Source organism: Vidua macroura, chromosome 1 (assembly GCF_024509145.1).
Source record: "Vidua macroura isolate BioBank_ID:100142 chromosome 1, ASM2450914v1, whole genome shotgun sequence".
NCBI classification, from domain to species: domain Eukaryota; kingdom Metazoa; phylum Chordata; class Aves; order Passeriformes; family Viduidae; genus Vidua; species Vidua macroura.
The window spans coordinates 23,328,268-23,456,667 of NC_071571.1; the positions used below are offsets into that span (position 1 = coordinate 23,328,268).

The following is a 128,400-nucleotide window of genomic DNA, read 5'->3' on the forward strand; positions in this document are numbered from 1 at the left end:
GAATGTGCTTGTTAGATGGACTGTAGGTGGTGAGCTGGGCATCTCATGTTTACAAAGGCACAAGTGTCAGCTCATTTTCATTGTTTTTTTGTTTGGTAGTGATATGAGGGTTGTTACTAATGGTCTCTCTCAGTGGTGTTGGATTTCTCTCTGTTCCCATTTTTTATTTCCTGCTTCCAGATGAAAGGAGAGCACACACATGCCTTGCCCCAGCAGGGTAGTGCAAGCTCCTATGTACCCAGGTGCCAGGAGCCTCTGGGATTGCAGACTTGGGCTCTTGCTGCTCAGTGGTGCCACTGTTGTGCAACATCTGCAAACCTCTGCCTTGCCACAATGAACAGTTTCCAGTTTACCTGGTAAATTCCTGAGCAGTTTCCAAGGTGCACTACCTTAATTTAGAGTCATCATGGGATACTCTCTCTGATCCTCTCTGATGCTTTTCTTACATAACTTACAAGGATGAGCCTTACAAAGAGCCTACAAACTACTGCTCTTTGGTAATAACACATGCTTGGTGTAACATTTGATGGCATCTTCATGCTGGTTACAAAAAATAGAAACACCAAATATGATTTGTTGCAAACAATTTATTAGGTAGTAATAAATAAGAATTTAGCAGAAAGGACTATACAGCAATAAGGCATATTGATAGTATAGTTGTATAGGCAATTGACACACCTTCCTAACATTTTCCTCTAGTTTTCTAAGAAAGTGCTACGTAGAGAAATGTATTTCTGATACAACTGTCAAGTGCTAGCAGGGATGCATGATGAAGGACCTGACTGCTGCATTATTTACCTTAAATAAAGCATAACAATCCATGAAAATTTACTGTTATTTAGGCCTGTGAGGTTTAAGTAGAAAAGTACAGCTTGCTAAGAATACAAAATACAAGTCTCCTACTACTTTAACTTCTTAAACTGCAGCTACTAGTAAGGTATGAGTAAAGTTACTATACAACAGCACAGTTCTTCACATTCATTGTAGCTTTTATTTGAAAACTTAGAGGCAAGTGCTAATTTTTATTTTTCATAAAACCTTTTTTTTTTTTTTTTACAAAATATTGCACACCGTTTTAGCATGCAGTTTACACGGAAGAAATAGTCAAGTGCACTTAAGACCCTGAAATACAACCAGAAACTTCAAAGATTTATGTTACAGATTCTATTTTAATGTACAAGGATATGTTTCAGACTGCATAGAATCCCACCTTACACTTGGGACCCAACTTGTGGAGCCCCAACCCTGACTCTACAAAGAGCAGGCAGAATGCTTACAAACTGTTTCTGACTTCCTTGTCATCTTCATTCCTGCATCCTGCACTGCTTTTAGCCTGAAGAAACTGAATTAATCAGTAAGAAAATTAATTTAAGAGACATAACTTAGTACTTCCTGTATGAGCTTTTGTTACTGCATATGTGTTGCAATCCAGGGTAGGATTTATAAAACTTTCTGAAGTCCTCTGAGTAAGGTTCATCTGTAAAAATCCCTGTCTCCCTCTCCTCCATACATACATTTTATATTGCACAGCAAAAGTAAAAATCCATTCTACAAAACAAGCATGCTAAACATTCAATATGGCTTCTGAATGATTTAAAGTATTTCCCTTTTGGCATCCTCATGCAGTATTTTAGAATAAATATGAATACAAAGTATGAGAAAGTTAAAAGGAAAAGCAAGCTAAAATGTTTGTCAGAAACCAAATAAAAAACAAGAGTTTATCAAAAGTAGTTGCTCAAAGGTCTAACTGGTCTTTTAAGCGTATTTTTCAATAGTATCTTAAAAATACAGAGTGTCTACAAAATACTGCAACATATACCACCTGCTTGATGTTCCACACAGTGACACGAAAGGTAAGTAGGTTAACTGAGACTTGCTTAATGGCACTGGTAGTCCCATATTTCTCTGGGAACAACAGCTTTACTGGATTCATGCTCGTCAAACTCGGTAAAACATTTAGATTTCATCAGCTTTATTGGTTAAGCTCAAGCCCTACAATAGTTAATATATGAAACACAAAAATATTTATAAAAATAATAGATATGTTGTATATTATTTTTAAAAAAATAAACCATGCAGTTTCTGTACAAAGTTAAAAAAACTGTACAAATTGACTTTTCATTGTGTAAAATTCATGTACATGGAAGTCCTGTTATGAGGAGGAACAAGTTGTTTTTTGCTCAGCCATCAGATGCCATCTCATAACTATTGTTCATTTCCATCACTCATTTCTTTCAGTTGGCATTAGCTGGCCATTTAATTTCATCAGGAGTTTTACAACGAGTCCTGCCTGTGTAAAGGGATGCAAGTAAATTCTATCAGCATTTCAGAACTATGACAATCAAGTACGTGACAAAAGTAATTCTCAGCTTTATCCAATCTCAAACTCCATTACTTTCAATCACAAAGTTACTGGCTCCAACTCGCTGAATCTCATTGTATTTGGAATTAAAGAGAATGAGGGATTGGGCATATGCAAGAAACAGTTTCAATTAAACAAAAGAATTATCCTAATGATTATAGATATATTCTATGTATTTTGAATTCTGAAGGCTTCACATGCTAAGAAAACAAACAAACATTCTGAAATATTAATAATGAAGTTTTAAAATAATTTTTGTGGGAGCTTGGCTTAGGCTTCTTTTATACTGTGCAAGGGTGGTCAATCTCAAGGGACAAGAGGCTTGTGTATCTAATTTAGGAAAAAAATAATTGAACATAAAGGATGTAAAATGATAGTGCTTACCTGTTTGGTATGTACAATAAAGCTCATTTTGTTTTCCAGACTGTGGATTTGAAAACATGTATCTCCATCTCCCAATTGCCACATAAAGCAACCGTACTTCAGGCTGAGGAGTAAAGCCTATGACCAAATGTAGGAAAATGTCACTCAGAAAATATCCTCCATACTTGCAAACTGAACTTCCCTTCATTGACAAAGACAGGATTCAGACTTAAATCACTACATTCCACAATGCAGTTGTAGTTCATAAAGTAGTAAAGTGAAAAAATTCAAGACTTTGTTAGTGACTTACAAAGACCTTAAAATCTTGGAAATTTTCAGTCAAGTTTAACTAAACTGTTGGATGGAAAATCACATCTCTACAAAGATTTTAAGAAAAGAGAATTAAGTTTTATAATTTTCACTGGCAGTTCACTTAAGCTGACCTTTGTTTCCATGTTGAGGAGGTGCAGCCCTTTTACATTTACTCCTACATACACTTTGATGACTTTATGGCTACTTGAACTTGCTTTGGTGAATATCTGTCCTGTGAAAAAAGCTGCTCCATAAGTAGGAATTTCCCAGCAATTCTGCAAGAACATGCGCTGAAGGTGATGCATCTCCTTACTGACACCTTCACTGGTGCTGAGATTCTGAAATTAAAGAAACAATGGCAATCAACAAGTCCTCCCAAACAGCTGTAATTGTCTGAAGAAAATCCACTGTTCAGTGCAATCCCTACTAAATGCTTATTTCCAAAGTGCCTTCCCATCAACCATCTTCCTACAGCTAAATTAAACCTTAGAGCCATGGAAAGGCTCAAGTGCTAGAAGAGACTGAGGCAAAACCCAGATACCTATATGAGCCTTGGAAATCTGAGCAGACACACAACCTCTGAAGGGCCCCACAGCTTTGCCTCTCCCAGAAGTAATTGGGACTTGGGATCAGCAGCTATGCACCCATCTGACACCAAATGCATCACAATCCTTAAAACTAAGTATTCTTCCTCCTTTTAAGGAGTCCAATCCAGTGAGACATGGTAATATGAGCAAGTACCTCCTTCCAAAAACATGGATTGTTTTTTTCTTTTCTAAGCAAAAAAGAGGTGCAGATCTTTTTTCATTAGTGGAGCCTTCATTCAGACTGAGACAGGCTTCTGTTCCTTCCTCTTCAGTACAGTGCAGCAGTCAGAATAAACTATTGCTGGAGTGCTCCTCAAACCAGAATGATAACAACCACTCTAACAAATAAAAAATTGGTTGGGACATGGACAAGATCAGAAGGCACAGACACGAGGGAGAACACAAATCTTCAACAGTTAGGGGGCCATGACTGTGGGTGTGGTAGACAGGATCAGCCTCTCTGGATCCATACCCTGCCTTATAGCTTACCTGAATTCTACACAGCCATTTGTAACATGTAAAATCTTCAGAACAAAAGATTGCAATTTCTTTCCCCTTCCCCCCCATGCCCCACACTCCAAAATAATGTCTCAAAAGCAGAAGTCAAGAAAGCTATGCTCATTCTTACATATAATTTGATGACAGAGTAGATGACTTTGCTACACCATAGTCTTAGACCACCATCACCCCCTCCTTCATCTCTATTAGAAAGATAGGAATGATCTGCTAATTTCTGACAAAAAAGGTGTGAGCAGCAAAAGAAAGTTTATGACTGAGTAATCTCCTCTCAAAAAGAGGAGCAACGTTTGAAAACATTCACTAGGTGCTTCTGCAATGTTTCCCGGCAGCTACCTTTAGTGATGCACATCGGCTGGTACAGTTCTCCTTCTGACACACCTCACTTTTTTCACAATTATTTGTGAAGACCACAAATTTAATCTGACCTCATTTGGGACTGACAGCCCTTGGTTAGATGCATTTTTACACCAGCAGCCCAAGTCCAAAAAATTTAAAATTTTTGCTCAATTAACTGCTCTAAACAAAGGAGTGTTTGTGTGTGCATGTGCACATCAGCAGCACGACCAGATCCCTAAGATACAAGTTACACTGACAAAAAGAACTTTGGGGATCTATTGCTGCAAGCAGACATGGAAATTTAAATCATAGATTTTTTCACACCTATGCCTGAATTGGAAGTGTGCCCAATACAGAGCTAACATTGAAGGTAAATGAACAGATAACAAACACATTTACTTCTAACAAAGAGATCTGTAAGTACACAAGAAATATATTACACAATGAATCCCAGAAATTCAGAGCATACACATTTTTAACTTTTTATACCAGTATTTCTGTTCATTAATTGACAACGAAACAGTCAAAAATGTTTAAGAACAGGATTTTTTACTACCTGCTTATTTATCTTACCTTGTATTCATGAAGTATCCTGTTTGTCCAATGAGGAGCTTTGCTTTTTAGTTTAGTTATTGGTACGATAGATTTAAGATTTTCTTCACTAAGAGAAAGACAAAGAGGAACAAAGGTTTTTTTTTTTACACTAAACAAAGTAAGAAAAAAGAACAATGTCTGCTACAATGTACCTTCAAGTCACATACTGAGCTAGGCAGTCAGCTCCTACTCTATGTTGCCTCATGAGATGAGATGGTTTCCTAAGATACAGTGCAATTCTCGGTTAATGAAGATCTGGCTTTACATTATACACTCTGTGTCACACGTCATGGACGTGGCATGGAGAGGAAATGCCAGCAGAACACACGACTCATGCTTGGTTAGAGAACAGTTTGATGAATTCCAGGTTGGAAGCCAAAATTACATACAAAATGCCATTTACATCAGCATATCACATTCTCAGAACATATGACAGACTGTAGATACTCTTCCTTTCACTCCTGTAGTCAGCACTACCAAGGACTCAGCCCAATTAATTTCCATAAAAGAGAAGCTACTTACATCAACTGCCTTTTTAAAAAAACCCAAAATGCAGGAAACAAAAACACTAAAAGGAAGAATGCAAGCCTTTACTAGTTTGCTTTTATGTACAATTAAGACAGTTTCAAGACCTAGTGATGTAACCTATTTAAACTGTATTTGGCAGTATATATGATCTGCCAAGCAAAAACCCTGCACAGGAGAGTCCATCAGATCTTTAAGGTCAAGGATACTCTCATATAAACAACAGCTATGGATGTATTTTTGGAATTACCAGTCTTTTAATGAACTATGTCAACTATAAAAACAGATTATGAAACTCCTCATCTATATGAAGAAGAATTATGTGAATATGGATGGAAAGCATGTCCAAATTGCTTTTTATCTAACCCAACCTATCTTTGCAGGTAGTCGGGTCTGTAGAGCCAAACACTTCCACTGAGCAGGATGAACTTGGAACCACAGTACTGATAGGCCTCAGTGTGGAGAGAAACACCACCCTGCAGCTGCTGGGAGCCAGCAGGGAGTAGTTTCATACAAAACCCAGCTGCACTGAACTGCACACTCCTATAGGAGGTCCCACTTAAACCTCGTTCCCCTTATGCTCCATAGACTGGCTGTGCAACTGCAGGACAATACATGCAAAAACCCATCGGGCCAAGGCAGCTCAGCTGATGCGGTGAATAAGAGAAGATGAGAAGTATAGCAGCATTCCAGAACAGCACAGATGCTGTTCCATGAATGAAGTGAGGTGGAGATGGCAAGAGGTGAAGGTGCACACAGTAGAACTGGAATCCTCATGGGTTCAGATACTGCTGTACAAATATATGTGGGAAGAACAAGCCATCCCAAAATAGCTCAGCTACTGTTCTGCTGGCATGCAGAGAGAAGGGGAGAGAAAAATACCATCTGTCTGAGCCCTACTGGTGCTATGGGTTTGACTAATTTAGTACAGCATTTCTCCTACAAATGACAGAAGAGAAACAGTATCGCTGCATGGTCTGTCTAAAGAGGTAAAGTTAATCCCAGACATTGGTCTAACTGCCACAGTAAGATGTTTCTTCAACATTGCTCAAAGCCTCAGTCCTGTCAGAACCCTTCAAATGAATACTGTTGTTTATTTTGGTATTACTGTATCTCAGGACAGATTTTACACACTACAGAACCTCTGCTCCTCTGTCTAGGACTGCAATAATTAAGATTAATACATTTTCACACACGATGTCCAACTTCTATTAATGCTACAAGGGTTACATAATTACTCTGAACTATAGCTCAGTGATGAAGAAAACCAACAAATACACCATACCTAAAGTCTGAGGGTTCCATAGGACGTGCTATCTAAAAATACTTAATCTAACCCATAATTTTAAATTTTAAACACATACTTACTTTAGAAAGCCCTGTTTATGTTTCTTGCTCTCATAATTTCCATAGACTATTTGTAGAAGCAGACTTGCAAGTGTAATCAGCTTTGCATCAGGTGATGTATAAAAACCTTTCAGTAAATTATATCTGGCCTCATCAAAAAGTATAAGAATAGCCAATGGATCCTCAATCTGTTAAAAAGATTTAAATAATGTGATTTCTTTATAAAAAGGAAAATAAGCTTAGAAACTATCAATAGCATTTCTCACTGATTCAGAGACAGAGGACAAAGGTGTGATCCTGACTGAAGTGTACATTTTAGTGGTGCTTTGTAATAGAAGCATTGTTTTTCATTTACTTACTTCAACACTTCAATGATCTAACACACAAATGAAAGGCAACTAGCACACCATGCCCAATCAAAAAGTTCACAGAAATACTGGTATCTTTGGATTTTTTCCCCCATAAATTCATTTTCAGTAATATGTTTGAATAATCCCATTGAAATCAACCAATTAAATAATTGAAAAAACAACAGCACAAGTAAGAAAATCAGACAGGTTGTTTTTAGCTGTATGACAGACAGACTGACACTTGGAGACATTGGATAAACCCAACTGAAAGGGTGAGAAAGAGAGAGAGAACAAAGAGATGGCAGGAAGGCAAGAGAGAGGAAGGGAAGAATGTGAAGACTCAAACCATTACAGAAAAGGAGATGTCAGGTTTAAATAAGTTTGGAAATTACTACAGTCACTATACACACTGAGTACTGACAGTCCAAGTGCTCTGAGTCTGACCATAATTTCATTCACTTCCAAGTCCTGACCTTTTTTTCTATTTCCAGTGGAAGTCTCACATCCCTTCTCAGGAAAAGCTGTGAAGTTTCCCTTTGAGGATCCAAGTTTGTCAGTTCAGTGAATATTTCAGGCCAGTCTCGAATATGCTGTAAAGGCTTGTGATATGGCTTCAGCTGGAGACCTGAAAAATAACAGGTTTGTTTCTAAATAAACAAACAGAATAACCCAGCACATACACATAAATGATTAAATGCTGCACCAAACTCAGAGTACCTGAAATTGAGGACTCATTAACAAATGTTTTCCCTGTGTTTTGTACACTGCTATATAGAAAAGGTTTTGAAAATACGGATTTATTGACAAAACTCTTAGCATCAATTCACTAAATGCAATAGGGTTGAAACTTCATTATTTTCAGTTTCTCAGGAGTGAAGTGGTATTTAAAAATGTAATGGAGTACCAAGACTGACCTTAAAAACACAATAATAAAACACGAGAGACTGTTGTCTCTATTATTGTGGCAGAAATACAAAGTCCAATAATCTTATTTCTGACAGAAGAATACAGATATAATTTATCTTATGAATGTATTTGCCCTTTTTGTACATATATATAAAAACCATAAACTTTTCAGAACAGACATTCTTCTTTTTAATCTGTAAAATGTTTTGACAGGCTAAAGTCAATCACTGTTTCAGGCTCTCTTGTGTATATGAGTGCTGAGAAATTAATACAGAGCTTTCAGCTACAGTCCTACTATGTACTAGAATCTGTATCTTTGGCTTACTCACTCACCCTGCCTGTCCTTGGATTATTGCTTGGCTTTTCCTAGGAGGCTGTATCTGCCTCATCCTCACTGCTCTGGCTTTCACACTGTGGCATTTCACATTATATGAAAAGTGTAAATGGATATGTTATAGTGCAACATCTTTCACTGGGAACAATCTGTTCATTTAACTTATCTATCTTACATTCAAACACAGAAAAACATCATCTGTTCTACAAGCAAGAAGCCTACTGGCCTTACAGTTGTACACAAACTGCAACATATTTTATAATGAAACTTGTCTATTAGCTAGTTGTTTGAAGCCATAAATCAGTAGCTCATTTTCAGATCTAGGCTAAATAGCTAGAGAATTATTTGCTGTTACACAAACAATTTGTCAGTGAGCTCTTCCCTGCAAATGCAAGGGTAATACCTCAATGATTCTATGAAAACATTACATACATATTTAGAAAAAGCAAAAGCAGCAAGACTTTAACCCTCAAACAACTTCCTTTTCTTCACATTAACATCTATGTTTAGCTGAGGGTTACAGTAGTCACGTGGCATACAGCAAAGTAAAAAGGCCAATGGTATGACACTGGAAGAAAAAGATTAAAGAAAAATAAAGAAAATATTTCCTGCAATAATTAGAGCTACTTTAAAAAATAAATAACAATACCACTGTAGCAGAGCGCTGGCAACAGTAAATAAAATTCTGAATGCAAGGCTTCTGTGTTAATGACACTGTCAACACAGTATCCTACCAGACCTGAACTGAGCTTTGTACTCCACAACTTGTCCCATAGCTATCCTGTTGCAGCAGTACTGTTGCCCACATTATCTGAAAATACCCAACCACACTCATTGACTCTTTTGGGCTTCTATTTATTTTCTAGTATATATCTCAAATAAAAACTATAATATCTTTTTTATTTAGATCAGAATTACCAAAAAATAGCATAAATATAAGCATGACATTTTACACCAGAATTCTCTCCCATCAAATATATTTGAAAACTTGCTCATCAAAAATTATTTTGGTGTAAAACACAGGGAAATTCATATGGTTAAAGGTCCTAATGAAAAAATATTAATCATCTTACTTTAATTAGTAGTTGTAAAAAGACTAAACATTGGTAAAAACAACTACATGCACCCAAATTCAGATAGTCTGAGAAAAATATGGATAAAACCAGGATAAGCTACTAGTAAGGCCTATGACAGGCAAAGTGCCCTGTAACAGAAAGTCAACCTGGAACAGCCTCATCTTCCTGGATGAAACACATTACAGATGCGAGAGTGATACAGTCAGACCTATTTAGAGTACCCAAAGTAAGAGCTAAAACAGAGAAGCTCTCCACAGCTCTGAAAGCAGTTTGGAGACATCAGGCTGTGAAGCCTGTCTCCTACTCTCCCAAGACAGCATTACTTTTTCCTAAAGGTGAACAGAAATAAACTATGATAAACCCTCAAGGATGACCACTGTCCCTTTTACTTACTGAGGTTCTCAGAACAGATCCAGATAGTGAAATACTGCTGAGTTTCTTGAGACAGGCGCATGCCCTCCATGATTTGCTGGACAGTTGTGTTGTTTCCGTGTTTCAGCTCGACAGAGCGATATGAGCCATCCATACGGTAAATTCGTGCCTTTTCATACTACATAAAAGTGGGAACGTATTAAACAAACAATTTGTTAAAATCCTTTCTGTTTGTGTTTCTAGAGAGGGAAGCAGTTTTACCATGTATCAGTAACATCTATAATGTTGGAAAAAGAACATTGCACAACTCCTACATATTTCTTATTTACCCAAATTGCTTGTTTCACGTTCTGTGCAAGTTCTTATACTGTGTTGTTTACAACAGTAACTCCAAGAAAGATCTTGCTGGTATTCTGAGGACTTCTGTTGAACTCAAAGGCAAGTTCCCTGAGGGATCTGGGCTCAGCTATCTATGCATATCCCAAAATGTTCACTTTGCTGTTACTGGCAGGTTATGAATTTTTCCACTCTATACTAAAAATACTTATTTTTAGAGGGAAGCACCACTCTTTACTCAGAACCTGCTACAAGAATACAAACTCACTAAGTCTTATATTGCTCCTGTAATAGAATCTAAACAAATCTTATAAATTATAAATAATTTTCCCCTTCAGAACTCCCATAGCTTTCACTAAATTGCACGTGAGCCCACAGTATGTCTCCTGAAAGACATACATAAGCATAAATCAGGTGCTTAAAGCATACGTACACAAGTCAAAAATCAATGAAATGTCTTATTTTCATTTCTGTAACAGATTAGATGTTTCAGCTGCTTGAATAAAAACATTTCAGGAATTTGTTATTTCTCTTCCTCAACTCTACTAAGTCATCAAGAATTGAGTTCCTAAAAAATTCTGGAAATTATTTCAGAATTTATTTCAGAAATTAATTATTTCAGAAATTAATTCCTCAGTTAATTCCTTAATTATTTCAGAAATTATTCATGCAGAGTGAAATGAAGATAATTTAAAACATCTTGAAAAACTGACAGGTTTAGTACCACCTACTTACAGGGATATAGGTTGCATTTGAAGTCAAAGAAAATAAACAAATGGGTTTATATCATTTGACTAATTTTAAATCTACTTCAGGATAAGAGGAATTGCATTGTAAATTTTGTTTCCTATCCTGGCTAAATCTCCACTGGCTGCCAAGGAAGCCTGCACTAACTGAAAAAAAGCCTATTTCATAGAAGCCTACATTTAGCTAGGTGAATGCTCCTGCTTATCAGCATATAAGATAAGAATGCATAAAGAAAGTTGATGGTTGCATTGTCAAAAATAGACAAAAAATCAGTAGCTGATATGATGCTCCTACAAATAAATTGGAGCATCATGTTTATATGTCTTACATGTATTTCCTGAGCCATGAAATAGAACAGAAACATTTAAAGACACACAAATCCCAGTTTGCCAATATATACACTAACAATTTCAATGTGCTGCACGTTTCCAGTAACAGCCAGAAGTGACTCTAGCTCTTCTGAAAGATTAAGTGTAAATTAACTATAAACTTTAAAATATTTAGAAAATAAACTCATACAGGTTTATTTATGGCTTCCTTCAGTAGTTTTGCAGCTTCTTCCCACTCATTTTGTTTGTTCTCTTCACAGACATTCAGCGGAGATCTTCCTTGTTGATCAGTAATGTGCTACAAACAAACAGAAACACTGATTCTACATTGATTTCACTGGAGACAGGTAAATATTTACACATTTTTGAGATAATTAAAATCCTTGATACCAGAGTTCAAACATTTAATTGATACACAATGGGAAAAACAAAGGTAATCAAAAACATTTAACCATTTTTCAGTAATTGCTAAACAAGATCATTGATCTGACACCAAAATATTTCTCATACACGAGCTAGCAACTGTTTCTAAATCTACTATTTCTATACACAAACAGAACTTACTCTGTCAATTTCAGGATGATTTAGTAGAATTTGTACTATTTCAGCATGCCCACCTCCAGCAGCAAAATGAAGAGGAGAGCTAAGTTGACCATTTAAAAGATTTGGATTGCATTTCCCTTTCTCCAACAGCATTCGAGTGGCTTCAACTTTTCCATACCTGCAGACATGATTAAATCAGAACACACAGCAAATATATACTAGTATTTTTTCAGATGGTCCTAATTATGAAAAAGTATTTTTTCAGATGGTCCTATTTGTTCCTATTGAAAAAGTGTGGTTTTTTCCACACCAAAGAGTTTTTAGCTTTCTAATTACACCAGATACAATGGAACATCGTAAGTTTGTAGAAATTAATATCAAGTTCTACACTTCTTTGGTAATCACTGGTCTAGTAAGCATTGATTGGATTCATGATAGACAAATAGAACCTTGCTTTAAGCTAGCTAAGTTTGGGTAGTTGCAGCAATTCAGTCATGGCAGAACAGAGTCCAGCTTTGTCTGGAAAAAAAATGAGTGTGAGAATCAGAGTTTGGCTTCTGCTTGTCATGCAGATGGATCATGAGGATTCTTAACCCCCATGCTTATAACTGGTAACTCTTGTGTATATTTGATGTATGAAGTATTTACAAACTTTGATAAACTCTAAAAAGCAAGTAAGAATATGGGCTTTTTATAATCAAGTTTGATTTTCATGTTATTCCTATCATCAGACATATTGACCACTACATATACAAAAGACTAACTTCCATAAAGATAAAACAAAAGCATTTTTATGACTGAGAAAAGCTTTCAAGCACTTACATATTAAATCACAGAGTTATAGTCAAACATGTTGACCTCTGTAAATCACCTAGTCCAGCTTCCCACTTAAAGGGTGGCCAGTACCAAAACATGCTCAGGTCAGCTACTGCTGTGCTGTAAAACTGCTCACAGGCTTAAGCCAACACAGACTGTGAAAGTTACCATGCTAAAATAGACCCAGTGCCTCCAGCAGGAATTAGAATAGTCAGTGCCTCCAGCAGGAATTAGAATAGTCAGGAGAGATACAAGAGGCAATAAGTAAGTGATGACATGATCTCCACAACTGGTCTCCCCAAAAACTATTCAAATTAAAATTATCTCAAAACCTGAAGCAATGTTTTTCTTCAGAAGGTTAACACCAGCATATATTATAATGAAAGCATGAAAAATCTAGAGGGGTTTTTTTTATTTCTTCTTTTGGAGGCTGATAAGTTACATAAATGATAGTGCTAAAGAATCATGATAGCTAGAATGCACTTGATTGGCAAAACTATGCTTGACTCACCAGCATGCATAATGGATTGGTGCCCAGTGGTCACTATCCAACTGATTAACAGAAAACTTTTTATCCAGAAGGTGGCTTAGTAAATCAGAGTCTCCTTCACAAGCACTGCGGTGAAGAGGGAAATCATCTACCCACTGGTGTTCCCTACGAATTAAAAGGGGAAGCAAGAAAAACACTATTCAGAAATATTACAATTGTTGAGAACATCAACTTTTTATAGCACTAACCATAGATCTACATGAAGAATAAAAGAGAAGTTCATGCAGCTAAAATGTGCCAGTATTCATACAAATAGGTTTTTTGTCATGCAGAAATCAAGCCACAGCTGTATATATTAGAGTAAGAAATGCTTCTCTAATGTTTATAATTTATACCTTTCTTGATTCATCCTTTAACTGTTGTATTTCAATATTTTAGGATTTCAAATAGAATTTCATTTAAAATATGTATTTCTACAGTGAAGCATAAAGTAATACGAATCTCATTTTAAGTCTACCAAGTGCTACTGCAGTAAGACAAAACAAAATTATCCATTAATGAAAAAGGAATGTAACATAATACTTGTCCTCTGTGACACTGCTCATGCTACGTTGCCACTTTTCTCTTTTAGGAATCTGAATCTTTGAATAGTCTGGGGCTCCAAGGCCAAAGTATGGATTTATTACCACCTTGTCAACCTGTGAAGACATAATTTAAACACAACTGAAAAAATATCTTACTGAGATGTGGCTACACAATCCACCATTCTAGTCAGGTATTCTCTTGAAACCAAAGTTATGATAGTAACATTTTATAATGAAAGAGAATTATGATCAAATATGAGAATTTGAAAAACTATTGCACACTTACTGCTAAATAAACAACTCTGATGTGAGCACGCACTCGTATCAAATAAATGAATGAACTCTAAAATGAAAATGTATGTATGTTTCACAAATACAAAATGAAAATATAGTTCTTACCCTATTGGTATACTGAAGGTCAGATCCAAACAAAGGATTATAGATACACATATCTGCTTTCTCCAATGCCAGCATTTTACTCTTTATTTCCAGGGCAGTGTAACCCATGTGCAATGAGCTTTCTGTTTGACCAGGTTCTATAGCATAGGCAGGGTTTATTACATTTGTTTTAATTCTCTCAAGAGGAGATGGTCTGAATAAAGCTGGGATGGAGTGAGACTGGGTGTGCCGTTCATCCAACCACCTGCAGGAGAGAATGGGGAAGTAATTAATTTTCAGGTAGAAAATGATCATTTTGGTCATGCTGTCCATTATTTTGTTTGATTAGGGATTGCATATATGATAATCACACATTTGAATTAAAAAAAAAAATTATAATTTGCACAGCCAATTTTATAAAACTAAATTACTCCCTGAATGTGAAATTTGCTAACTACACTCAGTTAAACAGTTGTATTTGCTCAATTTTGTGTGGATGCAAACTCTCAAAGAGAAGGAAATTATACACTAAAAATAACACAGGTTATAACCACAAAACCACACCAACATTTCATTTACTTTCAGTTTATTAACATTACTACTCTGAAAAAATGTTGAAACTTTAAGCAGTTTTTTTAACGGTGAGTTTCAATATCTGTACTGACTTAAGCTTTTCAACTCACGTGTTTCATTAGGGAAAGACCGGAAAAGGCAGCAAACCAGAAGGTCCAGTTTCCAAACCACTAAGTCTCTTTCACACAGGCTACCACCTGCCTTTTTATAAAGTTCTGCTGAAGTTTATTCTCTTCTCACTGCACTCCTACTGACAGTACTGAAGAGCTTTAGAGCCCACTTTTTCTGTGCTACCAGGGGAAGTCAGTACTGTACACCTGCTGCATTTTTCCTACCACATATGCAATATAACACAGGGCTTAGGACAAGCTGTTCATCTCAAGTTTTGGATAAATACATTTTTACCGAATTTTTAAATTGTTTTAGTGTTATATTAAGTGGTGCATTAAAGGTCTAAAGCCAGGTTTGTATTTCATTTTCTGCACATGCCTTCTCACAAGCTTGAGGTAAAAATGTGCTTTGCTGAAATACAATAAATTTTGTTTAGTGATTGAGCCTGGAAATAGAAGAAAGAGAAGTAAGTACATGCTTTGGACATCCACTGACAGACCACTTGGATCTTGTCTGTCCCAGAATCATATGTAAGGATGGAAGAAGGTAACCTGCAGTTCAGTGCATATGCTTAGGCCTATTTTTAAGTCCTAAATCCAAGCTATTAATGTCCTGCAAAAGCAGCATTCTCTTCACTTACTCATGGACCTGGCAGAAAGAACAGTAAAATTGTAGTCATTGTGCTATAAACACCCTCTAAGGTATTTTCAGGCATTTTCTCTAAATATTTGGTAGATAAAATAGTTATGGCAGTTTAAATCTTTGAGAAGTATTGTTTCAGATTATGTACACAGAGGATAAAAAATATAAACTGTTATATTATATATATAAACTATTATACATCCAAGGCTTCTTGTAAGGCTTGAAACACTTCAAAGCAGAACTTAGAGCCTGAAGGCATTCAGCAAGCAGCAAATAAATTTAACTGGTATGATGGTATACATGGAAATACTACAACTCTACTAATAAACTGTAAAAATCCTACACACAGAACCTTTCAGGTAACAGCCTGTAGCATGATTTTTTACATTAGCCGGAGGTTTCAGCTAACTTTATTACTGCAAAGAAGTTCATACACAAGTGTGTCTGGTATTTCTTGGTTAAGGGTACATTAAAAAAAAAAAAAAAACCAACGAAAAAACCAAAACAACAACAACAAAAAAAACCCCACCAAAACAACTGTTCATGGATTCAAATTCCAAACTACTATAAATCTTGCTAAACAACTAATCACCTTTCTGAAAGTTAATTCCCTAGTGCAAATAAATTTGTGTGTCTGGGGAAGATGCACTCCCTTTCTACAGGGAGATTTAATTTAAATGCAAATCTTAATGGTATACAATTACAGGATATTTTTACTACACTCTGGCAAATGTTCTTACTCAAATGACAATTATGTCATTTACAGAAGATTAAACATTATGATTTTACAAAACATTCACTGTGAGCATGAACTTCCAAAAAGCTACTTCATTTAGATAAACACACCATTCTTGAGTTTGCTAAAAGACTTTTAGAAATATGTTGTCAAGGTTTCAATTTCTGATAAACATGAAGAAAATACCATGATGATTTCCTTCTTAACCACAAGAATGCTATTAAAACTATGTGTTACATTGACAAATGATCTTTTTAATATATATTTATATTTTGATATAAAATATCAAACTTCTAATTTTAATGTATTTTTACTGATGGTGTCTCTTACTTATCCAAGGCAATTAACATTTTTGCAGTAAGCGTAGCAAAGTGTGTGCTGGATTCGCTGCAGACTCTCATGATGTCTTGTAAACAGTAGAACACAGGGCATCCAGGACTGTATGTATATTTCGTATTATCTAAAAAAGAAACATTCTCTGAAGACACATCAGTGAGAAGAATCTTATTTTACCTTCTGCATCTTTTGTAGTTACACATCCCTAATTAAGACTACTCTAACTTTAGACTGGAGCGACTTAATTTTCTCCAAATAATAACTGATAGCAATTACATACAATCCTTACATAGCAATTCACAACCCAACAGGTTAGCCTTAAAACCCCCACGTATTCTGTCACTATTCCATCAGTGTGATCAAGTTCATTTGAGGAATAAATGTTAAATGCATCCTGTTACCAGAAAAAAAAAAAAAAAAAGGAAGATGACTCAGGACTAGGATGGATATATATTGGTACTGGTAAGTCCACAATGGTATCTATTTAGTATGTTTTATCAAGTCCTGTAAATAAGGCAAAAATAAAGAAGTTTCCCCAAAAGCACACATCTTACTTCAATATTTCTAAAAATACTTTCTAGACAAGTAATTTACATGGCTTTCTAAAGAATTTATTTACTGTTTAGAGACTTACTTATTCTTCTCTGAGTAGAGAACATTGAACTGAGTAGGATGTCTTAGAGTTGCATTCAGCAAATTCTACAAAAGTTAAGGCCTGTGTTTTGAAATATAACCAAATGCACAAATACTGCTTAAACCAGAGGTGTGCTATTGTTACAAGCGCAATACATTAAACCAAAGGTTTCTTCCTTGATTTTAAGTAACTTCTTCAAAGTTTCAAACATTCGGGGAGTTTTGCACCTGCCTGCAACTTTTAATGTTTAAATACAGAAAAAGCCTTATATAATATTAAAATATATAAATATCTTGCATATTATATATATATAATTATACATATAATCACATATCAATGAGACAGATATATACAACTTAAATATTTCATATAAAAAAAGAAACCCTCAAGTGAACTTCTGCTAAAATGGGTGCAGCTTCACAAATCATGCTCTATGTTACCTTTCACAACAGTTGGAACAATGTAAAGAGATGCCTCCTGGCCTGCCTTCTCTCCATCTAGAGGAAACTTCTTCATTAACACCACACGCTTTCCTAGCACATTATTTAAAAACAAAAATCAGACAAAACACAAAACAATTAATTAATCATCAAAACAAAGGAAAAATCTAGAGTTGGCTATCTGAAAGCTTACCAGACTTAATCTTCCTACTTTCTAAGAAGAAAAAATTATGATTACGAGCTATAATCTAAAAAAAGCGAAGAAAATTTAAACACATATGAAAAACTAAAGAACATAAATATGTATATATCCATTAACATGAAATAATTATGTGACTGTAGCCCTTTTTAACTTTTCCAACCTCAGCAGCATATTTTAGCAGTGTACAAACTAAGCTGGGCATAATTAATGCTTGGGCCATCTGAGTGAGTCAAATTAAAACTCTCCAAACTATGTAAGGAACAGAGTATTTGCTTTTAGAAGGCATTCCTCTATGTGTATTAATTCTGTTATTCTGTGTTTGCTGCATTAATAGCTCTGTTACATCCACTCAGCTGCAGCTATTACCACCTGCAACATTTTACCACGTAAACAACAGAGACAAGTCCACAGCAAAGACCAGAAGTCCTTTAGTCATTATACTTTATACCAACCTGGAAATGTAATAGGCTGACTAAAACAAATTTGTCAACATAAGTGTGATGTTCTTTGCTAGATTAGCTATGTAACAACAAGGAAAAAGATGTACTTCTCAAATTCCATCTGTGAGTGATACAGTTACGCTAGAAATATTTTCATATAGATACTGTTTTCTGAACAACTGACTTAATAATCTATCAGTTCTCTAGTCCAAGTCAAGTTTTAGCTGAAGTTATGGATACAAAAGCCACTTTGATCTGGTTTACTGGAAGTTTAGCTGTAAATCTAAACTTGAGGTGAAGAAGTAGCACAGACGAAGATTCATTTATTAACAATCATTTAGTAAGCATTTTATAGATTTGGAAGGTAAAGAAAAACAAAGGTACATTAAAGGTTTTAGCTGTATAGTTGATGAACCTCAAAATCTATCTTCTTTGTACTAATTTCATGCTTTTGCACAACTTTGCCATGCCAATTTAAAAAACATTTTTATAGTGCTATCAGTAGTATATTAGATTAAAATGGTTTTACCTTTAATACCCTGATTGGCTGGTGAAATTGGTTTGGTGGCTTCTAATACATAATCCAAGATGCTCTGGGTTATCTCAGTGCCTCCTTGAAGTTTAGTTTCCAGCAAAACTTTCTTTCTTTTTTTCTTTTGGCCTTCAATGGGAACTTCAAGAAGCAAAATCTTTCAAACAATAATGAAACAAAAGAAGTTTAAGCACAGCTGAAAGAAGCACAGAACTTTAAAAAATTTATTATTTTTATTATGCCACTGTAAAAGTAGTAACAAAATTCAAGAAGTACTAAATGTTGAGAAGCAGAATGGTGAAGTCGAATGCAGCAGACTAAAGAGTAAAAGACAAGGCTACATTCTCTTCTGTTATATTATTAGGTATTTACTATTTAAAAAGCCAAATAACTAATATTACTAATACTAACATTACTAATTACTAATACATAAAGAAAAGAAATAGCTTTACTTCATAGGATTTAGCTCGATATTCCCGAGAATTGAGGCTAGCAGTATTTTTTGGACGAATCACAGCAACATATGCATCTCCAATGTTTTCTGGGTTTCCCATCTCTCCTTCTTACTTTATCACTGGAAATAATGAATAAATAGGAAGAAAACGTTCAGCTGAAAAAAACATCCAACAGCTCACTAAACTTCAGGATGCAGTGCTCATATCCACTGATGCTTTGCATTATTCATTTATTGTTCTTTAGCTGGAGAAATGCCAATGGCTGACATAATTCTGCTTCCTTTTAATGAAAGGGGAAAATAGGACCTCATATAGACTTGATACAAATAAGCTTGTTCTCTAACCAATCTTTAAAATAAAAGCAATGTATTTTTTTTTCCACTTTGTAACTATCTTCCCCATTTTGCAAACCAGACAAAGGCCAAAGAAATTTTGAACTCTGGAAAAGATATGAAATTGAAAAAGAAAGCCATTTCAAAGTGACAAGCACTGTGATTTATAAATTGTGCCATAACAAGTATTGCACTTCTATGAGTTCCACATGGATTGCAAGAAAATATCTGATTTTCATCTCCCCCTGCAAAGTAGAACACAGTCTTGCCTACAGTCAAGTAACAAAGCTGATAAAAATAAACTACAATATGGATTCATTTACTTAGTTTTATTTCAGTGAGGCTGCAAACTGGTGCACAATTCATCAAATCAAGCTTCTGAAAGGAATATATCTTTAGTTTCTGAAAAAAAATAATAGAAGCATTTAGATGCTTTGCTTACCCTTCTGTTAAACCAAGGTGACAATTCCTAAAATCACAAAATTGTATGGAAATTATATGGAAAACCTCCTAAAGCAAAATCACATCAGCTTCCAGAAAGAAAGTTATGTCTGACCATTTCCACCTTCCAGCTGATCATTTTCTTCATCTGCAAATGAACACCCTTTCATTCCATAGCATCAGTAAGCACATGCTTTTTGCAGATTAATTCCTCCACATATTTTAAATGTTAGTGTTTTTAGCATCTCCACCTCTTCTAGAAGAAACAGAGGTCTTCAGATTCTTATGCCCTTAGTGCAGTATTTTTCCTGGGATCAAGACTACCTGAAAAGATATTGAAAAAACCTCAACATAAATAAGAGCATGGATATTTTCACCATCAGTTAGGATAAATACATTAGTTAGAGGATTCAGTGATGGTATGTGAACAGTGTAATATCTGAAGAGAAACAGCTAATGATTTGCATTACAGTAGCATCTAAAAACATTAAATAAGCAACATGCCGACATATGAGAATTCATCCTTTAGGACAGTAATAATTTTTAAAGGAAAAAGAAACAACTATCCCTTATGCACGGCTGGGAAACACCTGCTTCTTGGGTTTCCTTACACACGCTACACAGGGTTTGGGTCATAGGCTTGTGTGGAGGGAACCTGCACTGGTACGGCCGGGTCACCTGGATGACAGGTGGAGGGACAGGTGAATGAGCAGTGGGTGAACTCCCTCGGCCACTGCTCTGCACTAAATCCAGTGCAGAATGAGCATGTCTGTGAAACTGACAGGGCTGAGACTTGCAATATGACTCCAGAAAACAAAAAGTGAGGATGAAGGTGGCGGGGGGAGTGTGCTGTAAGGATGTGACAATAAACACAACCAGCTTCAGAAGACACCACCGTGAATTGATTCTGACCAAACCCAGGTGCTGACAACGCGACCCCATTCCAAAGGCTGCTGGTCTATGGCACACGCCTCACCCAGGCTTCTCCCAGAAACGCCGACCCTTCCTGCCTCCCGCAGGACCTGCCGGGACGAGGCGGAGGGCGGCTGCCTCCGGGACTCCCGGCCGCGCCACCCCGCGAGGGAGGAGGGAAGCCAGGGACATCGGAAGCCCCGCAGGGCTGCCTCGCCTCGGCACGGCAGGAGGACGACGGGCGGGAGGCGGCCCCCCACCCCAGTATCTCCCGCCCCGCACTGCCCGGCCGGGAAACGCCCCGAACTTCCCCGGCCGCGCCCGGCAGCCGCCGGGCAGCGGCCCCCGAGGGGTGCTCCCGCTGAATCCCCGGGGGGCGGGAGCGGCTCCCCTGCCCTCAGGACCGCCCTGGGACCGGGGTGAGGGAGATCGCCCCGGCCCCGCTCCCTCCCTGCCTGCCTTGCCTTCCTCGGTGGCGCCTGCCGCCGCCTGCCCGCCGCATCCTCCCGCCGCGCCCGCCGCCCAGGCCCCGCGTCCCGGCCTGCTCCGCCCCGTCTCCGCCCCGCTCCGTCCCCCGGCGGGGTGGATCCGCTTCCCGTCGGAGCCCCGCGGGCCTCGGTTGCCGATGAGTTTCCGGGTCGGCGGCCTGAACTTGTGTTGCCGCCGCCGGTTGTTGACCGCGGGCGGAGAAAGAGGGAGTAAGCCGGGGCTGCGGGCCAGGCCGGGAGCAAGGAGGCGCGGCTGGCGGGCGGGAAGGCGCCGAGGCGGAGCGGCCTCCCGGGCCCGCGGAGCGCCGCCGGCAGCAGCTGTCAGCGCCGCCGCCGAACAAAGGGGTAGCGAGCAGGCGGCAGCCGCAGCACCGTGCCCGCGCCGGGGGCCCCGGCGAGCTGAGTGACAGCCCCGGCTGCTCGTGAGGCTCCCACTGGAGCGGGCACTCCAGAGGGCGCCGTAGCCAGAGTGGAGCGGGAGAGAGGAGCGGCCACTGGGCACATGGAAGCTCTGAGTGGCGGGCGTGGAGGCGCCGGGAAGGGCCAGGGAGAGCCCCTGTGAGGAGCCGGTGAGTGCCCGCGGCGCTGGGCGAGGTTCGGGCGGGAGCTGCGGGAAGGCACGGCGAGCGGAGCCCGGTCGCGGGTGAAGCCTGGAGGCTCCGCACATCGGGGCGTCGGCAGCGCCGCGCATCGCGGGGGGGGTCGGGCCGGGAGGCGGCTCCGGGGGCGCCTCGGTGCCGTCGGCAGGCGAGGGGAGCGGGGAGGGGGAGCAGAGAGCAAGCGGAGTGCGGAGGTGAACAAGCGGCAGGTTACCGAGGTTAGTGCGCAGGGGGCTGTGGGGAAAGGGGCTGGCGGGAGCCGCGGGCCGCCGGGCCGGGGGATAAGGGGGGAGAGAGGCCGCCTCCGGCCCGGGCTCTCGGAGGGCGGGGGGCTCGCCTGGGAACTGGCCGGGTGAGAGGGAACGGTAGCAGCTGCCCCGGGGCGGCCGGGACCGTCGTAAAGTTTGGAGCTGCTCGATGGCCTGGCTTCAGCCAGGTCCCGCCGCTGGGCTCATGCCCGCCTAGTTCGTAGCCGGGAAATCTTGCCTGGAAGGCAGAAGCGAAAAAGTGTGAGTGGTCAGCGTGGGAGCGTGTGCTGCGGGGCGAGCTGTGACAGAGTGACCTGGCTTCCTGGCTCGGTAGCGCCGTCAGAGCAGAGCAGCCCTTGAATGAATTTAAACGCTCGCTGTCTCCGGGGTGTGGGTCTTTTCTTTTTTTTTTTTTTTTTCCCTTAATCCAGTGGAAAAAATTTAGTCTTGCTACAGTAGTAGTTTTATGTAAGTAGCAGTATCCCTCTCCCAGGCATGTCTAAGCACATACTGGAAATTGGGCAACTTTTAAAAATTAATCTTGATAATTCATGACTAGTCAGTCTACCTCTTTTTTACAGTTCATATAGTATGCAGAGGATATACAGAGTCACGAAAACATTCTCGGCAGAGTAAAGAACTAATACTACAGCTTAAATTGTTTGCATGGATCCCTCCATTATGACTAACCGTCCTTGATTGCACCTTCTTTAAGTGCATTTCTGTGCTTACCAGTTCCAGAAATGGAGCTTTAGTTGTAGACATAACATCAATAATGTGCTGTAATTTAAGTACATTCACTAAAGAGAGAGACGGCTTTTGAGAGAGGATTTTGGCTGTAGAGGTTAGCAATAAGAAGAGACTGTGTCTTCCTTACATGTATGGCTGTTTTATCCTTACTTTCATCTTTTTGATTTTCGATGTGAAGTGTGGTGGATTAATTTCTCTTTAATCTCTTTTGTGTACAGAGGAAAATTCCTCTTCTTCCTTGGGAGGGAAAACAGCCTTTAGTCATAAGGAAAGCAACAGTGTTTTTCAACTACTTAGAACATGTGACTTGTTTCATTAAGATGTCTACACAGAAGCAAATTGGTAGAATTTATAGCAACGGTTTTTTTTTTCTTTTTTGTTTTTTCCTGGATGTGGAAAGAGTAAATGGTTGTATTTACAAATCACAGAAGAGGCTTCTGAAAACTTTATTCCAGGATTTTCTGTGGTCCTGTACTCTGTCAGTTCCTTCTTCAATAAATTTTACTTCAGTCCTTAATCAAAAGAATAACATATTTTTATAACAGAAAAAGATTCTAAGTATTAATACTAAGGAATCATTCTGAGCCTGTAAATCACAGAACCACGGAATCACAGAATCACAGAATAATGAGGTTGGAAGAGACCTCTAAGATCATCAAGTCCAACCTATGCCCTAACACCTCAACTAGACTATAGCACCAAGTGCCATGTCCAGTCTTTTTTTTAAACACATCCAGAGATGGTGATTCCACCACCTCCCTGGGAAGACAGGGAACATAATCCTGTTTTTTATAACATAATCTATTATTCCTGAATTACAGTTTTGCTATAAGTCTGCTAAAAAGCTAAACAACGTTGGTGGTGCTCTGTATTCAGGTATATATGCATCAGCAGAGCATTATGAATGAAGATTAATTTTAAAAGAAGAATTACAGCAGTGGCACTATAATAATAATATCAACAGCCAAAAACCAAAAGTTAGGCAAGTAAGTTTTATGCGGTCCCTTTTATTTTTGCTTGTGCCATACACATCTAGACAGGACTAGGTATGTATGTATGTAAGTACATGATTAGGCTTATTGCACAAAACATGGAGTTTCCTGGACATAGTTACATATTGCATGTGAGTTTGCGTGTAATCTCTTGTGTGTTCCTATCTGGCCTATACACTTCAAAATATTAAAGAAAACTAAGCATGTAAATATGAAAAGGAATGCCTTCTAAAGCTGTCAGCTTTTATTCAATGGAACAATTATAAAAATGCCTTTAGAAAATGTCATTATGTTTTTGTTCACTATATAAAACCTTGTTAACGCTATGGTTGATTTATTCTGTCCTGACCAGTTTATCACTCCTGGTCTGTGACATCTCTGCTGTGATTGCTTATCACTGTGTTTCTTTTTGTTTCAGTAGTAGGGCTTTGTTTATTAATCATTTACTAGTTTGGCTTGCAAGTTTTGTGATTCTTTTGATTTTTGTTTATTTGTGGTTAAGATCTTTTTTGTTTTGTGTATTGGAGGGATTTTTTGTTGTTTTTTTTTTGTGTTGTGGGGGAGTATTCATTTGTTTTTGATGGGTTTTGTTTATTGGATTTATTTTTGCTGTTCAGATGTCATGTATTTACCATTATCTGAGTAGTTCCTTAACTTCTCCTTGGAATCTAAGGATAACTAGAGGTTGCTGTCGGCGGCAGTTGTCACTGTTGAAGTTTTGTCAGCTTTGCTAAGGTGACTCATGCCAGTAAGAAGGAAAATTGAGAAGTTGGAGGTTACTGATACGTGTGCTGAACCAGTTACGTTTCTAATCATATTACTGTATTTGCATAATTGGTAGTGACACATAGCGAAGATGGATCTGTTTTACTTGAAGAGCAGCCCTGTGGAAATTCTGAAATGTTCAAAATGACACAAAAATTCTGTTTTCAACAACATTATCACCAGGCAAGACTTTTACTGCTTTTGCTTCCTCATCCCAAAATACCAAGTAGTTTTCCATGGAGCATTATAGAAATCACACTTATGTGTAAATTTTAGGGGGAAAGATTATTTCATGCAAGATTATATTACATTTTACATTGAAAGTTCAAGCCAGAGATGTCTACCTAATGTTTAACAACTGCTGTTTTCTTCATAACTGCTAAATGTCTTCCAGAATTATTGGAAACAGACACGTTAGTCTTTGTTTGTGACAGTGGAAGGCCAAGTGTGAGTTCTCTGCCTGGGTCAGGGCAACTCCTGGTATTGATACAGGCTGGGGGGTGAAGGGGTTGAGAGCAGCCCTGCCAAGGAGAACTTGAGTACTTTTGGATGAAGTACTCATAGGGACATAAGCTGGCATTCTGCACTTGCAGCCCAGAAAGCCAATTGTATCCTGGGCTGCATCAAAAGCAGCATGGCCAGCAGGATGAGGGAGGGGATTCCGCCCCTCTGCTCTGCCCTGGTGAGAGAGACCCCACCTGGGATGCTGCATCCAGCTCTGGGGTCTCTCAAACAGCAAAGACATGAACCTGTTGGAGCGGGTCTGGGGGAGGGACACAAACATGGAGCAGCTCTCCTGTTGACCTTGTTTCAGAGAGACAAGACACAATCTGTTAAGGAGTGAAAAAAAGGTTTATTTTATATATCCCTTTATATAGAGTTTTACAAACCCTTCTATCTTTTATTGGTTGGTAACAAGCTGTTATCTCGTAGTAATTGGTTAGTCTTGGACAAGGTGTTTATATGTAAGAAAGGGTTGTTTGTGAGATACTGTTTTCATTCTTAAAGCTGAGATGGTTGGGATTGTTGAAACAGGCGCAGGAAAATAGTCCTAATCTGTAGAATTCTTTCACAGGGAAACAAGTTGTTTTTTGCTGTTGCAGGCTTTTGTTTTCATGAAGAGCTGTTAGATTTCCCACAGCTATGTCCAACTAGGATTTAGTTTGTCAGGCCTTATACAGGCCTGCTGTTTGCTACCATGTTGCTGCAAGCGACACTACCACACTCTCCTGTGAAGAAAGGCTGAGAGAGTTGCTCACGTTGGAGAAGGCTCCAAGGAGATGCTGTTGCAACCTTTAGGTGTATAAAGGGAGCCCACAAGAAAGACTTTTTACTGGGGCCTGTTTTGACAGGACAAGGAACAAGAGTTTTTAACTTTTTACATGAGGCAAACACTTCTTTTCACCTAAAGCTTATTTGTAGTACTACTAATATTCTTGAATTTTCTTTAAGGGGTTTTGTTGAAGAGAGAGATTTTCATTTGATTATTTCCTTAGATTTGTATTTTAAACTAGGTAAATTCTGAACTCTTCCTGTTGGAAGATAATTGCAGCTAAAATATGGGAGGAGCTGTGTTACAGTGTTGCAAAGAAAGTTACTCTTGTAACTTTTCTAGTTTTATTCTGTACTGACCGGGAAGACAAGGGGACAAAAGGAATCCTCTAAAAGCAAGGTATATATTTGTGCATAAACTTATGCCTAGAAATCAATGTTTGCATACAACCTTCAGTATAGTAACATTATTCTTTGACAATAACTCTGTGTAGTTTATATATTACAGCTACATACTATATACATACTATATACATACTATATATTACAACTGTTAGTGACAACTGAGGCACCATATTACTAATTCTGTATAAAAATAGCTTTTATGTGTAGGCTTCTATGTTGGAAAAAATTCATTAAATTTCTTGGGGATTTTCCCTACTTAAAGGAGTTTCCCGGTGGCTTGTGATTACCATTTTGACACACCTGAAGAACTTGCAGTAGACATGATATGGGAGACTCCCTATGCTCTCTCTGCCCAGCTGAGTGCAGGGACTTTAAGGGATAAGGGGCAATGGTGACAAGTTCCTGCCCAATGCAGTAGAAATGTGGCTCTTCTGTGACTGCCTTACCTTCCCAAATGCCCTTACATAATACTTATGAGCCTCTGCACATGAAACCAAACAGTAACAGGGATGGTGGTTCATCTAGCTTGGTGCTGCCAAGGTTAAGTTGACCTGTACCCTGCATCAAATCTGCTCCCACAAAGCAAGAAGGATGGCTCACTGTCACAGGAGACTCCCTTCTGAAGGGAGCAGAAGTCTCAAAGAGGAGGACCTATTTCTCAGGGAAGTCTCTTGCTTCCCTGAGGCCTGGGTTAAAGATGTGGGGAGAAAGTTTCCTATCCGGGTATGGCACTCAGACTAATATCCATTATTGATTTTTTTTTTTTTCAGGCAGTCAGCTGTGAAGTTGTAACAAGAAGTGTGAGGGCAATGAAGAGAAACTTCAGGGCCTTGGTTGAGGAATCAGGAGCACAAGTAGTGTGCTTCTCTATCCTTCCAGTTGCAGGCAATGATGATGATACCACCAGACCTTCTGGCAACAGACAGTGTACACCTATCTCAAAGGGGGAAAAATATCTTTGCACAGGAGTTAGACAGGCTCATTAGAAAAGCTTAAACTAGACTTAAATTAGACTTACTAGAGATAAGCCTGGGGGCAGCACACCCATGTTTGAGGGATGGTGTGCTAGTGATGTCCTTTGATCTTCCATTTCAGTGAAATAGGGGATAAAGACCCATGTGGCAGCAAAGACCGGTGGTTATCCATGTGTTAGAAACCACAGAAGCATCTGAGATTGGTCATACAGGAATTAGGACTTCTTCCCCAAAAAAGGTAGAGGTATAAATAGCCTGACTGAAGTGCTTCTGCTCCAGTGCATGCAGCACAGCACAGGCAACAAACAGGAGGAGCTGGAAGCCATTGTGCAGCAGGAAAATTATGGTATAATTGTCATTACGGAAACTGGTCATTGTGTGATGACTCACGACTGGAGGGCTGCAGTGGATGGCTGTAAACTCTTCAAAAGGGATAGGCAAGGAAGGAGAAGCAGTGGAATAGCCCTGTGTTTTAGGGAGTACTGGGATTGTCTAGAGCTTAAATATGGTGCCAATAGGGTTGTTTACGGATGAGAATCAGGGGTAAGGCCAAAAGTGCAGATATCCTGGTTGGGAGTCTCTTACATCTAGCCAGCTTGCAGAGGCAGACAAAATATTCTCTGAGCAGCTGTGAGAAGTTTTACTATCTCTAGCCCTTGTTCTCCTGGGGAACTTCAACTCACCAGATGTCTTCTGGAAATACAATGCAGTGGAGGGGAAATAGTCTAGAGGAAACAGTTCCCAGAGTGTCTGGAAGAGAATGTCCTGACACAGTTGGCAAGTAAGCCAGCTAGGGAAGGTGCCCTGCCTACTGTTTGCCAACAGAGAAGCACCTGTGGGTGATGTGATGATTGGAGGCGGTCTTGGGCACAGTGGTTGTGAAATTAGTTTTTAATTCTTGGAGAAGTAAGGAGGGAGTCAGCAGAGCTGTTACCTTGGACTTCTGGAGGGCAGACCAGCGTATTGAGGAGACTGGTTGAAAAACTTCTGGGAGGCATTCCTAAAAGGGAGATAAGTCCAGGGAGGATAGACTTTTTTGAAGAAAGAAATCCTAGAAGTGCAGATGCGGGCTGTCCCCATTTGCCTAAAGAAGAGCTGTTGGGGAAGACCAGCCTGACTGAACAGAGTGCTCTGGTTTGAGATCAGGAGAAATAGGAGAGTCTATGGCCTCTGGAAGAAGGGGCCAGCAACTCAGGAGGACTACAACGATATCGTGAGGTTATCCAGGGAGAAAATCAGGAAGGCCAATTAGAACTTAATCTGGCTAGCTACTGCTGTAAAAGTTGATAAAAAGCGTTATACCAGTAACAAAAGGAAGGTCTAAGAGAATCCTCATCCTTTGTTGGATGAGAGGGCAAACAAAGTGACAAAAGATAAGGAAGGAGGCTGAGGAACTTAATGCCTTCTTTTCCTCAATTTTTAATAGCATGTCCAGCTATTCTCTGGATACCCAGCACCCTGAACTGGAATAAAGAGATGAGGAGCAGAATGAAGGCCCTGTAATCAAAGGGAAAGGGTGAGAGATCTTCTATGCCACTGGCACACTCACAAGTCTATGAGGCTGGGTGGGAACCACCCAAGGGTACTGATGGCACTGGCAGAAGTGCTCACTGAACCACTTTCCATCATTTACCAGCAATCCTGGTTAATGGTGGAGGTCCCACGTGACTAGAGGTTAGCAAATGTGACACTCGTGTACAAGAAGGGTTGGAAGGAGGATCTGGGGAACTACAGGCCTGTCAGTCTGACCTCAGGGCCAGGGAATGTCATGGAGCAGGTCATCTTGACAGCCATCACATGGCACATACAAGACAGCCAGGGGATCAGGCCAAGCCAGCAGGTCCTGTTAGACCAAGCTTATCTTCTAGGACAGAGTGACCTGCTTAGTGGATGAGCAAAAGGCTGCAGAAGTTGTCTACCTAGATGTCTGTAAAGCCTTTGACACCATTTCCCACAGCATTTTCCTGGAGAAACGGTTTCTACTAGGATACTCTTCTCTGGGCAAAAACAAAGTGTCTGGATGTCCAGGCTGACAGAGTGATGGTGAATGGAGTTACATCCAGTTGATGGCTGGTCACTAGTGTTCCCCAAGGCTCACTATTGTGGTCTGTCCTGTTGAATGTCTTCACTGATGATCTGGAAGAGGGGATCCAGTGTACCCTCAGTCAGTTTGAGGCAACACCAAGCTGTGTGGGAGTGTTGATCTGCTGGAGGGTAGGAAGGCTCTGCAGCAGGATCTGGACAGCCTGGATTGATGGGCTGGCCAGTCGTACGAGGTTCAACAAGGCCGAGTGCTGGATTGTGCCCTTGGGTCACAACAGTTCTATGGAGCACTACAGGCGTGGGATGAGTGTCTGGAAAGCTGCCTGCCAGAAAAGAACCTGGGGCTTTGGTCGACATGATGTCAGCTAGGGGTAGCCTGTGATATAACTTAGTGGGAAAGTGGTAAAAATTATTGTGTCTAATTGTGAAAAGTTTTATACAGTTTAATTTTATGGTAATTGTCTTAATTAAAATAATAACTTTTTAAAAATGTCCCATAGGGATGTTAGTAATCTCTCACTTCCCTCCTCCTATCCCCACCTTCCTTGAGGAAAGATGTAGTTCTGGAGATTTTAAAGCTTTTTTGGGGAAAATACGCTTCACATGTATAATGCTAATTATATATGTTCTAATGGCATATTTCTTGTCTGGTTTATATAGTTTCTGATCAATTGTGATTAAATAGACATAAGTTGGAAACTGATTCTCTGCTGCAAGTACTTCACCTGATGAACACTTTTCTTGGAATTTAGCATAGAAAATAATTAGATTTCTCTAGTTTGTAATTCTGCTTTTTAAACAAGCCCTGCTTGTTCTTATAGCAGGTACTTTAAGAGATTGTAGGAACATTGTGTCCTATTTGTGTCCTGGTTTTGACCCTGGTTGTAAATTACTACAAATGAAATAACTTAGAGGAGAAAATTCTATTTGATATATTTATTAGTTTGAGTCCACTTAAGATTTCTGCTTCAGGGAAGTTCCATAGATGTTAGTTGGGATAAGCAATGCTCTGCTGCCCTTTTATTTCAAATGGATTTCTAAGAGGAATTTTTGATGACAAATTTATAAATGGTATATTTGGTACAAATGTTGTGGTACAAAATGGTTCAAAAATGTTGTGTAGAAACTCAACTGACTGTATTAAAAAAACAGTAGTATATTTTTTTAGGATGCTCAGATGAACCACTGATGATAATTGAAATATTTCCTGTTTCAAACCAGCTTTTGGAGAATTAGCTGAAAAACTATGAGAAAATGTCATGATACATACTTGTCAATACTTTTGCAAATAAAATATATGAAATACTGGTACAAATAAAATATATGAAATACTGGTACAAATAAAATATATTGTGGACCTAATAATAGGAATTGTAGGACAGTTGTAGTTTATTAATGAACTCTTCTCTCTACTAAGGGTTTGACTGTTACTGTACTGTTGTGATATGCAGTTTTGTGTTTTTCTTTGTATTTCTATTAGTTACTATGTGAGTAAGATGTGCAAGGCTGGATGCACACATCAGGACTAATTTTTGACAGTAGCAACCTGTAAATGCTGTTGCAATAGAATTTTCCCCATAAGTATTTTTTTTTCTCATTAAGAAAAAAAAATGATTTCTTATTTCTTGTCTCTGTAAATTACTTGCAGAATTGTCATTTTTTTTTTTTAGCATTTCTTATTTTTTAATCCAGGTGGCTCTGTTGTGTTCTAGATCTCTAAGCAGCTGAGGGACAAGCAAATGTATTCATCTCCAGTTATCTCTACTATATTGAAAGACTACAGATAGACATGTAGAAATCTTCTGGCAGAGTAGAGCCCAGAAAATCTCTTGTTAATCTCTTGAATGAAAAATGGTGAATTTCATCAGTGTTGTGAAGAAACTGCAGAAATGTGTACCTACTAGACTATGAAGACCAAAGTTCCAGCTGTACTAATAATGCAGGTTATACATTTTAAAATTCTAAGAACTTCATAGACTGATAGAATTACCTATATATCGATACGTTGCGGATTTTGATATTTTCAAGCTCAAATCTTGAGACCCAGCTGTATAGCACACTTCATGATAGCGAAACACATTCAGCAATGATCTGGCACATTTATTCTGTAGAAATAGATCTACTGCAAAATTGTACTAGCAAATAATCTAGGTCTATGAACCATTGTGAGTTAAATATTCTAAGACAAAGCATTTGTTCTTTCTGAAAGAATTCCTGTTACTTACATTCTCTGAAAGTTTGTATATGGAAGTACACAGCCTGCAGTATTGAGACATTACGAATAGCTCTGTCGCTTATTGCAGTATAAATATACAATGGCTGTTAATTTAGGCCCTTTTCCCAGACTTCTTGAGAGTCACTGACACAGATACTTTGTGTATTTAGATCTCCATATTTAGAAGGATGTGTTGGAGAGCAATCTTTCATTGGAGCTATTTCAGTGAGTCACCAAGTGCAAACTGCCCATTAAAAAAAATACTGAAGAGGTTTTATTTGGTGACTTACTTGTGTGTTGAAGTACAATTTCTTTGTAACCTGCCATTTACCAACCTGTTAATTAGTTAAAATTAAACTACATGGAAGTACTTTATCCCTTTCAGGACATGATAATTAGTATTCAGTAAAATTAAAATGTGCAGCTTTGCATTTATAATATTAATTAACTACCTGGATGAGGAGATAGAGTGCACTGTCAGCAAGCTTGTTGATGACACTGAGGTTGTGTGGGCTGGAGGGCAGGGCTGCTCCTCTGAGAGACCTTGACAGGCTGGAGAAATGGGCTGACAAGAAGCTCGTGGTTGCTGTTCAGCACAATATGAACATAGGAACAGAATAACTCTACACAGTAGTACAGGCTGGGAACTGATGGTTAGAGAGCAGCATCGCAGCAAATGACGTCGTTTGGCTGGTGGACACTGGGTTGAATGTGAGTCAGAAAACTACCTTTGAGCAAGATTGAAGCCAGTTGCTGAGAGAAGTGAGTATTTCTGTCAGCTTGACATTTGTGTGATGGCATGAAAAACAATGTCTAGTGCTTCTTGGTGTAGGAGAGGAGCTGACGTTCTGAAGCAGGCCTAGAGGAAGACTGCCAGGATAATTAGGGTACAGAAGCACATAATGTAAAAAGAGAAGCTGGAAGAGCTGGGTGTCCTCTGTTCAAAGGAGACTAGGGCGGTGGATCTGGTTTCCAGTTAATAGGAGGGTACAGAAAAGACAGAACCAGACTCTTCTTGGAGGAGCTGGTTGATAGGGCTAGAGACAACAGAAAAAGTTATAGCAAGGCATGTTTCAATTAGACATTAGGAAAAATTATCGTTATTGAGGAGGTCAGATGTTGGGATAAATAGTCTGAAGAGGCTGTGGGATCTCCACGCTTGGAGATACTCTGAACTTCGGTGAGAATGGCGTTGAGGAGCCTTTGAAGCTCTGAAGGTTGCCTTGAGTAAAGGATAGAAGCTGTTGACCTCCAGAGGTTCCTTCTAATATAAATAAGTGCTTGATCCATATCTCATGATACGGTTGCACAACTGTTTTCTCCCTCCTCTGCATACAGCTGGTTCCGACCCAGCTGATGTGTTTGGCCCAGAGAGCTGTTGAGTTCTGTAGAAGAGAACAATATTGTTGTCTTAAATAAACTGTACTATATGGCTCAAACCCGGATTTCTAACCTGACTTCTGTGTAGTCAAAGATTTTAAGTGATCAGTTTAATGCTTTGAATTTTCACGTGTCATGAAGTAGACTAATTCTTAGTGATATTTCTTTCCAGAGTGTTGTATGTTAAGTGTTTTTTTCTGTAATATGGCTTACTGTTAGTAGAAGTAGACCAATTACTGGTGCATTCTTTCAGGCAGTGAAATAATAATTGTAATTGGAATACTGGATTATTCTGGTTTTTATTTTTTTGTTGAAGTTGGGTATTTTCTATGTAGTTGGTTTGTTTGGGTTTTTTTCTACCCAAAATTCATTAATTCAGACTTTCTCAATAAGCAAGCTGCCTGAAGTTTATAATTATTTACTTAATAAAGAAAGTTTATTATTATTTACTTAAATAGAAAGTTAAATTCACTTGTCTGGAATAGGAGTTAGACAGACAACATGTTCTAGTATAAAATACTTTCTTGTAATCTTTAATTAAAAAGGGATAATTTGGAGGGTTTAGTCTTTGTTACTCTGGATGTATTTGCAATGTAAAGTGTGCAAACCTTAATAAAAGAGTCACATAATTTTACTATAAATGTCATGTAAGTTGCCTCTTGATTTGGTCTTTATTTCATAGTTATACCTTTTAAGTTCATTCAGAAATCCTGTTGATTTTTTGCTGCATGTATTTTGCTTCATGTATATATGAGTAAGAAATCAGTATGGAGAACCAGAGTTTTGAAATAAGTCCTTAAGAAGATTACTGGTTAACTTTTTTACCCCTTTTTTACCCCTCCCCCCTTCTTTTAGCTATAATTTTCTACTATATAAATAGGTGATGAAGATAATGAGTCAAATTTCTCTTTAATTAGTCTTAAAGTCTGAAAAGTATACTGAATTAATTTCAGTTTTGTTAGGTTGTGGTATTAGGGTAGCCGTGAAGAGTTACTGATAATTGTGTCCTCCATTATTTTGGAAATATACAACGGTTCTCAATTTTAGAATCTACTCATGAGCACAAGGGAAGAAATCCTACACCCCAAATTCATGTATTTTTTGGGAATAACTTCTGTGTGAATAATATAATTTCTAGGAAAACCAAACAGTACTTTCTGTGAATCTTCAGCATGTTTTAGCTTCTTCAGAGGAATGATGACACTCAGATCAAAGCACACTGGGTTAGTGTTAAATGGAGGTGTTCAAAAAATTTTTTTGAAACATAAAACCTCAGTATGCACTTTGAACAGAAAAATATTCTTGAAACAGTCTACCCATGGCTTATGGTGAAACTAAATCCTTTCACATTCCTAAAAGCCAGACAGTCCACCCTAATCATGCCTTGTTTTAGTTATTGTATACTTTATTTTCCCCAGTACTGCCTGAGCCTGCTTACTGTAACTCTGTTTGATAATTCCTGTTCTCTTTCTAAACTGCCCACTCTGCTGCTGTATCCAAACAGCTGAGGGCTCACAAGAAATGTTCTGATGCAGTAATTGTATGTTGTGGCCCCAGGTCCCTACAGCTGAGGGATAACAAATCCTTTTTATGTAAATCTGCTACATTCTATGAAATTAAAGTGGCTTTAAAATCTATCCACACAGATTTGAAGATATGAGAGCAGTATTCTGCTTTCAAAATGGATTCAATGAGATATGAGGCTGCAAAATACAAAGTTTTGGGCTTTTTAAAATTCAGTTTGCCATTCTAATTGATTAGAAAAGATTTCCATGTCACTCAGACACTTGATTACATCCTGAAAAAATTAGCAAGTTTTTGCATAGGTGGAGTATGTGCCTTTTAGAGTAGGTGGTTCCATCATCCCTGTTTCCTGGAACATTCCAGCCTCATGCCTTTCTGTTGCAACACAATAAGTTTTCATGCAAACCCCTCAAAGGTTTGAAAAGGGAGTCTCTTTTATTTATTTCCTCTCTTTATAGAGGTATATTTTGATTACTGTATATTCTTAGTTCATGGCTGTTTTTTGAGCTGTTAGATGCTTGCTTCAGAGATGATACTTCTTACTTTACTTTATAACAAATAGTCTTCCATTTCTTTTATTTCTTGTCTATTGCTTTTTTTGCCTTCTGTATTTCTTAGAGAGTAGTTTAGTGCAACTGGAACATCCTTCTTGCTGTGCAGGATGCTGTATGAGTACATAGAGTGATACCAGCATAGATTTTTAAAGCTGTTTGTGCCTGTTGAAATTTTCAGAAGACCTTAAAACTTAAATCCTCTAATGAATATCTCAACCCTACTGATAAAGTATTGTTTCTTCATATCTAGCAGCAATTGAAATATCAGCTCCACGGATTGTTCCCCAGCAAGTTTTAAGTATATTATGAAATATGGTGCAATAGAATTAGCCTTATAGGGGGGAAGGAAGATATTGTTCTTAAACATCTCTCTTTCCCAAAGTGCAGGTGGAGAGGGATTAAATTAGAGATTTTTCTCATCTCTCTGCCCTTCAAGACTGTATTTGTTCAAAAAGCTTTGTGCCAGTTTAGTAGACTTTGTTCTCGCTGAAGTCCTGCTGGGCCCCTGCAGCTACACTAAACCTTTTTCACCAATACCTGCTTTTTGACTGTCAGGGTAGGAGAGCTTGAATTTTTCCCTTTAGTAAAAGCAAGCTCACCTTTGTCCTTTCACTGCCCATTTGAGAGGGATTTTAGTTGTTTTTCCACACAGGTCTTGCTTGCCTAGTGTCAGACACCTGAATAGCATCAGCTGCTGTTATTAATGATCATGTGGGGTTTTGCTTAGTGAAATCAAAACTGGACTCAGACAAGGTACCTGTTTTGCTGACATTTTTGTAAAGGGCTGAGGTGAAGTTGCTGTATCAGTTATTTGTTGTGAGTTTGCATCCTGATATAATACGATACTATTTTGTACACTGTCCAGCATGGGTTATTGCAGGCTTAGGTGCAGTTTGTAGCAGCCAGTGCTGCCTTTGATACTGTGATGCCTGCTCTGCAGTCTCCCACTCCACCCAGCAGCATCTTCTAGTTCATGTTCCATCCACTATCCCTTTCTGAGTGTATGGCTGCTGTCAGAGTAATAGCTGATGAAATAATGCTGGACTACAAAAGAAATTTCATGAAAACGGTTTTGACTTTAGCTACGTATGCAACGGTACTGCCTTGCCTCTAGCAACCAACTGTGGGCTTTGCACAGTTTGCACATTGGTGATATTTCTGCCTCTGTCTGCACTTTAGTATGAATAAACACTGTTTTGAAAGTATTTCCACTCCATACAGTATGCACTGGTACAAATAGTCCTGCCTCCCTATCACTGCTGCCATGCTCTGGCTGTTTGGACCATCAGCATCCAGGAAGAAAACCCAGAAGAGGGAATTAATCTGAATTAGATCTATTCTGCTTCTCTGTACAGTCACCAAAATAAACCAACAAGGGAAATTGTGGAAATATGAATGAACAGAGGGGGTGAATCAGAAACAAAAAGGGCAGTATCAGCTCTGGTGTCAGTTAAACCACTTGAGAAACTACAGTGTAAGTTTCTCAAGCAACATTTGTGTCATAAAAAGATACTGGAGGCAGATTTCCAGCTTGTTAAATGTGTGCTTTATAGTAACTATAAAAACTACTTTATAAATTCTGAAGCTTTCAGGGAAGTCTGATAGAGGTCTCACACTGGTCTGAGCAGGGAAGTGGGCCCTGGGGAAGAGAACAGCCCAAGAAAAGAAGAAGTATAGAGGAAAAAGAAATGCATTTTTTGTGGCTTTTTTTCTGGCGGAGAATGGGGGGTAGGGAATGTTCTCTTGTGGTGCCTTTTACTTTACAAGCAGAAAGAACTATTCTTAAATAAGTGCCTGCATGTTACATTGGCACTGTAGCAGGTTTTTCATAAGGCAGTCACCAAGGGATTCCTGAGCATCACAGCTCTGCAAGCTGCTGAGACTAATACAGCTGGTTCTCCCAGCTTTCATCTCGTCTGCCACTGCTTGTCTTTGCTCCTGCAAATCTCTGCAACTGGCAGTGGGATTTTTCTTTTAACAAAGAAATGTATTCTTGGACCTTACCCCAGTGGATTTGTGTCTCATTTTCAGACAGCCAAATATAAGTTTGCTAGTACCTAGTAAATGCTGGATTGATGATTGAACTTTTCCTAGGCATAGGTCAGGCTGCGTAAGAACTGCTTCATGAGTCATGGTATGGGCTTGTCAAGCTGAAAAAGAGACATGGTGACTTAACATATAGCAGTAAACTCGGTCTTCTACATCAGCAGCCTGGATTCCATAGTCTTAAGTGGCCATGCACCATCTTGGGCTGGATATCGGCTGTCACTGCTTTGCAGCCAGGTTTGGTAGACTTTGAAGTCTTCCCTTTCGTGAGGAGGCATGCCTAGCTGTGGAGGCAGCAGGAAGGGAACACGTCCCACTCCCAGCAGCACCACCACAGCAGGGAAAGCCCATGTGCAGATTGCCCTCTGTGACTCTGTGAGCGGCATTCGGAAATAGCACTGGCTGAGAACCTCCTGTGCAGTGTCACTGTCACATCCCGCATCAGGAGGGTGACCTGGATCTTTCTGTTCTGCAGGACCTCCCTGTCTAATGTAACAGGAAATTAGGGACACAGAGGTCCTAAAAGTCAGCTTACCGAACCAGAAGTCCTGGATCCATGGGTGAGGTAGCTGTGCTTCAGCACAACTGTCAGTTGTTCTTTTCTTATGACTCCGGGAACTCTGTGAAACAGATGTGGAAGGAACAGAGGCAATGATGAACACAAACTCTGTGAAGCTCCACATTATGTGTTTTGATAGTAGCTGGTGGTGTGAGCAAGCAGTATTAGAAACAAAGTCTAGAGAATGCTGCTTTTCAGAATGCTTGCTTGCTGGCACAGTAACCGTCTGTAAAAAAAGGTAAGGCAGCAGTTTTCCATGAAAAACCCCAAACAACAGAAACATCCTACCAAAATCTGGGCAATGCACAAAGGTCAATGCATGGTCAAGGCATCAGAGAATCTTGGGTACTGGATACCAAGCCAAAGGCTTTTGCTTAGGAGAGAAGCATTACCATATGACCATTAGCAATCTTGAGATTGAACAGGTTTGAATCTGGTACCTCAGATGATCTGGTTCTGTGAGAGTCCAGCATAACTGTCAATTACAGTCTACATTTTTTTATAATGGTTCCCTTTTTTTGGGCTGCAGTGTTCTGGTTCAAAGTATAAAAAGTAAAATATTTTCTGGCTGTATAAATAGTGTTGAATGCTTAAATCTACCCATGGGAATTGAATGCTTTCTCTACCCAATAGAGAAAATAAATCTGTTTCTGAATAGAGAAATTTTCTTCATATTGGGAAAACTGGTGTTCTTCTCCAGGAAACATGAAGTAAAGAGCAGTAAAGAGAGTACAGACTACAGGAGAACATGAGAACAAAAAAATTGGTAGAAGAGAGGCAATTTTAGGAGGAAGTTTCCTTTTATTTGTTGTTGCAGTGAAGTAGAGAGGAGTAAAAAGAAGCAAGGTCTGCATATGTGATACTTTGAATATTGCCAGAGTAAGAGCAAAGACCGTAGGACTGCTTATGCTTTCCTCTCTCCTTCATAGCATCTAGCTGTAGTCTTTCCTTGATAATTAATTCAGCATTTCTCAGAGAAAGAGGTCTTTCATGAGAAAATGGGGAGGGAAGTCTAAAATAATTCAGTGTTCTTAAATGACAGAATATCATGTTCCATCTCAATGTAAAAAAATATTTTGGATGTGCTTTAGAGGTTTCCTGAATTCTGGCTGAATCTAACAAGGTAAAAGGAGATTAGCAGACATCATCCCTTTATGAAGTATCATTTGCCAAAGTACTTGGTGATGAGAGCCAGGGTCTGATTTTGTAGGTCTAATCTCATAACTGACAGTCTGTGTTGAATTTTGTGGAGAAACTGTGAAAATTCTGTTTTGGTTTATTTTTTCAGTGCAAATATGATTTTCTTTAGAACTCTTTCTTAATAAAAACTGTGTAACCACCCCCTGCATTTTGTCATATTTAGCCTCTCTCTTAAGAACTTAACTTTGTGACTGATTACTGGAGGTGGGTTAACATGATGCAATTTTTAAGATTCCAAGACAGGCTTGTTGGACAGCAGATGCCTTAAGCTGTTCCTCAGAAACAGCTATTATATTAAAATATTAGTAGAAATTATGTAATATGATGTAATAATTAGCAGACATGTTGATAAATGTGATGTCCTGAGGATCTGTCAATCTAATGCCATAATGGAAGGTCTGATCTCACAAACTTACTTAAATTCTTTGAAGAAGTTGGCAAAATACATTCGTATAATCTGGTTGAATTTTCAAGTGTTGCAACCTGTGATCCCTTACTTAAAAGTCTTAAACAATCCAAACAGCTTTGGGAAAGAGCAAGTGTCCATTGCATGCAGAAGTCACTGGTTTAAAGATGGTTATGGATATGGATGGAAATAAAGAGACAGTTTTCACAGTGGTTGAAGGTTACTGATAGAGTCCCAGATAGATCAGTACTAGGACCTCAGCTGTTGCATGTGAGGATGAATAATATAGAAAAGATGGTAATCAGTGATAATACAAACAGTGCCCACTTCAAAAGGATTTTATGAGACACAATAGTGAATATAGCTAAAGCTGAAAGATTGATATGGTTGGGGGAAAAAAAGGATCCTAAATTTATATAGAATATTATTCCCTTAATTATTACAGTTCATAAACCAGATCTCAAGGTTATATTTAAAACTCTGAAGAAAATTAACTTATTCCTTAGTATCACTCCAAAAAGTAAATGAAGTGTCAAAATAGAGGCTATACTGCCATGATGTGAATCTGTTCATTTTGCATGTCCTAAATTAAAAAGATGTTAGTGGCATTGGAAATATATCAGAAAAAGCAGAAATAATCCTAAAAATGGCACAGAATCCACTTCTTCAGAATTAGGGCTAATCAATCTGTAAAAGAGCAAAAGACTGGTATGACGTAAAGGTGATCACCTATAGAAGGTGATGTGATAGAAATCTCTAAAATCACAAGTGGGAGAGGGCAAATATGGAAAGTTTCTTTGCTGTCTGCCTCTCAGATCTTATAAACAGCTAAAATGAAATTTAACAAATTGCCAGTTAAAAACAGATATTTCTTCACAATGAATAATTAAGCTGTGAAATTTCAGGATGCTCTGTCTGTTAAAATTTTCCATTAGTTTGGGGAGATTTTGAACATCATAGTGGAAGAAAAATGCAATACAGGTTATTAATATAAACCTAGCATATCTACAAAAAATCATCAAGTGGTAAATTGGTGGAGACTGGGAGAGTGTTGTGTAGAAGTGTCCATCTGTTCTTGCCCAGTCTTTGTACTTTTCATTGGTACACTCTGCTATTAACTGTGGACAAGGAATGAGATGAGAAAACAAGGAATTATCTGATCCAGTATAGCTATTATTATGTTTACAATACTTGGAAACAAAATGGAAAATAAAAATGCATATATTAGTAGCGACAAACTTTTAAAAGAACTGAAGTGATATATTGTCTGATTTTTTTATTTGTGAAGTCTAAAACAATTAGAAATTTGGCTGCAAACCAGATATGAAGCTGTTTCTTGAAAGCACGCAATAAATTGTATTAATTATTAAAATGTTGACGTATAATAGTAGAAGTGGTAAATGAGATAATTAGATTGTCTAGTTATCATTAATAACATTTGAGTATGAATATAATGAAAATAATTTTCAGCTTGCTTTAGCTAATGTCTTGAAACAGAATTGCTGTTAGGAATCAAATTCTTTCAAAGCAGGAATAAACTAGCTTTTTCCTCATTTATAGTCTCAGATATTTATTCCTAAGCAAAATTCAGATTTTTGAGGATTAACACTTTTTTTTACAAGTCAGTCTGAAATAACTTCCAAAACAGCAGAGGATTCTTACCAGTCTTTGTCAGACCTAATTTTTAATTTATGCCACAACCCTTCTAAATCTACAGAGCTGAAAAAAACCTGTTGGTTTTACTTTTTAGTTTTTTAAAGGCTTGTTTCATACTGTAGTAATTCCTCTTTTTTAAGTTGTGTGATGGAGCTATAAAAGGTTAAAGGTTTTACTTTTGTAAGCTTTTGTAGAAGCCAGGTAATTTTTCAGATGTCCAAACTGAAAATCAATTGAACTCAGAATCTCAAGAACACGTTGGCTCGAAGAATCTATTACAATTTTTTAAGTATTGGACACTGTGAATGTAAACGGTAAGAAGACTCATGAGTAAATGTAAGCATTGAATGGAGAATTCTGATTTCAGGACAAGATCAATCACTAAGTTGCTGGAGTAAAAAAATTTCTTCCCTTAGCAGATTATTAGGGGATAGGAGCCCTTACTGCCATTTGGATTCTTGATTTCTCAGTACCTAAAAATTTTCTCTCTTTCTTCTCTGGAAAATCATGGACAGTTTCACAAATCTGGGTACTAGTTTTCATCTAGAATCTGCTGGTCTACATCTTTATCTTTTCCTGTATCAAGTAGCCATTTACCTAGGTCAGACATTGACACAATAGTTTTGGATCATCAAGTCTGGCTGAGATTGTATCTTGCCTCAGATGCCTTTGAACAGCCTTGTCTGCCTGCCTTTATCTTTTAGCATAACCACAGGATGATGTCCAAAGAGATGTCTAGATCTGCTTTAATTCACTCTTATGAAAATTGCTGTTAAAATGAAAATCTGTTAAAATATTTTGAAGAGTTAATAATTTGATTATATAGGCCGATTATGTGAAGTGTGATGAAGTCTGTGTGCTAAACAGAACCATTTCTAGCTTTCTACAACTGTATTGCAATAATTTAAGATGAAAATTTACTGCAAACTGGTTAGCCTTAGCCAGTACAAATGCCACTGGATTTGTTGGAACACAGATGCTCTTTTATTGTTATGACACATTTCTGCATGAACAGAGAGTTTTTTGTTTTCAGGCATAATAAGAAATTGAAACAGTGGATGCAATAGTGAAATGTTCCAGCAGATACAAGATGTAAGAATCTGGTGACATGGATGTTGTGGTTCTGAATATAAAGTATGGGGTTTATATCAAAGTTTTGCTATTTAAGAAAGACTGTAAGAGATAAACGTAACAAGACTTCTAAAAGAATGATTAAAAATAAAAACTACATCTGTGATTCTGTAATATTCTTTGGGCATGTGGGCTGAAGTTTATGCCAGGCGGGAGTGAGCAGAAAACTCCCCAGCTGATGCTCCCAAACTTCTCAGCAATATTAGCTGTCAAAAGAACAGAGAAAAATTAAAATTAAAAAATCTTTTCTTTCTATCATAGAACATTTGCTTTCTTTGCTTATGGCTTAAATTTCTAATATAAATACTAATTTTAAAGCACATTGTAACATTTGTTTTTCCTTAAGCTTGGATGTCAGGAAGGGTAGTAATATTAATTCTTAGTTTCTATTTCTCTTTGTTTCAGAAGGAAACTTCATTGTCCTGACTGGAGGGGGCATTATGTTGATAAGCCTCTTAGGTACATACTAATGTAGAAAGATTCAACAGAAAAAAAAATAATCATAAGAAATTTATGCAACCTCAGCCCTTTCCTAGAAATAAAAAAAAATGCCAGAATAAGGAATGTTTGGTCAGGATAATCACAATTCACCTACTTGTGTAGACCCATTATTAATATGTCCTTTAGTTAAAATAAACACTAGATCTGCCTTATTTGTCTCACATAACAATGGCCCATGGATGAGGAAAGTTGTGTAGAGTCCTTTCTCCTTTCAACCTACTGCTGTTTTCCCTTGTTTCCTGCATTTTTCTTGCTCCTGGCAGTTCAGCCAGGCTTGTTACTTCTGCTGCTCTTTTTCCACTGTCTTATCTGGTTGCCAGCAGGAATAGTGAGAATGTAGGAGAAATGGCATGAGTGCTGTTACTGTCTTCTCTGGCTTCAGCGTGACCCCAGGATGTAATCACAGGGAAAGTTCCACTAAGCATCAGGCACCATGTCTGTACAGTTATTTATGATCCCAATGTCTGTACCGTTACTTCTGGTGAAAGCTTCATGGAAACAGCTGAAGAACTTCTCTAATAAAATGATAATGATTTTACTACTTGGGTAAAATAGAGTATTTTTTTCTGACTGGTTCTTGAAAAATCTTCCTAATATTAAACCTGTATAATATTCTGTTTCATGTAATTCTGATACCAAATGGTTCAGATTTTGCTAAGTAAGTGACTCTGGTACCTTGCATATCTCCTTCTTCCTTTCCTTGCCTTACATGGGAAAGGTCAGTAACATTCTGTTCTACACTGAACAGCAGTGATTTGTATTGTAATAGTGTCTGCATCAGTCCCTAGGTATGTTGATTCTGTTAGTAGGAGAACTGATGAAAGAAGTAATAGAACTGCATAGCCAGCAAGTCAAGGGAGCTTACCCCTGCTCTGCTCAACTCTGCTCTTTTGAGATGCCACTCGGAGCACTGTGTCCAGCTCTGGGGTCCCCAGTACAAGAATGGACCTGTTGGAGTGAGTCCAGAGGACTGTCACAAAAATGATCAGAGGCCTGAAATACCTCTCCTGTGAAGAAATGCTAAAAGAGTTGGGATTGTTCAGCAGAAGCAGAGTAGAGAAGGCTCTGGGGAGATCTTGTTGCGGCATTTCAATAATTAAACCAGGTTCTGTAAAAAAGATAGAGGCTTTTTTACCAAGGTCAGTTTTGGCAAAGCAAGAGGCATTGACTTTAAACAGAAGGAAGTAAATATGAATTGGACAGAAGGAAGAAATATTTTATGATGAGGGTGGTGAGGCATTCTCCAAAATTGTGGATGCCCCATGATTGAGCTCAGGTTGGACAGGACTTTGAGCAGCCTGGTCTACTGAAAGATGTCCCTGCCCAGGACAGAAGGGCTGGAGGATTTAATCTTTAAAGATTATTTCCAGTACAAATCCTTTTGTGATTCAAGCTCAGGTCATATTGGATTTCTTTAAAGTCTTTATTTTCTTTCTGTTTTCTTTGGCTTGATACTCATCTTGAAGCCAAAAATCGTTATACAACAAGGTTGTGTTTCATTGTAATTACACTGGTGTCAAGAATAATCTTCCTAAATACAGACTGTATATGACATACTATAATTAAATGTTGTTATCCATGGCCTTTATATAAATTGTTAAACTGTTTGTATGCAGTGGAAAAAACAGCCAAGTATTTCAGCAGAGGTGTTCTGGCAAAAGTTAAAAATACTTCTTCAAGTTATGTGTTTGTTTAAATTAATTTTAGATTAGATCCAGTATATCTTTCACTAGTCCCCTGCCAAAATCAGAATTTTGTCAGTGGGTATATTAAACATTTTATCAGAAGTTCAGCAGTTGCAATTCTCCTAATTTTCTAGTGTACATAAGATGCAAGTGGTGATCCTTGTCACTGCAGTTACCTGAATGGCTCATTCTTAGTTAGCAGTGATGACTCTTGAGATTGTGGGGAGTCAGCACCATGATAAACAGGGTGCCTGGACTAAAAAGAGTTAAATAGTTCCTGAAGTTGTCTCTCAGAAATGTTGTAAAATATTTCTTAAATACTGTGTAGAAAACATACTTTGTTACAGGAATCCATCTCATTTTAGACACACAATGATCTCCCAGATTCTGTGTTTAGACCTTAAATGAATGTGTTGCTTTGAAGGAGTGCTGACTAGTTAAATTACCTCTTTGTTAAAAGGAAATTGATTTGTTCATTCATCTGAAAAAAAAATCACGATCTCTTTGAAAGATCAACGGGGTCACATTGTCTTTTAGCTTTACATGGAACAAAACCAGCACGTAAGAATGCCTCCAGGAAACAATAAAAGTATGTGCGTGTTTCTTTCTGGTCCGGTGCGTTTGTGAACAATGCTCGTCAACTGTCTCAGACAGCTGAATGTGCTTTCTTCACCTCCCACTTGAAAACATGGAAACAGATAGTCCTTTCATGTAATCAGAGTATATTTTACAAAATTTCATCCATAGATATTTATGCTATTAATATACTGCACTAAATAGAGATTTAGTCTAGTCTTCAAAGTGTAGCTTGCTTAAGTGTAAGTAGGGAACTCTGACAAAATTGCATATTCCTTGAAATGGTGTGCAGTGTTCTTTTCAGTGCTTTAAGTTATTTGGGTGATAATAGAGAAAATACAGTAAGTATTGGTTACTTTATTCAGAACATGCAAACTGTGGAACTATCACCAGTCTACAGATAGAGTAGTGGTCCTCTCAGTAGTATTCTTATGAACCAAGAGTCAGTGGTAGTATACTGTGATTGTTGTTTTCCTCTGACATTCTCAAATACAGCATATTTTGTGAGATTGGACATTGAAAATGCTAGATTTATTTGTTTCTTCAACTTTTTATTTTATTTGAAATACATTGCTGATTATAAAACCAGCAGGTTTTATGTTGAAATGTATTAACTTTAGATATTCATTATTTCCAAATGAGACTGTATGCTTTTAGGAAGGAATGATGCTTGTTGTGTGCAGTCTTATTGCAGATGCCTAACCTTGTGTAGCTGTCCTTACATTTGAAGATTTACCATCTACGCCTCTTTCACATTTAGAAGATCCAGGAAGAGTATGACCCTACAAACTGATACTCTTGCCTATGAAAAAGCTTCCTCAAACTGAGAAATTTCTGCTTCAGGAAGATGTTAAGGTTTCTAAATGTATAAGGGATTTTCAGATTTTACTGTGGAGTGTCCTCGTGAGCATCCCTGTGTTGCCATCCTGTTTAGTTTCACTTTCTGTGGATGTGCCTTGGCAGACAGTAAGTTTTGTTTTCAATTCTGTCAGTTTAACACCACTGAAAATGAAGTTGGCATTAAAGCTTTTGGCTGGCCAGATTCTACCAGAGGTTCTCCAGAAGGCTGCTTTTGGGTCCTCATGCAATTTCAAACTTGTTCACTTGTGCAAAGGTGAGCAAATGTACTTGAAAAATACATCCTGGACCCAGTCAAGGCCAGGGTCCAGGCACATTGTACCCTACAGAGATTGGTCAGTCAAGCTCCCCATGAGGTTTTCTATAGTTCTTTATGTTGCCATCTTCATTCCTCCTTTCATGTTCTAGCAGTGCTCTGTACCAGTACTGGTTGTCTTTACTCTCACTTTGTCTAGGTGGATCAATCTGACAGAAATACACAAATTTCTTCAGACTTTCTGCCCCATACAGCATCAGTCTGTGAGTCCCATCTGTCCCTTGCTTTCTGAACTATTGCCTTGTGAATCATGATGGTGGTTTCTGTGTGTTTTTTTCAATATTGAATCTGATTTCAGAGAGAACACACATTTGTCTTAAGCAGCGACCCAGCTCAGTTTAGGTCATCTCACAGCTAAGCAAAGTGTGCTTGGATGTTTTTTGCAGAGAGGCTCCCATCCTCTGGGCAAGATATGTGTGTGAGGGTAGGGAGGAACCAGAGAGGCCACACAGTGACTGAAGTGTGTTCACATGCCAGTCTCTGGTTCATAAGCTTTAGTTTATCATTGATGCTCAGTGTCCAGCTGCTGCTGCTGCTGCTTTACACAGGTGCTGGGTGACACTTGTTCACTTCTTTGTGATGAAAAGGTGATGCTATCAGCATTGGCCTGTAACAGAAGTCACTTTTATAGATCCTTAATAAACTGACAATGTTTTATGCACTGTACCTAAAGTGTACTGTTACTTTAGTCAGTGTAAGAGTCTGTAGTGGGCTTTTTATACTAAAACAGTGTGCTTAGGATTAAAATGCCAGAACTATGTCTGTCTGTAGCTTGACTTAATCTAACAAAACATCAAACATATCTTTTTGTACTTCTTCCCCTTCTGGTCTAGATAGAGAATGTCTTATGGTGCTAGTGTTGGTAGACTAGGTACAGATCTTTTAGATTTTAGATTTGAGTAGTCTACATAACCTGAAGATTGAAGAGCTAGCCCTAAAAACATTCTGCTGTAATTTATGCCTGGAACCTAAAAATACCATTAAGAAGAAAATGTTCACCTGGAACACACTCCCCAGGGAAGTGATCATGGCACCAAGCCTGACAGAGTTTAAGAAACTTGTGAACAACACTCTCAGGTACATGGTGTGATTCCTGAGGTTGTCCTGTGCAGGGTTGGGAGGTGGACCCCCATGATCCTTGTGGGTCCCTTCCAACTCAAGATGTTCTATGATTCTCTGATTTCTCTTATATCACTGACTAAAGTACAACAAATTAAATTACTAAGATTATTAAGGCCTTGACAGACAGTTGCATTGGGAACAACTCCAAAGTCTTCTCTGAATTTCACAGAACTTTGAGGGTTTTGTTGTTATTAAAAAAAAAAAAAATTCTACAGACATGAGGCCCTGGAATGAATTTTGAAATGGATTCACAATTACAGGTGAGACCAATGGATGTTTCTGAGCATAACTATAGAATGATGATTCCTTTGTTCCATCCTACTGAATTGCTGTTCACTAAAGGGAAAAAAAAATATACGCCACAACAGATTGCTCCTTTTAACTTGTGCTGCTGGATTTTTTCCCCTGACTACCTGCAGGAATGCAGTCATTATCCAGCTGTACCAATGTACCTTTGATCTGGCTGCACAGTATCTTGTCTCTCCGGCCATGTGTGTATGTACCTACCCCACAGTGGATTTATCACATTTCATTAAAATGATGCATGCAAGTATTGTAGACAACACAAGTAAAATTAATGTAGCTATTACTTTAGCTACATCTAAGCAGAGTTTTTTCTTAAACTGCTTCTAGTCTATGCTGCAGCTGGCCCAGTTGCATCCCTTTAAATGCAACAGGGCAAAGAAAACCAAAGCCATTCTTAAAATCCTTTTTACTCCACAAACTACAGTTGTGAAAGAATCAGGTCTGAAAGAAAATACTCCACCTGGATGAAAGTTTTTATGGCTAAATCAGTAAGCCAAAGTCTCAAATTACTAAACTGAGCAATAACTGTAACCTTCAACTTGTGGGTACATATGCCAGCATAATGAGATTGTAACCTAAGTTGCTAGACTCTCTATCCCACAAGCATATAAATGAGGAAATAATTAATTCCCTCACTAGCCCACACTATGTTTTATTCAAGTCAACTCTCAACATTTTTGCCACTTTTCAACCTTGGTATTTAAAGCACAGAGAATGTTATATTGGTGATCATTGTATGAAGGGTGAGATGTTGGCATAGCAATTATTTTTTTTTTTGTTCTGCATTTTGATGTGTAAAATGTAACAAGAGTTTGATAATGTTAAGTCCTATTCACAGAGGTTTAAAGTGGCAGAGACGCTTTCATTATTTCCTGTTGATGACTTAGAACTTTTGGCACAAACCTTAGCATATTTCAGTGTGTAAAATACCCCCTAAACACCACCACTCTTTTCTATAACCAATTCTCAAGCTTTACAAGTGCATTTGTTACTTCAGACTTTGCAGAAAAGTTCCCCCAGATACAGGTATTCAGAGAGAACAATTTGTAATTAATTAAAATTTGACAAATCATAAATCTTGACTATAAACATGTAGAAATTAGATTTAGCCTAACTTTTTCTGCTGCATTTTAATTACAGGCATCTGTGCCATCCATATGTAAAACAGACATGCACATTTGAATGCTTCATTCTTAATTTTCTCTTCTTGGTAAAGTGAGATTTTTTTTTTTTTTTTTTTTTTTTTTTTTTTTTTTTTTTTTTTTTTTATTTTTTTACTTTGTGTTGAGGGAAGAGAATAAGAGAAGATGAAGAGAACTAACCAGGGCTTTTTCTGCTGTTTCTGGGAGACAGCCTGATATTCTGAGAGTTCTTGAACATAACTTTTGACTTGCTTTATTTGTGTTAGTTTGTCCCAGAAGTGAGGATTAAAATTACCAACATCATAATGTGGCACTCATCCTAAGCATGCAGGTCACAAGGCTTTTTCCTAAACCATGAAGTTGTTTGTGGTTCCCTTCTGCAAAAAAATATGATTTATAATATAGGACAGACTCTGCAGTAAACATTTTAGAAACTCAGTTTTTAAAAATGAGCTGTTTAACTGCAGTATCCAAGCAAATAAAACAGCTACCTTTTGAGCTAACTGTGCTTGAAACAGCAGATGCTTTTAGAATATAATTTCAAAGAATTTCATACTTTCATCAAAAGCCAGGTAAAAACAAGTATTTTTGATAACTTTTTATCCTTTTTGTATAACTAATTTGTTATCACTTGTCTTTTGAAGGGTTTAGAAACAGTATAATGTGCACTAATTTTATGTAATGTATTTTATTTTAATAATATTAAGATTTAAGTATGAGGAGCTATGTAGTCTTCTTTGACCTTGGCTCACTTAGCTTTTCCACAAGAATGTTCTTATAGTTTACATGACAACCTACTTAAGAAGTAGTTTTTAATGTTTTTAATCTGCAAATTGTACTTAAACTTCTTAAGGTTAAACTGTGTAATGATGAAGTGCTACATTGAAAAGAAAAAGTTGCACATGATTATTAGCTTCAATCCTGATCTTTGCTTATTATATAAACAGTAGGTTTTTTTGATGCAAGAAATATATAGCATTTTCTTCTCATTGTTAAACTTGAGTATTTTTTTACTGGTGTTGATAGATTTTCTAAGCAGTGTGATGCAGTACATTCTGTATTCCTTTTTGTTTTTCATTCCCCAAGGTTTAGAACAGCTGCTGTATCAACACATCCTAGTCCTACATTCAGTAAGAAATTCTGGTTTAGTATTAAAGCAATTAACATGTAAATTGAGAAAGATATGCCGTCTCATGGAAGACTTTTGTGTTCAATATGTGGTTCCTAAATGAGTGTTAGATGTATGATGTCTCCAAAATATTTACCTGATCCCCCTTGTACAATATTTTACTATTTTTTACAAATTTCTAGCAAGCACCTAGAAAGGAGGAACTCCTTGTAAAATCCTACATCATTGCCGTTCTTCTTCAGACTCACTTCTATGATGATGCCCACGATAAAATCAATAGTAATTGGGCAGCTGGTGCAACTGCTCTCAGAATCTCATTGCTTCCTTGCTCTACTCATGTCTTTCTTTATCCACACTTTTATCATCTTGTACTCAATTGTCAAGCTCCTGTGGGACTGGCTGTCTCTTTGTTAAATTTTTATAGAGCTGTGATACCAAAGTGTTGCTAATAAGCCATAGAAATTACTGTTTGTTGCTAAGGCAGAGAATTGTGATGGCCTTGATGGAGTTTAGAAGAATCTTTCCTTAAACTTCAGGGTGGTTTTTGGGTTTTGTAAGGCTGGCTCTTCTATTTGGCCAGTAATAAATATACTTTCAAAATTAGAACTAGATAGTTAATGTTTGGAATTCAGAAATAATATGGGATATATTTTGCAAACATTATATTTAGTTTTTCCAGAGTTCTTTGGTGTAAAATGATGATTGTGCTTATGATAAATGATATAAGGTTATGCTAAAGGCCATGATACAGTCTTTGTTAGCACAGAGCTTGACAATTCAGTGACTAGATCTCCCTACCAAAACAATAATCTTGTATTTGCCCTGTAAAATTCTATTAAAGTCTCATTTTATTTAGATAAAATACTAGAAAATTGTCATGTCTGTGTGGTATTTTTTTTCCATTGTGATGTGGACACTAAAAAATAGCCTAAGGATTTTAAATGCTGGGTTTATACAAAGAGGGAAGCAAGACCAGTGACACTGATACTGCACACTACTCATGTGAGCCCAGGAGCTGCTGAAACTGCAACACCTGAGTTCATCTCTCCAGGTCTCTGAGACTGACTGGCTGATAACCTTCCAGACCACTTCCCTGCCACCTGTGTCAGAGGAAATGTATGTATTATATGCCCTTCACCCCTAAAAACACAAAATGATAGGCTGAAGGAGTGAACTAGGTTTCCTTCCCGTGAATGTCTGGCTCCATCTTTGCTCGTTAACTTTCTGTTCTCTGAGAATGTAACAGGCTGGAAGCTCTTCATGAAAGATAACTACACTAAAAGGCATCAAACTGGGCCCCTTTCCTCCATTCTCAGGTCGGAATTTTGTTGCATCAGCTGACATTTTGTCCTTTTTCTCCTTCAGTTGAGGCAGAGGCTGCTTTGGTGGCAGATGCAGTGGGGCTGTTTGCTGAAAGATGAACTGATGACTGTAAATGGGCAGATCTTGAATATTTTAGAGAAGGGCACTAATCAACTACAGCAGCTTGAGAGGCAGCAGCTGTCACATCTTTCTTTCCTCTGGACTTCCAAACATGCTGGGAGCCAACTGTTACAGCCAGGGTACAGAGACAGCTTCTCCCTTGTCTTTCTGTGTTTCTGCTGACCTGTTTAATTGGAATTCAGAAAACAAAAAATACTACCGTGTGGCCCACCAAATTTCCAAAGCATAAAAGGCTAATGCCTGCTGTAGTGTTAAGAATGAAAAACTTTGTGGATACTGTATGAAGGTGACAGACATTAATATAGTTTATCATATCATGTGTTTTAAGTAGAGAATTGTTTTCTGGGTTAATTTTGACTCTGTCACTTCTCTCCTTCCATTATTCCAGAGATCAGTTTCTTGCTATCACATCAAATATAAGCTGTTTGCCATCACCTGAAGGGCCTTCATTGACTATCCCCATTCTATCATCTTTCATTTGTTTTGATAATGTGATGGCTATATTTACATTAGCCTTTGCTAAATTTTCAATACCTCTGCATTCATTCTTGGTTTTGTGTTAGAGTTCACTTGTGTCTTTTCAAAGCCATATCATAGCTCTGTCTCATAATCCTTTTTAAAATTCTCCCTTTGACTGAGATTCATTTCCTTTGGAGTCTGGTCCTTTTACACAAACAAGTTTTTTTACTCTATTTATTTCATTCACTTTTCGGTATCATGTCTGTGTCGTATTTAGCCCTTTATTGGACACATAGGCTATCAGCTTTTTTAAAGAAAGCAGATGTCACTGCTTTTTTCAGTGACTTACATGGTGCAATCTGCGTATTCCTAAAATTTCTGGATTATATGATAATGTACATAATAGTTCAAGCAATGTGCCTACATCTTTTATATTAATAGTCACTGATGACAGTACAACATTCTAGTATATCCATACTGCATCAAAAGTAAATAAAGTTTATTTGGTGTACAAAAGAATTAATGATTTTTGCCTTTTCTGCACAAAAATTACTTAAGCTTTTTAGCTCACCCCACAGAGACCCTCACTTCTCCCATGCATTTCCATACCCCTGCCTACATCCATTCAGATCTCATCTTCAACATCTCAACAGAACCACCCTGTCCCAGATTTCTCTCAGGTGCCTGGGGGCACCATCTTATCTCCTTCCACTCTCAGTGCTCTCATTCATCCCTACCCAGGTTTGTTTAATGTTCCAGTTTGGGCAAGAAGCAGCATGTTCTGCAGCTGATGCAAGTTATCTATGTGCTAATTTCCAGAAATAAATGCATGGAAATTGGTGCTGTTACATTCTAATTTCAAATGATTTGTGCTTTTCTTAGTGTTGTAGGCATTAGTGGGGTCTTCATTATTGATTTCCATGACAATTCTGATATCTTTTAGGCATTTGTTCTCATTAATTTAGTTTATAGTCTTGAGAGCTACTGGTGGTAGATAGGGATTGACAGATAATATAATACCACAAACTAATCTTGTTAAGTTTAAGTGAAAATTATTCTTTCACGCTATTTTTGAGATCCTGCCTGTTGAATGTAATATGAACTGCTGGCTGACTGAAAAAAGTGTAGAACTTTTCTTCATAGACTAAAGGGTTCATAGACTAAAGCCTGAAACTGCCCAGTATGTAGAGTAATGCAACTAGTTTTGCATCTGAAAACACATTAATTTATGGCACTGAGAGTTGTGACGTAGTAATGTGAACATGCAGTGATTTTCTTGAAGAATATAAGTATCTGCATAGTATCTGTATGTTTGTATTTTAAAATATATCAATGAGAGAAGGATACAAAATGCTACAGAATCTGTAGTGTGATTGAATAATCTAGGTTTTGTTTTGTGGATATACCTAGATACATGAAGGATGTCCATTTGTGTTTGGATGAGTGCCTACTTGGTTCTTCTTTAGGTAACTCTGGTCTCAGACAATGTGTTGAGTATGTGGAGGCAGCTGATACAGCAGTGTCATTGCTACCTCATAACTGCTCAAAATAAGGGTTTTACCACAATTTTGTAGGAAAAAGGATTAAAATGAAGGTCACCAAGACCACCTCTCTCCTTCTTGAACAGACCTGACCACACTGATGAGATTAGCTGATGTTGCAACTGGTGACAACATCTCTGGGGAAACAACGGTGTGTCACTTCAGCTGTTCACCAGGCTTCCTCAACTGCTTTTAGTGTGGATTTTATCTACATCCTGATTCCCTTGGATTCTCTGCAGCTCTAGACCCCTTGCATTCCTCTGTTTTGTCTGTCTACAAGGCTGGAGGGGCACCATTAACTGTGTTGGAAATCCAACATAGAAATGGTAGCTTTGAAAGAGTCCCAACAAGTTGAATACAAGGTACTGGGCAGCTCCTGCCCTGTCTAATTTTATGTGCACAACATAGTCTCAGTCCCCTAACCTGCTGTGCCTGGCATATTTGGATCCCTGTGTGTGATTTGTGGGGTGAAAGGTCTGGCATGGAGCAGTGTGGATGGGATGACTCATGCACAAAAGGGACCTCCTAGAAGGTTCACTGTGCTACCAGCCGCAGCCGGTGCTGACTGCCCTGTCTGTGCCCTGACATAAACCAACATGTGCTCTCTCCAGCTGCACATCCAGATAAGCTCCTGCTGCCCCGTGTCGTGAGCAGAGATGCTCTGTCTGCCCTGTCTTTTTGGAGCTTAATCTGCTGGGTGCCTCCATCAGGTAAAGGTGAGAGGCTGGGGAGCACAGCAGCTGGAAAGTACTTGGAAGTACTGTAGGTGCAGTTGGTTTGTGCCATTACAAATGCCAGATGTTGTAGATCTATGTGTAAGGGTCTAGGTGTTTAAAAGAGTCTGCTTAGCAGAGCTGTTAAGATGGGGCCATGGTAATTCCTGTGTTCATGGGCATTCATCTTACTGGCACAGAAGGGTGCTGTGTACACCCACCTATACAAGCTCCTGTGCTTCAAGCATATTTTAATATGATTTTCTTTCATGAAAAATTAAACTGATGTCTGCTTTATTACATATTTTTGAAGAATTTTTCTTCCTTGTGTAAGAATTTTGCTTTAGATCTATTCCGTTTTTGAAGTAACATCTAATTTTTAATTCATTTCTTGTTCATGGAAATTCAGTGTTCATGCCAGTCTTCTAATACAGGTCGACATTAGCCATTTTAAACCTTTTCCCTAGGTTTAAAGAGTGTAGGTAGTGAAGATATTTGCAGAGGGAGGGAGATCCACAATTTATCAGGGAAATTATCTGTGAAGAATTGGGAATTTGTGTGCATTTACCTAGAAAGATTTCAGCAATTCATGAAGAGAGTTTATACGCCCTATGTACTTCTTCTTCACCTGCCTATTTACATTGCTATAGCTCTGCATTTTTTCTTTTCATCTATAAAAAAGTATTTTACAGAATAACTGGAATGTTGTTTGTCTTTTTTAGGCTGTGAAGCATGTTACAGAACCGTACAACAAGTGGATGAAGGGGAAAGGAAGAAGTGCCATTGATAGCTAGGATAGCAACATGGGAAATACAACCACCAAATTCCGCAAAGCTCTTATAAATGGAGATGAAAACTTGGCCTGCCAAATCTATGAGAGCAACCCTCAACTAAAAGAAACTCTTGACCCAAATACTTCTTATGGAGAAACGTACCAGCACAATACTCCGCTGCATTATGCTGCTAGGCATGGAATGAATCGTATCCTGGGGTAAGCAGCATTTGAAATTTGGCTTGGGTGTGAAAAACTGACCTAGCAAATGCAAGAGTGGCAGCCAGCTTATAATCACCTGATGTGAGTGTGCATAGGTGTGCACATGTGTGTGTTGCACAGACAGAATTTGTAACAAGTTTGAGTAGTGGTAGAAAACATGCAAATCAGTCTATAATCCCTGGCTGATAAACAGTCTTTAATTTTATTTCAGTATCTGTTCCTTTCTTGTAACATTAATCTTGGGCAGTTTTAGCTTGCTTCCTGAAGACTCCTATACAATGGTTCTTTGGAAATAGTGACCGTTCCACCATTCTTGATGTGTTTTCCTGTCTTTAATAATCTGTTTGCAAAGCTTTGTGGATATTACACTGATTGTAACTACTTCTAGATGGAACAATATATATTTATTCTTGTGTTATTCAGGCAGCTTTTATTTTTTGAGTTGCATAGTAACAGTTAACATTAATATCTTGATAATAAGTACATTTATTGTTGCTGCAGTCAATATGGACAGCAATCCCTAATATTAGCTATTTCCCTTCTTTCGTATTTTTGTCAGTGCTCTAAGATCAATTAAAGATTAACATCTTACCCATGTCCAGACATTGCAAACACAAGCTGTTCTCATCTAGTATTTTGTGAAGGTAGTGCCAGGCAGACATTGCTAAACTCTTCTTCAGTAAGCACTATTAGAGAGGATTTCATAAATATCCTCTTCTTCATATTAGGAAACAGAACAGAAATAAATGCTAAACTGTGTTACTGATAATATTCTTTTCATTTTTGTGTTTATGTCTAAATGGGCCTGTAGTATTCATAAGGTTTGTTTTGTACCTCGTGTGCTGTAACTTTACTAGCTTTCTGGCCCTCACCATCAATTTTCCCTCAGTGTTTTAGATTCATCTAACCAGATTTTTATTATATAATTTCTCATTTACATCAATTTTGGTAAATATCTTTCTCTTCTTCCTTATGTATTCTGTATTTCTATTTTTAATCTGATGTTTTCATTTCATCACTGAAACTTTTCATTTATTTTTACCCCTATTCCTTATTCTTGACCTATTAAAAAGAGTTAACTGAAATAAATTTAAGATAATGTCCAGTTTTTACTCACACTTTCCATATTATTTTTTTCCTCTGAGATTTTCAGGCTATTTCTCTCAAGAAAATAGCTCTTAAGAAATTAGAGCCTTATTGAGACAACAAGGACGCATGAAATTGCACATATGAAAAGAAATAGTCATAATTACTGGCTTCTGAGCAGTGCATTAGTTAATTTATATTGCATCATTATGATGGAATCTCAAATAACTGCTTTGTATTTTTTTTTAAGTCATTTAGAAATGCTATTTTGCTACTAGCTACATAGGGCCTTCAACATCTAAGTCTTACAGGAGAACTTTTTTTTTCACATATGGCAAAGTAATGATCAAAAGAATCATTCTTTTGCCTTGTTTGAGTCAAGGGTTTGGAATACATTTTTTGTCCCTAAACATAGGGTAGGTGCCTTTATCTGCTGGAATCTGGTTCTGAAAACCCAGACTGTTAGAAGTGTAGCACTTGTGAGGTGTAATTTACTGAAGTTTTTTTGCTATTAACTTTTCTGATGTGTTTCTAAGGGCTTCTCTTTAAGATGTGCTGCACATAAATGTAGCTTTTTTATCTAAACAAAGTGTAGAATTGAATAAATATAAGCCTTACAGTGTGTCTATTTGCAATATTAGTAGCAGAAAGGGCACAAGTGCTTTGGAGTTAAGCTGCTTCTTTTCGATGCAGAAAGTCCTGGATATGGCAGGGGTTAAGTGAGCTGATTATTAAAAGGAACGATTTGATGTACTGATAAAGTTCAGTACCTAAAAATAAATTAATTTTAATCTCTTTGTATTTTGAGAGAAATTTACAATTATGAGGTGTCCATAGTAGTATAATATTTTATGTTTATCTCTTCATAAAACATTTTAAATATTGAGGAATCTCTAGCACCACTAACTACAAGCTCTAGCTTTTACTTGCATGCATACCATATAATTCAGTTTTTCATTATAGGCAATAGTATTATTGTAGGTGGATATGAACTGACGTGTTTACAGTTTACTGTGTGAGATTTTCTCAAAATAGAGTAGTGTGATGCAGTTGTTGGTACACCTTTTGCATTACAGAATGCATTGACAGAGATATTTTGGGATGTTTAGAAATATCCTATCTGGCAGTGCTGAGGGTGGTGTGACTGGCCAAAGGCACAGTGAAAAGGACTTGGGGACATCCTGCTGCAGTCATCTCAGAAGGAAAGAAACAAGAAACTGGAGAAGAGGTGAAAGGGTCAGAAAGCAAAACTGCCAACCTGCACAAACTTGATTTAATCCAGCATGAAGTCTACTGGCAGAAACTTAAGCCAACAAAAATTTCTCAATGATTTTGAGCTTCACAGTTATTATGCAGCAAGTATCTGAGTCATCTGGCTGCTGCACTTTTCATCCAACATTTACAGCCCAGAAACAGGATCAAGATGTAAAAATGTGAAAATTTGCTGTTAATTTCTTTTCACAAGATTCAGCAAGATTTTGTTAAAATACTAGGATTGTTTCTTGATCATTTTAATGAGTATCATAGGAAACTTTAGTATACTAGGAATGTTGAAATAAAAACTAAAACATAGTCAACATTCCATTAATATATAACTTGGTCTGAAGCCCTGAATAATGTTTACCTGACATACCAGTTTGTTTTAACATAGCATTTAATGTTTAAAAACCAAAAATTGTTGACCACATCTAATTAGCTCAAACAAGAATTTTCAAAGACTTGATCTCAGGCCAGTAAGCTCATCAGCAGAGAGGAGCCACTGCTCCAAGGCTAGCACAGGATAACCCTCAGCCCTCAGCTGTGGCACCTGTCAGGAGGAGTTGACAGAATGGCATCGTACTGGGTTCTTGAGGCAAGATTTTGGTAGCAGGGGGCTGCGGGGATGGCATCTGTGAGAAGAGATCAGTGTGCCCCACACCAGGCACAACTGGTGTCTGCCAGCTCCCAGCCAGCCCCACCACTGGCCAAAGCTGAGATTGTGGTGATGCTGGTGGTACCTCTGTGATTGCATACTTAGGAAAGGATGAAAAATGCTGCACAGTGTCTGTGAGAGAGGAGTGAAAAAAATATGAGGGAGACAGCCCTGCAGAGACACCAGGCCAGAGAAGGAGGGGCAGGAGGTGCTCCAGGCACTGGAGCAGAGATTCCCCTGCAGCCCGTGGTGCAGGCTGTGGTGAGGGAGGATGTCCTCCACAGCCCCTGGACACCCACAGAGAGCAGAGATGCACCCAGAGCCCCTGGAGGACCCCACAGCAGAACAGGTGGATGTGCCCTGAAGGAGCCTGCAGCCCATGGAGAGCCCATGGAGGATCAGGCTCCTGGCAGGAGCTGCACAGCCTGTGGAGAGCAGCCCACTTAGAAGGAGGATTTCTGGCAGGACCTGTGACCCTGTGGAGGACCCACACTGCAGCTGTGTGTTTCTGAAGGACTGTACCCTGTGGAAGAACCCACATATGAATTTTGATCCACACTGGTCTCATCCCACTACAAACATTTATCATATTTCCCTATGAATTAAGGTCTTGACAGAAGATTCATATTTAAGAAGATAGTTTAAATTTCACTCCCTGAATGTGTATAAAAATACTGCAGACAAAGCACACTGGAAACATGTTTTCTTTAGAAAAGGCAGTCTTCAGATGATCAAGCCAGCAAATCCAATGCCCTCAGGCTTTTTTTTTTTTTTTTTTTTTTTTGCCTAAGGTATGTTTTAGACCATCTGACTGCTTAGTTTGAAAGAGTTGCTATCAATTTGGAAAGTTACTCAATAGAGTCTGGCTGTTGGTGAAGCACTCCTGAGCTATGACAAGAGAACAGACTTTCCAGAGGCTGGTTGAGATGGAGTGACTGGAAATCACGAGGACTTGCTTGACGTTGAAAGGAAAAAAAAAACCCTTAGATAAACTGTCATTTTGCAATATATGTGGTGTGACTTTCAGTTTTGCAGCTTTGCTGGGAAGCTTTTTGGATCAGTGACAGATTTTCCTCATTGTGTGTTTCATACTGCTATATCTGAGCACTTTGTGAGTATCAAGCCAAAAGTGGATTGTTGTAGCAGTTGCTGCTGGTCGTGGCCTGAAGAGGGGGGAGGAGGAGATGACAGAAACATGGAGCTCTGGGGAGACAGGACAGGTATATGAAGATTTTTTTCCTAGAACAAGAAAAACAAGACTTTCTTGTTACAGAGATTCTGGAAATTGAGGTGATTGCTGAAACTAAAGATAAAAAAATCAAACCCAGACCCACTTCTTTTAACATTCTTGATGTCTGCCATTCAGTAATAGTGGTCAGGCAACTCTGGCAATGAAGGCATAGCTAAGCCAGTCAGAGAGAAAGGTTGGTAAATGTGCCTGGGATTTGTTCATAGGCAGCATCTCTTGTTTCATTGCTATAATTTGGGAAGTATATTTCACTTCAGAAGAATGACAGAACATCAAAATAGTGGTGGTTTCCTCTAGGCTATGCATCTCTTGGAATTTCAGCTACAGTCCCCTTCTGTTCTGCCTGTTGAAGATGTTTCAATAAGGACTGGTCCAAGCAATTGTAATGCAATCAAAAAAAGTATGTTGATATTTCCAGTATGTTATGGAGGGTGAATTTGCCAGAAAAACTTGTTGACCCCAGAGGGAATGTTGCATTCGTCACAGCACATTCAGGAATGTCTCTTCCCATGCCAGGTTTTGTTGGCTTTTCATCCATTTGCAGTCATGCTGAAAATTAGTTTTGGAGGATTTTGAGAGATGTGTTTTTCAGAACAAGATTTCTCTGAAGTTTAGAGGGTATTAGAGGATTTTTATGCTGCAAAAATAGATGTTAAAGAAAAGTATTGATGAAAACCCTGTTCTTTGCAGGTCATCTGGCTTTAGAGAAGTGCTGTAGTTGCTTGTTTTCTGCTAAGGTTGAAGCTGCTCTGAATTTTTGATAGTGTTTTTCTGGAGATGGAAATCAAAGAGGCTACTTCACTGTTTTGACAGACAGAAGTTCTGTAAATATTTAAACTTTGAGCTGCAAATAGACCTAAATGATTCATGCTGAAATCTTCAGAAAGGTGCTAAAATTCATTTATTTTCTTTATTAAATTTTTTAATATCTATTAAATGCTTTGACAGTAAGTCTACTCTTCCTTTTTAAATTGCTTTCCTCACAGTATTCTGATATAAATGTGAGCAAAAGAAAAATAATAAGGTACATAGCAGATCTTTTTCTAATAAGGGCAAATGCGAAAAATGTGGGGTTATTAACCAAAACTACAGGATCCCAGTGTAAGGAAATTTGTATTGAATGTATGGATGTGTTCAAGTAGGTGCTTCAGAAAACAACTGGAGGAGTCTTTTTTTCCCGTCCTTTTTTTTTTTTTTTTTGTTTGTCATGGTAATTCTTTTAATTATTACATTTGCTTGGTGCTTTCCAATTTTAAAGCTTATTTGGAACAAAAATCGTGAAGGCATAAAAGTTGCCTAAGCTACTGTCCTAAAAGTAGTTTTTTAAAGTTTTGGCTTCTGATTTTAATACAAAAGAAAACCACCCAACTATATTCCCTTTATTCCACATAACAAAATAATTCCATTCTGGTTTAATAACTTAAAGTATATAATACACTACTTCATCTGAATAATTTATTAGAATGTCATTGTCTAGATCATTCACTTTGAACAACATAAAGCAAGTTTGTTTTTAATTATCAACAATTATACACATAACTATTTCAAATATACTTCTATTTAAATTCATTTAATTCAGAAAAGTAAGTTTGTCTCCACTGGAATTATTCATACTAGGTCTCCTTTATAGTCAATATAGACATAGATAATAAATCTACTCAGAATAATTACTGAAGGCAACAGTATTGTGAAGGTGACCATAAAGTGTTTTAAATTAAGGATATGCCAGCAGTGCCTGTTTCTTCCCATTGATTCAAAGGGAACTTAAGAGGATTGGATCAGCTGTAGTTGTCTGCACTGTAGGTCACCAGAGCTGAGAAGATTAATCTCATCCTACATTATACTAAATATGTAAAATTGAATAGTAAGCACCTGCAAAGTTGTAAATTGAACACTCTGACGATTTTACAATATGAGACATGAATGCTACTTGTGGGAGATACTGCTTGTGGTATAGTGTTAAATGTTTTCCTTTGGTGGTGTGTGGTGAATGATCTGTGCAGTGTTTGGATCTGTCCAAGTGGGAGCATTGGTGCTCCAATTGCTTTGTTGTCATTGCACTCAGCTGCTGAATTGGTTCTGTAATGTCCTTTTTAAATTAGTTCTTTTGTGTGGTTGTAAGTCTTGGTCACCTTTCAAATTCATTGGAATATGAAATACTGAAGGGAGCTCTTGATTAGATGAAGAAGAATAATAAATGAAGAACATGATCTCACAGGGCTTTGTGGGCATGCTTATAAAGAAGCAGGAGGACCAAGTGAATTGAAGTAGCAGAACATCCGACTGGGCAGTAGAAAATATGGGTAATTTTCATCATAGTCAGTTTAAAAAGAAGTCAAGATGATGGACAATGTATAAATAGCCTTTAAAAGTGATCAAGTTTTTACTGTGACTAAATCTTGGAGAAAACTGCCAAAGACAGAAAAAAACAGGAGACGCTTAGGAGCAGCCGCAGATGTCAAGTAGCAGCAGTAGCATTTGCTTTGTTCCTCAAAGGCTGCCACCCAGTTGGACTCAGTCTTCTAAAGTACAGTAAGGCAGGCTTAAAAACTCAGACCTTTATCTGGCTGACTTAGTTGTTTTCCTTTCCCTAAAGCTCAAAATCTCAGTTAAAAGCAGTTCTCACTGAGCAGATGTGTGTGGCCTCCCAAGGTATCTTCCCTGGTGTTCCTCATGACTTCCTCACAAAATTCAAAACAGAAGGTAGACTTTATCCTAATCACAGACTGACCTACAAGCAAAGATCAAAAGCAAGTCAGCTGCTGTGTTTTTAGGTCTTAAAGCTGACTTTTTTTTGTCTGACTTCAATTATTTTAACCTTAGTAGTTTAAAGATACATGGTGCTTATGAGTTTGTTGCTCACAGTACAGCCTTTGCTCTGCAGTTACAGCTGCCACTCTTGACTGTGTTATTGCTTCTTCTTGCTGCTAGCTTTTTTTCCACCCAGAGGAAACTGTTCTAATTTTACTTTCCTTGGTAGAAATCACACATTGCAGAGTAAGACTGCTTTGTTAGTGATTGGTGAAATGAGATCTATTGATGCAGTACATTCTTAAAGGTTTCTTATTCTGTGTTGTCTGTTCTCCTTAGTAGAGTCGTCATGAGCACTTTACCACAGGCAAAGTAAAATTTTCTTTGGTTTATAGAGGAGTACAGCTTTGGTCCTTGCCAACCAGAATGACCACATCTTTATTTCAACTAATTTTGTTGCCAGGTAGAGTTTGTGACTCTGACGAGTTGATTGGTAAATACTGAATCATTGTGTCAAATGGCTTCACTTCACCCTGGGGTTAGAGGCGCATGTGCCTTCCTTACCAGAGAGATCTGCTGGCTCAAATTTTTCAGAAATAACTCATTAATGTTTATATCTAATTGCAAAGTCCAAGCAAAATATTCAGTGACATTGTATATTGACCCAGTTTTCCTTTGGCCAAGGTACAGATCATGGATGATTTGATTTTTTTTAATTCACTTTTTTTTTCTATTGAATGTAATAAAGTTACATCATTGAGACATGTAAGGAAAATAATTAGTGTCACTAAAGTGACATACAGATTGAAAAAAAAAATTATGGTGGGAGAGATAAAGATGAGACAATTTCTGTAATACATTTATGATTTTTAAGAAATAGAAATGATGCAAAGCTTGATAGTATTCACTGTGGAATTTCTTCATTATTCCTATGTAAGTAATATCAACACTAGATAGCATACAGTGCCAGGTCATTTACAAACTGATACTAAGATAGTTGTCCTTTGCAGAAATAAAAATCTGTGTGTTTAAAAGGTGACAGTGACACTGAACACACTTGTTGATAGTTTTATGTTTATTATTTCATCTCATATTTGTTTGAGACCAGTCTAAAACTAATAGTCAACACTTATGTGGGAAGAGAATTCAGCATGGATGGTCTCAGAAAAAATCTGTGTTCGAAGGAAGGATTTGGAGACAAGGCTGGAAGGATGGCACTTAGAATAAGAAAGGGCCAGAGACAGAGATGCAAATCACACAGATTTTGCTTTACAGAGAACTGCACAAAAGCTGCTGGTAAGCAGCCAGCTTCAGTGGAAGCCACTTCTGATTTGGCATTCAGCTCTATTTCTTTTGAAATCCCACTCAGAATATTGAAATAAAAGCCAGAAGAGGCATGGGATCTTGGAAACAGTATTCCTGACTGTCCAAGGGAATGCTAAACTTAAGTAACTTAGAAATAAAAACAATAGTATTCTGGTTACAAAAAACTTACAGATGTAACTGATATATTTTTGCATTAGGAATTGTTTAATGTCTGTTTTGGTGCTGCTGTTCCTCCTAACAGTCATAGGAACCATAAATAAAGCATATTTTTTCTTTGGCCTGCAGTATAACAAATGTAAAGATTAATGTAAGAAATGCTTAAGACTCTTAGAGAAGAAACTCTGAAGTACTAATAAATAACTTTCTAGCGTTGTATAATGAATAACAATACTAATAATTATATTTACTGCATGTGACTTTCAACATCAGGTAAAAAACAGTATTCTTCCCAGAATTATTTAAAACAGTAATGACTAAAACGATTTCTTCAAGTGGTTACTAGTACACTGTGGTTTTTTTCTTATAGTATATTTGGGAGAAAAGCACTTTCAGTGAAATAATCATAGTTATTCAAGGTTGACTGCATCAATATTGGCGTACTGTGTTGAAAGCTGAATGATTCAATAATAGTACGAATTAAGTCATTGCAAATGAGTTTTAAATTACTGGGTAACATGACTTGGCTCTTCTATATATTTTTTTAACTCATGGCTTACCCATACTTCTCTTAATGCTCTTAAAATTCTTCTTTAATACTCATACTTCTCTTAAAGCTGTGACCTTTAGGTTCATGCCTGCACTGGAGTTTGCAGTGTAACTTTCTTTAGCAAGCTGTACTTACAAGGGCTGTCTACTTTCTATATAGTATATGTCAGTGTTTTGCTTTCAAAAATTGTTACTTTCACTGTCTTTGAGCATATTCAGAAATGCTTTAGCCTCCAGCTGTCAGAACTAGTTTTATCATTTCATTTTACACCAGTTTTTAATTTTTATTTTTCCACATATGGGTACATTTTTGTATATTTTTTGATGCATACAAATAGAGCACAGAATCACAGAATGGTCTGGATTGGAAGTGACCTTAAAGATCATCTAGTTCCAGCAATGTGTATCTATATAGAGCTAAAATATATATAGCATTTATTTAGAGAGAGAAAGAAACTGTAAATATGGTGGTTTTCATGCCCTAAACGTCAAAGATTTTATCCAAACCGGAAGAAATAGTTGTGTTGTTAGTTTCCCAAAGTGAGGACATGTCCCATTTGTTTATTATTCAAGTTCCCAGCCTTGTGATCTTGAGTTTCTTGCTGCTTTTTTGCAAATACAGATAGTAGTAGGTGTGAATGTTACAGCCCTTTCCTTTTTGTCACTTTTTCAACACTTTTATGATACTTTTGTCACCTCAAGTTTGGATTCTGCAAAGTGCTACAGATTGAAGCAAATCTGGAAACTGCAACTAGAGTAAAGTCTGTCTGCCTTGTGGTTAAGTGATATTTCCCATAGGCGATGCATATTTTCACTCTATCAGTACATTTCCAGGCAAAATTTAGCTTCTTATACCTCTGAAGTTGTGAGCCAAATTGCAGGGATCTACAGCACTGCTCTGTGAAAGTCTTATGCACCAAATACCACTGTTAAAAATGGAGCCTTGTTGAGTAATGAATCTGTGGATGTAAAATGCATTATTTGCCCATTTTTGGATGCTAGTCATTTCTGAACTTTAAGTCATGGGTTTGGCTGGGCTTTTCAGGATTGGCTTGCTTCCCCTTCTGCTGAAGAGCTGATCATATCCAAGTGCCTCTATAGGATCTATCTTCTTGTCCCCATCTTCTTCTCTCTCTCCTTCCCATTTCTCTCTTTTTGTCTTTGACTTTCCCACCTTCCTTCCCCTCCTTTCTTTCTGTCTCTAGTTTAATACACTCTAAAGCTAATTCAAACAAACAAATGCACTTTGGATAGTGTTTGATACTGGTTAGTCTTACCATTTCATGTAACTGGCTCTGAAGAATTTTGCATGTGTAGCTAAATCTCTTCCCTCTGAAAACAAACAAAAAGCCTCAAGGAAACAAAATATGCTGTTACTTTTTTTGACAAGATCTTTAATCTCAAGTTTGGCATATTCATATTCCTAACAAATGCATCTATCATGTCAGCTATCATGGAATGAAAGAGAGATTTCTCTAAGGAACATTTTTGCTGTCAAAATAGGGCAACATAGAGGAGACTGTTTTGTGTTTTCCTCTGAATACTTTGTTGCCATACATTTAAAAGAATGGTGTTTTAATAATAAGCTTTATTTTAAATTCAAACCACTCAGAGATTTTCAGGAGGAAGAAAGGACAGAAATACAACTAAACAAACAACTATCAAGACATTCTTCCATTGCAGGACCAGATCATCTCTGCCTATTTTTTCTACTGAAATACTTGTCCAGACTGTTTTCAATAATATCTGAAATGGAAATTCTTGTCTACCCTGTATAGCCTCTTCCTTTATTAATAAAATAGTTTCAGGTTATTCTTTGTCCTGAACAAAGCACGAGTAAACCCTGAGAGAGAGAGAAAGGTGGTATGTATTCAGGGACAACAGAAAGAGGAGATGGCATTTAGATTTGTAGCTATAGCATAAGGCAATAACAGAGGTAATTTTTTTTTTTTTTTTTCACCAGGAGCAATATTGTCTGATTTTGTATGTAGGCAGCACCTGCTTTCAGGTGACTGAGCTGCCTGAAAGTGGTTGAAACTGGTTTTCATTAGTCTTAGGGGTGTGGTCAGGGAGGGTGGAACCAGGTCCCCTGCACTAACTTAATGGGGTACCAGAATAACTGGTTTTTTTTATATTTCCAAAGTGGAGTCAGGGAACAGCCTGGGGAGGAGACATACAGTGACTTACTTGTGCAGGCTTTATGTGTGAGGAGCTTTATGGGAACAGTGCAGGCATTTTTGCAGTGACTTCTTGAATGCATGTGCCATGCTTCAGATTTAGCTTGGTATTGCCTTTCTGGGAACAATACCTGTTATTCCTCCCTTCACACAGAGTTCTTTTACCATTGCTGTCTCTCTGATCCCAGTCCTTCAAAGAGGTGATCTTTCCTCTCTGTCATTTCCTACCATTTACTCTCCCTTAAGAAAAAAAAAAAAATTAGTATACCTCAAAAAGCTAAAGCACATTCAGATGCATGGGGCTTGTATGATTTGTCTTGGTTTTTCCATTTCGGATCTGGATTGTAACTTCTGTAATCCTTGCTGGCAAGAAGCAGCAAGGGAGCTGCATTGTCTCAGATGTTGTTAGGATTCAGAGATTGTTGTGATTCCCAGAATCAGCCTGTTGTTCCCCTTTCATTCCTAAGGTGATTCTTTTTGCTGGTAACATTGTCCACTTTGAACTGGCTCTAAAGTATTCAAGAGAGCACTTAAATTCTTGCCAGCTTCTGTCACCTATATAGGGTAGAGTTTGCATTATGTTGTACTTCCATATTAAAAAAGTCAATGGTCATTCCTCAATGCATGCAGTGCTGGCAGGAATAGTATTTATAATATTTTAAGAAGTAGTAAGTGCTGCATTTACATCTGACTAAAGATATGGCAAAGGAGAATGAATTTTTAACAAATTGCTCTGTCATTATCTATTTGCAAACTACCAAATGCACTACTATTCAGGACAGAGCAGAAGAAATAAAGTACATATTTCATCAGTCTTGTGTCTTTAAAACATTCATCACAATACAACACAGAATTGTAGAATAAACTTTCTCATACACTGACAAGGTAATTGTATATGATACTTAGTGATATTTCAGTAATTCATCCTGATCTTGGCTCTCGACTCCTAAGAGAAATGGAGGAGAGCTGTCCAGTGGTATTTCTCTATTAAAGAACTTTTGTCACCAGCATGGGTGATCAAAATCTTTGCAAGAAGGAGAATTGTCATAATCCACCATTCCCACTTCAAGAAAATAAATGGAATTGTGTGCTAATTAGTTTTCTTCTATTTTTTCCCCCCACTGCAGAACTTTCCTTTTTGTTCGAGATGGTAACCCAAATAAAAGGAATGTGCACAATGAGACATCTATGCACTTACTGTGTATGGGACCTCAGATCATGATCTCAGAGGGAGCTCTTCATCCTCGCCTGACGCGACCCTCGGAAGACGACTGCAGAAGAGCTGATTGTCTGCAAATGATCCTGAAGTGGAAGGGAGCAAAGCTGGATGAAGGACAATATGAACGAGCAGCCATTGATGCTGTTGATAACAAAAAAAATACACCTTTGCACTATGCTGCTGCCTCAGGGATGAAAACCTGTGTTGAGGTAAAAGTTCATCTATAAGTTTATATCTATTTATAGGAGTAATTGACATGCACAGTGTTTCACAAAGCTTTTTCTCGTGGGGGAGGGAATCTGTTATGTTACATTGAATTAACTTTTAATTCTATTTTTCATTAATTGGAAAAAATGCAAAGATAAACAGCCCAAAACATACACTGTAGAGAAAAATGAAAGAAATTGATTAAATATACATTAACTTCACTAAAATATCTCCTCAACATGAAGAAGACTCGTGTAGGCATATAAAAATTGGAATTAATTACAAGACTGTAACAGTGGAGAAAAAGCTTTAAAGGTCGGCATAGGAGTCCTATATGTGTAAAGAGAAGTGAAATAACAACCTGAGAGAAAATTAGAGCTCTTTTTCTTTTGTTGTGCAGATAAGACTGGAAATGCTGTCCATATTTCAAGAACAGATTTGATGTCTTTAATTTACAGTGTTCAGCTTTTTTAATGTTTGTGAAAGTAGTGGATAGTAATGAGCAATTGGGAATGATTTTTGAAGATCTTGCCTCAAATTTATTTTTAAACTATATCAAATAATGAGAACTAGTATGTAATTGTGCTGGTAATTTGATATAAAGCAGACATCTAACATTTTCAAAAACAGCTAGCATCTTCATAGGTCTGTCTATTTGAACATCAAGATTTGTATTTTCAATGGCAACAAGTACTTCGCAGTTCAATATTTGCATGTGAAATTTACATTTTTTTTTCTTCTGTTCATAGTTTAATGTTTATTCAAACTGTGCTCAGTAACTTAGTATCAACAGCAAAGTTTAGCACCACTTTTTTCACCTTCTTCTCTAGATAACAACTTCATATTTAAACAGGCAGGTCCCTGAACCTCTGGGACTTCACTGGTGACCTCTCTCTGGAGAAAAAACCTGATGATCTTTCCTAACACTCTCTGGAGCTGTTTTTGGTATTGGTGTTACTTTTACTATCTTCTAATTTTGTAACATCACAGATTTAATCAGTAAGCTGCATATTCTAATAACTAGTTCAGAAGTTTCATGTTTGAGTTTCATTGGGACTCATGAATAGAAGTACCATCTGATGCTGGGTATTTATATTAGTATTTGGTTTATTGATTTTTCTAGAACCTCTTGTGCTGAGACTTCAATTTGAAAGACTTTCTTTTGTGTCCTTCATAAAGTATGTGTGGTACATCCACAGAGAATTCAACAGTTCACACCAATTTTCTGCTATATGAAATATGAGATTGCTTTTACACTTTGTCCAGCAACCAACTTTACAAAACCATTGAAAGATTTACTGTGTGATGTTTTAAAATTATTTATTCTGAGTTTTTATGCACATGGTATACAGCTCAAAAAACTGCCCGAGTCTTGTTTATTGTGATTTTGCATTTGTCTTTCCCAGACTTTGTTCTTTACATATTCTTCATCTGGAGACAACTTCAGCTTCATATTTTCCATATGATTCTATCCTATTTGTCTCTCTTCACAGGTTCTTCTGATATTTCTGGAATTTTTTTCCACACTTACTTAGTACCACTTTTTGAAATTAGGCAGTGAATTTCTTGCCTTTTTACTGCTTCTGCAATTTTAATGAATTCTTGGGAATTGTTAATGAGTGGTTCTTTGATAGTAACATTTTGAATTAGGTCTTACAGACTACTCTGGACAAAGTCAGGAGTTGCTTCTTTCATGTGTTTGCTGACTGTTTTGTCTATTACCTATGTAGTCTGAAATTTTAATTTAAGAGTAATTCATTAGCTTATATATTTTCTAAATATACTTGGGAGATGCAGTGATGGAAGTTCCCTTTATTTTTGTGTTTTTTTCCTTTTATTAAGGAATAAAAGCAGCACTTTTATTCTTACTTAGTAGCCATGTTACCTTTATTATTATAGTTTTATTCAGGTCATTCACCAAGGGTTTTTTTTTTTTTTTTCATTGTTTAATTACAGAATTATATTCCACTGGTATTTCTTGATAGTTAGTTTGTTTATTTATCTGTTTGTTTGGGGTTTATTTTAAAAAGGTATATAGCATCACCTTCTCTATGATTCTTGCATTATGTTTGCTGATTGTATTCCACCAAGTTTACAGATATTATCTGGATATATTAAAGTTTGTAATTTCAGTTCTCCAGCCTCAGCTGTGCACCATCTTGAACTGAATATTCTTCTTTACCCTCTGCTTTTTTGTTAGTCCTTTCTACAGAAGTTCAGATCATTTTTTTTTCCAATATCCAACCCTTCTTTCATTCTGTTAGTATATAGATCATCCTTAGTTTTTGAGCTTCTAATGAATGAAAACTCAACTTCCTGATGCCATTTTCTATGCTATTATTTAAGCTTCTGCCTCTCTGGTTCCCTGCTCAGTACTGAAGAGGCTTTAAGAGGATGCTGCTGTTAGATACTGATACTTAACCTCCAGTAACACAGCCTGAATCTTGTCCCTGTACCTCCTCTTTCCTCTGCCCTCAAGCTCCACACCAGCAGTTTGTCTTCAGCATGTGCTTAGAAATTATTTATGTATTTACTGATTTTCACCAGGGAGGCAAGTCACCATGCAGTCTTTGCTAGCTGAAGTATACTCAGACCCAGCTAACTGTATGCATGCTAACTGAATGACATAGAGCGTTGTCTGGCTCTTCCTTTCCTCCAAACTAAATCATGGTTGTAAGACTGATTTAGAGCCTCTTGTGATGTGATTTATTTGTAAACAAATATCAGGCAATCTCCTAGGTCTGTGTTACAACTTTTATATTGATTGTCAAATTTTTATTCTTTCAGATTTGATAAAAACTAATTGCAAAGGACTATATAAGTTGGTCTTGTTCTCTTGTTTCAGTGCCACTTATTTGATCCAACTTCCTGATAAATTCTGCCTGTAGGCATTTCACTCACAGGTGTTCTATCTATCCTTCCTCAACATGAGACATTTGCTTTTAAACATATTTTTATTTACCTTTACATTATTATACAATAGAGGACAAATGTGCATTTCATATGAGAAAATGGGAGGTGGCAATTAGCACTGAATGACCTCTGAAAAATATTGGTGAAAAACACATACATAAAATTATTTGACATAAGAAAAGTTGTTTCTGGTAGAGAAATGGTAAACAGAAGAAAACTTTAGTAACAAGTTTCCAACATATTTCAATATCTAGTATTTACGTACTTAGACTTAAGATTTACAATGGATTTGAGCAAGGGGTCTTCTGCCTGTTTCTACCTTCATGTCCCTACATGGGGCTATACAGTGGTGTTAGACACACCAGTTAAAAAAGTTTCCATTTCAAGAGCGTGAAGCAAATGGGCTCATGCAGTAAAATCCAGGCAGATTGTAATGTCAGAAAGAATCACAGCTGCTGCAGAGTGAATTGTGGTTCTGCAGCTTTTAACTGCAGACTAAAGTCAACTTGTTTTAAACTCATCATAAAAGTTCATGGTTTGTGCTTGTTTACAAGTTATTGTTCTATTTCTCAGTGTCTGTAATGTGATTCATTCAATAAATCCAAGTACTAGACTGCTAGTTTCCCATTTAATTATATAAACTGGGTTATGTTATCTTGACAATACCTATTGTAATTGAGTAAACCATTTCTGACTCTAATTTGCTTTCAGTTTGTCTTTGAAGAAGAATTCACAGTCTGATCCATGTGGATTGCTGTTTGCCAAGTTATGTAGTCCTAACTAGTCATGGTTTCTGCATTAGAAACATAGTGTACACCCCCGAATTCAAACTTCTTTATTTGCCCTACCATGGGATAGGAGACCTTGGATCTGAGATATGCTAAATTCTCCAGTCTGTGGTCTGTAGTCCTTCTAACTCCTTCAGCAGGAACAGGTTTATGAACAGGAGCACTACATGCCTTCACCAAGCCTGAAACCAAGAGATCAGTGAAGGAATTTAACTATTATCTCTTTGTTCCTAGAAGTATTTGAGGATTAAAATTCTTAACATAAAAAATGAGACAAAAAAACTGATCCTAATCCTCAAGTTGTCCTCCCTCTCTCCAGAGACTGAAGGTCTCTTAGAACACCAGGAGTGCCTTTTTCCCATTTTTTGGGGTTTTACTCTCACTTCAGAGCAGCATTCCTTTTTATTGTCTCCTTCACTTTCCACCACTTTTCAGGAAAACCCCAGTTTTGTATCACTGCCTATTCCCACCACACCCAAATAAGAAAAGGAAACCTCAAATATAGATCCTTTTGGGTGAAGTACCTACAAGGTGACTTGTTCCAAGTTGACAGTCAAATGTGCAGTCTTGATATTGTTCCATTCACATGTGTTAGATTTTTCCTCCAAGCAGAACAGCTGTGTGGAACCCATTGCTAAAGATAGTTTGGGTAAAATTATGTGCTTACCTCAAACTCCTGAATAGACAATAATAACTTTCATGCTGAAAAGATTTGGTTTTATGCAGATACATTCCACACTATCACAGTATATTTGGCATATTAAATGGTATTCTTACAATTGTTTAAATTGCTAATATGATTGCTTAGATTATTAATCTCAATTAATCAAGCAACAAAAGACTTTTTAACAGTGCTTCTAGAGAAATATGGCATCACTGTTAAAAACTTGTTGCTTTGCATGTTCCTCATCTTGCAGATTACATTTTGAGCTGCATAAGTCTATGGAATGTTCTTTCAAATATGTTTATTATTCTTTTTCCTCAGAAGGTTTCTTAGTTGCCTCAGTTAAATTTCTCTTAGAGGTTAAAATGAACAGATACAATATGATACTCAGGTTAACAAAGTTTTGGCAATGTTAAGAAGTTTAGATAGAACAAAGGTTAACTGTTGGCTGTGTATCTGGGTGATTGTTCCAGTATCATCTGTATTTCTGCCTGATACTCTGCTATGAAGATCAAATACACAATGACACTAATATCTCTTCAACTAAATCTTGTTGTTGCACTGGTTTGTGGTATTTTTGGGTTTGCTTTTTTTATTTTGGAGAATGTGGGAAAGGTTTCCCAATCTACACAAATGAATCCAGGTTTGTGAAAGACATTCTGATTATGGTCGAAAAAGCTTATATGAAGAACAGATAATTTTAGAGAAGTTTGGAGGTTTTTAGAAGTACAAACATTAGAACCTGTGTTTTGAAATACCCTGGATAGTGTTGTTGCAGACATCATGCTCTGAAGGCAAGATAATGTGTATAGACTTCATTTAGAAACAAGATGAATCATTTTAGTAATGATATAAAGGTGTCAAAATAAATCAGCAGAATGGTCCACCTGGGCCTTTAAAATCTGTGGCATATGCTGTCCTTGCTTATATCAGGTCAGTTTATAGCAGAAGACCAAGTTAGCAAGTTAAGGAGAGCAGCACAAAGGTTTAATAGTTAGAGACTGCATTTTGGGAGGGTTACTGGCAAGAAACAAGGTTGGTGAAATGGCGCAATACTGGACCATATTACAATTGCTAGAATTAGCATTATTTCATTTCACTTTTTTTATGTCCTCAAAACCAAAGTATAGCTGCCAGTAGTATTTTGTTCTCTATGTGAATCTGTGTCCTCTGATCTGTCCTACCCAAGGGATCACTTATTTTCTGTCAGCACAAGTGTACAAATGGTGGAGTTGTACCTGTGTAGAAAGAATATTTAAATGTGTTTTTATCTCCATCTTGACACATGCTTGAGGGCCTCAGACCCCTCATTTTCTATGGGGAGCTGACCGTATCAGTAAAGCAGAATTTTAGTCTTTAAAACCTAACTAATATATTGTGCAACATTACCTTGTAATGTATTTCTTCGATTTTGTGGTTCTGTGGAATTACTGTGGATATAGGTATAATTATGTGTGAAAGCAAGCAGTAATTTATTTAATAACAATAGATAATCCTTGTTTCTAAAGACCATTATTATTATTGTAATAATTGTTCTGTTCTTGGGGTTTTTTTGTTTTGTGTTTTTTTGGGGGGGGTTGTTTGTTTGTTTGGGTTTTGGTGGGTGTTTTTTGGTTTTTTTTTTGTTTTTTTTGTATTTTTTGTTTTTTTTCTTAACTCACATGCTTTCTCTTTAGGGTGATATTAGAGCTGCTAATAAATAACTGCTTACTTTGCCATTTTACTTTTCAGCTTCTAGTAAAACATGGTGGAGATTTGTTTGCAGAAAATGAAAATAAAGATACGCCATGTGACTGTGCAGAGAAACAGCACCACAAAGAGCTGGCTCTTAACCTGGAATCTCGAATGGTATTTTCACGTGATCCTGAAGCTGAGAGCATTGAAGCTGAGTATGCTGCTTTAGACAAAAAAGAGGTCAGAGGATACTTTAAATCTGAAGTATTTTGCACATTTATACTTGTAGCAGTTACATTGTGACATAAGTCTGCAAGTATTTCAGTGGGTGCTGTACTTTGTATTTGTAAGCAGTTTTAGCACAGCTCTGTATAATTTTCAAGTTAAGCTCTGAGAAGATAACAAATGCATTGTCAAAAGTAAACAGAAATTGTATTAATATCTTAAATATCTTAATCACAGTCTTGCGGGCTGTGAGGCTGGAAGAGATACAGTGAGGCCAGTAAGCTCAAAAACAGTTTCTCTAAACCAAATATTATTTTTTTTTTTTTTTTTTTAATTTCTTAAGATGCCTTTCTGTTTCAAAAATTAGGACAAAAGAAATTCTGAAAAGGAGAAGATCTGTGGAATAGAGTAGGGAAACTTTTCCTGGATTTTCCTGGACTGAGACTCAGTTGAATGTTACAAAATCACTCAAAACTGACTAGTGCAGGACTTCAACATAGTGCATTTACTTTCATGTTTTATGACACGATGCCTGAAGCTACTGCATACCAGAGTTTCTATGAAAAACAGGTAATAACAAGTGGTGTTACTTCCAAGTAAATTTTTGAAAGAGAGAGACAATTCACAGACAAAAAATTGGCTTGAATTTTGTTATGCCTTACAGGCAACTGTGATTCCATAAAGATAATTTAAAAGACCAAAAAGATTCTGAGTACAAGTTTCCTCCCTATTCATGATCAGATTTTAGTTAACTAAAATTGTATATAAGAATACATAGAAAAATTACATGATTCAGTAAATATTGCAAATGAATTCTGTTTAAATTCAAGGACAATAGATTTCTCTATGGTTACTCCCTTCAGAAATGGCTTGGCTTTTTACTAGCTGGGCCCACTTAGGACCTAATGATGTTTAAAAGAAAATACATGAGTAGGCTTAGAACACATTAACTGTTCCTCTGAAAAATGCCACTTGTCACTTTTATTTGAGAGTAAGCAAGTCCTTGTAGTGTCCATTTAATTTTTTGACCATTTTTCTTGGATAAGTTCAAATATATACAGCCTTAATTAGATAGTTTATTCCTAGATGAGACATTTAGAGGTAAGGTTTAATGAACTTACTATGTTGAAATAGCAAATGTAATTAACTTATTTTAATTTCTCTGAATATTTCCATGTAGAGGCATCCACATTGTAAGAAGATAGTTTGAAATTACATTCTCTCTTGGCAGAAAGACTTCAAAAGGCTACAGCAGTTTCTTGCCACAATTGCAGTTTACCACTCCTTTGGTTATGCAAGTAGAACTATTTGGAAGGTTATGTTTTCAGCTGGATCATAGCAATGTTTTGGCTTAAAAGAAGAAAAAAACTTAAAGAGTGGTAATATGTAACCATATTATTGAAGTTGAATAATTGTTATCATCGTATTTATACCAGGGGTTTGCTGGCATATACACCAGCATAGTTAAGAAGACTAGGAACTTACAGATATGGGTGGGACAAATCAAGAGCCACTTAAATAGGCTTTTCTGCAAGAGAAGATGTCTCGTGCCTGTTTAAGGTAGATGCTGAGCAAAACCAGCTGAAAGACTTGATACAGGGGACTGTACAGTTGTCCATCTCACATACCGGGGCTGCTTTCCCATGTGTTCTAAATGTTCACAAGCCAAAAAGTGTCAGCCTGGAATTTGGTACTCCAGTTGGTGACCCTGAGGATTTACATAGAGCAGTTCTGTCTTCACATCCTCCCTGCTGATTTCCCCCCGCCTTTCTTTATGACTTTCCAGTGGGATAACTTCTCTAACATCTTGTTTATCTCTAAGAGAGCAAGTGCTGGCACAAGGGAGATGCCAAGGGCATGTAGCCAGAAGTTAATCTTTCAATCCTAGCCCTCAGAGTGGCTAAAACCAGTTGAAAAAACAGCCTTAGAAAGAGTTGCACTGAGATGCAATCTAAATGGCTGCATGTCCTCATCCTCCAGGTCGGTATACAAATGTCTGGGATGGGCAGTGACAGCTGCGCTTATCACAGCCTATGGTGATGCCTCTGTCAAAAGCCCCAGAGCACAGATGCTTCACCAAAATTGCCTATCAAGGATGATCCTCTACTTTTTTTCTCCCAGTTTCATTTTTATATATTATTAAACACTGTGAGACGGAATGTACAAAATGCTTGTTTAACGTAGTATTCAGCTTGTAATTGTTGCCATTCCACATCCTTCCAAAACAGAAAATACTCATTCATGAATAATTAAAAAACTTTGAACACTAAGAAATGCATTTTCAAAGGAACTGCATCTTTTGAATGAAGGTTACAGGAAAAGATAAAACATTTGAAAACCATTAATAGGATTTCTTCCTAGGCAGAACAGCTAAATGGTCATAACTCCACTGTTTAAGATCTGCACAGTAGTATCTGGAATGATAGTACCCAATATCTCCCCTTCAGAGCCTGTCATGTTTACAGGAGAACACAATCCTTTCTTTCTTGATTCTTTGCTCTTACCAAAAAATCTTTGATGTATAAAATCTAAATCTATCTTTTAAATCTAATTGAAGATACACTAAATAATATGACATTAAGTGATTGTTCTTAAACTGGTTTTATAGGTTTTGGTTGTTCTTTTGCACAGTCTTTTACATTGTGATTTGTTGTAGCATAAAGCATTATTTGTCTTGGTGATGTATCCCTGGGAGTCCTCAGACTGAAAGGGTCCTTCCTTTCAATCAAATCATGTAATGTTTTAAATTTGCATGAGAAGTGCCTGGGAATGAGCAGTACCTCAGAGCAGATCATCCAGAACTGTTTTGGCTCTCAGTCAGACACAGTGAAATATGTTATGCAATAGCAAAATACATAATTTCTTCATTTCTTTTACATATGTTCCACTGAATACTGAAGAAATACACTGATAGTGAGTGTATAAAATTGGAATGATTTTTTTCAATTCCTGAATTGATGTCATATAAATATATTAGTAATATAAATACCATAAGTACAAAGAGTTATCTTAAATTATTCAAATTTATTTTATTTCTACTGATAGAGAATGGTTTATGAAGTGAAAGGAGAGAAGGGGACCACATTTAGTTAAGATATATGTAGTCTCAATATACATATAGTGCGTATAATTCTACTTGAATGAGTTTAATGGAGTATAAATAATTTTTAATATGTTACTCCATTAACTGCAGAACTCCATCCACCCATAAAGAAGGATGTTTACATGAAGTGTTTTGTCACTTCACTTTATAGTCATCACAAATCAAAGAGTTACTTTGCCCCTGTCTATTTTAATGGTGCTTTAAAAGTGAAGATAGTAATAATAGTTTGAAATTAACTGTTAAAATAATCAGCTTACATACTGAATGTACTTTCAGGAGAAAAAAAAAGTATAATTTATGATATCTAAACATTAGTAGTAAGAACTGGAGAAGAAAAGAATTTCAAAGAAGGGCTTTTGAAAATACAGAAGTGTTGGAATCTGAAGTGAGAAGTTCAGCAATGCATCAAAGTAGTAACTCTTATAGTATATTTCAAAATCATTATATAGTTAAATGATGCTAATATTGAACAACGTCTTCTTCACAGCAAATGTCGATAAAGAGTTCCTCCATAAACGACCATTAAAGGAGCCAAGCATCATAAACTGTAATCAGAATCCTTTACAGCACATGGCATTGCAGAGATAAGTCATTAGTGTTCAAAGTAGTTAAAAATAAACCTCTGTGATATTACATCCTGGATGTACATTCTCATAGCTAAAGACTGTATCTTTACAAATCTCTACAAGACTGTCTTGTACACATTACATTTTAAGGTTCATTGTGTAAAGTCTTAACTCTGGAATTTCCAGATTAACCTCCTTAATAGTGCCAGCCTAAAATTTCTTTTCTTTCAGCTTCTTCTGTGGGCTCATATGTTATTTTATGAAACAAATGTCTGATGTTTCAAACACATTCTTAGGGAATATTTCCCTCATTATTTAAAAAGATAAAATTAGGATTCTTGAAATCTGAAGATCCAAAACTCCCTGCTGGGTTGTGTGGAATGTTCCAGTTGAGGTAATATAGTAGTCTGTTACTCAAGGGGAGTTACTTGACAGTGTTTGACCTAGAACCAATCAATTAAATATAATTCTGAACATATCTGCATTTCAGGATAAAATACCAGGTCCTAAAAATATGCTTATATGTTGCAAGTTTGACAGAAAAGATATTTTTTCTTATTATGTGTATGGTCTTCAAGAATTGAGTACTGTTGTGCTGACACAGCTGATTGCTTTACAATTGCAATTCAAAATGGAGTTCAGATTCAGCCATGACCATTCTGCTTCTATTTCTTTGCTGTACATACAGCACAATTATAATCATTCTGGTACACAGTTGTTTCTATCCCTGTCACTCTGAAATGTTTTTTAAAAATTGTCTCTTTTGTAATAAGTTTAAAAGGTCAGTCAAATTCCAGCATGCTGTTAATCCAAGTGGCCCAGATTTATTTCAGTGCAAGCCATTAACGTTCAGATTGTCCTTTACTGAGTCATGCATGATCAGCACTGGAAGGACACAGAGAAACTGCCTGAACTTGAGCAATCAAGATACAGGTCAGGACACTCGCAGGTCATTTCTCTTCTGCTTTGCTGGCTTTCTCAACAAGAACAGAGACCCAATGCAGATCTGTGGAACATTACTCTTGCTGATGACAAAGTTTCTAGTATGGAGAAGCACCTGTTTATTTCACTGATTAGCTAACAGGAGAAGTCTTTGTGTGAGTCAGTCATAAGTTTTAGATTCATTGTGGAGTTAATTATGATGTCTGGAACACAGGAAGCAAGTTACATTTTTAGAGTAGGTGTCTCAAAAGAACAAAATCATTTGGCAACCAAGGGTATCCATTCTCTCCATCACTTCTGCCTTCTGCTTGTTATTCTTAAAGGGTTCAGCAGACTTTTACTTAGATTGTAACCTTTCGAGGACAGAACCAGTCTTTTGCTTTCTGGCTATGTATGCTTGCATACATTTGTGTCCTTACAATCTAGCACTGGAGAGTCCTGGACTATGGTCTACATAAAACCAAAATATAGATAGTAAATAATAATGCATGGTCTTAACTGTCATTATTTGTCATCACAGCTGCTGTGTCCTTCCATCTTCAAATTGCTGAAGACAATTGCCCTTTGGTGCCCAAGCTTCTGATTAGTTCTGAGCATGTAACACTTTATGTAAAATACTTTAAATATTTTGTTAGCTACCCTTTAAATAAATAAAACCAGGGCATGAAAGAATAATGGTTTTTACATATCCTTTCTGAATCCATTCTCTTTATAGACCCTCCCACTTTTTTTTTTTTCTCTTCCTACCTATGGGGAATTTTCTCTGTGCAACAGTAACAAATACATTATTTGCTGACATAGTCTTCCTTTCTTAGTTTTAAAAATGAGTCTGCAAACATATGAGTGTATGTCTGCTCTCTCGGTTGGAGCTAATTCAGAATTCTAAAATTACTTCTTTTTGTCTTTCTGATTTGACCTCTTTTAATGCTGTAATAAGGGGATGGATCTCCAGATCAGGAAGGCACCTGGATGATCTGCTCTCTGTAGGGCTATGAGAACTGGTCACTGTTTCTGAAAAACATTTTTTGATATTTCCATGTACAATATATCCCCAGTCTTGGAGATATCCAGAAGCCCTCTGGACATCGTCCTGGGCAGCTGGCTCTATGTGACCCTGATTGAGGAAGAAGGCTGGAACAAATGCCATTTGAAGGTCCCTTCCAACCTCAACCCTCACAGTATTTCTACAAACATCTAATTAAATGTCTCATCTGTCCTACTGGGGACTGACTTTGTTTCTGAAAGGGTGGCTATTGCCTCAGAAGATCCAGATACTGGATTCTGTTCACAAACTTCTCACTGTCTAATGTCTCAATGTATCCTCCTCCAGACCAATTCAGAGTTAACGGGTCTCAATTAATGTGTAGAGTCAGAGAATCTATATACAATGTATGTTAACCTGTCCTTTGTCTGCTCTTCTCTAAATCCTTAGTTCAAATCTAGTCATGCATTCTCGTGCCTGTTCCACAATACCTGAGGCCTAATCACTGAATCAAAGTTCATCTAGATTCTGTGAAAATTAGCTTTTTTTTTGGGAGAGAGAGAGAGTCAGTGTTAGGCTAGCTTATAATTTGAAGATGGCTTCCTGCTATAATGGAGAACTTTAGAGTTCTCCATTATACCTGGAAGAAATGCTTTTAGATTTTGAAGTTTACAAAAATGATACTGTAAATATTACAATATGACAGTGTTTCCATATAGCTTTGCATGGTCATTGGTTTGCACGGTGAATAAATTTTGTCCCATACTGCCTTGCAATTGAGGTAGTAATAGTAATCAGTAATAGTGCTTTGAATGCTTTCTTTTTAATACTGTATTAGAGACTAACTTGAAAACATTAGACATAAATTATTTTTCTTCATCTTCTTCAAGCCGTATGAGGGGCTAAGACTTCAAGACCTGCGAAGGCTTAAGGACATGCTGATCGTGGAATCTGCTGACATGCTTCAAGCCCCGCTCTTTACTGCAGAAGCTCTACTTCGGGCACATGGTAATCCCAAACTTTAAAGAAACTGCTTTCAGCAAATTCAAAACCACAGTTTTATGTTTACACTTTATTTCTAAGGAAAAGAGAAGTAATGGTCAATAGCGGAAACAGAACACACAGTACTGCAGAAAGAAGTACAGCTGCAGTATGTCAAAGAACATTGAGGCAGACAGGGAAGCTGATAGAAAAGTGATTCAAACTAGGAATTATAATGGAAGTCAGTTTAATTTCAGCAGTGTGGAAAAACAGAACCACCCTATTTTGGTGAGAGACACAGAAGTAAAAACTTACATGGTTTTATATGTCAAAAAAGTCAAATTCATCAAACCTATTTTTGTCTGACCATTGATTTTCTGCCACTATGTATTTGTGTATAAATCCAGATCAACATTTTTTAATTTTTTTTTCTTGCAATAAAAGCAGTCTGACCATTGTAATAAGTGGTTGGAAATTGCCTTGGGTTTAAATTATATGTGTATGTCCTTTGGAGGATCTTTTATAGTTACACTTTGCATACAGGGTATGCTTTTCCATGTGCATATCTGTAACTAGTTTATTTTCACTGAAATGTCTGTATTCTTGTTCAAGTTAAACTGGGGTTGTCAGAAAGGGGATATACTGGATTCAGTGTGTTTTCTTCAGACAAAAGTATCTCTGAGACTAGGTGTAAGCTTTAGGCTTTGATTCAATGATTCAAAACTTATGCTTACTGAAGCATCTGCATTGTTACTTTATGCCAAAGGAACTACTCAGGCAGTTAATGGTTTGCGTGCTCATCACTGTGTTGCTGGATTAGGCTCTCATACCCTGTTATTTTTGTGGGCTTCTTGTTAAAGTCAGTGGGAGAGAGAAAAGTGAAATAGAAAGACATTATTTTAAACCCACAGCTTTTGGTACACTGTCATGAGGAGTTGTGCTACCTGAAACTCTTCTCTTTTACATTATTTTCCATAGCTGGTATTTGTGTTCCTTTTAACATTGAGTTAAGTAAACCTGAACATGTGCCAGTATGATAATATTTAAGGCACAGTCCTTGCATATATATATATATATTTATGTTGATTCTTTGTTTAATTCTTATGTTGTTTATAATTTTAATTCTTATGTTTATAATACGTGCAATATTTGAATGCTATGTTGTATTCCCAGAATAGTTTCAGTAAGGCTAAAAATTATAAATACTTGACTGAGTAGGCTCCATAACCTGTGCAGATATTTTGAAGAGGAAAATTGTGGCAATACTGTTCAAGCTCTCAGCTCAGTCTGCAATTAGTTGAAAATCAGTGAGGTTGATGTAAATGGTGGAGAAATGTCTGCCAGCATCTAGCAAGCAGGAATTGAAAATTGAGAAGAAATCAGTCTGTGTTGGAAAGGTCATTCTACTGATGTTGCCTTAGTGATGTTCTGGTAACTTAATGCAATTGGCCAGTGCACAGAAAGAAGCACGGACAATTAGCAAGTCATGAGAAAGTCAACTATTTTGTCTGTAGCTGTATTGATTCAGCTTAGTAAAGGAAATAACTCAGGTATTTACAAAGGTTTAGAGAATAAACATCAAATGACAAATTGTTTTTTTTTTTGCATTAAATCTTGAAATTCACAAAAGAATAATGTGAAATCTTGGTTTAATTAACACAAGGTATGAAAAGCATGTTTTAAATTCCTGGAAAGATCATACTTATATAATGTTTAATAGTTTACAGGCATATAATATTTAATCCACCAGACTTTGCTTTCTTTTATTGTACAACTAGATCAATTTATTGACACAGACATTAAGAGGGTATTTTCTTTTTTTTCTTCTACTTGAGAGACAGAAATATGTAGAATTAAAGCCAAGATTAAAAAAATGTTATTGTGGCAGTCATGAAAGCTTTACAGTTTTTCTACAAGTGTTTTTTCAACATTGTTTCTCTTCTAATTCAGTATACAGCAATGGATTTCAGGATAAAAAATAGGCAATTCAACAAATATACCTTGTGTTTTACTAAAATTCATAAGTTAGTAAAGAGAACAAAATTGATCTGTTTAGTGACGTATCTCAGCCCTTGCGTATTTTAAAGATACAGTGCAACAAAGGTCAAGAAAATTTCTAGCAAATTTTATATGTATTTTAACATCAGTCAGACCCACTCTGAAAGGTTATAAACTCAGGGTAGTATGAAAAAATGCTGATAAAATTTGTAAATTTTGATGTGTAAGTGTGTGGGTCTATATCTTAAAACAAATGAAATTAAACTAACCTGTGATATGTTTTAGCTTAGATAAGTAAGGAACTGATCAATAAATGATCTGCAGCTCAAAGAGGTTTTTTACAGAGGCAATACATTTACTAAGTTCGGTGCTTATAACACATATCATTTTTTTCCAGCACTAATACAGGATAGGAGAACTATCTTTTCCTTATAAAAATAAAAAGAAATAAAAATAAAAAACACCTTCTGGTTAATAACATTGATGTTTCTTTGGGGGTACCCAGCACTTCAAAAAATCCCCAAACTTTAAAACAGTTATTTAAAGCAGTAGGAAAAAATTGAGAAATTTCTAACAGTTTATGAAATTCAAGTTTGTCTGATCTGTGTGTAGTGTTGATGAGTTTAGATTAAAATCTGTACAGAAATTTGATAGATTTATACTTAAATGAGAACTTTTAAGTATTTTGGGTAGGAAAAACTGCAATTCTGAAGATATCTTTAGTATTAATCTTCGGAATCAGAAACAGAATGCATTTCAAATAATTATATTATATATTGTTTCACTAGTTGTTTTTTGTATATAAATGGACAGTGTTAATTATGAATAAAAGTAAAACATTCACTAACAATTGCAGAATAAAATGTAGTGAAAATATATGAAATTTTCTTTGTACTTAGATGGAATTCCCCCCCCCCCCCCCCAAAACACATTTATATGCATATATATATATATAAAGACTGGAAACTCATTTAGTCACAAATCTTCTGGTAATCTTAGTTTTCTTCCTGTATTTACTGGCTTCATTTAAAAAAAAAACAAACCAAACAAAAACCACAACAGTTAAAATTGAATCCATATTAAACAATTATTTTTTTCATAGAAAGAAAAAATAATGAAAATTCATTGGTGTGAGGGCTGGTATATTTTCATCTGTCTGTGATAGTCAGTACAGTTCTGGTTTTCAGCTGAGTCTTCTAGCTACTACAATTGCTGTAAATAAATAACAAAAATATGTTAAGACATATTACAGGGACAAGAGATGCTTGTGATGCAATTATTTACAAAAATGCATTGCATTACATATTATCTTGGAGTGTGTTCTCTGAAATGTCATGTCTGAGATTCAATCACACTTCATTATAGTTCTTTATTTTAATTTTTTTTTGTTTCCTGTTCTTTTGAGGGTGCAGTTACTAAATATATTTTAAACATTGTCAGGTGCATAATTTCCTGTATCTCTATATTTTTGAAGACTGGGACAGGGAGAAGTTACTTGAAGCCTGGATGTGTAACCCGGAGAACTGCTGCCAGCGTTCAGGGGTTCAGATGCCAACCCCCCCTCCGAGCGGATACAACGCGTGGGACACGCTCCCTTCTCCACGGACCCCACGCACTACTCGCTCTTCTGTCACTTCCCCTGATGAAATCAGCCCCTCACCAGGAGACATGGAGACAGCTGTGGTAAATTTAGAAATAGATCTTAAACTGGCAGGGCAAAACAGCTGATTTCTAAACGTAGTGCACCTGTGTAGACAGGGGAGCTGCCAAAAATACCTTTGTGAACGTATAAAGTGCTTCTTTTTCCAAAAGTGGTGAACAGAGAAGTTGACACCTTAAACATTCTATATGATAAAACAGTTCAGCATCTGGCAGATACAAACCATTCTGTTTTTACCTTGGCTGTCATTCACAAACTCATTTTAGACAGCTACAGTCACATCATTGCATTTGGCTCTTTTGAACTTTTCATCTCATCCCTATCAAGATGTTCACTTTCATTGTATCCATTTCCCCGAATGTACGCAGTTCTGTGAACCTTGCCTTTTGAAATTTTTTTCTTTAGAAAACAAAATTGTCTTTGTCTGCATTTTGAAATGTCAGCCCACTAGTGTACTGTAAGCTTATAATTACTTTTACTATGTGTGGGCTGCTTCAAGCGGTTTACAAAGCTATTGCAAATTTAAAATATGAAAGCGCCTTTCATTAAAATCAGTGTGGCTCTTTTGGAAGACAGAGTTCTCTTTTTAATAATCCACAGCTGCAGCATTATAAAACTATTGCTCCATGATCTAAGCTTTTTTTTTTAGACTATTACATGCAGTCTTTCAGATGGATCATCCCTAAATTTCATATTAAAATTAAGATTTTGCATTGCCACATAAAAATATTTTATTTCTTTAATTGTAAAATGCTGTAAAAGAAGCTCTATAGAAGATATATTGTTATTGTACATTTATTTCCATTAGCAGTTAAATATTGTCCGTGAATAATTCCTAATTAAAATGTTGAACAGGAGATTATATATCCTCAGTTTTACATTGTGTGTTTTGTTTTTCATTGATGGTCCATAAGCCAGGAATGCAGGTGTGGATAATGATTGCCATTCTAGATCTAGTGTGCCTCAATCCAAGTCCAGAGTTACACATTTAATGTTTCTGTTTGTTTAAGAATCTTATCTGAACTATCAAATCTCATTTTGCCAGGAAAATGAAAACTAAAGGGAATAGATAAAATAAAGCCACAAGGTATAAAGCTCCTTTATATGTTTTGCATTTGCATCTCATTTTATAAACGGTTCTAGTAAACATTTTTATTTGATATTTTAACTTGGGGCTTCATTAAATTCCTTACTTTAAAGATACATTTAAACAAAATTTACAGCTCATATAAATTTAATAGAGATTATTTTTAATGCATTGTCAACTTCTAAAATATTTAATTTTGGTAAGACAATAAGTTTAAATGAATGAAGGAACAATACGTATCTTCACTGAGTTTTACACTTAAAAGGCCATTATTTTTTGTTTGATTTCATTTTGGCTGTAATGTAAGTGCTTTTAAAGTGGCATACCACAGGCTAACTTTCTGAAAATGTCCTATGTGTATATAATACCTAATGCATTGAAAGTTGAAATACATTTTCATGGTGTCTTTGTTTCAATGAAAAGAAAAATACTTTTGTATTTCTTGAAGAGCATTAGTATTTACTTCCACACATAACCATAAGCAGTGAGTATTTTCATCCCTACTCTTTAACTCTTTCAGAGTAAGTGTCTCAGTATTCAGTGTTATTTTTTCTTTAGTACCTACTTCTGTAAAATTCAGCAATTATATCTTATGTTGGAGTATTTGTAATGTAACTTATTCTTCATTTTGATCAAAAACCTCTAAGTCTTTTTAAAAAAAATTATATATATGTAGGTTATTACTTAAAGTATTTGCTGCTGCTGCTGCATGCTCAAACTGCTCCACCTTGATTTAGACCTGACTCTGTGAGATGCTAAACATTTCCTGTAGCCTCTGTCATCTCCAAACTCATTTCTGGCTGTGTGTGAAGCTGATGAAAAACACAGCTCCATTTGGACCTAGAACTCTGAGATTCCAACACTCTACAGAGTGAAGCACTTGCTGAGCTCAAGGACACTGCAAAAAGCAGCCCAAAATATGCTCTCTGGATAGAGAGTTATAAAAACAGAGATACCAAATCTTTCCCATTCCTGTAGCTTAAATAACTTTTTTTTCTGGACACAGTTAGATTTTTTTTTCCCCTACCGAGCGCTGCTTTAAATTTTTGCTGAGATTTTCCAACATAACTCATTCTGCTAACAATACAAAAAGCTTTAGGGTATTTCTTAATCAGAAGCATTTTTGTCATTTACAGTGTGACATTTGCATGTGTAATATTTCTGTGTTTGAAGACCCAGTGGATATGCCTTGTGGACATGACTTCTGCAGAGCTTGCTGGGAAGCGTGAGTATCTGGACTTCTCTGTCATGTGAGAAACTTTCATACTTGCTGTGTTGAAGAGGAAAGGACAGAGACCATAAACAGCTAATGCTAAAGTACTGTTTGGGTTTCAAAGAGTTGCTGGTTTGAACCTATGGAATATTTTAGTTGTCACTCAAACAACCATTACCAACTGGTTTAGGCTTATGTAATGTTTGTTTAGGTTCTGACTAAGCAAAATTCTTAATCAAATGTTTTAAGCTTGTGTGTAAATAGATAAGCCTACTCTTGATTCGTTCAGTGTGTGTGGTGCTGGCAGCATTGGGGTTTACAGTTTCTAAATTAAGCACATGCTTAATTCCATCTCTGAGTTTAGCACACTGAACTTAGGCATTGTGAATCCATTTCCAATCAGAAAAGCAATTAAAATTCTTTCTTTATGTGGGGGGCTAATAACTGAGGGGTAGATTTCACTTAGAAGTTCTATTAATCTAATGCTCTTGTTACTGCATAGGTCAGAGTAGTCATGCGAGTAAAAAACTCAGACATGGATAATTATGGTAGTATAAATATTAATCATATTTCCTAGGAATAACTAGGAAATAACTATCTGTATGTGGTGCTTTGTATTCATTTGTGTCCCCATTCAGAAGATAGTACTACTTGATCTCTACCCCTGTAGTGTCTTGTTACAGCACCATTTCTGCATAGCTATTCCTACTGCAGATCAGCCCCATTCCTATGAACCCGTAGGCCTGGTGCTAAGGAAGAGAACTTTCTTTTCCATATGAGCTTTCCGAAGGCAGTTCCTTTCAGTGGCAAGAAAATTGTTAGTCGTGCTTCTCTTGCCTTGCAAATCCCTGGACAGAATGTAGGAGTTACCGAGAGATCGCTGGTTTGATGTGGTGCTTCTAATTTGGCTTCTGGACTGTGTGTCCTTTGTGCAGGACACAGGGGCCAGCTCAGAGCCACAGGCTCAGAGCGACAGTTCAGTGGCAAGTGTTTGTGGTGGCACACTGAGGGTGGAATTCATCTTTCTGAGCCAGTCATTCCTAAGTCACTTGGAGCATAGCCAGGACTGAGTTACCCAACTCTAAGATACAAATCTAAGATGGAATGAATTGACAGGTATCTCTACCTTAACTATTAAAGGATCTCAGGTGACTACTGTAGAATAACTGCCTATCCTTTAAATGATTAAAGTTAGAATGGTATCATTCTGGTTGTCAGATTAATAAGCCTGTAACAGCTTTTTCAAACTAAACAACTGTTCAAGTCTAGCTTTCAGCAGATTTTTGAGCTTGTTCTGTGTTTAGACATTTGTGTCCAAAAACAGACCTAGTTTTATTAGCACAGTTGTAGAAAAGAATTGCATACTAAATTAATTATTTCCTAGATTAATTGCACTGACATATTCTGTTTCTGATCTAAGGTAGAATAATGCTCAGTTTAATTAAACAATAAAGAGCTGCGTGATAAATGGAAAGGATGGAAACCACGAACATAGGGCTAAATATTGCTGATGATGTTCACATTTGAACCATGACAGTGTTATATTTTAAAACTGTGCTGTTCATCAAATTTGTAGCTCTTTTAAGCAGAAAGGGATACTTTTATTTCTCTCTTTGAAAAGTAATTATTGTGAATACCTGTGAACATAAGTGTAAAGTATTCAACAGCCTTTTCCCTTTTACTTTTTATTCACAAATACTGGCAAAATTCTGGCAGATTTTTGAATCTGAAAATTCAGGAGGGTGAAGCTCACAACATTTTTTGCCCAGCATATGATTGTTTCCAGCTTGTGCCTGTAGACATCATAGAAAGTGTGGTTTCCAAGGAGATGGACAAGCGATACCTTCAATTTGACATTAAGGTAAATTATCAAACTGTTCTTGTACTCTTGAACTCTATTCCATTTTATAAAAAGTAACTTAAAGCTTCTGTATGAAATGCTGCAATATATCTGGAACTTTCCAAGTAGAAATTCATAAACAAATATGTGCACATATGTATTGGCTCTTATATAGCATAATATCAATGTTTGCTGTACCACAGAGAAAAAAGAAAGAACATTTTATGTATTCCTTAAGTAGAAATGCCATATTTCCATAGTATGTTGCCTAATGCAGTATTAATAAAATAATTTTATCAAACTCATTTTCGTAACAGGTGATATGAAGATTTTAATCAGAGTTGTTTGTGTTTGAAATCTGAAATTTTAAAAGTTTTCAGCTTGTTTTTACTGCATTCAGAAATAGCATCTGTTTCCTTTTAAAAAACTTCCTAGTATAGTGCTTGATATGATTACTGTATATGGGTAGAGGAGTAGGAAAATCTTGATTTGGTTTTCCTGGGTTTTTTAATGTATTTGTTTTCATCATTGCAATTTGTTTTTAAAAGCAATCTTTTAATTCAGCTTTCTTCTTTTATACCAGCGTAGTAATGAGCTAGTCTTGAGAAATGTGCTACTTTATCAGTGGTGGCAGGGCAGAGGTAGAGAAGTATTTTTTCATTTACAGTACAGTACTTTCTCTGCAACAAGTCTCTTTATTGCACAGTGAGATGCAAATTAAATTACCAGATCTGACTCAACTTTTGCATATTTTATTTTAAATGACTGTTGATCAGAATAGGTTTGAAGCAAAGTAGTGGAAGTTCCTTTTTTCTCCTCCTTTATTAGATACAGTTTTTACAAAAGAAGGCTTGTTACATTAGCGAAAAAAAGATGGGAAGGAAATTACTGAGTTAGTCTAGTTCTGATTTCTGGTTTATTGTGGGATTTTTGTTTAATCAGTAAGGTTTTCATTCTTTCCAACTGAAAGAATCAGTTCCGCTAATGAGTGTATTGCCAGTGCATATATAGTAGTTTACTGTAAGCCACATCACAAAGGAATTAACTTGCAGAGATTGAACATGTGTTTGGAATGTAAGTAATTTCATTTTTAGTGTAAGTCTGAAGTACTGTTGTTACTAAAAAAAGAGTTGAAATTCAATTACTCCCTTTCTATAACTATATTTAAAAGTCTATCTTTGTAGCTACAAGACTGTCCTTACAGTTTTTTGCTTTGTTCCTTCAAAGGAGGACTATGAATACAGATTGTTTTATATCAAGGATGAAATCTGATCTTATGTGGTAAAATTTTTTCTTTTTTTTCTTTTTTTTCCCCACAGGCCTTTGTTGAAAATAATCCTGCTATTAAATGGTGTCCTATACCTGGCTGTGAAAGAGCAGTAAGGCTGACAAGACAAGGGTCAAATTCAACAGGATCAGATACACTCAGCTTCCCTATGCTAAAAGCCCCTGCAGTAGATTGTGGGAAAGGACATCTTTTCTGCTGGTTAGTACTGGAAACTTACCTGCCTCTGCATAAACTCACAGTCACTGCTATGCCAGGGACTAATTTAAAAGTTCCACATGACACCAAGAGTGCAACAGAAATTAGTATGGAATGGTAAATGACTGTACTATCCTCTATCCATGCACTACTCAAATATTGTAGTATTTTAGGGCACTCAAAGATTTATAATCCAGTAGTCATTATTGTCTCTGTTAAGTGCAAAATAACAGCATAGAGTGTTGTGATGTTCTGTTCTAAGGGAAGAGAGGAAAAGGGATACTGGAACAGGGATTTTTGTGTCTGGATAGTTGTATGATCAAAACATGGCACATTCTCTGTTGTAATGTAGAAAACCAGCAATGTTTAGCTCTTTCTGAATTTTGCTAGAATCACATCAAAGAAGCTGGAGTTTAGATGGGGCCATGAAGGACCATTTCCTTCCCACATACCTATTCTGTTTGCAGGATCACTCCCACCTTTGTTTCACTTGAAGTTCAGCACTTTTTCTTTCTTTTATCTTCTACTGGGTTTTAAGATGAATACGAGCTCAAGAAGGAATAAAAAGCCAGATATTTTTTAAAACATCCCTCAGATTGTTGCTCTTCAGCACTTCCTAGAAAAGGACGTAACAGCATCAACAAAAGTAAAAAAAAAAAAATTTGGCATATTTTTCCTTGACATTATCAGACTGAAAATTTATGACTGTTGTAGTGGGACATCTTTATGTTGGAAAATGAAAAAGAGTCAACCAAAGTACAGACATTCAGACAAGTTCAGCAATTCTTCATTTTTCAATTGAAACTATTATACAAGGACATCCTAAATCATCTGCTTGATTCCAAGTATCATAATTCTTAGTGAAAGATACCTCTGATTTTAGTTCTTTTCCCATATGAATGAAAGAAAGAATGGGGAAAAAAAGAAAAAGAAAATACACCTGGATGAAACAACCACAAAAGCCAGAAAACATTACTTTCTTGGGAAGAGGTTATTTACAATGGATGAAGAACTCAGAAAGAAACAAATCCCATGGAAACAAACCAGAAAATGTTTTCTACCAATGAACATACAATAAAACTTAGTGCTATTCCACAAGCAGGTGCCATCCTCTCATCCTCGCTTCTGATGGTAGAGAATCAATTTTTCCATTAACCTGAAGGAACCTGACACCACTTCAGTGTCATATTGACATGAACCTTCAGACAATGGCAGCTTCTGATTCCTTTACATGGACTGAATGTACTAGCTCCCTAGAATGTTCTCTGGGAGTGAAAATGTCCTCTGAATGACTAATTTTCAGGAGAAATTGAGGTTTTATGTTTCCTGATAATATTTCTGTATATTCTTTTTACATCAATGCTTTGAAATACTGCACAAGCAAATGTAGTTAAGGTCTTGAAAAATACTTCAGGTTAGCAACAAAATGTCCAAGAAGGCCTTTCCAAAGCCTCTTTTTTCATCCCCACAAAAGTGAATGGAGAGTTTCAGCAATGGTAAGAAAGTTCTGCTAGCAGCAAAAACATCCTGTAGTACCTCAAATCAGAGCCATTTGCTAAGGACACCCCACTAGTCCTACAGTAGAAAAACTCTATGCATGGATGTGGTCCTCTCAGTTCAAGAGTTTTCATCATTACTGTGTGTTTAAAGGGAGCTTGCTTTCTCTCTTTAAATGTCAATCAGCACATCTCACAGTCCCATATTTCTGTCAGTTCTGCGAGTTCTACCCCACAGCTTAGACATTGTAATAGCAATTGATCCTGCATTTAGTAAGACATTCTTCTGAATTTATGTATTAGAAAACCAACCCCTAGATAATCACTTTTTATCACTTTATCTATAGCCTTCCTGCTCATAAAAGCAAGAAAATTCTCTGAGTCTATTGAACAGTTTCTTTTTTTCTCTTTTTAATGTAGGCGTAGGAATGTTCCTCTTCAATGCAGAGTTTCCTAGAATTTACTCAGTTTTCATTACGCACCACTAACAGCATCTTCAACAAAATGTAATCAATTGTGGCAAATACAATTCCCTTTCAGAAAAAGTATTCTGAATTATTTAAATGTGGCATACATTAAAACTGTGCACAAATCCTACATCATTTTATTATCAGATCCATTCAACATCTTAGAACCCCCTTCAAGCAGTTTCAGAAGTACAAGGAATTGTAGCAAGCAGACACTTGGGGAAAATTGTCTTAGCAGGCAGTGCACACTTAGTTTTGTACCATCAGTCCTCACTCCTTTCACCCTAGATATGGACAAGGGGCAGAGTCTCATTCTGCAGGAGCGACAGCTTCTCAGGTGCACTTGGGATGCCAGTTATAAGCTGCAACAGTGTTTTGCTGTTTTGGTTCAAAATGTATTATCATGAGAGGGAAAAAATCCAGAACTACATTCTTCTTTTAGCCCTTCTATGAATTTTAACTTGTTGTGTTGAAACTTGCTACAATTTTAATAAGTATGTGTTGTGCCTTCCTATAAATCATCCTGCTGAGTATTGAGCAAGGCATCTGGGGAGGCTCCTGCTGATAATTGGCACAGCTGCTCGTGTTATTTCCTTTCATTCACTGCTGTCAGGAAGTCTATCCAAAATACAACTTTCATAAAAACTTTCATGAACAGTGGACTTAATGCTCTTACTCTAGTAAAATGACATCCCAGCATAAAAATGCTTGTTTTGGGTGGGCTGAGGAAAGAGCTTCTTCCATGAGAAGTTGTTCTTGAACAACTGTTGTAACTGTTGTATATAGATAGATAAAGATATAAAGGTTTAGATATAGATATGACTGAACTTCATTAAAAATCCACAAATCTACAAATTTGAAAGTATCAAAGACACATGACCCTCCTCCCACCCCCCATAAAAGATTGACTAATCAATCAGCTTTTAACTTAAAACTGAGCTTGTCAATGTTAAATCTTTGCTAGTTTCAGTCCTTTCTGGCAACAAATACTATATACTGTGAGAGGGTCTTGGCACTGTTGAAGTCAATGATTTAAGTGTCCTACTGTCCCACAGATGTGAAAGGTGTTAACTTTCAACCAAGGCTGAAATCACCTTATTACAGACCAGTTATTCATTCTAGTACAGTCTTTCCCAGCTAAGATCTTAAGTCCAAACCAGAGATGCATGTGTGCTGAATTTAAGCTTTTTTATTAGCAGACTAGCTAAGGGAAAAAATGTTCAAAACTGTTCCCGTAACCTTTTCTTTCTTCCTGAATTCCTGTTTAAAATGTGGACAAGGGCAAGCAGAAGAGTATTGATGTAGCTTCTGAACCTGCACTGCAAGAGAGTGCAGCAAACTGCACTAGATCTGCAGCAAACTTGTGTATGCTCTGATGCAGCTGGTGCCCATCTGAAATTATTTGCTTTGATATGGCAGATGTCTGAGGCTATTTGCTGCCATTCCAGTAGAAAAAAAGGAGCTATTACAAATCCAGAGTGCATAGTGACACATCCACACTGAAGCACCATCTGGAAGCCGTATATCTGCTGCCACTGTATAGTAGTGATTGCCATCCTCAATCCTTGTAGTAACTTCAGGAGAAGCTCAAGAGACTCATTACTCCACTGTGTCCATGTAAATAAGTTCAAGCCCCCATTTAAGAAGATCTGGTGGAAGGAGTAAACACCCATAAATACTTAGTGCTGGCGTTGAAGGGCTTTGATCTTGTTCTGGATTAAAAGCTTGAATCTAGTTAAAGGTTGATTATTGCAACTGAACAGATGCAAGTAATTCTACATAAAATATATTTCTGTTATAGCAAACTACCTGCTTTTGGATAAACTCTGTAGTCTGGTTTACCTTTATCACAGAAACTATATGAGCACTTTGGTGGCACTAAAATAATACCCAGGTATAAGAACAAACTGCAAGCCAGCTGATTTATTTCCGTTTGTAATTTTAAGACTTCTCTCCTTTCCCGTCCCATTTAAATTCTTTATAAATAATAGTCATCTATGCTTGTGAGCAAGTAGTCTGAGTGTATTTTAAAACAATGTTATTTTGTTTTCCTGACTTAATTAAATTCTGGGCTTTTTTTTGTTGTTGTTGTTGTTGTTGTTTTTTAGCTTGAACTAATTTTGACTTTAAATCTGTGAGTTATAAGTAACTGTGTATGCACCTTCTTTTTCAGGGAATGTCTTGGTGAAGCACACGAACCCTGTGACTGCCAGACCTGGAAGGACTGGCTACAGAAAATATCTGAAATGAAACCAGAAGAACGTAAGAGCCATGCAGGGCCAACAGGGAGGGTGTGGGTGTTTTGATGCCATTTTGGTCTTTTGGTTTTAGACCAAAATGAAGCAGATTTTAGACCAAAATGAGCAGATTTTTTTTTTAGTTGCATAAAGTAAAAAGTGTTTTCAACATTGGTTGAAAAACAGCGTAAAAGGGGATGAAAGTTATACTCCTGAACGAGAGGCTGCTTACACTTTAACTGCAGCATACTTTGTAGAACATTCCTCCCCACAAATACATGTGTGGTTCAGTCAGGGTATGCAAAACTCCTTCCCTTCCTTTTAAAGCTTTGTTTCATTAATTAGTCAGTTTATTCCTGCATATAACTTCATTTACTTTGTCCAGTTTTGACTTTTAGCCCAGTCTGCTCCTGTGATTGAGTAGTGTTCCATGAAGATTTTTATTGCTTTAAAACTAATTCACGCCAATAGGTGATAATAATAGAAAAGTTGAGGGTGAACTGCAAGGGAGTTGTAGGAAATGGCTTAATGATATGTAGCATTCACTAAAAAAACTAATAAAATTTGGGTTTGCACAGGACAGTTATTTTCTTAGTCAACATTAACAAAAAAAGTAAAGATGACAGCAATTTGAATACATACTAACGTGGTTACCACAGTTCAGAACCTTTCCATAGTATGTTATAAATATTTTGGAAAGCATAGAAAATTTTATAAAGAGGCAAAATACACCCTGCTTTTTCAAACTATACCTGTTTTTTTTCATATATGTATTTGCCCCTTTATATATTGTAATTGTCACATATGCTGTATATAAATTTGTATTAAAAGAGATCTATGGAAATACATTAAAATAATAAGTGTATTAATATTATATATGTATAAACTAGAAAAAGTAATAATAAAATATATGTGAGAAATATGTGTAGTGAAAAACTTCCAATATTTTGTCAAGAAACAGAGAAATATGAGTCATTCCTAATCTGATTCTCACAGAAGATTACACAAGTACGATTTCAACCTCTCTGTTTTTGCATGCTCCATATGCTCCTGTCACCTTCACAAAGTTGTGGGAGTGAGTGAGGCCTATGAGGACGCTGCCAACTGCCTGTGGTTGCTGACCAACTCCAAACCTTGCGCCAACTGCAAGTCCCCAATCCAGAAGAATGAGGGCTGCAACCACATGCAGTGTGCAAAGGTAAGAAGGACCCATCGTGGGATTCCTTGAGGAATCAGAATTCAGCTTTACATGTCCTGTATGTATTTTAGGACCACATAGGTCCAAAACCTCTGAAGGGTCATGCCTGATAGCTAGTGGAATGTGTTGCAAGAATTAGATAATGAGCAAATGGCAGGTTACATGTATTTAGAAAATGATTTAATGTTTACTGAAATCTGTTTGGCTGACAAGTGTACATTATAATGATTGAAATCTCTTAAACACCTTAGAATAATTACCAGTACAGTATGAAACAAATAATTGATGGTTTAATCATCATTAATAATGTAGAAGAGAAAGAACAGTTTTAATTGGCAGATGTAAGATTTTAAGGAAGTCTTAGGTCTAATGAAGGTTTTGCCTTACTATATTTTTCTTTTGCATTATTTTTCTAACATAGCAACAAAGCAGAGAAGTTTAGGTGGAAAACTGTAAACAGGAATTAATCAGTAGGAATGAAAAGACAGCAAAGAGTGATTCCAAAGAAAATTTATTGATGACAGCAGCCAGAAAATTAGTCACAAGTTTGCACTGTGCTACCAAAATAGAAAAAATATTTTTGTCATGAGTTCAGTATCATTTGAAAATGCTTTTTCACTCAAGTTAGTTAAAAGCAGCATATTTAGACATTTCTTTATGTCATAAATATCTTATATAACTACAACTATTACCTCTGTGAGGAGCATCATTAAAAATAAGAAAGTAGTGAACACTTGATATAGTTGGCCTACAATAAAAGGCTAACAGATTTAGAAAGTAATTCTCTTTATTTTTCTGAAAATGTGCAGGTCTCTCTCTATTGCAATGCAGATCCCATTTTCTTTATATTGTCACATATTCTGTCTCTTTCTGTGATATGAATTGAAGATTGGGGCTTTTCTTGGTATCATTGGCAGCAGAGAACATTCTTCTACACTTTGATTTATGCCAAGTTTGCTTGTTTGGGGTGTTTTTTTGGTTTTTTGTCTTAAATTATTTTTAAAAGAGCTCATAAATTCTGTACTTCTAAAAACTCTATAAAATATGTTTGTTGCAACTGTTGCCAGTAAGCTCAGCTGTGGCTTCAACAAAGTGGCTTCAGGCTGGAGAAGACTTTGGCCAATAAACGCTGATGAATGTAGATAATTTGCCATTCTAAGGCACGAGCTGACAATCAGAGGTCTCTTTTCCTTTTTGATGGTTATAGGCAGCTTGAAGTGTCCTTAAAACAGTCAGATTCTTTTGTCATGGAGAAATCTCTGCACAGACAGCAGCTGCCTCCCCTCAGCCTGGTGAGGAAGGTGAGGAAGGGTGTCCTCAAGATCATTGCAGGACTTGGACACAAAGAAGAGTGGTCACCTCACTTGTTGCTTCCTGTGCTGAAGTGACAATCCTTGGTGGATCTTCTGCCATTTTTTGCAGGGAGGTCTTCTCAAGCTCACTACATGATGGGCTATGGCTGCTTCTTAGCATCTAGCATGTACCTTGGTGTAGAGGAGAATACTCCTTACTCATAAAACCCTGTTTTCTGTACTTAGGCAGGCATTTTCTTGTTGTTTTATGAGTGCAGCTTCTAACAAGGCAGGGCTTACGCAGTCCTGCTCTCTCACTCCACTATCTATAGTCATATTTTGAGCTTATGGGTACTTTGATTTCAAGGAACAGGAGGAGGTTCATAGATAATAAATTGCTGCAAGTTTCATGAAACTTGGTAGCTGTATGGTGCAGAGACTTCATTTATACTGCCACCAAGAGAGAGGCTGAAATACCTACCCAGCTGTTACCTGCTCAGCAATTACCTGTTCCCCTTGGTTCAGACCATGGCCAGGCAGCAGATGGGATTTTTTAAGCCCAGGTGGTGATGATACAAGGCTCAGTGATCATAAAGACACATAAAACAGAGCTCAGGAGTTAATCACAGGTTATGCTGCGTTGGAAGGAGTCCACCAGGATTAACAAGTCCAACTCCTGACCCTGCGCAGGACACCCCAAGAGTCACACCTAGTGCCTGAAGGGCATTGTCCAATCACTTCTTGAGGTCTTGCTGCCAGGCTTGCTGCTGTGACCACTTCTCTGGGGAGGTTCCAACCAGGTTCCAACCTGGTTCCTGGGGCCCAACCACCAGGACCCAACCACCCTCAGGTTAAAGAAACTTTCCCTGCCTTCAAGGGAGTGGCCAGCTCCTCCCAATTTAGTGCAAACTCAGTATTCTTTTGAGTCCTGTGTCCAGGGAAGCCATAATGTAACACGGTTATCCAGCACTGTGCTGGATGTTTTGTCTAGAAGGAGGCTGTGAGAGAGTATCAAAGTTCTGCTGAAGTCCAGAAAGGTCACATCACCTGGCTCCCCTTGTTCAGCTGGGTGGGTTACCCTGTCACAGAAGGGAATCAGTTTCGACAAGCAGGACTTGCCCTCATGAAGCTGTGCTGGCTGTGACCAATGACTGCATTGTCCTCCAGGTGTTTTTCAGTACCTCCCAGAGTAATCTTTTCCATGGTTTTATTGTGCACTGAAGTGAGCCTGACACACAGTAGTTTTCAGGGTTGTCCTTCTTACCCTTCTTGAAAATGATTTTGGATTTGGGAGGTGTGTAGAAGCAGCTAATGTGGTTTTGAATGTCTCATGAGATTGAGATACTGGGAGGAGGGTCTGGGGACACTGTGTGAATCGTGGGTTTTGAAGAGGCTTTTGGAGATATGAGAGATTAAAAGATAAATATAATGGAGTGGTCAGATGGGAGATCATTTGGGAGAGCTGAGATTGTTGCAGTAGGAACATATATGCATAAATTAATAGGAAGTTGAGCTTTATTTGTTCAGGTTGTGAAACATCTTGTTTCATATGATCTTTTAAATATTTTGTAATGATTCTTTTTTTTATAATGAATATGAATGGGTTTGAATGGTAGGCAAATGATGCAGTGATACTCAACGCTTTATACACAGTTCTTCTTGTACTTCATTCTTCACTTCTCACAATTTTTTATAAGCCAACAGCTTTAAAATATGTTTGAAAACAAGAAGGAACAGCACAGTATCAAGAAGAAATATTCTAGTCTTCATTGCTTTTTAGAAGAAAATCAGCACTACTGATTTTTGAGACAAAATTAGCAAAAGTACAGTGCAAGAATTAGATTTCATTCCTTCTTGTAATGTATCTAAGTGATTGTATGAAATAACTACAGACAAACACATCTGGTATAGAGTAGGTATTCCTGGAAAGTTAAACTTATCAAAGAGAGAAGAATGCCACTAATAATACTTAAGGCTTAATATTAATTAATGTAAATTTTCTCTCTTCATCTAGAAGATAGATAAAATAAACATGGTTCACCAAATTGTGAAGTCTTTTGCTTATCTGTCTATAAATAGCTTCCAGTTATTTTGGAATTAACTAGCTGAACACTCGCTACTGAATTGAGAATATTTAATACAGTTTGATCTTCTCTGATGCAGAGAAGCCTGAATAAGTCACCTTACACTTCCTTGTAAGGTTTTACCTATTTTGAAAGCACTTTACTCAGTCAGTGCAGAAAAGACTCACCTGGAAGTAATCACTCATCAAAGTTTATGTTCAGACTTCTCTCTTGCTTTAGTAGTTGTTATCAATATTTTGTGTCAGGAACACCACGTGGCAAAAACACCAGTAATCATGTTTTTTTAAGTAATATTAGGGAAAAAATTCATTCTTTCTTATTAATATTTTTTGTGTTATTTAAAGAAATGGGACTGGTTTTCTAACAAAAACAAAAAACAGGCCTGATCAGCTGTGTTTACAATTTCGTTTATTTCCTCTGCTTAAAACTTAACATGTAGATCCAACACAGTCTCATGATCCAAGGAACAAAAATGATGACTGACATGCTTTGATAAACATCTCCTGGTTCAGTAAAATAGGAAGGAGGCTCCTCAAAATTTTTTTACAGTCAGAATGCTGTTAAGTTGTCCATAGAGGAATAATGATGCCTAACTACAAATCTAAGACATTTCAACTTCTTTTTTTTTTTCCTCTTTCCGTTTTTTTTTCTGAAGTGCAAATATGACTTTTGCTGGATATGCCTAGAAGAATGGAAGAAGCACAGCTCTTCCACTGGAGGCTACTACAGATGCACTCGCTATGAAGTTATTCAGCATGTAGAGGAGCAGTCCAAGGAGATGACAGTAGAGGTAACAAATGAATGTGTGTATTTGAAAAGAGCACTAAAGTTGCAATTCTCCGTTCAGGATAAGTGTAATCAAAATTCTTCCAAACCAGAGTTCAAAATGGAAAAATACAACCTTAAACATATCAAAGAGACAAAAAGAAAGCACTGCCTATTGGTGGATGCATAAGATTTCTGCTTTTGACTTTGTTAACAACCACTGGTCAATTTACTCAAGTCATTTTACTTCTCTGTGACATGGTTTCCTTTTGTGAAATGAGCATGCTGGTCCTGCTGTGCGCTACAGAAGACATGCCTTAATTTTGGCTTTTGGAAAGTTGCTTTAAATAGCAGGGACTGTCAGTGTATCAATTCTTTGGCTGCACTATTTGCAGCCTTGTGAATTTCAAAAATTAATTTTGTCTCTTTGCTTACATGGCACTCAGCACTGTGCACAATACTTTATATATAGTCTGAATAGAAACAGTTCATTATTTAATTATATTTAATGGTGATTGTTATATTAAATGATAATATTTATTTCGGTTTCTTTTGTCTCTCCATTATTTTCCAGGCTGAAAAGAAGCATAGAAGATTTCAAGAACTTGATAGGTTTATGCACTATTATACAAGATTTAAGAACCATGAACTTAGCTACCAGGTGTGGGTCAAGCCATTTTTCCTGATCTTTGTTACTGTTTTATTAATCAAAAAATAATTATCTTATTGTATTTTATTTATTTTCTTTTTCTAGTTAGAACAGCGCCTTCTAAAAACAGCCAAAGAAAAGATGGAGCAGTTGAGTAGAGCTCTAAGTGGAAGTAAGTATCTGTTGTGATCTGTGCCTTTGATTTGAAATCACATCAACAGTTATGGCTAAACTGTTCTTTTTTGGATAGTGCTCCCATCAAGTCTGCTGTGTGATGTCATCCCTCCAGTGCTAGAATTTGTGAACATTGGCTGAAAGTTAAATGTACAGTAAATCTTACCTATTCCAAAGCCTCAAGGAGGAAGTAGCATTAGTAAGATAGAAGCTAATGTTCTGTGCTTATTTCTTTTCCTAAGAACACTGTGGAGTTATTGAGAACTTAATGCTCTTTACTTGCAAAATATTTAACTGATATGCACAAAAGTAACGCTGACATCAGCAGGAAAATACTTTCCCAATGCTTGTTTCACATTGCAGCTGAGGGAGGCTGTCCTGATACCACATTCATTGAAGATGCAGTGCAAGAGCTTCTAAAAACTCGCCGCATTCTTAAGTGTTCTTATCCATATGGATTCTTTTTGGAGCCTAAAAGCACAAAGAAAGAAATATTTGAACTTATGCAGGTAATACATGGATATATTTTACTTTCCTAATGACTTTTTTTTTTATTAGTTATCAATGTCTTTTTGCCATTTTTGTAGTACAGAACTGACATGCCTGTTTTATATTTGTAACCAAGTTTGAAAAAGTAGCATATTTTTAATATCATTTTGCAGAGGAAAAGGATAAGGACAGATGGAAGGGGAAAGTAAGAAAATTTCCTGTTATTCTGCTTTCTGAGGGTAACATTTTAGCTTTAGTCTTCATCTCCTTCTCTAGCTTCTCTTTTCTTTCTTTCCCTTCTGATGTGCTTGACATCTAGGAGGAAGCAAAACTGGGGGAGTACCTGGGACTGCTGCCTCCTTTCCTGTCCCTTGAAGATGTTCAATATTTCAGAGTGCAGGGAAATCCTGCTCCAAGGTGGAGGACAGAATGTAGTTCAGTAAAAGACTAGGCTATGGGACAGATATTTTGGGGTATTTTGGTATTTCACAAGGTATTTTCAGGAAAATAGATATAATTCTCCTCAGTATTTATGGAGAAAAGCTCTTCCTGATTTGCATTTCCCTGTAAAACCGTTTTTTCTGTATTATTAACTCTTGCAGACAGACCTAGAAATGGTCACTGAAGACCTTGCACAGAAAGTGAACAGGCCTTACCTTCGGACACCTCGCCATAAAATCATCCGAGCAGCTTGTCTTGTGCAGCAGAAGCGCCAGGAGTTCCTGGCCTCTGTGGCCCGTGGGGTTGCTCCTGCAGACTCTCCAGAAGCACCCAGGCGCAGGTAATCCACCCAGAACGCTGCACAGGTCAGAAGAAGCTCTTTTGGTGCTGCCAAAGTGAGGGAATCCACTGCTGTTCTCTGACTATGAGGTAGATGCTAAGTGTGGTGGCTGTAAATCACTGTGATAGTGATACTTTCTTGGACATTTCATCCTTATGAAATTACAGCCTTTGGGGAAAAACATATTTTTCTTCTTGAGGATTACTGCTATGCACGTTGCAACCTAAATTGCTTCCCCATTGGTGATATATTAATGACTAGATGTCATGGCTTCCATTTTACTTTTTTCCATTAAGATTGTCACTAAATCCCTGGTACACTTCAAAAATCTCTTAAGTATTTGCTAAACATATCAGGCAGTTCTGGAATAGTCAACAACTTAACTGTACGGTTTTTAAAATTAATTTTGAATTAAGAATTAAGGGGGAAGACTTGTTAAGTTTAGAGAGCTACAGTTGCACTGGTTTACAGATTTCAATAGGTTTTGACGCTCTGGAGGTTTTTCATATTTGTTCTACTTCTACGTTTGATGGTGTATCTTTCCATTTTATAGCTTTGCTGGTGGAACATGGGATTGGGAGTATTTAGGATTTGCATCCCCCGAGGTAAACTATTTCTTTTTAATTTTTTAACTTAGTTCTGCATATGCTAGAAACACAGGTATGATCACAATCTGCATGAAGAGCTTCCTTATCTTGAGTCAAAGCATTTCAAGTTGGTTAAGCTTTCCATTTCATTTATTTCACAATAGAAGGAAATATATTCATAGCTAATTGTGCAATGACTCTAAACATGCCTCTAACATGGATGTAGTTGTCTAAGGTGGCATTAGCCAAGATATTTCACATTCATTTTCCAAGTACAAAACCAGTTTTAAAATTGAATATAAACTGCTGTCTGTGTGCTGGAGAGTCTTAAAGTAATAAATGTATGAAATTGTGTAGAATTGCTTTTGAATGCAATTTTTGAATGCAATTAATTGCTTTTGAATGCAATATCAGTTCAGCAGAATTTGACCAAAAGTTTATGAAATTTCCATCCTCTGTCACAATCCCAACAAAAATATGAAGTCATGCTCCTAAATATTGTTAAATATTTTAAATATTTATTTTTATTGTTATGTATTAAAGCAGGATGGAAATTGCATACTCAAATGACCTTAATTTCTGCTACTTTACCAAGAATGAAAATTATAATTTTTAAATTAATATTCTATGAACTCTATATGGGAAAGAGTAAGTAGTTCTTGAGACTCTGCTCTAAAAAGCGAGAAGCTTCCTATAAAGATTTCCTTTATCATCTTAATTTTTAGTTAATGTTTTGAGAACATTAGATTAAAGCATTCAGTCAGGAAGGAAACTTGTTTTCAACATTTTCTTTCTAGCTAGTCATTGTTAAACATCCTAGAAAACTCCATGTACTTTTTTCCATATATTTCCTTTGCTATTGTTGGTGAGCATCACACTGGTGAGAACATGGCTCGCTTCTCTACAAGAAATCAGTTGCTTCTCCTGTCCAGTTCCTTTAGTTCTTTTGAAATAATCCCACATCTGACAACATCAAACTCATTGTGATGTTACTGTATGATTGATTGTGATGTTACTGATGACAGTGGAACTGGCTATGAGAAGAAGCTGGTAAGAAATGTATTGAAAAGCTGTTTAGCAGGAGGTGAAATTGCAGCTGTGCTTAGATGATCTGCTTATGAGTTGTTATGATTTGCCTAAATGTGGCACTGTGTGATGCAAATCGGTTTCTTTGCTATGTAGCTATCACGAATACTTGCAACCACCACCTATGCTAAAGGAATTTTATAGAATTAATAATGGTCATCTTTGTTTATTTTAGTGAATTTCACTGCAAAGTATTTTACGTACTTATTGCAAACAAATGAGAGCTAAGATCTGGTAAGATGAATAAATCTTAGTGTTCAATGATCACTTCCCATGATTTCTGATTCAGAGTGATATAATTATATATTTTTTAAATAATTCAGTTACATTGTTCTGTATCAAGGTTTGATTTTCTGTTGTTGAGGCTCTGCCTTGCATTTGGAAAATCCCTGAGATCCCTAAAAGCTGGAAGAATATTTTAGAGAAGAATCACTTCATGTTTGCCTTGTTTCTCCATGGTGTTCCATAGACTAACAAGCATATACTACTAACTGCTGTTGAAGACAGAATATTGGGCTAAATGGACCTTTTGTCTGGTCCAATAAAGCTACATTTTGATGTTCTTACAATTTCCATGGATAAAAATCTGCCCACACACATGATTTTGTGACTATTCCTTTTGTCTCGCATATGTCATTATGAGTAAGCACTTGGTCTGAGAAAGTTCATGGAAAAAAATATACTCTTGTAATACCATCTACATTGATAAGGTCATTAAGAGACATAACGCATCTGGATTTAAGTTTTAGGTACTTTAGATGTTGAAGAGTTAATACAGGAAATGAAAACTAATGGTACTGTTATCTTTACCAATTCATTTGGCCAAATGAATCTTTTGGATTCCCAACTTGGAGCTCACAGAAATAGAGAACAATATTCTTTTGAAGAGGAGAGCGAGTGCCTGTGTGCACAGTTTTATTCTCTTGTGTGTAGGAATAACTGAAATTACACAAAGTGCTACCTACACAGGTTCAGCGTCAGCTGGACATACCTGAAAAGATTACTGGAAATTTCCCTTCAAGCATAAAACTAGTTCCTTCATATTAGGAGAGATATGCAAATAAATCCAAGTATTGAGATAATTAACCCTTGGGATGTTAGTTTGATGTGGTCAAGAATCTTTTCCATAAATGCTATATAAACTGTCTATGCACATACAATATGAGAAAATACAGGCTGCAGGAGTTCAGATCCATATGGTATGGCTCGTTAGCAGCTCAAGTTAAGCAAAAGTAAAGGAGATTTGTAATTCATGGAATAAAAATCCATCATAGACTGTCCAGATGAAGAGTGTCAGATGTGGCTTAAGACATTCTGGAGCCATAGTGTCCTGGAGGCTCGGAAAAATATATATCAAGTCTACCAGCTTTCTGTTGTCTTTTCAAGCTTATTTTCTACTGCCAGTTGCTGGCAGAAGAGATTCTGAGATAATCTATTGGTCTAATTCACATCAATTGTTTTTATGTTCTAAAATCAGTGAGTATGCATTTATTTTAAAGTGTGTCAATGGGTGCATATATAAAGTTTGGCATCAAAAATTGTAAACAAGGAATGTGTTCCTGGAATTGTTAAAAAAGGAGATTGCAAGTATTAAAATGTTGGTAGTACATTTAATTTTTTTTTTTTTTGCTAATTCATTGTTTTATAGATCTAGGATTACCTTGGATTTTGTTATTTATGTTAAGCGTCGCATGATACAACTTGCAATTCATTTTTCTGAAAGCGGGTGATTTTATAATAAGCATATAAAATCACACATTTTTTAATAAAAATGTGGTGCTTGTTACTCAGAAAAATAGCACTGCATGCTGCCCTGTGTTTTGTAACCTTTGGTTTATGCAGGAATATGCTGAATTTCAGTATCGGAGGAGGCACAGACAGCGTCGACGTGGAGACGTGCACAGTCTGCTGAGTAATACTCCAGACCCTGATGACCCCAGTGAGAGTACATTAGGTACGGACCTCTCTGGGCTGGCTTCTTTCTCTTCCTGCTTCAGAAATCACTAGTAGTGACCACAGTGTTTTTGTTCTTCTGTGGATACACTTTAAAGAAGTTTCAAATACATTGCTGTATTTTCCAGGATACAACATAAAGGCTTGTCTCTGCAGTTTTTTTATGTGATCTTAGAAGTGTTGTTGACTTCACTGTGGCTGCTGCTCTTCTAAAAGAGAAATGCATTGATCTTCCCACTAACAACTTCTCAGCTGTCCAGCGCAGGTTTGCTTTTCTGAAGAAATTCTGAAGGTCACTCATACATACACCAAGTCTCCTATACCAATGAAAAGAACCAGTTGTGCACAGAATGTAGAGGCTACAGGCCTGTGGAAGAGCATCCTAAGGTTGTATTCCAAAACTCTGCTCAGAAGCTGTATTGGCAAAGGCAGCCAGGAAAGAAGCTGGCCTGAGCTGTGACTTCCAGAGTGCTGCTCTTCTGAGGGCTGGTAGTGCAGTCCCTTAAGGTGTCTCTGTGACTTGGCTGTCTGGGCTGGCTCAGTTCTGCCAGAACCTTAGCACAGGTACAGATACAGCTTGAATCCAAATCATACTGTGACACTGTTTCTGCAGAGCTGCCAGTCTGTGTGCTCAGTCTCTTAGCAATGCTGTACAAACTCACATTGCTGTGTCTCAGGAGCTTAACACAAAAGTTCTTTAAAACCAAAAGGAGAGATCCTTTATTGAAGAGAAAGGATCACATGCATCGTTTATTCTAGAAAAAGAAATCAAAATTTTGGTGAACTTTGGTTCTTCCCTATTACAAATAAAATGCAAAACCATCTTGTTAGTTCAAGGACTAGATTTTGACTGAACGCTTGGATATAGTAGTGATGGGCAAGTGCACACTATTAAAGCATGCAAGAGATTATTTTATTTCAGTCTACCACATTTTGAGTTTTGGAGTGGAAAATTCCATTTTCCAAAGTCAAAAGATTTACATTTATTTTTATTACAGAGCAGTTTTTTCTGGAAACAGCATCTTACATCTATTTTCTTTTGGTTTTAAGAAAACAGCAATGTCAGTAATTGCTGAAGTATTCACTTATAACTCTACTCTGAATTGTGCTGCAATGTTACAGTAAAGATTATTATAATGTTAATATTATAGCTGTTTTGTCTTTGAAAGAACAGAGAAATGGGCAAACGTGATTTGTAATCCACCTGTAAATGCATCCTGTATTTGTGTCCACATGCAGTAATTTTCAGGGCTTTCCATAAATCACATATGTGCCTTAGAAGCACTTTGCCCCTTCTGCCCATGCTCCCAATGGCATAGCCCATGCTTTCACAGAGAAGGGTATTGAGGGCAGAAAGAACAAATGAGCCCGGCAGTCACTCCTAAAACAGTGGGATTGGTGTTTCACCACTGTGTAAGAGCTGATGTGGAAGGATTCTTTCATTCAGAGTGAATAAAGGAGTAAAATTACACTACTAGAATCCAAAAGGAAGGAAGAGATTCTATCAGTAAATCATAGCAGAGGAGGCTTCCTCGCTGGTTCTTCAACTGCTTTTGTTTTGGTTGCCCAAACAGACACTCAGGAAGGTGGCAGCAGTAGAAGACATGGCACCTCCATGGTGAGTTCAGCTTCTATGGGCATTCTGCACAGCTCTTCACTTCATGACTATACCCCTGTCAGTCGCTCTGAAAACCAGGATTCTCTTCAGGTATCTCCCCTAGTCTCTTTTCCATTCTCTCTGCTTTGCTTGCTCTCCTCTGCTCTGCCTTTCTGTGTCATTTTGTCTCTGCAAATTTTCTTAATTCTTCAAGGAGAAAGGGAGAATCTAGGAAAACAAATTACACATTCACAATGGTAAGAATTGCTAAACAATCACTGACATAACAATAGTTACCTTTTAAATTGCATTGTCAGCTCTGTTGGTAGAAATTTATTCTGATAAAGGGCATGCAGGAATAATGAATGAATTTCAGATCTGAGCCAGAATTACATTTCATCCAAAATATGTAATAAGATGCAAGTTTTATTCTGAGAGAAACCTTATATATTTCCACAGGCTCTGAGTTCTCTGGATGAAGATGACCCAAACATCCTGCTAGCTATTCAGCTGTCATTACAAGAATCTGGCTTGGCCATAGATGAAGAAACTCGAGACTTTCTAAATAATGAGGCATCTTTAGGAGCAATAGGTACCTCTTTGCCTACAAGACTGGACTCTGCTCCCATAAGTATGGACAACCCAAGGGGTACTTTGAGCAGCTCTGAGCTGCTAGAACTTGGTGACAGTCTGATGAGACTGGGTGCAGGCAATGATCCCTTCTCAGCCGATCGTCTTCATTCCCACCCCTGCAGCGAGACAAGAAGTGGATTATACTCAACTTCAAGCGATGCTGATTCCAGCAGTCAAGATCCCAATACCAATGAAAATCTGCTTGGAAATATTATGGCCTGGTTTCATGACATGAACCCACAGAGTATTGCTCTGATCCCCTCAACAAGTACAGAAACAGATGAGTCACAGCAACCCAGCACTGAAGATGGGTTAGCAGGGCAACCAAATCTTACAGACACGGGGCTGGAGCCTCAGGAAGAACATGCACTGTTTGAGGATGCACTCAAAAACGAAGGCAGAGGAACCCAAACAGAGGAAAGCACTTCTGAAGAAAACATTATTCCAAGTGAAACAGTATCACAAATTGGTGATAGTAACAGGGAGGTAATAAGCACCCTAGATGCTTCAGGAGATAGTTCAAGTCAGGCTCCTCAAACCTCAAGTGAATGGACTGAACATGTGCATCTGGTATGAATAAAAACTAAATCTGGAGTAAAAGAATGGCGGTGACAGATGGTACAGTATGTGGAGTAAGCATTATGGAGGCTTTGAGCCACATAATTGCAGCTCAGTTGTAACCACTGACATAACAGATCTTTAGGAGTTCTCTTGAATTGTAGTTCTTCATAATGATGTGAACCTTTCAAGGAATATCCTTTGCATTTAATTAGGTAGTATTTGCCTTTTTGCTCTCAAGAGAAAGGAATAAATAGGTTGTATTCCACATTCCTAATACAATGCAGCATCTGTTTAGCCTTAGGTTGATGATCCTTAACTTGAAAGTACGGATTAAAGGCTTACACTGATTATTTTGTTTGGTTTTCCTAAGAAATAGTTTATTCCATTTTTTAGAACTCATAATTTCACCAAAATTACATCTAGCAGTTCATTTGCATTTTGATTTTGTTTTCCATAACTTGTCCTTACTCATTTTTCATTTTCGTTAGCAGTGTGAACAGAGGTATTTAATGCTTCTCTGTAGTACTGCTCCAGGAACAAGTTTTAGGGGATATTTTTTCCCTTTAAAATCAAAGATTTTTTCATGTCTATTTACAGTCCAAATGTGCCAAACTGTGAAAAGTTAACTGGCAGTAGCCTAATGAAACAGTGCAGTGTTAGTCTATCCAACTAATCCCACAGTTCTTAGCAATGGAAGAAACCACTGGGTAGCATTGCTTCTCCAAATTTAACTGGCATATGTTGCCATGGTGACTGCATTTAATTAAATGTAGCCTGTATCTTAAGTTAATAAAACCTAATGCTGCTGTTAAACAGTTATTTTAAATATTAAAATACAGTGAGTTAGCAACAGCTATGCTGTATTTTAAGAGACACTTTAATGGAAGTGCAATCATAGTTCTTTGTTTTCATAATTCTACAAAGCATTTTATGCACTAATAGTGCAATTACTTTTAATGATAACATTTTATAAAAATATAGGAATACAGAATTTTCATATATTAGTCAGTCCCACAATTAAAAGTTCAGATAACACATCCTGCTCAACATGTTACGGTGCCTTTGCCTAACCCAACTGGATAGTTGCCACAGTTATACAAGTAATTCAAATTCAGTGTTTGTTCTGGAGTAACTATGCTATTAATTGCAAAGACCTCCATAAAACCACCCATGGCCTTGCCTTTACAGTAAATAACTAAACGTTCAGTCAGTGTTTTTGCATATACAAAACACTACTAGGTATTTGTTCAATTGCACAATATTCATTTGCTGTGTGATTACTGTTTAGTGTAAAAAAAATTAAAAGAAAAAACAAACCACAAAAAAACCTTTTCCTAGTTGTTGTACCGTGAAAAACAAAAATACTGGTTTTAGACTTGCTTCAAAGCATCAATCTACAGTTACAATGATACAGTATGGTACAGTATGTAATTACAACTAGAATAAGTTGTTCAAATGGCTGTTTTAATTACATATAATCAAAACTTTTCATAACATGAGCAAATTACATACACTCCATTTTAAGTTTTGCTTAACTGTTACCAGAGATTTGTTGATATGATATAAAAGTTTATTACTACTGAGTGTGTATAGGCAAGTGTCATGATAGCAAAGTTTATGTATTGATTACTGTGAGTTCAAGTGAGTGTTTTGGTAACTAATTCATGCAAATCCAGCCTTGGAACCTTGCAGTTACAAGGTTCATATTAGTAAAAAATGAAATAAGAATATTTTACCCTTACCCCATAAAAACCTTGTCCATTTTCAAGCATCTTTAGAGAGAATGAATTAGAATAGTCTAAATAATTTTCCAACTTGTCCTCTAGCCACCCTACTCCTGACATAATATTGAGCCTTTGAAAAATACCTATTGATATAAAGTCTTTCAACTAAAACGGTCCTTCATGAACTGTCATCATGAATTGGTCTGAAGGTTGTTTAACTCACATAGCTTCCTTGAATGGTAATTTCTGAATAGAAAGATTCTCACAAAAAGATTGTGTATTGCATTGAGATGTCTTGCAAAGTTGCAGTAAGATATTTAAGAGTGCTCTCTGTGAAGATAGTGAAGTTTGTGGGTTCTGGTTTTATGTAATTTGGTTAGGTTGTGCAGTATATCCATTGTTTCCGTGTTACTCTTCTGAGCATGAAATTAGACTATTAAATTTGTATTTTCTTGGTACTTATTTTAACACCATAGTCATTGACTTTACAATTCAAAAATAAAAGTTTGGCAAGACTATTTTGTAAACCTGTTAATTTTATAATGTAAAAAAATTACTCTAACCTTGAATTGTTATTTGCACTTTCATAGTCTATACTTGATACATTCCCACTTTATATACAGGTAGGATACTACAACCATGTAGATGTTTGGCCAAATGAATGCTGTTAATAATATGTAAAATTCTTTGATTAAACATTTATTACTTAAACTAATTCTGTTCTGTCTCATTACATCTTAGACTTACTGTAGGAAATCCTTGAGACTGCTGACAGACATTTTTAGGGTATGTTCAGTACTGTGCCAGATTAGTTGGACATGATATAGTAAGCTGAATGTTTTGATTTGTAAATATAAGGTACCATCACTAAGCTTTGAAAAAAATATACAATAGAATTTGTCTTAATTGCTTCAGCCATATTGTGCCCTTGTTCTTTGTAGAGTAATGCCCTGTCACTATGAATATTGGTGCTAAAGAGGGGGGGGCTAATTTTTGTGAAAGATTCTGTTAATTAGCGTTACTTAAGTGCCACTTAATATCCACTCTCCATTGTTACCTGGAAATTCCAGAGTGCCTCTCTTACATTAGTAGCACTAAACTATTTTGTTCATTGTTACAGTAATGTCATCAACTTCCTCCACCAAGCATGCCAAGATCATGGAATCACAGACTGGTTTGGGTTGGAAGGGACCTTAAAGAACATGTTGTTCCAATCCCCCTTCCATGCACAAGGACACCTGTCACTAGACCAAGCTGCTCAGAGCTCCATCCAGTGTGGCCTTGAACACTTCCAGGGATGGAGCATTCTCAGTGCCTCAGCACCCTCACAGAAGGCATCCCACTGTAATAGTCAGGAAGGTTGGTGAGAATGGAAGCCAAAACATGGACAGGATAGCCAGTTTCTGTACAAGCAATTGTGTGGCTCAAGAGACAGCTTTAACATGCCTTTGATCATTTTATGTCATCTCTGGCATTGCTTTACCTACCCATGTCCCTCATGAGGGCCAAAATCCAAAGACCTCACAAAATCCAGGGTGAATTCCTGGCTCTACTACAAGCTTGAATGAGTAATTAAGACCCAAAAGCTGCAAAGACAGATGCGTGTTACTTATACAAGTAATAACTGTGCAACACATCTCAAGAATAACATCAGTTGTGGCTCTGGGAATTAAGGGAATACAAACTGCTTTTCTCACAAGAGAGCTGTTAAGTACAGAACCTTAGAACAGAACCATGTGGAGATGCAGAGAGCACCAGTCCATCATATTTATACCCAGTTTCATGCATTTACAACACAAATATTTCTGGAGAAGCAGTCCGTGTGCATCCTCTGCAGCTGACTGTGGAACAGCGACACACACATAATAAGAATAAAGGATTCTTCAGCTGTGAGCCAGCTGACTGTAGGATAGCAGTAAGAAGCTAGGAGGAAGCAATGCAATTAAATCCACTGCAGAACAATTCAACTACTGAAGCAGGAAATGAGCAGTGTGTACAGATTTGCATCACTTCCAATAAAAACCACTCTCACCGAGTGCTCCTGAGGAGAAACAATTCTGTACTGACAGCCAGTGTGCCTAACACAGTCCCCCTCCATAGGTGGAACCAACATTTTATTTCCTCCACTTCTTTGTGGAGTCTACATTGGAAGTTTCACAGAGCAGGGATGGGCTCTGATGACTCCCAAGGGCAGCCCTTTCTCTTACTGCAAGAAAAATAAAATAAACTGAAAATACACATTAATTGGAAGAGAACATATACTCTGCAACTGTAACTGGGCTTACACAGCACAAAATGCCTCAGCTGCATCAGGCACTTCCAGTCAGGCCTCAGACTGAGTCAACCCACTCCAGCTCCAAAGAGAGGCTAGTTCTGTTAAGGAGAATCAGGAAACAGAAGAGGATGCACAACATTTGGGATCAACATTGTAGGGCTTGGGATCCTCTGGAGAAGAGGGTACTTTAAGTAGAGTCCTGAGCCCCACCTCTCCTTCTACCCATAACTACCAGGTATTGAGCAACTCTTAGAACATTTCAGCTATTGCCCAAGATAAAAGACATGCTGGATGTAATTTCTGACAAAACATCATAACCACTGATCTTTGTGTCACCTTCCAGGTGAGGTAGGGATGAACAGACTGCACTGACAGCAATCCCTGCAACTCTTTGGTCTTACACAAGGCCAACAGAAGAATCATACCAAGAACACTGTAATCTCAAGGTGTTTGTTTTACTGTGGTTCTACTGAAATGACAGAACCGCACTTGTCAAGAAAGACTAAACTAAAACTTTTTGACAACATAAAAATGGTTGTCTAAACCATTTTTAATTACCTTAAACTACCACCTCAGATTAGGTTTCTTAAATCTTGAGCTTTATTCATTTGAGTTTTTTTTATTCAAGTTATTATTTAAAAGCAGAAAGAATAACCACAGTGGGTAAGTCATCAACAATTTACATTAGCATATTAATTAAGAGTGTACACATATATGTAAACCACACACATTCCATATTTGTGACAGCAAAGTCCCTGCACATGGTTTCAGAAAGACCAAGGGGCTAGAAGCCAGGAGTCAGGAAGATGGTGGAACTGGAGTTGGAAAAAACAACTATTGCAATTTTTATTTGCTATCCATTAACAATAAATCTTATAAAAATTCACAAAATAAAAACCTTCACAAAATATTAGATACTTATCTGGACAGAAATGGACATTGTCACTCATTTCTAGCCCGGTTCTACGCAGACTAGTGAAGCTATGCCAACGTGATGGCAGTGAGAGGGGCTCAGCGGTGGAGGACTGCTGAGGTGGGTGGTTGGGAACAAAAACAGGCAGAAGCTGCAAAAAAAAAAGTGATGGGAAGAACTTAAGGGCTCTGAGAGATCACTGATCTGCAAAATACAACTATAGAGAGATGCGTTAAAGAAACAGAAAACAAAAAAAAAAAAAAAAAAAGCACCCGATAAGTATAAACAGCTTGAAAAGAGATGAGGGTAAATGAGGATTTAAATCAAAATTGAGGAATACATTTGGTACCTGAGACAAACTTGGTGTGAAAGAGGCATGCAAGAGGTTAAACATAGCTGTCTATGAGCCAGTAGCAACCCAGGCACACCCTGCATCCACTGCATGCTGCATGAGGGGAACATCTATTAATGGATTCCTGCAAATTATGGCTCTTTGTGTCCACTGAGGACAAGACAAAAATCAATTTCATTTGCACCAAAGAAGCTTTAAATAAACCCTAAGGGCGGAAACTGAATATGGGAACTAAGAGACTGCAAATCTTCATGCATGACTGGGCATTTCTTTCATAACATCAGACTAGAAAAACATCTACACGGGATGGCCCATGGCCCCATGAGTGGCAGTAGGTGAGGAACCACTGTTAGATCCATGGTTCCTACTACACTTGGTTCTCAAAGCTTCACAAAGGCACATGTTCATTCCCCGGCCTTTGAAACTACTTGATACACGACTGAGGCTTCATGCAAGAGTGCCATAGAATCATAGAGTGGTTTGTGTTTGAAGGGGACCTTGAAGATCATCTAGGTCTAACCGCCCATGCCATGGGCAGGGTCACCTTCCATTAGACCAGGTTGTTCAGTGCCCCACCCAACCTGACTTTGAACACTTCCAGGGATGGGGCATCCACAACTTCTCTGGGCAGCCCGTTCCAGTGCCTCACCACCTTCAAAGCAGAGGATTTTTTTCAAATATTTAATCTAAATGAAGGCCAAAACTGGCATATGTTGAGGGTAATGTCCACCAACACTTTCTTCTGAATCAGGACAATCATTGCAGCCCATCTCCTGTCCCCTGACTTCCTTTGAGCCAAAAGAGTGACAGCTATAAATCCTTGAATGACAGCACCTGGCATCCCCTGCAAACAGGAACAGCACCAGAGATGGCTTCTGCTGCACAGAATAATAGAATGTTAAGGGCTGGAAGCTTAAAGATCATCTAGTCCCAACCCCCCTGCCATGAGCAGGGACACCTCCCACTAGACCAGGTCTTATACAGCAAAGGTCTTATCCAGCAGTTTTGAACACTGCCACGGTTGAGGCATCCACAGCCTCCCTGGGCAACCCGTTTCAGTATCTCACCACATGCACAGCAGAGAATTTCTTCCTAATATCTAATCTAAATGCTCCGTCTTTCAATTTGTACCCATTCTCCCTTGTCCTGTTCTGTCACTGCTGCTCCTGGCAGAGAGTCCCTCTGGCTTCCCTGTACGTTCCCTTCAGATACTGGAAGGTGCTGCGAGGTCTCCACACGACCTTCTCCAGGCGGACCAGCCCCAACCGCACCATCGGGCCTCCCCTCTGCCCGCCTCCGTCCCTCGCCGGGACCGACAGGACACCGCTCTCTGTGCCACGGCTCCGGCCTAGGCGAGAGCAGCCGCTGCGAGGGCCGGGCTCCGTTCGTCCCCGGGGCCGGGGCACGGCCGCCGCCACCAGAGGGCAGGCCCGGTCCCGCTGCTCCCGGCCCCGCCGCAGCCACATCCGCCGCCGCCGGGAAGAGGCCGGCGCCGGGGCCGCTGTGGGCGCCGCGCTCCCGCCGCTCGCTGTCGGGCCCGCGGGCCCCGCGCCGGCCTCAGGATGCCGCTGGGGCTGAAGCCCACCTGCAGCGTGTGCCGCAGCACGTCCTCTTCCATGTGGAAGAAGGGCGGGCAGGGCGAGATCCTGTGCAACAATTGCACGGCCCGCTCGGCGCCGCCGCCCCCCGCCGCCTTCGCCACCACCTCAGCGGCCGCCGCCCAGCACAGCAACGGCGGCGGCGGCGGCGGCGGCGGCGGAGGCGGCAGCGGGAAGCAGGTGAGGAGGCCGAGGGCGAGGGCGATGGAGCCGCGGGGGCCGGGCGCGGCTGGGCGGGGCTGGGGCCGGGGTGTTCGGGCCGTCCCCCTTGTATACATCCCGCTGTTCCGCACAGAGCAAGCAGGAGATCCACCGCCGCTCCGCGCGGCTCAGGAACACCAAGTACAAGTCTGCGCCCGCCGCGGAGAAGAAGGTTTCCACGAAGGGCAAGGGCAGGAGGCACATCTTCAAACTAAAAAACGTAAGGCGGAGCGCCGGAGCCGCGGGTGGGTCGGGAGCCTGCCCCGGGCTGGGGCGGACACGGAGCCCGCAGGAGCAATGGAAAGAGAAACCGGTCATGGGAGTTCAGCACTCGCTTCTCCACGTAAAATCCCGGAGATGGAAACGTTAGCTCTGTTGCTTTGAGCTTTAAAGTAATAATGTTTGCTAGTTTTCTTAGAAGATGCATCTGTATGTTATCTAAAAGGAAAAACAATTTCTGGAACTTTACGGTTTATTTGTTTTAATTGCTCTTGATTTTCTATTTCTGTATTCTTTTCTTAGCCCATCAAGGCTCCTGAGTCTGTATCCACTATAATTACAGCAGAATCAATCTTTTATAAGGTATGGTTTATGCAAATCTATTTGCAAAAATGATTATCCTGTTTCTGTTTCCAATGTCAAGAATTATCATGGACAGTGAAAGCACTAGAGATATAGTCACAGAAACTGTTCTTCCTTGCCTAACAGTTGTGTAGATTTTGGTTTGCCATAGTTATTGCCATTAAGTCTTGTAAGGTATTTTACCTAAGTAGTTAAATAGTTACCATTGTCCCAGGTTTTTCTCTTCCAAGCAAAAGTACTTTTTTGTTTGTTTGTTTCTTTTTTTGTGTTTTTTTTTGTTTTGTTTTGGTTGGGTTTTTTGTTGTTGTTGTTGTTGTTTTGTTTTGTTTTGTTTTGTAATTATCACTGTCAGCATTTTTAAACTTAACTTGCACTGTGCAGAGGTCAAGTGACTGGAGATTATTATTTAGATTTGTGTGATGTTTCCTACCTTAGGTGCAGAACATATTTCCCATAGGGGTGGGGTTGCAGTGCCCCAACATTTCAGCTGGCTCCCATTTGAGAGCTGGTGCAAGCAGTCTCAAACACCCTGGGAACAAGATCTGTTGGCACTTGCAGTGAAGCAAGAAGGAGCGAAGGAGCCTTCTCACATTCATGCTTGAGAGCAGCTTTACCAGCATGCCAAGGTGTTGATGTTCTAAAGTTCTGAAAGTTGCTTTTGTTTCCCAGCAGTACAAGCAAACAGAATGTTTTTTCCCCTTTTCCTCCCCAAAAAAGTCAGGATAGGCAGTGGGAGACTGCACAGCCAGTGGTGGTGTGAGATTCCATATACTCTCCAGGGACCTGATGCTTCATGCCTGGCATTCCAGATGAATCTCTTGTTTGCTTTTGACCAGTTCAGAAAAGAATTACTGTCTTGTGTGTCTGTTTTTATCAGAAATTCCTAAGAACTATGTCAAAACTTCTGTCCTCCTTATGTAGAATGTTGCTACTTCAATACTTTGCAGTGTTGTTGTGAATAGGCTTCTTTGGGATTGTTTGTCTTTGTTTTATATGTTTTAAAAACAAACACCTTTCTTTCTCATGCTACCATTCTTTAGCATGTGGCTGAATTGAAGCTGCCTTTCAAGAATGGCATAAATTAGCATAATTTAAGGTACTGATACTTAATATATGAATCAGGATGTGAAGTGAAGCGGACAAAAATCAGGTTGTTTGATTTCAGTGTCATTTGTATGTCTTCTAGGGTGTATACTACCAAATTGGAGATGTTGTTTCGGTGGTTGATGAGCAGGATGGAAGAACATACTATGCTCAGATCCGTGGGTTTATTCAGGACCAATACTGTGAAAAGAGTGCTGCACTAACCTGGCTCATTCCTACACAAGCCAGCCCCAAAGACTGTTTTGACCCAGCATCCTACATCATAGGTAATCTGTTAGCCTTCACTTCATGCAACTACTTGGATGTGCCTACGCTAATGCAGAGTTGTATTTTTTAAATGAACATTTTAGCTTCTCAAGGTATTTTATGCAAGCTCCACATTTTAGACTCTAATCTTGTAAACATCTCATTTACTGTGATAAGACTTTTTATTTATCTTGTGTATATAATATGATTACCACTATTGCAGTGTGTGATTATCCGAGTGTTTGTGGGTACAATTACAGTTGTGCAGCTTTAAGGATCAAATTATTGCTCTATAGATAGGTTTAAACCATAGTAACTTCGATTCTGATATACCAGTCCAAGTTTTCTTTTAAAGTGACCTGAATTACTTGATCTTTATCCTCGGTATTCAAAATACATAGCATGCAAGCACTGGCATAGAGATTGTTCCTGCTATTGATGATAAAATTAGTAATTCAGAAAAGTCCTTCTAACAGGCAGGACACAAATAGACTGTATTTTAAATATATTAATTACAATAGTTCACTCAAATACCAGAATGCTTCAAATGGGATGGGGAGGAAGGTCAGCCCAGCAAAATTAAATGTAGAGGTTTATTGCCTAATACAGGAGGCTACCTTCCTAGGAAAGTCATGGATTGCAAAGGCAAGTTCTGTAAGGGAATGTTGACTGTTGTGGCATATTTTTATTCAACATACTTAGTTTTATGTCTTTAAGTTTTGTCTTTGCTTTTTTTTTTTTTTTCTAGGACCAGAAGAAGATCTCCCAAGGAAAATGGAGTATTTAGAATTTGTTTGTCATGCACCTTCGGAATATTTCAAATCTCGATCATCTCCCTTCCCTACTGTTCCTACAAGGCCAGAGAAGGGCTATATATGGACTCATGTGGGACCTACTCCTGCAATCTCCATTAAAGAAACTGTAGCCAATAATTTATAATTTTCAAGGAATACTTTGGACTAGTTATTTTGTGTGTATCCTCCAGTTTGTAAACCCCTTACAAGAAGTTTTAAAAGTTATAAAATGTGCTGGTTTATTTTACAGATTGTGGTATTTATTTTTTTTTGATATATCAGACCTTTGAAGTGGACGTTTTCATTCCAGTTGATGCATCATTTCAGTGCTCTGCTCTTCAGACATTATTGCTCATCTTGGGACAAAACCACAAGTTTCATGTCATTTTTCACAGCTGAAAGTTGCCTTTAGTATTCATTCTTATTTTTAAGTTATTTTCCAGAAGAGGAGTTTAAAAGATATAATCATCCAGCATTTTATATGACTGTTTAATTTAGTTAACTGTGACTGCTGGTTTTATGTCCTTGTTAAATAATTTAAAGACTAGCTTCACCTAAATACTAAAATGGTCAGTGATGCAGTTAACAGTTTTCTGTTACATGGAGAGGAGTGATCTACCTGGATTTCTGCAGACTGAAACCTCATCCGCAAAGAGGGACTCTTAACAGTCACCTTTTATGGGAATTTTGTTGATCTGAATCTGAAATGTGGCCTATGTGTGTAGCTTTCTGCTAAACTTACTTATATAAGGGCATAAATTTCCTGGAAAATTGGATGCAAATTCAAAAATTAATGTTATGTGCCATCCTGGCATCCTCAGGGCAGAAGTGTATTTGCATTTCCTGAGCAAGCCAACACTGACATATGATTTGAGTTTCAGGCTGTTACTATTTGTTTGCCTGTTAGCTTGGACTCATAAAATTGATTTTAAATTGTTTTTTCAGACTTCACAATTAATGATGGTAAGAAAAAAAAAAATGGTCAGGCAATTAAAATGAAAAAAAATCAATAAGGGAACTAAAAATTAATTTTATGTACTGACAGTCTCAGCATAACAAGGAATGCTTATAAATAGCAGAACGGGAGAAATGCCACATACTAAAATACCAATGAAATTTTCTGCCCTAAACTTTTTACAAGCCAGTCAGCTCCAAAGAGAATGAGATGTGCTTGTATGGCCTGAATTCCAAAGGCTTAGTGGTTCCTGCTGCCTGTGAAGGATGAGAGCTCTATGTGGCCTTAAATTTAAATGTACTGATCTTTTCCGTTTTTTTTTTCCTTTGTATGAACATATGTGACCAGCACCCAGAAGGCCCAAATCACCTTTAAGATAGCATGAAAATGTCGCACTAGGCTTATATTCTAACTTTATGAAAGGCTTTGATTTAAGATGTAACATATTTGAAAGTCTCAGGTATTGACAACTTTTAATACAGTGGGACCTGTGAAGGCAAGAACCAGATAGATTTGTTTCAGCCTGCAGCCTATGTTCTGCCCTCTTCAAATACAAGGAAGAACAATCAGCCTTAAGGGAGTAGATGCTAAAGTTAAGGGATACTGTCAATAATTCAAAATGCTCAGAAATTAGCAGCAGATTGGTAATACAGAGTTAAATCTTAATCTTCAGTCGCTTAGAAAGATGAGATATGTGCCTATGTCCCGTGTGTTGCAGTGATTAATCCCAAGGTGACCTCACTTCTCTCCATTATCTCCTTTCAGTTTCTCTGGGTTTTTTCTTCTTATTTCTTTATTAACAATTACAAGAAAATAAAAATAACAAATCCTATATTTACAGTAACTAGAGTGACTCCCTTGACTCAAATGTTTTCCTTCCTTTCACTGCAGTCCACAAGGTTTTCACTTGGGATCACTGTAAAGTCCCTGTGCTGCCTCAGCATAATCCATGGACCTGTCCTCTTCTGTGGGCTGTCTTACTTTATATGAATTACCAGGGCTGGAAAAGGCCTTGATGGTCATTGAGTCCAGTGAAGCTTAGTTCATTGTCAAATCCTCATAGGAATAACAATGCTTTACATGGTTTTGGTTTTTTGAGTTCCTAACAAGGTATGCCAAATGAAAAGTACTTTTTGCCATTTGCCTTATTTGTCAATAAATTGTAATATAAAAGGGACCTTTCTAAAATTCAGTGCTGCCAGCAATTCAAGTATTATACTTCCAACTGCAGTCTAAACAGCAAAAATATTTTTTAAGAGAGCTATGGAACAACTTCCTTTAGTAAACACTAAGTATTTTTATTTTATTTTTATTTTATACTGGGAAATGTTAAAAAGATAATTCAGGTGAACAAGAATTCTGAGTGTAAGGTCTCAAAAGAGACTGGATCTGCAGGCAATGATTGTTACTAAAGTGTTACACTTAATTTTTAGGTATTTGAATGGTTGCACTGTCCTGTTTTCCTTGTGTTCAGAACATCACCCAGTAACACAGGGAAAATTATTGACTCTCCAGACAGCTTCTTATGGATGGACATAGGTGAAGAGTGGGACCTCCAAGAGCAACGTCTCTGAAAATTTCATCTCTCTCATATTAGGAAAATGGAGGACAAAATGAAGATCTGCAAAATGGACTCAACAGCAGAAGGAATATCAGAGGATCCTGTGGGAACAGGCTTTGATGCCCTGCAGCTGAGGGAGCTGAGCTCACCCATTTCTGTCTTCTAGCTTGGTAATTCCCCATGCCAAAATGTAGGTAGGTTTCGTATTTGTATCACTGGACTGTGAATGGATATATTGCCACTGAATGTATGGCCTTCTGTTGAGCTCCAGAGTTTTGTGACCAGCCAACGGTAATTTTCATCAAGGAATTTTAGTTCTAAAGATGTAACTTGTAGCCAAGAGCTAAAAGCCACAGAGCATATATTAAATATTGTGCTCCACAGTGACATGTGGCCTGTGCCCTGAGGCACACATTGCAGGAAATCTGTGGGAGGAGTGCCCTTAACTTTCATGGGAGCAGAATACTTTCTGGGAAAATGTAATGCAAACACAATGGATAAATTAGTGTATGGCTCCTTGAGCTCCTAAAATGAAGCTGGGGTTCCTCTCTTGCTGCTGTGCTGTGCTACATGGCAATCATCTCAGTCATCCTGGCAGAGGCTGGATTAGGTGCCTACAGCTCAGTATCCAAGCCAATCCAATAGCTTTGCATTACTTTTTTTACTCAGCCCTTCTAGTTGGTGATTTGTTATTCTTGAATTTGGTCTACAGCTTCAGTGAGATTTTTTTCTTTTCTAGTTTGGTAGCTTCAATCACAAGAACAAATTAATGGACAACATCTACAGGTGGTTAATGCATCTTTATGAAATCCTCAAAGTGCTTCAATGTCTATTTAATCAAACAGAAGTATTACTGGAATCTAGTTTTGATAGAAGGTTGTTTTAACCTGAACATATCAAGATTCTCCTGTGCAGGGCATTTAGACTCAGAACAATTAACCCAGGCACCTGTTTACATATGGCAGTTGGGCTCCTGCAACGTCTTTTGAACTTCTTAATTTAAGGAGAACAGAGCAGGAGTATTCCTCTTTTCTCATGAAGCTGTCTAGAGGCAAAGTTCTTTCAGTAGTTCCACCTGTCTTCCTACACTCCATCAGTGTCCATGGGCACTTCTTTGCTGAAGGCCATAACACCTCTCTGCCTTCATCAGTGTAAGGTACCCTGTTGTAAACTGGCTCTGTCAATTGATCCAGGTTTGAAACACACACAATACCTTTCCTCTTAACACAAATCTTCCCCTAAGGAACTTGAGTAGGAATGTTGTATTCAGCTGGTCAAACCTTTGATAATCCTTCTCAGTGTATGTACAATCCTACGCAATTGATGTTCCCTTTCTTTCCAATTAGGTTACTTTTGCATGAAATTACACTGTACAGCTGCTTGTGGTAGTGAATCTGAATTATGTAAGCAGAATTTGGGAACCTTTTCTCTCCTAAGCCTAGATTTCAGTAGATCATTACGAATTAAAGCAAAGAGTAACCTGTCCTTTTAATCCGTGTGCCCTTCTCAGGTATCTATTTCCCAAACTCTGGGAATCCACATACAGAATTTTCCAGTTACCTCTCCTTAAGGAGTTTCTTGGAGCATTCTTAAGGGCTCTTTTTCTAAACTATGTCATAACAGACCACTGCTAGGCAAGGTAAAAGACTTGTCTCTTCTTTATGAGAAGCTGATTGCAAACTGTGGAGGAAATGGAAGTAGCTTTGGCATATATTGTTGGCCAAAACAAAATCAAAAGGAACCACTTCATGCCTGCAGAGTTTGCAAAGCCTGACTATGGCTTAATTGCTCCATTGATAAGTGAAAATTATATGGTGAAACTTAACATATCCATACAAGGCTGTACAAAGGAACAAATACTGGGACAATGCCAGCGACACATATTGCAATGTACTTCCTTGGTGGGCTTTCTAGTCAAGCTTAACCAGCAGCTACTAAATAAGTTGAGACCATCAGGAAAAAAGTGTCCACCTCAGCTTTTAGTGACCAGCAATATTTTTGACACCAAGGTCAAAGATAAAAAAAAAGTAAAAATGTCTCTTCTAGAAAATTATTGGGAAAAGACAGTGCAAGATCTGGGGGAAATCTATTTTAAAAATTCTCTTGTCAATTTGGTTTTACCCACCCACATTCCTGCCATAAAGGAGTGGCATGTGTGATAGGCTGTTTGTTTCTGACATCCCCAGTTCTGCTCTATCCTTTTTGATGCAGTGGGATGTAAACAGCACATAACATTTGACAGCACACATGCAGGAACAGCAAGGAGTTTTTTGAAGGAATGCTTTCTGAAGTCTCTCTGTTTCTTCTCTAATTTCTCACATTCAAATTCCTCTTAACAACAGGATGGTGCTTAATGGGGGATCATCACTGAGGAGTAACAAGCACTAGACCCTATCACATTATTTTTTCTTTCCTTTATTTAGTCTGCCAAGTACAGTCAAGTTTTGTGAAGGTCTTCTGTAGCATTTTATTACCAACCTTTGTTTTTCACAGGCCTGAAAAGTTTACTCCACAGGAGTGTTTTGCTGCTGGTGCTGTTTCACAGTTTAGTCCCTGTCAAGGTCAGATGAATATGTTGAACGCCACGGGTGTGTTCTCCACAGCACTGGTGTTACACACATGCAGTGCTTGGGGATAGGCTCTGGGCTGGCCAGTACAAGGCATGGACATACTGAACAAGTCCAGCAAAGAGCCTCACCAGGGACTGAGAGACTGCAAATACAAGGAGAGGGTGAGAGCTGGGACTGTTCAGCATGCAATAAGGATCACTTGGTGGGGGAGGGAAACTTACTGATGTGTCTAAATACAGGATAAAAGTATTTATCAAAAGCAAGGAGATTCACAGCAAGACAATCCTACTGAGCCCTTATAGCAGCATTCTGTTAATTTTGCAGTTCTAGTTTCCTCTCACCAAACCTAAAGAGTGGAGCAAACAGGGAATTAATTCTGCAAATACTTAAAAAGAAAACAAGTCAAAAACAAAGCAAAAGAAGTCCCCATACAATGCTGTTAATTAAGTATACATTACAGACCTCAAAGGCCTTTGAGGTCATTTTTAATAGTTAATGTATGAAAATGCTATCCAATGAATGCAGGCACAAAGAAATAATCTGAAAGGGAGCCCAGAAGCCAAAATTAAATGCCTCTTCAGCACTCAGCATGCATATAAAGAAAGGTGAATCAAATGTTTGAGAGATCTATATGTTTAGACAGAGCTCATGAATATAGAAAAACATTTTGCCAGTTACAAAAGTTCAGCAAAATTTGAATATCACCTGATTCAGTATTTTCAGTATTCTGATTAAAATATACAGTCCATAATACATTGTAATATGCACAACTATAGCACAAGCTTTGAAGACTTTAAATGTAGCAGCATGAAGTTGTTGTATTACTTCAGGCTTGGGATAAACTTGAAATTAAATAATCATGTTTTGTTTCCACATTTTTAATGTTTAGAAAACTTCACCCACTGCAAATTCTCACTCCATCCAAGAGTCCCACAAATGACATTATTTGCAAAAATAACTCCCAAGGAACTCCAGGAAATAAAAGTTCACTTATGAGGAGGCCCTGATACTTTCCCTGCCATGTGCAATGTCTTTGAGTGTTAATGGGTACTGTGAGCAAGAACTTCTCAAGCACTGAACTTTCAGTGTATTGCCTTTGATTCCGGCTACAGGAAGAAAATACCTGAAAAAAGATAACATTAAAAAACAATGGCATCTCAAACAGCTGTTCCACAGCACGCCTTGCATAAGAGCATATTTAGAGTATGTGACCTCGGACGCATCCTGAGCAGAAAACAGGGACTGAGTCAGTTCATAGAATCAGCTGCTGTGGGATGGCAGTTTCTCACTTGCTTTTCTAGCCTAGTTCTTCCAGCTATTTATGATATTACATGTACCCAAAGAACCAGTCTGTAATATTATTAATGAGAACATTTTCAGCTCCAGAAAGCTGAAAAACACGTGAAGATCTCTAAAGAATTAATTTGGTCCATGATCCGTCCTGACAGCCAAAGGGACAGCAGGGATTCAAGTCCTGCTTCCCTCTGCTAGGATCAAATGGGAAGGGTCTGAATGCTCAGGCTCCCACGGTCTGACAAAAGCACAGACAGTGTATAAACACAGGCACCGCACTGATCAAGCAATTAGATAATTAGAACAACTTCAATATAGCTAAGAAAAAATGTTATGCACGCATTTGTCTGTGTCCAAAATACCCAGTTTTTTATTCGTCACCTTGAAACTGAGCTTTGTAAGTGACCTTCCTTGTAACAATATGCTCTGTCATTAAACCTTGTTTTCTGTCTTGGAAGACGACACAAGAAGTCTGTCTTGCTTCATGTTTTGAAACATCACTACCATCCATCATTGCCACATCTAAGGTAGAATGTTTTACTGTTTTGCCTGTGCTGCCTGTGCTATTGGATCTTTCACAAACAGGTGAGTGCATTTATAATTTTCCATCAAGTGTGCAGATCATGAATATCAAGACAATAAAATCAGAAAATACTTTAGCCTGAAATACTAGCAAGCACTATTTTGTAGACATTCACAAAACCAAACATTTCCACTGGGAAGAAAAGCAGTTTAAAGTACAGAGAAGAATGTGGAAAAAATTGGATGTGACAAGCAATATTGTCCCTGGTTATCCTGTCTCAATCAGAATAGAATCACTGATCATGCTAAGTGTTTTGAACAAATGAAGTTTCCCAAACTCTGGAAAAATTACATTTCAGATTTTTTTTGTTTGTTGACATTTTCTTCTTAGCTGTAACTGAGAAGAAACCTCTACAAAATCACATTACACGTTTCTTTAATTATCTGAGTAGGTTGTTACAGTAGCACAGTGTCTCTTCTCAGGGTCAGAACAGTATCTTGTTTACAACACTTTGAATTCATTACAATCTACAGAGAAAGAAACTTGGTCTTAAAAAACAGGAACTGTTCTTCATAAAATTCAGTTCTTCATAAAGTACAGGGAGTTTCTCTGTATTTTGTTACAGTGCCCAAATTATAAAATCAGCTCTTGTTGCCATAGTTGGACCCACCTGGGTCACAAAACTGAAAATCTGCAGAGATGAAACTGTACAAGTGCTTCAATGCTGAGAACATATGCTGCTTGCAAAATAATAAGGAAAGCATGGAAATCTGAGATCTGTGTTATTTATACCTGTTTTTTAGTTTCCATAATGCAGCTTTTAATTTTTCAGCTGTTAACCAGAAAGAGTGACTTTCTTCAGCAGTCACCTACAGAAAAAAATATCAGCAAGAATAAAAAGATTGAATTTTCAAAGAGGGAACTAATGTTACGCAACTTATGTGGCAAATACATCTTGCAGTGCTTGAGGGGAAACATTTGCAAACCAAATTTACTCGTAGTATGACAAACTGAGAGCTGACAAATGTCAGCACAGAACAGTGTCTGCACAGAATGAGTGCAATCCTACACATCTTATGACACCCCCCTGCTGCTGAGAAAATGATGGGCTGTCTCAAAAAGCACTGCACAGGTCCCATCTCTTCCCTTGGCCTTGGGTTGCAATTTCAGGTTTTTCTGAAAAGCCTGTAAATGTCTGTAATGTATGTGAACGGCTCAAGTTTCATCTCACCAAAGAAGGACCTGAGAAGAGGCTGTATTCCACCCTATAGCCTTTTCTGGAATTTGTATCACCATAGCAGGGAGTTGGAATAAGATATCCACTTAAAACCATTAAGAAATAAAATTAACATTTCTCATAAGCATTCCTCCCTCCGCCTGCCTGCCTGCTCCAGCTGCTTGGGGAAGAAGGAGCACTCTGGAAGGCTCTGCAGTGGCTCCCAACCACGGCCCCTTGGGACAGATCAACTCTTCCTTGTGCTCCATGGTACAGGGGCCCTGCATCCCTAATGGACAGAGAGGAACAACCCCGTGTGTCTCATGCCACCCCAGCACTCTGCCTGCTACCCACTGCAAGAATTCTGCTTTAGACCCACTGTCCTCACCAAGACATGGCTCAGTCAGCAGGACCTGCAGTGCTGGACAGCTGCTGGGGAAGGACAAAAACATCTGATCACTTAAACATGGGAAGAAGGACTGGGGTCAGTGTAGAGGCAGATGCTCATGTGAAGGTAGCCAAGACCTTTTTCTCCCCCTTTTCTCTCTACAGATCTGTAGAAAAAACAAGTTTCAATATGCTGACTTCAAGTGGGTTTTTTCCTACCTCTGTGTTTTAAACCTGTCCTTAATGAAGGACAATTTGATCTTTTAAAAGTAAAAGAAAATGTGTTTTAGACATTTAGAAAATGAACAGGTTTTTAACTACTGGAAAAATGGCCATTAGAAAATGGGGATAAGACTTAGTTCTTGGCAAACACTAAAACAGTAAACCGCCAAACAGCTCCTGTTGTAGCCTTTAAGTATCTAAACAAGTTCACAATGCCCTAGTCATAAAATAACTTCAGCCGCGCTTTGGCAATATACAAGCACTATATTAAAGTAATACATATTATTAAGAAATAATTTTATTATTATTTCCTAAAACTTGACAATAATTATGGAAGTGGAGATTAGCACTGAATCTGTAATTAGTTCATCTGAAGGACCCAGTTACCTTCCCAACAGAAAACAGGCATAAAACCATGTGGATGGTTTTAATCCTCCCAGTGCTAATGCTGGAATTATATAACTTGGCACTGATGGCATTTTGTGGGTGGTTCCAAACATTTTGGGCTTTCTTCTTTGCTTTTTATTCTACAAAGCTGCTGATCTCTGGAAATAAGGGAAATTGCCCAACACCTGCATGACCTTAGTAACATATGATGTACCAAAATCCAGTGTCAGTGTCCACACTGGGTCTCCACAAGCTCCATACTGTGCTGTAGCTGTGCCTACATAGGCAGTAATCATTCCTGCAGAATCCTAAAAGCTGGTTTTGTGTAAACAGTGAAGAACGAGGTCATCTTTTGCACTCAGGAGTCCCAGACTGACTTTGTCCCTGAGATATCAGTCTTCACTACATCTTTTCAACTAATTCAAGCTATTAAAGACTTTTGAAGGCTGGCAGGGGACAGCACTGCTGAGAGATGCACAATCTGTCCTGGTTACCTAATAGCAGATGACATGACTCTGCTACTGTAGGACATTACAGGAAGGCAACATACATGGAAGTCTTACAAAAGCCCTGTCCGCTATTAGAGGATAGCGAGAATTGATTTTTCCCGCTTATTTTCTGTTAATCTGACTTACACTTGTGATTTAAACATCAGCAAACTGATTTAGCATTTCTACTACTGCCTGAGCATCTGGAAGTATTTAATCCTAGACCTCTTTGTGGCATCACTGCAACAGCAGGCTAAACCTTAGTCAACAGATTTCCATTTCACTGTGGTGCCTAAGACAGATTGCTATTATTTGGGTTATTTTAGAAATGGGAAACTCAAGAAATTGAACCTTGAAGCCAGAATTCCCAAGGGGTGGCAGTAAAGGGGTTATTCCCAAATAATGCCTGTGAGAGACAAGTGAATCCTTACCTGGCAACTGATGTTGACAAATTGTAATCCAGTCTCCCAACTTTGTTTCATGGGATTAACTCTGCAAATACCTGCTGAACTCATGCAAGGAACTCTGTTCTGCTTCTGGGCTCTTCAAAGTTCCTCCACAGCTTATGGATTTATGATTGTTATCTTAACTTCTTGGAGAGCAGGCTTCACTCCCACCCTACTGCATGAGCTTAGGAGCTATGAAATAATAAACAAGGAGTCAGATCCTCATGCAATGATACAGCATGCATGGATTTTACTGTTTTCACAATAACTAGGAGTTATTAAATAAATTAGGGAAGAAGTCAAATTATAAATTATATTAGTAAGATTAAAAAGTCAATTATATCTTTCAATAATTTATATATATATACACACACACACAGAGTTAATTCTAGTAAAATAGCCTGTGAAAAAAAATCAAGTTTATGCAATGCTTTTGCTTTGAAATTGTATTTTAAAATATTTATTTGCTTTTAGACTGGAGATATTGATTATGTTTCCTTAATGCCACAAGAAAGGGATGGAGAAACTCCCTATATGACATTAAATGCACACATTGGTCCACACAAAATTTAGACTTGTTTGGTGAACTAAAAGCTGAAGTACATTTCAAACCTAATATAAATTACAAAATATATGTGTTTTAACCAGGCTGTTAACTGTCATGCTTAAAATATTGTCAAGCAGAGTTCTAGCTGGTGACATCTATGAAACATAAGGCTAAGTAATTTAAGCCTCCACAGATGCTGCTTATCATTTAAGTTAATTTCAAATGGGTTAAG

The 128,400-nt window shown here is 37.7% G+C and overlaps 3 protein-coding genes across 7 annotated transcripts; 2 read left to right on the forward strand and 1 right to left on the reverse strand.

Moving 5' to 3' along the window:
- Nucleotides 1–569: 569 nt before the first annotated feature.
- Nucleotides 570–20,387, reverse strand: KRIT1 (KRIT1 ankyrin repeat containing). Of its 2 annotated transcripts, XM_053987526.1 has the most exons (17): nucleotides 20,082–20,387; nucleotides 19,305–19,426; nucleotides 18,850–19,009; nucleotides 17,679–17,771; nucleotides 16,599–16,728; nucleotides 14,228–14,471; nucleotides 13,827–13,942; nucleotides 13,266–13,409; nucleotides 11,960–12,116; nucleotides 11,586–11,693; nucleotides 10,005–10,161; nucleotides 7,769–7,920; nucleotides 6,967–7,133; nucleotides 5,053–5,140; nucleotides 3,169–3,375; nucleotides 2,747–2,863; nucleotides 570–2,290 (listed from the first exon to the last, which is right to left on the reverse strand). In XM_053987526.1, exons 2-17 carry the CDS (start codon nucleotides 19,404–19,406, stop codon nucleotides 2,222–2,224), a joined length of 2,211 nt encoding a protein of 736 aa, XP_053843501.1. In that variant the 5' UTR covers nucleotides 19,407–19,426; nucleotides 20,082–20,387; the 3' UTR covers nucleotides 570–2,221. The 2 variants fall into 2 exon arrangements, 1 of the variants encoding a protein (XP_053843501.1); XR_008438861.1 differs by lacking the exons at nucleotides 570–2,290; nucleotides 2,747–2,863 and adding an exon at nucleotides 3,779–3,962 and having other exon boundaries at nucleotides 3,303–3,375.
- A 1,240-nt stretch (nucleotides 20,388–21,627) lies between these two features.
- ANKIB1 (ankyrin repeat and IBR domain containing 1) lies at nucleotides 21,628–110,223 on the forward strand. 4 transcript variants are annotated; one of them, XM_053971618.1, is made up of 21 exons: nucleotides 21,628–22,049; nucleotides 54,713–54,981; nucleotides 67,318–67,618; nucleotides 73,713–73,895; nucleotides 80,364–80,481; nucleotides 83,927–84,135; nucleotides 86,336–86,424; nucleotides 88,129–88,273; nucleotides 89,572–89,738; nucleotides 93,872–93,960; nucleotides 95,003–95,133; nucleotides 99,165–99,299; nucleotides 99,849–99,935; nucleotides 100,029–100,095; nucleotides 100,461–100,606; nucleotides 101,189–101,367; nucleotides 101,921–101,972; nucleotides 104,883–104,994; nucleotides 106,568–106,611; nucleotides 107,050–107,221; nucleotides 107,346–107,554. In XM_053971618.1, the coding sequence occupies exons 2-21, from the start codon at nucleotides 54,794–54,796 to the stop codon at nucleotides 107,456–107,458; spliced, it is 2,727 nt and encodes a 908-aa protein (XP_053827593.1). In that variant the 5' UTR covers nucleotides 21,628–22,049; nucleotides 54,713–54,793; the 3' UTR covers nucleotides 107,459–107,554. The 4 variants fall into 4 exon arrangements, with proteins under 4 accessions (XP_053827593.1, XP_053827357.1, XP_053827515.1 ...); XM_053971382.1 differs by having other exon boundaries at nucleotides 106,568–106,701; nucleotides 107,050–110,223; XM_053971540.1 differs by having other exon boundaries at nucleotides 107,050–110,223.
- Nucleotides 110,224–114,523: 4,300 nt separating this feature from the next.
- On the forward strand, nucleotides 114,524–119,368 carry GATAD1 (GATA zinc finger domain containing 1). Its single transcript, XM_053971741.1, has 5 exons — nucleotides 114,524–114,826; nucleotides 114,942–115,067; nucleotides 115,370–115,429; nucleotides 116,616–116,799; nucleotides 117,528–119,368. The coding sequence occupies exons 1-5, from the start codon at nucleotides 114,611–114,613 to the stop codon at nucleotides 117,716–117,718; spliced, it is 777 nt and encodes a 258-aa protein (XP_053827716.1). The 5' UTR covers nucleotides 114,524–114,610; the 3' UTR covers nucleotides 117,719–119,368.
- The last annotated feature ends 9,032 nt before the right edge of the window (nucleotides 119,369–128,400 follow it).

Excerpts from the sequence above, each read along its gene's own strand:
- GATAD1 (XM_053971741.1), top strand. The coding sequence starts at position 114,611 with ATGCCGCTGGGGCTGAAGCCCACCTGCAGCGTGTGCCGCAGCACGTCC. Across the intron at positions 114,827-114,941 it reads GAGGCGGCAGCGGGAAGCAG|AGCAAGCAGGAGATCCACCG; the intron begins GTGAGGAGGCCG and ends TGTTCCGCACAG. Across the intron at positions 115,068-115,369 it reads ACATCTTCAAACTAAAAAAC|CCCATCAAGGCTCCTGAGTC; the intron begins GTAAGGCGGAGC and ends TTCTTTTCTTAG.
- ANKIB1 (XM_053971382.1), top strand. The coding sequence starts at position 54,794 with ATGGGAAATACAACCACCAAATTCCGCAAAGCTCTTATAAATGGAGAT. Across the intron at positions 99,936-100,028 it reads ACCATGAACTTAGCTACCAG|TTAGAACAGCGCCTTCTAAA; the intron begins GTGTGGGTCAAG and ends TTCTTTTTCTAG. Across the intron at positions 100,607-101,188 it reads AAATATTTGAACTTATGCAG|ACAGACCTAGAAATGGTCAC; the intron begins GTAATACATGGA and ends TAACTCTTGCAG.
- KRIT1 (XM_053987526.1), bottom strand. The coding sequence starts at position 19,406 with ATGGGAAACCCAGAAAACATTGGAGATGCATATGTTGCTGTGATTCGT. Across the intron at positions 10,162-11,585 it reads AGGAAGCCATAAATAAACCT|TATGAAAAGGCACGAATTTA; the intron begins GTATGAGTTTAT and ends ACTTTTATGTAG. Across the intron at positions 3,376-5,052 it reads GGATACTTCATGAATACAAG|AATCTCAGCACCAGTGAAGG; the intron begins GTAAGATAAATA and ends CTTTAATTTCAG.